Source organism: Somniosus microcephalus, chromosome 21 (genome assembly GCF_052327205.1).
Source record: "Somniosus microcephalus isolate GS21.2 chromosome 21, FLI_Smic_1.0, whole genome shotgun sequence".
In the NCBI taxonomy this organism is placed as follows: Eukaryota; Metazoa; Chordata; class Chondrichthyes; order Squaliformes; family Somniosidae; genus Somniosus; species Somniosus microcephalus.
Window position 1 is genome coordinate 17,263,380 of NC_141007.1, and position 144,179 is coordinate 17,407,558.

General features: G+C 47.9%; 1 protein-coding gene across 4 annotated transcripts; it reads right to left on the bottom strand.

Annotated features, from left to right (window-relative positions):
* Positions 1–907: 907 nt before the first annotated feature.
* On the bottom strand, positions 908–93,830 carry LOC147102621 (envoplakin-like). Of its 4 annotated transcripts, none has more exons than XM_085963280.1 (22): positions 93,485–93,830; positions 70,501–70,588; positions 68,735–68,889; positions 64,669–64,792; positions 59,005–59,136; positions 57,162–57,203; positions 55,972–56,133; positions 54,352–54,459; positions 50,643–50,738; positions 47,123–47,248; positions 45,998–46,144; positions 41,875–42,029; positions 33,253–33,377; positions 32,804–32,979; positions 31,327–31,505; positions 28,296–28,434; positions 25,094–25,287; positions 22,823–22,973; positions 18,886–18,969; positions 14,948–15,058; positions 12,983–13,075; positions 908–4,736 (listed from the first exon to the last, which is right to left on the bottom strand). In XM_085963280.1, exons 1-22 carry the CDS (start codon positions 93,535–93,537, stop codon positions 1,266–1,268), a joined length of 6,111 nt encoding a protein of 2,036 aa, XP_085819406.1. In that variant the 5' UTR covers positions 93,538–93,830; the 3' UTR covers positions 908–1,265. The 4 variants fall into 4 exon arrangements, with proteins under 4 accessions (XP_085819406.1, XP_085819405.1, XP_085819407.1 ...); XM_085963279.1 differs by having other exon boundaries at positions 41,875–42,032; XM_085963281.1 differs by lacking the exon at positions 93,485–93,830 and adding an exon at positions 93,037–93,136 and having other exon boundaries at positions 41,875–42,032.
* Positions 93,831–144,179: the final 50,349 nt, after the last annotated feature.

Genomic DNA, 144,179 nt, shown 5'->3' on the forward strand with positions numbered 1-144,179 from the left:
GCGGGGAGGTTCCGTTCTGCCACACTTGCGCTGGCATAGTGGGACCACCCCGCACCCCCACCACTCGGAATTTCAGGCCTGTTAGTTGGTCGTTCATCTCGTGAGTTTGCGAGCTCTTGCTTTGGGCTAGCTGGCTGCCATATTTGCCTACGCGTCTTTATTTCTTTCTTTCATTCAATGTCTTTATGAAAAATGTTTGTTGAACATTGTTTGCAAAGAAACACAACAGAATGGCCTCAATTACAACACACCATTGCGGCAAGGACGCAACTGCTGCCAACAAAATAAGGTTGTTGCGCACGCGCCATTTCGGTGGGTTTTTGGATGTTCTCGCCGGACTGCTCACAGGAGAAAGGAGGGGAGGGGAGGGGGGAAAAGAGATCAATGCTGCCAAACTGAGCCGAGAGAGAAAGTTAACAAAAGGAAATAAAAATTAAAAGTTGAATTATTGCTTCTATCGACTTATGAACGTTATGAAAGTCAACATTTATGTACAGAATGTTTCTGCGCAGCTTCCCGTTCGTTGGCAGCAGTCACTCTGTTCCGGGACAGTTGCCTGTGAATTCATGGGGACGTAATTGACCTTTGGCCCTTTGCCTGTGATATCATGAGGATGTAAATGACCTTTGGCCCTTTGCCTGTGATGTCATGAGGATGTAATTGACCTTTGGCCCTTTGCCTGTGGATTCATGAGGACATAAATGACCTTTGGCCCTTTGCCTGTGAATTCACGAGGACGTAAATGACCTTTGGCCCTTTGCCTGTGATGTCACGGGGACGTAAATGACCTTTGGCCCTTTGCCTGTGATGTCATGGGGACGTAAATGACTTTCGGCCCTTCTCCCTCCCCCCCAAATAAAAAATAATAATTCTCATTAAATTTATCAATGAATACAACAAGACTAAGTCTATCACATGCTTGTTTATTAAAGCAATTGTTTTATGTTAAAATGAACTCTTTTGGACATAGAGCAGATTAATGTTTCACATCCTGCACCTTACAGTTCTCCATGCACTTAGTAAAGACATTTATTGTAGCATACAGACAATGACATAGCATTAAAATCCCCTCTATAATCTATATATACCTTTTAAATATAAAAATAAACAAGACTTGAGTAGGACAGCCTTAACCCCGTGGGAAAAGAAACAAGCAGATCTGTAATATAACTTCAGTACGTTGGGCACCTGAAAAAGAGGAAGTTTGGCTTGGAAGTTGTTGCTGACACATATGCGTAACACTCAATGGCATCTATAGGCAGTGGTTAGTACATGCTAGAAAATGGTGAGTATTGAGATCTGGTGTTGAAATTGCTTGTTGGTTGATAGCCGGAAAAGTGACGAGGCTCCGAGTTGACCGGGAGGAGCAGGAGGCCAGAGAGCTCGTCATTCTGGCAGCGACTCATCAACTCTTTGTAATGGACTCGCTCCTTAGTGGCAGGGTCAGTGAGATCCTTTGCGTGGTTGGAGTCCTCCTGCAGGATCCTGGCAGTGTTGCCGTCGATCATCTTGGACTTCAGCGCCTCCGTGATGGACACACGGCCCGAGTGGTTGGGGTCCACCAGACCGCCGGTGAGGTACTGGGCTTCCAGGTATTGGTGAGCACTCTCAGTGGGCAGCCAGCCCTTCTGGACAGCCACCCCTACAGAGAGACGTTCTTTTGTGACGGGGTCTTCGAGCCCAGTGAAAGCTTTTTGCGCGTTGAGCAGCCTTCTCTCATGGATTTTGTCGATCAGGTTCCTCTCTACTGCCTTGTGGACCGAGTGCCTTTCCCTGGTCGTGACATCGATGATCCCACCTGTGGCTGCCTGTGCTTCCAGCAGCCTTTGAGCAGTGATGGGATCTAATAGTTTCTTGTTCATGGCATTTGTGATAGACAACCTTGAATTAGTGGTATGATCATAGACTCCAGCTATGGGTTGCTGATCCTTGTTACTGTGTGCTTTGTAGGTCATAAAGCTCGGGCTAGAGTAACTTGACGAATGATACGTTGGAGAAATTGGTGGCATGGAATTTATTGAGCCTATATGTAATGCTGTTGGCTTGGTTTCACCTGCTACTAGCAGTGCAAACTCAGATATTGGGAGCTTTCCTTCCCTATAAAGTTGCAGCTCTTCTTTCGTGATTCTTCTGTCCTTCAAAGCGGCCTCAATGGAATATTGTTTGCCACTTTTCTTGTCTCGAAGGACAGAGGTTTCTCCTGATGGACCATGGGTGGAAATCTCTTCCCAGTCACATTCCAGTTCCTGCAATTGGATGTATTGTTGCCTATCTATCAGGTTCTTTTTGTAAGCCTCATAGGGTGACAAGTCCTCCCCGGTAATTGGATCCACAATGGATATCTTAGTGGACATGTTGGTTTCTCTCATCTGCATGTCTCGATGACGAGCTTCTTCCCTGCTGATCTGCGACTCAAGATCTCTGACCGTGTACTCTTTCTCGTGGATTTTGTCTCTCTCCTTCATGATCTCTCTCTCTATCCACGTCAGTTTAGTATCCAGCTCCTGCTTCCTTTGCTTTTCTTTGTCGTGTATCTGACTCAGACGCTTGGATTCCTCTTTATGGACATGTGTCTTTTGATCTCTTTCACTCTCTAGATTTTTCAGTTCCTCCTCCAGAGATGCCTTCTCGCGGAGAGCAGCGTCCCTGTCCTGCTTCAGCTCAGATTCTACACAGGACCGCGATACCACTGAATCTTCTAATTTCTCGCCCCTATCTTTAATCCTTCTTAGCTCTTCCTCCACATCCAGCCTGGCGTTCTTCTCCTTGAGGAACAATTCTCGAGCACGGGCTCGCTCCTCCTCCAAGGCCTTATCTTTTTCTACCCGGATAACTTCTCTGCAGATCAGTTTTTCCTGAGATTTTTCTTTGTGCAAAATCTCCAAATGGAGTAGAATTTTTTTAATGTCAGTGTCCAAATTGATGGCTTTATTTCTCTCTTGGTCTAGTTGCTGACGAAGAGATCCAGCTACTTTTTCAAGTATTGGATCTTTTTCTACTTTGAGGACTTCTTCGGTGACGATCTTCTCTTCCACTGGAGGCGGAGCTGACTCCACCTCACGTATCCTGTATTTGATGTGTTTTATTTCATTCTCGACCTCTCGTCGAATACCCCTTTCTTCCTCAAGGTTTAGTTCGGCCTCTTTTTCCTGCACAAGAGCCTTTAGGTTCTGAACCTCTCTCTCCAGGGTACGTCTTTGTTTGCGTTCCTCATCCAAGGTTTTGCCCAGCTTGTCGTGCTCTATGGTGAGTTTAGGATCTTTTTCTAAACGAACCACTTCCTTAATAACAATCTTCTCTTCGGGTTTCTGTCTGTGCAGCAGGGAGAGCATGTTCTGCAAGTCAAATACCAGTGATTCAATATTCCTTCGTTTCTCCGCTCCTTCGCGAACTGTTTTCCGCAGGCGCACCACTTCTTTCTCCAGCATTGGATCGTCTTCATACTTAATGACATCCTTGGTCACCACTTTGGTCTCAATCTTAGACCGCTCTTTGCGCCATTCGTCTCTTTCGCTCTTCAACCTCTTAATCTTTACTTGCGAATCACTGTAGTCATCATCCATCTCAGGGAGCCGACGCTTGTGCTCATCAATCGCTTTGAGCATTTCTGGGCTCTTTTGAAGCTTCACAATCTCTTGTGTGATATCTTTGTACTGAATTTGAGGTTTCCTATCCTTGAGGACTTCCAGGTCTCCCTGTGCTATGGTGAATTCCATCTCCACGTCACCCCTTCTTTTTGCAGTTTCTCGTATTTCTTTTTTTAATTTTTTTATCTCTTTCTCAGTTTCTGGAAGGACACAGAAATTCTCACGAACAATTTCCTTAATTTCTATTTTTGGTTTCTGGTCGACAATAATTCTGTATTTCCTCTGCAACTCACTCAGTTCTTTGTCTAAGACACTATTTTTCTGGCTTTCGTCCTCGCAAAGGTTTCTGAGCCTGGCTAAGTCCTTTTCAAGTTGAGGGTCCTTTTCTACCTTCTTGATCTCCTTAATCATGACCTTTGGATCAGTCTTTCCTGATTGCTTCTCCAGGGTCTCAATTTGAGTTCTTATTAACCGTATCTTTTCAGTCAGTGATTGCCTCTTCTGACCCTCCTCGTCAATCTCGCTTTGAAGACTTCTAGAGGCCTTCAGCATAACCGGGTCCTTTTCCACCTTGACCCTTTCAATCATGACAACCTTTTCTTTGATGTTGACTGGTTTCTGCTCAAGAATGGTGACCTCTCTTGTTAGGCGGTCCCAATCGGTAATGGTTATTTGCTTCTCTCTTCTCAGAATGCTGATTTCACTGCGTAGATTTTCAGCTTCAACATCTAACGCAGGGCTCCTCTCAACCTGCTTCACTTCTTTGGTGAGCAGGCCAGGTTTGGTGTTCTTTTGCTCATCTTCTAGCAGAATGATTTTCTTATTAGTTGAATTTATGTCGTTCTGGATTCCCTGTCTTTGTTTCCTTACATCGTGGATTTTGTTACGCAAAACAGGGAGGTTGTTTTCGACCTTGGGGTCCCTGTAGTACTCCACCACCTCTTTTTCTTCTGTTTTATCCACAGGTCTTCGTGTCCTTAGAAGACTAAGTCTTTTGCTCTGCTCTTGTAGAGTTGCTTCAGCTAATTTGGTCTTTTTCTCTTCGTCTTTGAGCTGTTGTTGGAGATCAGTGCCTTTCCGAGCGAACTGCGCATTTTCTGACTGTACATTCTGTTGCATAACCACTTCACCCACTGGACTTTCTTGTTGCTTGAGAGAGAAAAGAATGAGAAGTTTCAGAACTTTGTTTCATAATTTACATAGAATTACACAGCATTTACAGCACAGAAGCAGGCCATTCGGCCCAACTGGTCCATGCCGGTGTTTATGCTCCACACGAGCCTCCTCCCACCCTACTTCATCTAACCTTATCAGCATATTCTTCGATTCCTTTCTCCCTCATGTGTTTATCTAGCTTCCCCTTAAATGTATCTATGATATTCGCCTCAACTACTCCCTGTGGTAGCGAGTTCCACATTCTCACCACTCTCTGGGTAAAAGAGTTTCTCCTGAATTCCTTAATGGATTTATTAGTGACCATCTTATATTTGTATAGTATTGGTGTTCGAAAGCAATTGAGGCTCATTCATCTGACCATCAGACCTAATAACAACGCTCAGTTTCCTAAGCAATGACACAATGGGTCAACCTTTGTGGCTAATTAGTGGCAATTGGGAACTTTCACAATATCCACTCGTACCCAGCCAGAACTGGATGAATTGATTTTTTTAAAAACTTTTAATAATACTAAGGGTAAAGTGCTTTGTCCTAATCATCGGGGTAGGATTTGAATCCAGTCTCTTAAGGAGAAGCCCAGCATTCCACCTAAATGTGAAGCCTATAATCATCTTCATTTAATTTGTTTTACTTTGGTGCTGCATTGTTAGACAGTGACACCATCAGGTACTTTCAGGTAAAGTACAGGATGGGATTGGATGTAATGTGTTGTCCACTGTATCTAAAAATGGTCTTTATACCATGAACCTTAAAACAAAGGATTGCCCCATGCTGACATGACCATTCGCCATAGGTCTGTCTAACTGATGTTATTAAGTTCTCCCTTTAAGCAGCTCGCTGAGGCAGGCTCTTGCATTAAAATGTGATGGAATACTCTCTACTTGCCTGGATGAGTGCAGCTCCAACAACACTCAAGAAGCTCGACACCATCCAGGACAAAGCAGCCCACTTGATTGGCATCCCATCCACCACCTCAAACATTCACTCCCTCCACCACCGGCGCACCGTGGCTGCAGTGTGTACCATCTACAAGGTGACTTCACCTGACAAAGGAGCAGCGCTCCGAAAGCTTGTGATTTCAAATAAAGCTGTTGGACTATAACCTGGTGTTGTGTGACTTCCCACATTTGTCCACCCCAGTTCAACACCGGCAGGTCCTCTAATAATGGCTTGGGACTTCACACGACTTGCATAAAATCTAATGCACTACAGAGAAAGTCTGGACTTGTCCAGTAAATCTGAGATTCATCTCAATGCAAATATATGACCCACATGCTCTCCCCTTCTCTTCTGAAGACACTGACCTGACTCATTCTGGACTATGAAGTGACTCCGGTACTTTTATGTATGATCCTAGGTCACAATTGTCAATATCCACATGAGGGCAAAGTCTCCAGCAGGGGTCGCTGGATGGCAATCAGGAGTAAGTACCCTGGCTGATTTTTATTTTGTCCCTCTCAAGTTCAGGGACACTGAGGCCAATTTTAGGGGTTTTCATTTAAACTGGCAGGAGCAGCTGATTGCTGTGTTGAGCCAGGCTTTCTCAGTGATCCTATTATGGTTGGTGCTGCTTCTAGGGAGTAGAGATGTCCCCTACAAGAGTCACTTAGACTAGTGTTCAGAGACCGATTTCATCTTTAGAAGTTGTGCCAAGGTATGAAAATTAAATACTTCAACCTAGAGTATGAAGGTCTGAGATGGCCTCTCAATGCCAAGCAGCCTGGGAAGCCACATCAGCCATGGCTCAGTGGGTTGCACTCTCTAGGTGGGAGGGGCTAGGAGTGAGCCAGGTGTGACTGGTTGCCTGATTGCAGCTGGGTGTTGGAGGAAGTTTTGTAAAAAGTTGGTGGTGGGTTTGGGGTTTTGTTTTCAGGTTTTAGGGCCTTTTTGGCCCACAAAAAACAGCCAGATGGCTGCTGAGGGGTCCGGAGTGCCGGGCCCCTCAGAGGACAATATTCCCAAGAGGAATTTAATTAGGGAAGAAACTGTGGTGGGAAGGGGGAAAAAAAGGCCCAAAGATTTGGGCCGGGACCTCAGGAGGTTTGGTAAAGAAAATACGGTGGTGGTGCAATGTGAAGATAAGAAGATTCGAGCCTGGGATATAATCCAGGCGGTTCATGAGGACTGTGGTGAGGGAAGCTGTTTTGCCTGTTGACCAAAACCAAATGTGGGATTTGAGGTGACGGTCAGTGGCCGTGAGGAGGTGGAAAAACTGCTGCTCAGTCTGAAAGTTGGTGAGAAATTCTTGGAGGTGACTCTGCTATATTCAGAGGAGGTGGTGGTTTCATTTTTGAACTTGCCTGTGTACATCGAGGACGAAGTGCTGAGCAAAAAGTTGGAGTCGTGGGATATTAAAATCTGTTCTGAAATAAAGAGGAGGTACTATCCGGGAACACGGGCAGCAGACAGAACCCGGTATGTAAAGGTGCGGTTCCCAGAGGGGGTGAGGTCTTTGCCTTACAGTATGAAGTTCGAGACACTGGAGGGAGTGCAGTACTTTCGTGTGCTGCACGATAACCAAGTAAAGGTGTGTTACTATTGTCTGGGACGTGACCATCTCGTGAGAAACTGTCCTGATTTGTATTGTTACAATTGTGGTGAGTCGGGACATATCGCTCGGAGCTGCAAGGCGGAGAGCTGTGGGGTGTGTCGTAAAGGCCCCACCCGCTGTGAGTGTGTGGCAGAAGGGAGCGAAATGAGTGATGAGATGGGAGAAGGAGCACGAGAGGAGTGTGGAACGGCCGGAGGTGCGGTGCAGTCGGAGGACACAGCCGGTAAAATGAAGGAAAAAGGAGCACAGGAAGAGGCAGAGGATGGTGGAGCGGAGATCGAGATGGAGATGGCGGAAAACACGGCGAGTGCTGTGGAGCGGAACAAAGACAGCAGCGGGCAGCGAGGGTCGAGTGCAGACTCGAGCCTTAGTGCAGTTCGGCTCCCCCTGGGGAGTCTGGTGTCTGCGGGGGGAGAGGAGGCAGGAGTGGGGTGTGTGGTGGATGTGAGTGCTCCGGGGAGAGGCGGGGAGTTGGATATTTTGGTGAGCGGGAGGGGGCAGGGCGGGGAGAGGGTGCAAGAGGCAGGAGCCTTAAAGGGATAGCAGGATGGGATCAGCGACATAGAGACGTCAGAAGGGAACAATTTAGGTGCGCCATTGTTCCATGCAGAGAGGGAACAGGGTGCAAGGGTCAGAGGTGGAGATGTGGTCGAAGGGAGCGGAACATCTGACGGGGAGCAGGATTATGTATCTGATGGGGAGCAGGCACAGGGGGTTGCAGAAGAGCTTGAGTGTGAGGAATTAGTGAGGAATTAGAGGGGGACAGAGACATGGAAGTCGGGGATGGGGTGGCATCATGTGGAAAGGGAAAGGTTAGTGAGGGGCAGAAGGAGGGAGAAAGGGCAGCTCCTGGGTTCAAACTTATTGCAAGGAAGAGGCTGAAACAGCAGGGAGGGGTCAAACAGGAGGTGAAAAAGAGCCAGAGGCTGCAGGAAAAAGCAACAGCTGCCCGAAAAGTTGAGAAGGCGCATGAGAGGAGGGAAGAGCCAGAGATCAAATGATGGGGAGTTTATCAGGCATACTTCCCTTCTTTGGAGCCATGATTACATTGGTCTCGATTAATGTGAACGGACTGAGGGGTGAGAAGAAATTGCAGCAGTTGTTGCAGGGTTTTAAAGGCACGGACTTGTTGTGTCTGCAAGAAACCTTTTGGGATGAGGATATTCTAGAAAGAGTTCAGAAGGTTTGGAAGGGAGAGGTGTTTGCAAGTTGTGCAAACAATAACCGTAGAGGGGTGGCTGTTTTGGTGAGTCCGTCCATAGAAGAGAACGTTGCCTTGGTGGACAAGGACACTGAGGGGAGATTTTTATGGCTAAGGGTAAAAATGGAGGGATTTAATTGTGATCTCTTTAATATCTATGCACCGAACGACCATTGCAAGCGTCGTGAGTTTTTTCGGGGGTTATTCACTGAAGTGGCAGAGGTGGAAAATCCTTGTATAGTGGGGGATTTTAATGTATTTTTATCTTGGATGGATATTTCAGCCCAGATGACCTTTAAAGATGATAACTCCAGAAGGATGATTGTAAAAATGATGGCAAATTTAAATTTGAGAGACTTATGGAGGGACCGGAACCCCATAAAAAGGGAGTTCTCCAGAGCAGGTTGGGTGGGCGATGTTTTAAAACAGAGCCGAATAGATTTTGTGTTAATGCGGGAAGGGTTAAGTTCGGAGGTGATGGAAATTTATTATAAAAAAGTATTTTTTAGTGATCACTTGGCTTTGGTTCTTAGAATTAGGAACAGCAGAGTTAAGATCGGTTCAGGGGTGTGGATTTTAAACAATCAATACCTGAAAGAAATTGCTTATAAAGAAGGGATTATAAATATAATAAAGAATGCTCGGAAGGAACTTTTGTTCTTGAAAGAAAGAAGAGTTTGGTGGGACAATTTCAAATATGAGGTAAAAGTTTTTTCGGTACGTTATGGGAAAAAGAGGGCAGCAGCTAACTGGCATCGAGAAGAGAATATAAACAAAAGGTTTACGGATGTCTGTAAAGCAGTTGACGGAGGGGATAAGGGAGCTGAGACTAAGTTCTGGGTGCTAAAGGAAGAGTGGGAATTATTGCAAGCTGAAAAATGCAAGGGGGCCATTCTCCGTGCAAAGGCTAGAGATGCATTGGAGGGCGAAAGATGCACTAGATATTTTCTAGAGCAAGAGAAGCTGCGACAGAGATTATCGTTAATTGAGGAGTTGAAGGTTGGGGATAAGATCATTCATGAAAGTGAGGAGATTTTAGAGGCGGCTAGCAGCTTTTATCAAGAGCTATATACAAAAGAAGACATTTCCAATTTGGCGATGGAGAAGGTTACTGCTTTTATTGAAGAGGGTTTAAAGGAGGATGAGAGAAGCATGTGTGATAAAGAAGTAGGATTAGCGGAAATAAAAGTAGCAATAAGTGGAATGAAGGGGGGGAAAAGCCCAGGGTCCGATGGACTAAGTGCAGAATTTTATAAGAAATTTTTCGAGATTTTAAGTCCATTGCTCTTAGAAGTTTTTAAGGAAATTAAAATTGAGGGAAGCCTGACCCCATCTATGAGGAGAGGTATAAGCTTAGCTTATAAAAATAAAGGGGATAGACGGGATCTGAAGAATTGGAGGCCCATCACACTATTAAATGTGGATTATAAAATCTTGGCGAGGGTTATGGCAAATCGTTTGAAGGAGGTGTTACCGGAGATAGTTTGGCCCTCTCGGTCCTATGGGGTCATAGGCCGGGACATTGCAGACTCTGTGGTCTCAATCCGAGATGCGATAGAGCTCATGGAAGAGAGTGGGAGGGAGGCTTATGTATAAAGATAGATCAAGAGAAAGCCTTTGATAGGGTCTCTCATGAGCTTTTATTGAAGGTTTTGGAAGCATTTGGTTTCAAGGAAAATTTCATTCAGTGGATAAGGATTTTTTATTCAAACATATTTAGCTGTGTTAAATGTAATGGTTTTTTATCCAAGTATTTTCCGATACAGAGATCAGTGAGACAGGGTTGTCCCCTGTCCCCATTGCTGTACACATTGGTAGCAGAACCATTAGGTTACATGATGCGAAAGAACCAAGGTGTAGTTGGTATTGTGGTTCCCAGTTCTGGGCTGGTGTCGGTGATACACCAATATGCAGATGACACAACCTTAACATTGAGAAATGGGGAGTCAGTGAGGAAAGCTATGGATGTAGTGGAGGAATATTGTAGAGCTTCAGGTGCCAGAGTGAATTATAGTAAGTCCCAATGCCTGGTTGCAGGGAGGGGTAGGGGGGAATGGTTGGGGGAATGTCCCTTTAAGGTGGTGGAGGTTTTGGAAGTTCTGGGGGTGCATATGGGGTGGAAGAAAGACAGGGAAGAAGTGGATCGATTAAATTGGGAACCGAAGGTTATGAAAATTAAAAAGATTTTGGGAAGATGGGAAAGAAGGTGGTTGAAAGTGCAAGGAAGAGCGACAGTGGTGTCTGCTCTCCTGCTATCTAAGCTATGGTACTTATTGACGGTGGAGGATATTCCTGAATGGGCGGAAAAGTCCATCCGAGAGGCTTGTGTGAGGTTTTTATGGGAAGGGAAACCAGCCTTGGTGGCTTACAATACCATCATTGGACGGAGAAATCAGGGAGGACTCAATTTCCCAGATATTGATTTGAAGAAAAATCCTTTAGAATCAAATGGGTGAAGAGATTTCTTCAGAAGTCAAATACAAATTTTTGGAAGAGTTCTTTTGAGCATTTTTTAAAACGAAGTGGGATAGGAGGGCAGGGGGTATTGTATATGGAATACAATAATATGTTTTTGAAATCGATTAAACTTCTCCCTAGGTTTTATAAGGGGGTTGTAGAGACTTGGGCTCAATTTTTAAAAAGTGTGCAGTTTATGCCCAAGGGGGCTGAGGAATTTTTAGAACAGCCCTTATTTTTGAATAGGTGGGTCAACATCGAAGGAGAGGTTTCATTTAATCAAGCTTTTATAAAAGCTGGGATTATATCTGTGAAAGATGTATTATACGAGGTGATTCCAGGTTGGTTGCCGGAAGCGATAGTGAGGGACATGGTGTGGGAGGAGCATCAGGAGGTAGAAGGAAAAGCAATATTCCTATTGTATGAGAAGATTGTGAGGGCAATGCCACAGGATTGGATGGAAGAAATAAATGCGGAAATCTCCAAAGGAAGTAAAATGCGTCCTGCTTTTCCAAGCTTTGTACTGGAGAAAGGGGGAGAGTTGGTCCAATTTGACAAAACTGTAATACTCGAGATTTCTATGAGGTATTCAGAGAATGGAGATTCAAGACACCTGCTGGTCAGGAGTTTTGGCAGAGTATATACCCACAGCTGGACTTCAACAGGATTTGGAAGGGAGTGTGGGCGAATTTTAAATGCCCAGAATGGATTGAACTGGATTTTAAATTGGCTCATAACCGGATTTTTACCATGACAGTCTTGTGCAAGATTGGACGAGTGGAGGCGGCAACTTGCCCAATGTGTGGGACACAGGATGAGACTCTGTCCCATTTACTGGTGTTATGTCCGCAGTTAAATGACTTTAAGTACTATGTTCGACAGTTGTGTGAAGCTTTTTTGCTGGGTGGGGACCGAAGAGCGAGAATGGGAATCCTGTGGGACTCAATTTTGAGATGGGGATTGCAGGAGAGTCTGCCAGAGTCTAGCGGAGCGGCAATTAATTTAATGTTCAGTTTGGCTAGATTTGTGATTGTGCAAAGAAGGAATGCTCTGTTTTTTAAGGGGAGGAGAATCAATCTAAAAGAGTATTTTGAATATAAGCTAAAAGATCATTATAAGGCTCTGTGGATGTTTTATTCAGAAAGGAATTTAAGGACAGTATTTTACAACCAATTTTTAAAGTACAATCGATTAATATATGTTACAGGTGACAAATTAAACTTCAGGTTTTGATGTTAAAATGTGGTGGCGGAATGGCTGTGCAGAGCAGTGGAATTGATTTGTATCATACAATATAATGATCACGATGTTGTAAATGTTCTTAATGTTCAATAAGGTATAATAAAATTTTAAAAAAGTGGGTAGCACACTCGCCTCTGAGTCAGAAGGTTGTGGGTTCAAGTCCCACTCCAGAGACTTGAGCCCATAAATCCAGGCTGACACTCCCAGTGCAACACTGAGGGAGTGCTGCACTGTCAGAGGTGCCGCCGTTCGGATGAGATGTTAAACCGAAGCCCCGTCTGCTCTCTCAGGTGGACGAAAAAGATCCCATGACACGCGAGCAGGGGAGTTCTCCCCGGTGTCCTGTCCAATATTTATCCCTCAACCAACATCAAGAAAACATGATCTGGTCACTATCTCATTGTTATTTGTGGGACTTCGTTAATTGGCTGCCGTGTTTCTGACGTTACAACAATGACTACACTTCAAAAGTACTTCATTGGTTGTAAAGCGCTTTGGGGCATCCTGAATGGCGTGATATAAAAGTAAGTCTTTCCTTACATAGATGGTATATCCTCAGGGAGTCATTGGCCTCCACATAGCCTACTACGGGATGACCATTCATCACCGGCCAGAAGGAAGGGTTGACCATGGGCTGCAGAGCACTATAGCCAGTGTGAGCGATCCCAGAACTGAGTGAGGTACCACATCCAATGACAGTGACGAGAGTACACGGAAATATCAACACTCGGGTGATAAAACCCTTCAATTGGTATCATCCACTATTACCTTCTGCTTAACCTTCGTCACATATTCCAGCTGGTTCAGGAGTTGGTCGTTTGATGAAGAGACTTCAGCAAAGCGTTTAACCGTGTCCTTCTCCTGCAAAAAAACAGGAAAAAAATGATTCCAGAGCTGTGAGAATTCACTGGAGTGTGCGCCTGGGAAGGGAGGAAGCATTATAATCATACAGCACAGAAGGAGGCCATTCGGCCCATTGTGCTTGTGTCGGCTCTCCCACTCCCCTTCTCTTTCCCCATATTTCAAGTATTTATCCAATCCCCTTTTGAAAGTTATTGTTGAATCTGCTTCCACCACCCTTTCAGGCAGCGCATTCCTGATCATAACAACTTGCTGCATTAAAAAAAAATTCTCCTCATCTCCCCTCTGGTTCTTTTGCTAATTATCTTAAATCTGTGTCCTCTGGTTATCAACCCTCCTGTCAGTGTAAACCCCTCATAATTTTAAACATCTCTATTAAATTTCCCCTTAACCTTCACTGCTGTAACGAGAACAACCCCAGCTTCTCCAGTCTCTCAGCATAGCTGAAGTCCCTCATCCCTGGTACCATTCTAGTAAATCTCCACTGCACTTTGAGGTCCACAGTCCATCACAGAGTGTATGCCAGTCCCCACATATCCACCAATATAGGATCTTGACGCAAAGATGACTGGTCTGGGCTAGGCCTATATTCCCTAAAATGAGGGGTGATCTCATTGAAACAGAAAATTCATACAGGGCTTGACAGGGTAGATGCTGGGAGGATGTTTCCCCTGGCTGGGGAGTCTAGAACTAGTGCTCACTGTCTCAGAATAAGGGGTCGGCCATTTAGGACTGAGATGAGGAGAAATTTCTTCACTCGGAGGGTGGTGAATCTTTGTAATTCTCTACCCCAGAGGGCTGCGGAGGCTCAGCCGTTGAGTATATTCAAGACAGAGATCCATAGATTTTTGGACTCTAGGGGAATCAAGGGATATGGGGATAGTGCAGGAAGGTGGAGTTGAGGTAGAAGATCAGCCATAATCTTACTGAATGGCGGAGCAGGCTCGAGGGGCCGAATGGCCTACTCCTGCTCCTATTTCTTATGTTCTTATGGTTTAAGTGCTGAGCACTGGATATTTGGCTTATAATGTGGCTGAGGGTCCTCCTGACGTCTCAGCGAGTTTATCCAGGGATTAGCTGATCTGTAATTGACCATGAAGCTCCCAGGAGTGATCCTTGGTCTGTGCTGGGCCAGCCGACCTCGGCAAGAGGCAGTGGCTGTCCTGCTTTAAGTAGTCCAAGAGCTTCCTAGCAACCCGTGCAGGAGAGTTGCACCAGTGTGGACATCGGGTGAGCACAGAATCAGGCTCTGCTGTCTTGTGTCCCAGGATCGAATATCCTCAATTTTCTGAATGGCGATCTTGTATCGCTGCCCTTAACCTGTTAGAAATGGACACTTGGCACTAAAACAACGACGAGCGGAAAAGATGGGCTTCACAAATGAACGGTGGTCATGGTTGGGGGGTCAATGGAACTGTACATAGGATTACGTAGAATTTTACAGCAGAGAAACAGGCCATTCGGCCCAACTAGTCCATGCCAGCGTTTATGCTCCACTCGAGCCTCCTCCCACCCTTCCTCATCTAATTCTATCAGCATAACTCTCTATTCCTTTCTCCCTCATGCATTTATCCCACTTTCCCTTGAATGCATCAATACTATTCGCCTCAACCACTCCCTGTGGTAGCGAGTTCCACATTCTCACCACTCTCTGGGTGAAGAAGTTTCTCCTGAATTCCCTGTTGGATTTATTAGTGACTATCTTATATTGGTGGACCCCTAGTTTTGGTCTCGCCCACAGGTGTACTCCAGCGAGGTCGCCACCTTCAGGAGAGGAGCAGAAAAAAAACTGGTGAGGAAGAAGAAAAGCACGGCAGCCAGCTGGCGACAGTCTCTAATACGAGCGATTCCGCACCATACTGTTGCCCTTACCTGATCATTAACGCTCTTTTGCAGGGTCTGAATCTTCAGTTTCTTCACGTTAGATGAGCCAGTGGTAGGGTCCAGAGATGCACGATATCTTTCGTTGTTAGTTTCATAATCCTTTAAAAAGAACGAGCAGAACATCACTCATTTCAGAAGTGCTGGCTTAGAGGGGGGGGGGCCTATTGTGTCCCGAACCCACACCCTTCCTCCAGTTCACCATCGGGGGCAGGGCCTTGGGCTGACTATGATCTTCATTATAAGGCCCAGGTGTGGGGCCGGGGGACCCCCGAAGCCAGGCGGCCAGTACGCCAAGTGAGTGGAGGCATACCAAAGTGTGGTCTCCTCTACATTGGGGAGACCAAACGCAGATTGGGCGACCGCTTTGCGGAACACCTCCGTTCAGTCCGTAAGGGTGACCCCACGCTTCCGGTCACCTGTCACTTTAATTCACCGCTCCATTCCCACTCAGACCTCACCGTCCTCGGCCTCTTGCATTGTTCCACGGAAACCCAGCGTAAGCTCGAGGAACAGAACCTCATCTTCCGATTAGGCACTTTACAGCCTTCCGGACTCAATATCGAGTTCAACAATTTCAGATCATAACCTCAGCCCCCATTACATTTTTATAGTCATAGAGTTATACAGCACAGAAAGAGGCCCATCGCGTCCGCGCCGGCCATCTAATGTCTAATCTAATCCCATTTTCCAGCATTTGGTCCGTAGCCTTGTATGCTATGGCATTTCAAGTGCTCATCCAAATGCTTCTTGAATGTTGTGAGGGTTCCTGCCTCTACCACCCTTTCAGGCAGTGAGTTCCAGATTCCAACCACCCTCTGGGTGAAAAGGTTTTTCCTCAAATCCCCTCTAAACCTCCTGCCCCTTACCTTGAAACTATGCCTCCTGGTTACTGACCCCTCTACTAAGGGGAAAAGTTCCTTTCTATCTACCCTATCTATGCCCCTCATAATTTTGTACACCTCAATCAGGTCCCCCCTCAGCCTTCTCTGCTCCAAGGAAAACAACTCCAGCCTGTCCAGTCTTTCTTCATAGCTGAAGCGCTCCAGCCCAGGTAACATCCTGGTGAATCTCCTCTGCACCCTCTCCAATGCAATCACATCCTTCCTATAGTGTGGCGACCAGAACTGCACACAGTATTCCAGCTGTGGCCTAACCAGCGTTTTGTACAGCTCCATCATAACTTCCCTGCTCTTATATTCTATGCCTCGGCTAATGAAGGCAAGTATTCCATATGCCTTTTTAACCACCTTACCTCCTATGGGTCATATGCCTGTTCAGGTGGGGCTTGACCTGCTGCCATTTCCCACCCAACGCCCTCACTACCCCCGTGTTCTTCCCGTGTGGCAGCACAAGCACAGCAGGAAATGGGGGGAGTGCCGCAGAGAGGAATGGGAGAGAGATGAAAACAGAGGAGTAAGAAAGAGGGAAGTAAAGGGAAGGTGAATAGATGTACAAGAGAGAAGAGAAGAGAAACAACCAACGCTAACATACAGGGGCTGAAAAGGTGGCGACAGGCACCCAAAATACGGGAATGATAGCATAGTGGTTACGTCACTGGTTCTGAAGTTCTGCTGCCTTCAGGGATCTATGTACATGCACACCAAGGTCCCTCTGATCCTCTGTCTTTCCTAGGGTCTTACCATTCATTGTGTATTCCCTTGCCTTGTTAGTCCCTCCAAAATGCATCACCTCACACTTTTCAGGGTTAAATTCCATTTGCCACTGTTCCACCCATCTGACCAACCCGTCTATATCGTCCTAGACTGAGGCTACCCTCCTCAGTATTTACCACCCCACCAATATTTCGTGTCATCTGCGAACTTACTATATATATTTTTTATCCACACCTTTGTTTTGGCCCTTCCCCCTTTTTTTCTCTCCCACATGGCAGCTGTCTCCCATTCTGCCAGCGCATTTCACACCTAATCTAGAGCCGTCTTTTGTCTCTCCACTAGTCCTTTCACCATCTCGTCTGGTTTTGAATACCTCTTAATGTCTCGTCACTTCTCTTTTGTTCTTTCATCCCCATTTCCCAGCCCCCAAACTGGCCTTTTAATGTTTCATTTCCTGTGTTTTTTCAGTCCTGACGAAGGGTTTCGACCTGAAACGTTGACTCTATTTCTCTCTCCACGGATGTTGCCTGGCCTGCTGAGTTTTTCCAGCATTTTCTGTTGTTATTTCGGATTTTCAGCATCCGCAGTATTTTGCTATCATACTAGGGTGTAGGTGGGCCCCACTGGCGGGGTACAGTCCAAACAAGGGGCTTGGACCCTCCGTCAAGAGTGCTGATCGGCCCACTTGCTGAGGGGCCAAGGGGAACATTGCCAGGATCAGAAGTCCTGGGCAACTTCCACCAACATAGGAACAGGCCATTCAACCCCTCGAGCCTGTTCAGCCATTCTATTAGTTCACGGCTGATCTGTACCTTAACCCATTTACCCGCCTTTGCTCCCTATCCCTGTCGATCACAGTCTTGAAAGCTCCAATTGACCCCCAGCATCCACAGCCTTTTGGGGGGGGGGGGGGGGCGGTGAGTGCCAGCTGACCACTACCCTGTGCGTGAACATGGGCCACACATGTGACCTCAGTGGTGCTTGCGTCCCCCTGCCCACCACCTCCAGTGGGGGGTCAGCGCTGGAGGGCACAATCCCAGTGTAACCAAATTTATTGTGACTCAAAAGGAATTTTGGGGGCTATATTTCTTTAAAAAGAATGAGTACAAAATGGAGTGAGGGTGGGGTGTGAACTGGGACACAGTTTCTCTCATTTAAAAGATTCTATAAAAGTGGCGTGCATCTCAGTCTGTGGTTAACCTCAGAAGTAGTGGGATCCTTTGCTATCTGGCTTTTTAAATGGCTGAGCACTTTCAATAAAGTAGAATTTCACACCAATGCAGTGAGATATCCACGTGTTATCACTCTGCAACTTCACTCTTTTAAAATTGAATTCTTTGTTTTTTTCACTGAGTCAGGTCTGATTTTAGTCATTTAATGTCAGCCATGGCTCAGTGGGTAGCACTCTCGCCTCGGAGTCAGAAGGTTGTGGGTTCACAGACCCACTCCAAATACAGGTCAACTATCCCTTATCCGCAATTCCGAAATTCGAAAAGCTCTGAAAACCGAAAGTTTTTTCGTGGAGCGTCTCTCGGTATTTCCAGTGTAAAAGCTTGAGCAGCTTGCACGGGAGTTTGCAGATTACTGCGTGGCCGTGTGCAACTTTGAGGAAACATTGCTGTTAACTATTTCTTTATAGTAATCTGGTTACCGAGCCAGGTTTGCATCCATCACTAGTGGTGTAGTTGTCGGGTAAACCCGACGGCTGCCTCTTGTCCATTTATAAGCATTAATATCCGTTCTGAAATCCAAAAAATTCCGAATTCCGAAACACATCTGGCCCCAAGGGTTTCGGATAAGGGATAGTGCACCTGTACTTGAGCACAAAAATCTAGGCTGACACTCCCAGAGCAGTACTGAGGGAGCGCTGCACTGTCGGAGGTGCTGTCTTTCGGATGAAACGTTAAACTGGACGTAAAGGATCACATGGCACTTTTCGAAGAAGAGCAGGGCAGTTATCCCCAGTGTCCTGGGCCAATATTTATCCCTCGATCACAGAAAACAGATGATCTGGTCATTACCACGTTGCTGTTTGTGGGATCTTGCTGTGCGCAAATTGGCTGCCGCGTTTCCTACATTACAACAGTGACTACACTTCAAAAGTACTTCATTGGCTGTAAAGCGCTTTGGGACATCCTGAGGTCGTGAAAGACGCTATAGAAATGCAAGTCTTTCTTTTTTAAATCTGTTATTGGCATGGCTTGTAATTTTATTTTTTGGGTTGGGTCCTTGTGTGAAAGGAACAGCTACAACTGGAACCATGAACAATCCTGTAATTAGAAACCAGGAGAAACCTTCCAAACCAACACGTACGTTCAGCGACGACTGCAGGTCGTGGGAGAGTTGGACGAGTTCATCCCTTTCCGGTTCCTTCTTCTTGATGTCGTTCACCACTCTCTGCAAGGAAAAAGATGAGGTCAGGTCAATGAGACCAGGCTTTTGGTTGGTTGGTTGACTCGGTGTCTGGCGTGTACATCATGTTTCCATTTGAGTGGCGTGGAGCGTCAACTTAAATCAATTCTGAAGCCTTAATGAGCCTTGCACTCATTTTGTGCCTAGGCTCGCAGTATGCTATCCTCTGGCTGGTCGCAGTGGGGTGTGCATTAGGTGTGGAGGCTTATGGCCTAGCACACTTTTATTTATTAATTCTCAGGACGTGGGCGTCGCTGGCAAGGCCAGCATTTATTGCCCATTCCTAATTGCCCTTGAGAAGGTGGTGGTGAGCTGCCTTATACAACTGAGTGGCTTGCTCGGCCATTTCAGAGGGCAGTTAAGAGTCAACCACATTGGTGTGGGACTACATAGAAACATAGAAGATAGGAGCAGGAGTAGGCCATTCGGCCTCTCGAGCCTGCTCCGCCATTCAATTCGATCATGGCTGATCATCCAAACTCAGTACCCTGTCCCTGCTTTCTCCCCATATCCCTTGATCCCTTTAGAAATATATCTAACTCCTTCTTGAATATATTTAATGAATTGGCCTCAACTGCCTTCTGTGGTAGAGAATTCCACAGGTTCACCACTCTCTGGGTGAAGAAATTCCTCCTCATCTCTGTCCTAAATGGCTTACCCCTTATCCTTAGACCGTGACCCCTGGTTCTGGACTCCCTCGCCATCGGGAACATCCTTCCTGCATCTAGTCTGTCTAGTCCTGTTAGAATTTTATAAGTTTCAATGAGATCCCCTCTCATTCTTCTAAACTCCAGCGAGTATAAGCCCAATCAACCCAATCTCTCCTCATACGTCATTCCTGCCATCCCAGGTATCAGTCTGGTGAGTCTTCGCTGCACTCCCTCCATGGCAAGAACATCCTTCCTCAGATAAGGTGACCAAAACTGCATACAATACTCAAGGTGTGGTCTCACCAAGGCCCTGTACAACTGCAGCAAGACATCCTTGTTCCTGTACTCAAACCCTCTCGCTACGAAGGCCAACATACCATTTGCCTTCTTAACCGCCTGCTGCACCAGCATGCTTATCTTCAGCGACTGGTGCACAAGGACACCCAGGTCTCGTTGCACTTCCCCTTCTCCCAATCTAGTGCCATTCAGATAATAATCTGCCTTCCTGTTTTTGCCACCAAAGTGGATAACCTCGCATTTATCCACATTATACTGCATCTGCCATACATCTGCCCAATCACCCAACCTGTCCAAATAGAGTCATAGAGTTTTACAGCGCAGAAAGAGGCCCTTCGGCCCATCGTGTCTGCGCCGTCCATCAATCCCTGTCCAGTCTAATCCCATTTTCCAGCATTTGGTCCATAGCCTTGTATGCAATGGCATTTCAAGTGCCCATCCAAATGCTTCTTGAATGTTGTGAGGGTTCCTGCCTCTACCACCCTTTCAGGCAGTGAGTTCCAGCTTCCAACCACCCTCTGGGAGAAAAAGTTCCTCCTCAAATCCCCTCTAAATCTCCTGCCCCTTACCCTGAATCTATGCCCCCTTGTTATTGACCCCCCTACTAAGGGGAAAAGTTCCTCTTTATCTACCCTATCTATGCCCCTCATCATTTTGTACACCTCAATCAGGTCCCCCCTCAGCCTCCTTTGCTCCAAGGAAAACAACCCCAGCCTGTTTAGTCTTTCTTCATAGCTGAGGCGCTCCATCCCAGGTAACATCCTGGTGAATCTTCTCTGCACCCTCTCCAAAGCAATCACATCCTTCCTATAGTGAGGCGACCAGAACTGCACACAGTACTCCAGCTGTGGCCTCACCAGCGTTTTGTACAGCTCCATCATAACCTCCCTGCTCTTATATTCTATGCCTCGGCTAATGAAGGCAAGTATCCCATATGCCTTTTTAACCACCTTATCTACCTGTTCCGCTGCCTTCAGGGATCTATGTACATGTACACCAAGGTCCCTCTGACCCTCTGTACTTCCTAGGGTCCTACCACTCATTGTGTATTCCGTTGCCTTATTTGTCCGTCCAAAATGCATCACCTCGCACTTTTCCGGGTTAAATTCCATTTACCACTTTTCCGCCCATCTGACCAACCCGTTAATATCGTCCTGTAGCCTGAGGCTTTCCTCCTCGCAATTTACCACCCCACCAATTTTCGTGTCATCCGCGAACTTACTGATCATACCCTTTACATTCTCATCCAAATCATTAATGTAGATCACAAACAGCAAGGGACCCAGCACCGATCCCTGAGGTACCCCACTGGACACAGGCTTCCAGTCACAAAAGCAACCTTCGACCATCACCCTCTGCCTCCTGCCACTCAGCCAGTTTAGGATCCAATGCGCCAAGGCCCCCTGGATCCACAAATCATACTGGAGTTTCTCGGCATCCTCCACACAGCACACACGCCCACCCAGCTTTGTGTCGTCTGCAAACTTGGAGATATTACATCTAGTTCCCTCGTCCAGATCATTAATATATATTGTGAATAGCTGGGGTCCTAGGACCGATCCGTGCGGTACCCCACGAGTCACTGTCTGCCACTTGGAAAAAGACCTGTTTATTCCAACTCTTTGCTTTCTGTCTGCCAACCAGTTCTCTATCCAAGTCAATACCTTGCCCCCAATCCCATGTGCTTTAACTTTACACGCTGATCTCTTATGCTGGACCTTATCGAAAGTCTTCTGAAAGTACAAATGCACCACATCCACTGATTCTCCCTTATCTAGTCTACCAGTTACATCCTCACAAAATTCCAGTAGATTAGTCAAGCACGATTTACCTTTTGTAAATCCATGTTGAATTTGTCCGATCCTGTCACTGTTTTCCAGGTGCTCTGCTATTACATCTTTTATAATGGACTCTAGCATTTTCCCCACTACCAATTTCAGGCTCACCGGTCTATAATTCCCCGCTTTCTCTCTACCACCTTTTTTGAACAGTGGGGTAACATTAGCTACCCTTCAATCCATGGGAACTGTTCCAAAGTCTATCGAATTTTGGAGTCTGGAGTCACATATAGGCCAGACCGGGTAAGGACGGCAGATTTCCTTCCCTGAAGGACATTAGTGAACCAGATGGGTTTTTACAACAATCCGGTAGTTTCATGGTCATCACTACTGATAGCAGCTTTTATTTCAGATTGATTTAATTAGTTTAATTTAAATTCCCCCAGTTGCCGTGGTGGGATTTGAACTCACGTCTCTGGATCATTAGACCAGGACTCTGGATTACTCGTCCAGTGACGTAACCACTATGCAATTGTTCCTGTATTTTGGGTGCCTGTCGCCACCTTTTCGGCCCCTGTATGTTAGCGTTGGTTGTTTCTCTTCTCTTCTCTCTTGTACATCTATTCACCTTCCCTTTACTTCCCTCTTTCTTACTCCTCTGTTTTCATCTCTCTCCCATTCCTCTCTGCGGCACTCCCCCCATTTCCTGCTGTGCTTGTGCTGCCACACGGGAAGAACACGGGGGTAGTGAGGGCGTTGGGTGGGAAATGGCAGCAGGTCAAGCCCCACCTGAACAGGCATATGACCCATAGGAGGTACAGCCCAATGTCTGAACCCCACTGACCTTGGTGAGGGCAGCTATTGTAAAAGCTGGACTGGATCCCTACAAAACATAGACTGGATTACCACAAAACATAGACTGGATTGCCACAAAATATAGACTGGATCACCACAAAACATAGACTGGCTTGCCACAAAACATGGACTGGATCCCCACAAAACATAGACTGGATTACCACAAAACATGGACTGGATCACCACAAACACAAGGACAGGAAATGCAGTGTGGCGCAGCCTTGAACTCCTGGACCCATGTGCTTAGAAAACACTTACCTTCTGAGCCTGGAGTTTGGCGTTGACTTCGTTTAGGCTGGCTGTGGGTTGCACTTGATTGTTAGGAAGATTGTTCATCCAGGTGTTGAGTCCCTGCTGGGATGTCTTGTAGCGCTGATGGGCTGTGTCGGCATTCTGAAGCATTTCCTCTCTGTGAAGCATCACAAAACACAGCGTGAAGTTTCTGCTGAGTGCAGTGTCTGACAGGGCACTTCACAATGGGTTACAGCAACAGAAGGAATAATGGCAATGAAGGAACACAGTGTTAGAAAATTAATCTGAGATTCCAATTTCTACGTGAACCCGATAGATATGGGATTTCAACAGCTCCAAGTGTTTGAGCCACCAACTGGTTCCTCACCAAATGGCAAGTCTTCATGTATAAGCCTATCTGATCAGCTGTGGCTCAGTGGTAGCACTCTTGTCTCTGAGTCAGAAGATTGTGAGTTTAGGGCCCATTCCAGAGACCTTAGCACAAAATCTAGGCTAACACTTCAGTGCAGTACTGAGGGAGTGCTGCACTGTCAGGGGTGCTGTGTTTCGGATGAGACATTAAACTGCCCTCTCAGGTGAATGTAAGAGATCTTATGGCCCTATTTCAAAGAAGAGCAGGGGAGTTCTCCCCGGTGTCCTGTCCAATATTTATCACTCAACCAACATCACCTAAACAAATTATCTGGTCATGATCTCATTGCTGATTTATGTTTGTGGGAGCTTGCTGTGCACAAATTGGCTGCTGCATTTCCTACATTACAACAGTGACTACACTTCAAAAGCACTTAATTTCACAGCACTTTGGGACATCCTGAGATTGTTTAAGGCGCGATATAAATGTAAGTCTTTCTTTCTTTAATGGCTATTCAGTCATGGGGAGATATCAGAGCCAAACTCAATTTCATCCTCTGAGGTTGCTGGGTAGCGGTCAGCACCATGTACTCCAGCTGACTTCTCCCAGCCTGGGGCACTGAGGCCAATTATGGCACCTTGGCTGACCTCAGATAAATCAGCACAGACTGGGGGGGATTGAAGCTTCCTGGTCAGTATGGCTCAGTTCTACACTGGGCCGAGTGTGTAATAACTTGCCTGGATGAGTGCAGCTCCAACAACACTCAAGACGTTCAACACCATCCAGGACAAAGCAGCCCGCTTGACCGGCACCCCATCCACCACCTTAAACATTCACTCCCTCCACCCCCGGCGCACCGTGGCTGCAGTGTGTACCATCTACAAGATGCACTGCAGCAACTCACCAAGGCTTCTTCGGCAGCACCTCCCAAACCCACGACCTCTTCCACCTAGAACAACAAGGGCAGCAGGAGCATGGGAACACCACCACCTCCAAGTTCCCCTCCAAGTCACACACCATCCTGACTTGGAAATATATCGCCGTTCCTTCATCGTTGCTGGATCAAAATCCTGGAACTCCCTCCCTAACAGCACTGTGGGAGTACCTTCACCACACGGACTGCAGCAGTTCAAGAAGGCGGCTCACCACCACCTTCTCAAGGGCAATTAGGGATGGGCAATAAATGCCGGCCTTGCCTTGCCATGAACGAATAAAAAAATAATTGACCCAAAGGAGTCTCGAGCAATCTTTAATGGCGAAGGTTTGCTTTGCCCTCAATACCAATCCTGAAAATCAGGTGTGTCTAGTAGAAAATGGGACACAGAAAGGTGGCTGGATACCAACCCCGCCTGTCCAAAACCCCCATTAACGAGGCAACAACACCCCTTTATCCCGCCCAGTGTCTCTGCTCCAGCAGCAAACGAGAGGCCACGATACCACACATGTGACAGCGGGAGAAGGCAACGAGAAAGCGAGAGGCAACAGGACGTTTATTTGGGATTTCACAGGGAATCAACTTGGATTTCAAAAGCCAATCAAACTGTCAGGACTGGCGGTCAGATGATAATGCACTGCAGCAACTCACCAAGCCTTCTTCAACAGAAGCAAACCCGCAACTTCCAACCCCTAGAAGGACAAGGGCAGCAGGCACATGGGAACACCACCACCTCCGACTTCCCCTCCCAGTCACACACCATCCCGACTTAGAAATACATCACCGTTCCTTTGTGGTCGCCGGGTCAAAATCCTGGAACTCCCTCCCTGACAGCACTGTGGGATTACCTTCACCACACGGACTACAGCGGTTCAAGAAGACGGCTCACCACCACCTTCTCAAGGACAATTAGGGATGGGCAATAAATGCTGGCCTTGCCAGCGACGAGCATATCCCATTAATGATTTTTTTTTAAAAGCGGAGTGCCCACCTCAAGTCCAGTTGATCGCTGGCGTTCTGATAGCGGTTGTTCAGCTTTTGGACCGTGGCCTTCTGTTTCTTGATGTCAGGGCAGTATTCCTGGAAGTCGAGCTCCAGGGGTGTGCAGCTGTCATCGGTCTTTTTCAGGTCCTGGTTCACCTTCTGCAGCTTGTCTTGCTCGTTGTTTAGTTCTCGTTTCAAACTCTGAAAGAAGAGCAAGAGATAATAATAGAGTTTATCAAGTGGAATGGTGCAGTTCCTGCTCACTGACATTTGCGGCAGTTCCTTCTATTCCATTTTATCTTTACTCTATCCTTTCTCTGCTAAAACATCTAGGTCCAAGGTCTCAGCTCTCCAAAAAAAAAGCTTTTCCATACTGGAGAAAGAAAGACTTGCATTTATATAGCGCCTTTCACGACCACCGGACATCTCAAAGCGCTTCACAGCCAATGAGGTACTTTTTGAAGTGAAGTCACTGTTGTAATGTGGGAAACGCAGCAGCCAATTTGCGCACAGCAAGCTCCCACAAACAGCAATGTGATAATGACCAGATAATCTGTTTTTGCTATGTTGGTTGAGGGATAAATATTGGCCCAGGACACTGGGGATAACTCCTCTGCTCTTCTTCGTAATAATGCCATGTGGATCTTTTACCTCCACCCGAGAGCGCAGACGGGGCCTCGGTTTAACGTCTCATCCGAAAAACGGCACCTCCGACGGTGCAGCGCTCCCTCAGCACTGCACTGGGAGTGTCAGCCTAGCTTTATGTGCTCAAGTCCCTGGAGTGGGACTCTGAACCCACGACCTTCTGACTCAGAGGCAAGTGTGCTAGCAGCTGAGCCACAGCTGACTTAGCACTGAAAGTTGGCATGGACTCCACTCTCGGTTGGTTCTCGTGCCTTGGTCTTCTTGCTGAAGGAAGTATTGCCCACCTCCAGCAGGAGAGAGGTGCGTGGAAGCAGGAGGACCAATTCGCCCACTCTTTATTAGCAGAAGGCTTTGTAGGGATAAGGGGATTGTGCGTCCCTTTCTCCCATCTGCTCTCTTAGGTGGGAGAAAGGGACCTTTTTAAAATTAGTTGAAATTACAATAAATTAAATATTTTAAACAAAAATTTAATTTTTTGAAAAAAATAATTAAAGTTCTTTACGGGGCTAAAAATAAACTTTTTAAAAAAAAGTATTTTCACCAGGCGTAAGATTTCTAAGGGTTTTCTGCAGGCGGAGGATCTCTCCCCCTGCAGAGGCCCTTCTCCCGGGCAGGCGTCCGATTTGTCAAGGGCATTCTTGACAGATCGGAAATGCCGGTTTTCAGCGCATGCACTTCGCACGCCTGAAACCGGCATTTCCGATGTCTCTATGGGTGTGTACACAGCGCGTACACACCCGTAGGGATCGGAATACACAGCCCTATGAAACAAGTGAATGTCATAGGAATAATTTTCTGTTTCTGATACCAGTGCAGAGCCTCATATACTGGGGGTGTATATTTTCGGGTTGCAGTCCTGATGAGTGCTCCCAGCGGGCGCGGCTCCGAGCCAGGCATGTAACCCCGTAAAATGGCCCCTCATTTCTCCGACTCATTCATCACCTCAAAGTTGTAAATTGTGCATCTCCAGAAATGTTCTTAGGAACAGCAAAAGGTCCAACAAGCCTTACTCATTTTCATAGATGAACCCCACCTATCCAACCACATTCCCCTGTGCAGGCCCACTCCTTGGCAGGGCCTTGTGCTGGGTTTGTAGGGCAGGGGAGGGGGGGAGAGAGAGCAAAAACTCACAGACCCAGATTTTCCGATCGCAGGCCTCCCGCGGGCGGAGGACTGCGATCTGGAAAAATCTGCGCCCTTACCTGAGGGCTCCCAGGAGGCGCAGAGTTCCATTGCTGGGACTCTCTAAACTGCGGGTGTGCAGGGCCCACGTATCCCAGGGGCGCAGGTAGTTTGCAGCGTCCCTGGGATCACGTGGGCCATGGGGACCCAATCAGAGAAGAGAATCTCCCTTCATACACTTGACAGGAAGACCTGTCAAATATATGAATGGAGATCACCCCAAAAACATAGTAAAACTTCAAATAAATGTTTTTTAAAAAATCACCTTTTTAAAATTAGTTGAAATTACAATAAATTTTAAACAAAAATTTAAATTTTTGAAAAAAATTATTAAAGTTTTTTACAGGGCTAAAAATAAACTTACCTATTTAAAAGTATTTTTAAATGATAAATCAGTGAAAAAAAATGTTTTAAACTTTTTTCAACTCTTATCCTGGTAAAAGCAGGCCTTATGACCGGCCTTACGCCTGCTTTTACCAGGCGCAAGAATTGTAAGGGTTTTCTGCGGGCGGAAGGTCTCCAAAAAGTGTAACTCTCCGCCCACAGAGACCCTTCTCCAGGGCAGCCGGAGGATCTGTCAAGAGCTTTTTTGACAGATCGGAAATGCCGGTTTCCAGCGCATGCACTGTGCATGCCTGAAACCGGCATTTCCGATGTCCCTACAGGTGGGTACACAATGCATACACACCCGTAGGGATCGGTATATCCAGCCCACAGGTAGTGAAGACCAAGTGTAGCCTTTGGGTGAAAGGGAGGGGACAGGGGGTAATTGGGCAATGGTGCACAGATGTAATTCAATCTCTATTTTAACGTTGAGCATTCTGTCATTATTTTTATATAATGCTTTGACAAAATGTATGGCAGTTTCAGGAAGCAGAGCTGCTTGGAGCATAGGAGTTTCTCTGCACTACAGGCTGAGCAGCTGGCACGACATTGCCACCAGTGGCGGGAGGGTGTAATTACAGTGTGACACGTTTACATAGGCAATTTCCATCATAAATGTTGACATAGGAAATTTTAATGGGAAAATTTGACACGGGAAGTGTGTGCAGACATAAGATTTTGCATATATTATATAGCTATCGCGATTAAGAGAGAACTAGAAGAAACTGCGAGACTCCACTCCTGGCACAGAGCCTCGCTCGAGTGGGTGCGGAGGTCAACACGCTCATTTGTGGTGCTCTGACTATCCAGCTGTTGGCATCAGGAGCAAATCAGGCACGCTGAGCTCTGCGTTTGATCCTCCGATCTGAGTGTGATATCTTGCAATTTTGGGGCTGATATATTTCCTGGGAAAGACTGGAGTGAGAGAGATGGTGAGAAGGTGGCGTTGAATAGTTTCTATGAAGTGCTAAGTTCCCCAGGCTCTCCGGGGTCATTACCTGTAGCTCAGTTTTCCTCTGCTGCATGGCATTCGGCGCAGCAGGAATCACCAATTCCTCCGCCAGATTGGATTCAATTTTCTTGAGGGCGTTATCTGCTTTCTGAATGCTGTTTTCCAAGTCCAGTTGATTCTTCGCTCTAGCCAAGAAAAAAGCAAACGGGTCACAGGTCTGTATCAGTCGCTGGCCATCGTTGCTGGGGTAAGAACATTACCCAATTGTGTGCAGTTTTGGTCGCCTTATCTGAGGAAGGATGTTCTTGCCATGGAGGGAGTGCAGCGAAGATTCACCAGGCTGATACCTGGGATGGCAGGAATGACGTATGAGGAGAGATTGGGTCGATTGGGCTTATACTCGCTGGAGTTTAGAAGAATGAGAGGGGATCTCGTTGAAACTTATAAAATTCTAACAGGACTAGACAGACTAGATGCAGGAAGGATGTTCCCGATGATGGGCGAGTCCAGAACCAGGGGTCACAGTCTAAGGATAAGGGGTAAGCCATTTAGGAAGAATTTCTTCACCCAGAGAGTGGTGAACATATAGAATTCTCTACCACAAAAGGCAGTTGAGGCCAATTCATTAAATATATTCAGGAAGGTGTTAAATATATTTCTTAAGGCTAAAGGGATATGGGGAGAAAGCAGGGACAGGGTACTGAATTTGGATGATCAGCCATGATCTCATTAAATGGCGGAGCAGGCTCGAGGGGCCGAATGGCCTACTCTTGCTCCTATCTTCTATGTTTCTATGACCCACAGGCACTCCACTGCAAGCGGTCAGGGTGTGACTTCAAACCAGCCCGACAGTCACTCCAGAGCTGCCCCTTGAGGGGAGCACAAAGTCGGGATGTCACCCCTATCAATCATCCCATTCAAGTTCTACTCCACGTTTCCATTACAGGTTGGTTTACACAATGTATTAATCTAAGGTAAGGATAATGGCCCAGAATTTGCTGTCAAAATAACAGTGAGGCTAATGGCGCTCGCCGTTATTTATGCGCAAATGGTACAACAATTTCAGGCGAGGGGCAGATGCAAGGTTAAACAGGAAATCCGAGTTGCGGGGCTCCGCCGTTAACTGTACGAAAGTGCCATCTTTTTGTCTGCCTCACCATTGACATGTGTTGAATGTCATGATGTTGCTGCATGTGTGCAGTAGATAAGATCTAAAACCTTTAGAAAGTTAAGTCTTATCATTACAAGCGTAAGTACCCTTTTAACGATGTGATAATTGTTAATTACTATCAGTCAACCTCTCTGGCACTGAAAATTAGCTTTTACAAGTGTGGAGTCTCATTTCTTCAGGTTGTGAATTGTTGTTGGAGATTTAAAAAAATTTTAATTTATAAATTAAAAGATTTTTTTACTTTTCCTTTCTGTCTCTTTTAAGCCAATCTTTCTTTCCCTTTCTTTACCTCTCTTTATGTACCTGATGTGACATTGAATTCACTCACTAATTTACACTTCCTTCTTAGTCCTTGCGCTTTTAATTTCACAATCCTTCAATCTGATTGGTTAAGGAGATACACAGTTGCTTGCCCTGTTCACTCAGGTCCCCGAGATGCCCGGTTTCCCTCGCTGTGACATTATCAGCTCACGCATTCAGCAACTTGCCAGAAAAAAATGTTACAAACCTAAATGGTGTTAGCTGTGGCTCAGTGGGTTGCACACTTGCCTCTCAACTCTAGAAGGTTGTGGATTCACAACCACTTGAGCACAAAAATCTATGCTGAGGGAGTGCTGCACTGTCAGAGGAGCCATATTTCAGATGAGACTTTAAACTGAGACCCTGTCTACCCTCTCAGGTGGACATAAAAGAGCTCATGACACTATTTTGAAGAAGAGCAGGGGAGCTATCCCTGGTGTCCTGGCCAATATTTATCCCGAGCAGATGCCGTTAGATTCATTCCTACAGCAAATTATGCCTTATATTTATGTAATTACACCATGACTCTCTCTTTTCGCCTGACTCTCTTCTTTCTCTGCTGTTTATGTTTCAGATGCTTCCTTACTCATGCTACCAATTTAGCTACCCATGCTTGGCTCCAATAACATTTTTTTCAGGAGATATTTATATGAATAAGTTGCCCCTCATCATACTTTGCAACTAAAATATCATCTTTCTTTGCCAATCAGAACTTGAAGGTCCCAGGTTCAGTCCTGGGTTATCATAGAATAATGCAGCACAGAAGAAGGTCATTCGGCCCATTGTGCCTGTGCCAGCCCTTTGAAAGAGCGATTCTGTTACTCCCCACTCAACCCGTTGTTTCCCCACATCCCTGCTAACTTTTCCTTTTCAAGTATATATCCGATTTCCTTTTGAAAGTTACTATTGAACCTGCTTCCACCGCCCTTTCAGGAAGCACATTCCAGATCATAACTCGCTGCATAAGAAAAATTCTCCTCATCAACCATTGGCTCTTATGCCAATTATCTTAAACCTGTATCCTCTGGTTACCAACCCTTCTGCCAGTGGAAACAGTATCTTCTTATTTATTCTATCAAAACCCTTCATGATTTTGAACACGTACAGGCCATTCATTATTTCCGATGGCCGTGGTGTCCAGAACCAGGGGTCATAGTCTAAGGATAAGGGGTAAGCCATTTAGGACTGAAATGAGGAGGAATTTCTTCACCCAGAGAGTGGTGAACCTGTGGAATTCTCTGCCACAGAGGGCGGTGGAGGCCAGTTCATTAAATATATTCAAGAAGGAGTTAGATATATTTCTTAAGGCTAAGGGGATCAAGGGATATGGGGAGAAGGCAGGGGCCGAATGGACTACTCCTGCTCCTATCTTCTATGTTTCTATGTAACACCTCTATTAAATCTCTCCTTAACCTGTAAGGAGAACAACCCCAGCTTCTCCAGGGTTCAAAAAGGCTGCCAGCACGCACTCTAGGTTTAGACATGAAGAACAGCCGTTGGTCCAAGAGGGCAGGCAGCACCTGTGCAATCACATCTACGGGAAAAGAGGGTCGGAAAACTGGTGGGAGGGAGGGAGAAACGACGGAGGCAGGCACTGTGTACTCACTTGTTCTGGTACTGGTTGGCCAGCAAGGTGACGGCTTTGTGTTTATTCTTCACATCGGTCAGTTTAGTTGGAAGCTGCGATGCAGAGGGGCCTGTGGGTTTCTTCAAAAGGTGTGATTCGCACTCTCGCTGTACGGCGTCCTTCTCTGTTCCAATCTTCTGCAAGCGCTTGTTTACACTCTGCGATTAGAGTCAGGGGGTGAGTTCACAGCGGGAAATGTTTCGATGCAAGTCCCTCATCATTACTGCAGACTGAACGAATCTTCACATGTAACCCGTAAAGGGAACTGATCTGACTGAAACAGATTGGCCCAGAAATTTGGGTCGGGGGCTTCCCGCGAGTGCAAGCCCCCGACCTGCACTTACCTAGCGTGCCGGCCGTTGAGCTGTGGGCCCCCGTGGTATTCCGATCCTGGGCCTGCTCCAACTGCCGGCGCGCAGTGCTTGCGTATCCCAGGGGCGCAGTTAGTTCGATGCGTCCCCTGGGATCACGTGGGCCATGGGGAGCCAATCGGAGCAGGGAATGCCCATTCATAAGTCTGACAGGAAGTGCTGTCAAAACTTATAAATACTACGGGCCCCAAAACATCACTAAATCTTCAAATAAATTTTGTTTTTTAAATCACATTTTTTAAATAAACTATAAATTACATGAAATAACTATTTTAAACAATAATTTAAATTTTTGAAAAAAATAATTTTATTTTCTAACGGGGCTAAAAATAAACTTACCTTGCTTTAAAGTATTTAAAAATAATAAACCTGTGGAAAAAATGTTTTAATTTTAATTAGTTCACCACTTACCTTGTAAAAAGCAGGCCTTACGATTGCTTTTTATATGTGTAACTTCTGGAGACTTACCCTCCCGGGAAAACCTGGGAAAAAAACCTAAGTTCGATGCGCACGTGCAGCCTCTCCTGCGCACGCGTTCGACCTCTTAACCCCTTCGTTCAGGGGAACGGAAGTGCCGGTTTCCCGTGCAGGCGCAGTGCATGCACGAAACCGACACTTCCATTGGGCCTACGGGTGAGTACCGCGTGCGTACTCACCCGTGGAGACCCGAATTTCTGGGCCATTATCTCACTCTCCATTCAATCCAAACATGGGTCCCCCACAGGATGGACACCATACCTCCAGAGTGCTTCTGTTGCTTTCTTGCCACACCATACCTAAGCAAGACCCAGACACTGCAGGAATATACATGCTACTCTAAACATAGTCCAATGTTGCACCCCTAAACTGAAACCCTAGATTAACCACACTGCCCTGCCCTGGAGCCAGTGCTGTACCCCTAAAATAAGACTGTTCTGCACGGGAGCCCAGTACTGTAGCCCTAGAATGACTGTCACTGAACCCTTTCCCTGCAATCACAAGAAGACTTTTTAACATTTTCGAACCATTTCCACCTTTCGGCCTTCTAGGGATGTATAATCCTTGCAGGAACATAATTTACATGAGCAGTGACGAGCCAGTCCTACCTCCTGCTCCTTGAGACGGTTGGCAATGTCCTGAGTGGGAGCACTTCGGTTGACTGGTGCATGCAGTTGGGTCATTATCTGCTTCTCGGACTCTCCCAGGTCGTTGTTGATCTTGTTGAGTTTAGACAGGAGGTCTTTGCTCTGGGGATCGTCCATTCCCGAGCCAAAGCTGGTAACTGCGAGGAGACAAGCGACAAGTCAGGCATTGCAGAAGGGAGGGTGGCTGGTAGCAAAATAGGTCAGCGGGATTGGATGGGGTCAGGTCAACTCTGGGGGTAAAGTAGACCCACAAGGGTTCACCTGTGTCTGATTTGCATCAGCACAAGGGCACTGATAACCACAACACTGGCCTGTAGATTGGTGGCCGGGTCTGTCACTTTAAAGACACTCTGTTGAATGGGTAATGGGTGCCGAAGAGGTTTAGTGCGCCATTGGTGCTTTTCCCTCACCTGGTGCTGCAGACTGGTTCAGCGGGCTGGCCTCTTTGGATTGCTTCAACGCGTTGTAACGGTTTTTCAGCTTGTTCTCTGTGTCTGATCGTTTCCTCTTCAAATCACCTAAATCATTCGCCAACCTAAAAACAAATATCACACGCTGACAGAACCATTGGCTGGAATGAAAAAACTCAGTTGGGAGCGGAGTGGATTCAGTGCGACACGTTCACTTCAGTGGGTGTTTGATGGGAGAGTGTAGAGGGAGCTTTACTCTGTATCTAACCCATGCTGCACCTGCCCTGGAAGTGTTTGATGGGAGAGTGTAGAGGGAGCTTTACTCTGTATCTAACCCGTGCTGTACCTGCCCTGGGAGTGTTTGATGGGACAGTGTAGAGGGAGCTTTACTCTGTATCTAACCAGTGCTTGTACCTGCCCTGGGAGTGTTTGATGGGACAGTGTAGAGGGAGCTTTACTCTGTATCTAACCCGTGCTGTACCTGCCCTGGGAGTGTTTGATGGGACAGTGTAGAGGGAGCTTTACTCTGTACCTAACCCATGCTGTACCTGCCCTGGGAGTGTTTGATGGGAGAGTGTAGAGGGAGCTATACTCTGTAACTAATCTATGCGGGACCTACCCTGGGGGTGTTTGATGGGGTCAGTGTAGAGAGAGCTTTATTCTGTATCTAACCCATGCTGTACCTGCCCTGGGAGTGTTTAATGGGGCAGTGTAGAGAGAGCTTTACTCTGTATCGAACCCGTGCTGTACCTGCCCTGGGAGTGTTTGATGGGACAGTGTAGAGGGAGCGTTACTCTGTATCTAACCCATGCTGTACCTGCGCTGGGAGTGTTTGACGGGACTGTGTAGAGGGAGCTTTACTCTGTATCTAACCCGTGCTGTAGTTGCCCTGGGAGATTTTAACGGGAATGTATAGAGTGAGCTTTACGCTGTATCTAACCCGTGCTGTACCTGCCCTGGGAGTGTTTGATGGGACAGTGTAGAGGGAGTTTTACTCTGTATCTAATCCGTGCTGTACCTGCCCTGGGAGTGTTTGATGGGACAGTGTAGAGGGAGCTTTACTCTGTATCTAACCCATGCTGTACCTGCTCTGGGAGCGTTTGATGGGACAGTGTAGAGGGAGCTTTACTCTGTATCTAACCCGTGCTGTACCTGCCCTGGGAGTGTTTGATGGGACAGTGTAGAAGGAGTTTTACTCTGTATCTAACCCGTGCTGTACCTGCCCTGGGGGTGTTTGATGGGAGAGTGTAGAGGGAGCTTTACTCTGCATCTAACCCATGCTGTACCTGCCCTGGGAGTGTTTAATGGGGCAGTGTAGAGAGAGATTTACTCTGTATCAAACCCGTGCTGTACCTGCCCTGGGAGTGTTTGATGGGACAGTGTAGAGGGAGCTTTAATCTGTATCTGACCCGTGCTGTACCTGCCCTGGGAGTGTTTGATGGGACAGTGTAGAGGGAGCTTTACTCTGTATCTAACCCATGCTGTACCTGCCCTGGGAGTGTTTGATGGGACATTGTAGAGGGAGCTTTACTCTGTACCTATCCTGTGCTGTACCTGCCCTGGGAGTGTTTGATGGGACAGTGTAGAGGGAGCTTTACTCTGTATCTAACCCGTGCTGTACCTGCCCTGGGAGTGTTTGATGGGACAGTGTAGAGGGAGCTTTACTCTGTATCTAACCCGTGCTGTACCTGCCCTGGGAGTGTTTAATGGGGCAGTGTAGAGAGAGATTTACTCTGTATCGAACCCGTGCTGTACCTGCCCTGGGAGTGTTTCATGGGACAGTGTAGAGGGAGCTTTAATCTGTATCTAACCCGTGCTGTACCTGCCCTGGGAGTGTTTGATGGGACAGTGTAGAGGGAGCTTTACTCTGTATCTAACCTGTGCTGTACCTGCCCTGGAAGTGTCTGATGGGACAGTGTAGAGGGTGCATTACTCTGTATCTAACCCATGCTGTACCTGCCCTGGGAGTTTTTGATGGGACAGTATAGAGGGAGCTTTACTCTGTATCTAACCCGCTCTGTACCTGCCCTGGGAGTGTTTGACGGGACTGTGTAGAGGGAGCTTTACTCTGTATCTAACCCGTGCTGTAGTTGCCCTGGGAGATTTTAACGGGAATGTGTAGAGTGAGCTTTACGCTGTATCTAACCCGTGCTGTACCTGCCCTGGGAGTGTTTAATGGGACAGTGTAGAGGGAACTTTACTCTGTATCTAACCTGTGCTGTACCTGCTCTGGGAGTGTTTGATGGGACAGTACAGAGGGAGCTTTACTCTGTATATAACCCGTGCTGTACCTGCTCTGGGAATGTTGGATGGGACAGTGTAGAGTGAGCTTTACTCTGTATCTAACCTGTGTTGTCCCTGCCCTGGGAGTGTTTGATGGGACAGTATAGAGGGTGCATTACTCTGTATCTAACCCGTGCTGTACCTGCCCTGGAAGTTTTTGATGGGACAGTGTAGAGGGAGCTTTACTCTGTATCTAACCCATGCTGTAACTGCCCTGGGAGTGTTTGATGGGAGAGTGTAGAGTGAGCTTTACTCCGTATCTAACCCGTGCTGTACCTGCCCTGGGAGTGTTTGATGGGACAGTGTAGAGGGAGTTTTACTCTGTATCTAATCCGTGCTGTACCTGCCCTGGGAGTGTTTGATGGGACAGTGTAGAGGGAGCTTTACTCTGTATCTAACCATGCTGTACCTGCTCTGGGAGAGTTTGATGGGACAGTGTAGAGGGAGCTTTACTCTGTATCTAACCCGTGCTGTACCTGCCCTGGGAGTGTTTGATGGGACAGTGTAGAAGGAGTTTTACTCTGTATCTAACCCGTGCTGTACCTGCCCTGGGAGTGTTTGATGGGACAGTGTAGAAGGAGTTTTACTCTGTATCTAACCCGTGCTGTACCTGCCCTGGGGGTGTTTGCTGGGGCAGTGTAGAGGGAACTTTACTCTGTATCTAACCCATGCTGTACCTGCCCTGGAAGTGTTTGATGGGAGAGTGTAGAGGGAGTTTTACTCTGCATCTAACCCATGCTGTACCTGCCCTGGGAGTGTTTAATGGGGCAGTGTAGAGAGAGCTTTACTCTGTATCGAACCCGTGCTGTACCTGCCCTGGGAGTCATAGAGTTTTACAGCACAGAAAGAGGCCCTTCGGCCCATCGTGTCTGCGCCGCCCATCCATCCCTGTCCAGTCTAATCCCATTTTCCAGCATTTGGTCCATAGCCTTGTATGCAATGGCATTTCAAGTGCTCATCCAAATGCTTCTTGAATGCTGTGAGGGTTTCTGCCTCTACCACCCTTTCAGGCAGTGAGTTCCAGATTCCAACCACCCTCTGGGTGAAAAAGTTCCTCCTCAAATCCCCTCTAAATCTCCTGCCCCTTACCCTGAATCTATGCCCCCTTGTTATTGACCCCCCTACGAAGGGGAAAAGTTCCTCTTTATCTACCCTATCTATGCCCCTCATCATTTTGTACACCTCAGTCAGGTCCCCCCTCAGCCTTCTTTGCTCCAAGGAAAACAACCCCAGCCTGTTTAGTCTTTCTTCATAGCTGAGGCGCTCCATCCCAGGTAACATCCTGGTGAATCTTCTCTGCACCCTCTCCAAAGCAATCACATCCTTCCTATAGTGAGGCGACCAGAACTGCACACAGTACTCCAGCTGTGGCCTCACCAGCGTTCTGTACAGCTCCATCATAACCTTCCTGCTCTTATATTCTATGCCTCTGCTAATGAAGGCAAGTATCCCATATGCCTTTTTAACCACCTTATCTACCTGTCCCGCTGCCTTCAGAGATCTATGCACATGTACACCAAGGTCCCTCTGACCCTCTGTACTTCCTAGGGTCCTACCACTCATTGTGTATTCCCTTGCCTTATTTGTCCGTCCAAAATGCATCACCTCGCACTTTTCAGGGTTAAATTCCATTTGCCACTTTTTCGCCCATCTGACCAACCCGTTTATATCGTCCTGTAGCCTGAGGCTTTCCTCCTCGCAATTTACCACCCCACCAATTTTCGTGTCATCTGCGAACTTACTGATCATACCTTTTACATTCTCATCCAAATCATTTATGTAGATCACAAACAACAAGGGACCCAGCACCGATCCCTGAGGTACCCCACTGGACACAGGCTTCCAGTCACAAAAGCATCCTTCGACCATCACCCTCTGCCTCCTGCCACTCAGCCAGTTTAGGATCCAACGCGCCAAGGCACCCTGGATCCCATGGGCTCTTACCTTCTTGACCAGTCTCCTATGCGGGACTTTGTCAAAAGCTTTACTGAAGTCCATGTAAACCACATCCACAGCATTTCCCTCATCCACCCCCCTAGTCACCCCCTCGAAAAATTCAATCAGATTTGTCAGACATGATTTACCCTTGACAAAGCCATACTGACTATCCCCGATTAATCCTTGCCTCTCCAAGTGGAGACTAATTTTGTCCCTCAGAATTTGTTCCAATAATTTCCCTACCACAGATGTTAGGCTCACTGGCCTGTAATTCCCTGGTTTATCCCTGCTACCCTTCTTGTATAATGGTACTACATTAGCTGTTCTCCAGTCCTCTGGTACATCCCCTGTGGCCAGAGAGGTTCTGAAAATTTGTGTCAGAGCCCCTGCAATCTCCTCCTTTGCCTCCCACAGCAGCCTGGGATACATCTCGTCCGGGCCTGGGGATTTATCCACTTTTTGGCCTGCTAAAACCGCTAGCACCTCCTCCCTCTTGATGCTAATATGTTCAAGTATGTCAAAGTCCCCTTGCCCGATTTCTATGTCTGCATCGTCTCTCTCCATAGTGAACACAGATGCAAAAAATTCATTTAAAACCCCGCCTACATCATCTGGCTCTACACACAGATTGCCACTTTGGTCCCTAATGGGCCCTACCCTTTCCCTGGTTATCCTCTTGCCCTTAATATACTTATAAAACATCTTAGGAGTGTTTGATGGATGAGTGTAGAAAGAGTTTTACTCTGTATCTAACCCGTGCTGTACCTGCGCTGGGAGTGTTTGATGGGAGAGTGTAGAGGGAGCTTTACTCTGTATCTAACCCATGCCTGTACCTGCCCTGGGTGGGTTTGATGGGGCAGTGTAGAGGGAGCTTTACTGTGTATCTAACCCGCTCTGTACCTGCCCTGGGAGTGTTTGACGGACTGTGTAGAGGGAGCTTTACTCTGTATCTAACCCATGCCTGTACCTGCCCTGGGAGTGTTTGATGGGAGAGTGTAGAGGGAGCTTTACTCTGTATCTAACCCATGCCTGTACCTGCCCTGGGTGGGTTTGATGGGGCAGTGTAGAGGGAGCTTTACTGTGTATCTAACCCGCTCTGTACCTGCCCTGGGAGTGTTTGACGGACTGTGTAGAGGGAGCTTTACTCTGTATCTAACCCATGCCTGTACCTGCCCTGGGAGTGTTTGATGGGAGAGTGTAGAGGGAGCATTACTCTGTGTCTTATCTATGCTGTACCTGCTGTGGGGGTGTTTGATGGGGCAGTGTAGAGGGAGCTTTACTCTGTATCTAACCCACGCTGTACCTGCCCTGGAATGTTTGACGGGACTGTGTAGAGGGAGCTTTACTCTGTATCTAACCCGTGCTGTACTTGCCCTGGGAGTGACTGATGGGACAGTGTAGAGGGAGCTTTACTCTGTATCTAACCCGTGCTGTAGTTGCCCTGGGAGTGTTTAACGGGACTGTGTAGAGTGAGCTTTACGCTGTATCTAACCCGTGCTGTGCCTGCCCTGGGAGTGTTTGATGTGACAGTGTAGAGGAAGCTTTACTCTGTATCTAACCCGTGCTGTACCTGCCCTGGGAGTGTTTGATGGGACAGTGTAGAGGGAGCTTTACTCTGTATCTAACCCGTGCTGTACCTGCCCTGGGAGTGTTTGATGGGACAGCGTAGAGGGAGCTTTATTCTGTATCTAACCCGTGCTGTACCTGCTCTGGGAGAGTTTGATGGGACAGTTTAGAGGGAGCTTTACCCTGTATCTAACCTATGCTGCACATGCCCTGGGAGAGTTTGATGGGACAGTGTAGAGGGAGCTTTAATCTGTATCTGACCCGTGCTGTACCTGCCCTGGGAGTGTTTGATGGGACAGTGTAGAGGGAGCTTTACTCTGTATCTAACCCATGCTGTACCTGCCCTGGGAGTGTTTGATGGGACATTGTAGAGGGAGCTTTACTCTGTACCTATCCTGTGCTGTACCTGCCCTGGGAGTGTTTGATGGGACAGTGTAGAGGGAGCTTTACTCTGTATCTAACCCATTCTGCACCTGCCCTGGGAGAGTTTGATGGGACAGTGTAGAGGGAGCTTTACTCTGTATCTAACCCTTGCTGTACCTGCCCTGGGAGTGTTTGATGGGACAGTGTAGAGGGAGCTTTACTCTGTATCTAGCCCGTGCTGTACCTGCCCTGGGAGTGTTTGATGGGTCAGTGTAGAGGGAGCTTTTCTCTGTATCTGAGGATTCCTCTCATTAGCCGCCGTAAGTTTGACAGAAAACCCGAAGGCGGCATGTAACGGGGATTTCGCTGGCCTTCCACCGATGGACAATCCACAGGGAAATTCCCGATGAATACCTGCCTGGAATCCGGGCTCAATTTGACACAACTTGGCAATCTCACTGAGTGAGGTCACGGAATGGCTGGGGTGCGAAGTGAAAGTGCCTGACCAGCACGGTTGGCGGAGGTTCTGTTGGATAACCTCGTTAACTGTTAGATGGCCTTCGAACGATTTAACTTTGTCAACTGTTAGCGACTTATCAATTGCATGCTTTGACAACTGGGTGGAGCCAATGAGTTTGGGCTGATAATATTCATGCACCACCGAGACATAAGGAAAGTGCAAGAGCACGAACAGAACAAAGCACAGCAGATTTTTGGGCAAGGCCTTCCACAAGGCACTGTTGTCCAGAAGCTCGGGTAATACCAATTGATGTAAAAAGACTACTGAGCACTTGGTTTGAGTATAAAACAAGGCTTTGATCAACTGTTTCACAACCATGAGATTCTAGTTACATCACTAGTTCCTGGTTCCAGAAACATCCTGAGCAAGCTTGGCCCACGCCCGAGTATTTATATTCCTTGGACAGTGCCACCAGCTGGCCGCCCAGTGTTTCATCATTCATGAAGAAATAACTCATGAAGTGATTCATGACACCCACCTTGAATATGTTAATTGTTGTTTGAACAAGGTGTATACGATTGATTCTGCTACGTGTTCTAATAAAGCCTTGTTATACCCAATTGGCATTGTTAAGCTGAATCATTGACAGAGTAACCTAGGGCCGTGTGTCCCTGACATAAGAGCATAAGAATTAGGAGCAGGCCCCTCGAGTCTGCTCCGCCATTCAATAAGATCATGGCTGATCTGCTACCTCATCTCTACTTTCCTGCGCTATCCCCATATCCCTTGATTCGCTTAATATTCAAAAATCTATTGATCTCTGTCTTGAATATATTAATCGACGGAGCCTCCACAGCCCTCTGGGGTAGAGAATTCCAAAGATTCACCACCCTCTGAGTGAAGAAATTTCCCCTCATCTCAGTCCTCAGTCCTAAATGGCCGACCCCTTATTCTGAGAGTATGACCCCTTGGTTCTAGACTCTCCAGCCAGGGGAAACATCCTCCCTGCATCTACCCTGTCGAGCCCTGTAAGACACGAGGGACCCCGACAACAGTTCGGAAGTGATGTTCAGGCGGCGGTGCAAAATCGATCCATTCGTACCATTCCATTCGAAGGTCCTGCGTTTCCACATCCAGGACGTGCTGAGTGAGTTGATCTCAGCCGGAGTGGCATTAGCAGGAAGGCAATTCGCTTCAGTGCCTTGGGATACTGTATCAAACACTAGTTAGGCCTCAGCTAGCGTACTGCGTGCAGTTCTGGTCACCACATTACAGGAAAGATGTGATTGCACTAGAGAGGGTACAGAGGAGATTTACAAGGATGTTGCCGGGAGTAGAGAATCTTAGCTCTGAGGAGAGACTGGATAGGCTGGGTCTGTTTTCCTTGGAACAGAGGAGGCTGAGGGGAGACCTTATTGAGGTGTATACAATTATGAGGGGTACAGATAAAGTGGATAGAAAGGACCTATTTCCCTTAGCAGAGGGGTCAAAAACCAGGGGGCACAGATTTGAAGTAATTGGGGGAAGGTTTAGAGGGGATTTGAGGGGAAATGTCTTCACCCAGAGGGTTGTGGGGTCTGGAACTCACTGCCTGAAAGGGTGGTAGAGGCAGGAACCCTAACCACATTTACAAAGTACTTGGATGTGCACTTGGGATGCTCTAACCTGCAGGGCTACGGACCAAGAGCTGGGAAGTGGGATTAGGCTGGATCGCTCTTTGTTGGCTGGCGCGGACACGATGGGCCGAAATGGCCTCCTTCCGTGCTGTAACTTTCTATGATTCTATGATGGGGAGGGGGGCGTCTAGCTACCCCACACCTGATCACTGCCCATTGCTGGAAAGCACGTGTGAGTGTGTGGACACTGGGAGCAGAATCAGGCGAGAACACGATTCCCCCCCCCCCAACCCCCGTCAAATAGCCTACAAACAATCACTGTTGAGGCTTGCACACGAAGGATGGCCACCGAGGCGAGGTACCGGAGAACAGTGGGGGAAATGAAAGTTGGCTGACCTGTTTGAGCGAGCGACGGCCTCTGGGTCAGTCGGAGGGATGTTGAAGCAAACCCCAGGGACCTGCTTGGTCTCTTTCGTGCTGTTCACCAGCACCCAGCCCTCAGGGTCAGCGTTGTTCTGGAGCATCAGCTTTTCGCCACGGCTTATTTCATTCTGCTAAGGACAAAGAAACATTCTCCTCAGGTCACTGTGAATAAATGCGAGGTTATCCACTTTGGTGGCAAAAACAGGAAGGCAGATTATTATCTGAATGGCAATAGATTGGGAGAAGGGGAAGTGCAACGAGACCTGGGTGTCCTTGTGCACCAGTCGCTGAAGGTAAGCATGCAGGTGCAGCAGGCGGTTAAGAAGGCAAATGGTATGTTGGCCTTCGTAGCAAGAGGGTTCGAGTACAGGAGCAAGGATGTCTTGCTGCAGTTGTACAGGGCCTTGGTGAGACCACACCTTGAGTATTGTGTGCAGTTTTGGTCGCCTTATCTGAGGAAGGATGTTCTTGCCATGGAGGGAGTGCAGCGAAGATTCACCAGACTGATACCTGGGATGGCAGGAATGACGTATGAGGAGAGATTGGGTCGATTGGGCTTGTACTCGCTGGAGTTTAGAAGAATGAGAGGGGATCTCATTGAAACTTATAAAATTCTAACAGGACTAGATGCAGGAAGAATGTTCCCGATGGCGGGGGAGTCCAGAACCAGGGGTCACAGTCTAAAGATAAGGAGTAAGCCATTTAGGACAGAAATTAGGAGGAATTTCTTCACCCAGAGAGTGGTGAACCTGTGGAATTCTCTACCACAGAAGGCAGTTGGGGCCAATTCATTAAATATATTCAAGAAGGAGTTAGATATATTTCTTAAGGTTGAAGGGATCAAGGGATATGGGGAGAAGGCAGGGACAGGGTACTGAATTTGGATGATCAGCCATGATTTCATTGAATGGCGGAGCAGGCTCGAGGGCCGAATGGCCTACTCCTGCTCCTATCTTCTATGTTTCTATGTCAGCTTTTGATATCGCAGGACAACTAGCCAGCCTGGTCTGCACTGTCTGCTTGGCAAGGTGCCTCGGGGTCCTCAGAGCGAGGTATGATTCTTTACCGTGAAGGTGATTAGATGAGCTGAGAGTTTCTAGCTGTATTTTGCCTACATTACAACAACTTTATAACTCCTTTAATGTAGCACAAGGTCCCAAGGTGCTTCACAGCAGTGTCATCAGACCAAAAGTGACAACGAGCCAAAGGAGGCGATATTAGGGCAGATGACCAAAAGATTGGCCAAAAGTGGTAGGTTTTAAGGAGGGTCTTAAAGGAGGAGAGAGAGGCGGAGAGGTTTAGGGAGGGAACTCCAGAGCTCCAATGGTGGGGTGAAGGAAATCTGGAATGCACAAGATGCCAGAATTGGAGGTGCACATAGTACTCGGAGGGTTGTAGGGCTGGAGGAGGTTACAGAGAAGGATGGGGTGGGAGTGGGGGTGGGGGTTGCGAGGCCATGGAGGGATTTGAACACAAGGACGAGAATTTTCAAATCGGGGTGTTGGTTGAACGGGACTTGGTGTGAGTTTGGATGAGTTAAGTTAATGGAGGGTGGAAGATAAGAGGCTAGCTAGGAGAGCATTGAAAGAGTTGAGTCTAGTGATAACAAAAGAATGGGTGAGGGTTTCAGCAGAAGATGGGCTGAGGCAGGGGCGGAGACGGGCGATGTTATGGTGGTGGAAGTAGACGGCCTTGGTGATGGAGAGGATATGGAGTCGGAAGCTCAGGGTCAAATAGGATGTCGAGGTTGTGAACAGTCTGGTTCAGCCTGAGACAATGGCCAGGGAGGGGGTTGGAATTAGTGGCTAGAGAATGGAGTTCATGGCAGGGGCATGTGATACATCGAGTGAGCCGAGATACAGTGAAGAGGGTTTTCTGTCCGATCCCTGGGTGTGCTACAAATTATCTAGATATTGGACAGGCAATGGCGCACTCCAGTTCATAGAGATTGAGGGACCGCTTACTGGAGTCGTCTAAAACCGAGCCCAAGAGAAATACCTGAAGTAAAAAAAAAGTAACAAATGCAAATATATTTAGCTTAAATCAATTGTTTACAGTGGTTGTTTGGTGAAGGTCGGATTTATAATCTGGTGTGTGTATTTAGAGTGTGGTTTAAATTCTATGGGGTTGAATTCCTGTAGGGGTTGTCCTGAGAAACCCGGGAGAAATGGCATAAATAGCTGCTTACACAGTTTTCCTGGGGTTTATGCCAATCCTCCGCCTAAGTTACGGTGGGAGATCGGGAGAACTCCTGCAGAATTCCCACCCCATCCATCGATGCCTGTATCTATATAAGTGAGAAGGTCATTGTCCACAGATCTTATTGTTCTATCTGAGGTCAGGTACAGGCACTGCAGGTAAAATAGTGTACTGGTTTTGTTACTGGATTAGTAATACAGAGAACATGAATTCTAAATCCCACCATAGCTGTTTGGGAATTTGAATTCAGTTAAAGAAAATCTGGAAAGTAAAAAAAAGTGTTCAGTAAAAGTGGTCATGAAGCGGTCGGTTTTACTGCAAAAAAAACCCTTAGGGAAGGAAGCCTGCCATCCTTACCCGGTCTGGCCTATATGTGACTCCAGTCCTACACCAGCGCAGTTGACTCTTAACTGCCCTCAAAAGTGGCCTCGCAAGCCACTCAGTCGTATCAGGAAGAAGGCCCACCACCACCTTCTCAGGGCAACTAGGGATGGGCAATAAATGCCGGCCTTGCCAGTGACGCCCACATCCCGAGAATGAATAAAAAATAAACAGGCGTCACCAGTAAGCAATCGAATCGAGCAGTGATTTTAATCCTGGATACTGAAAGTCTCAACCACCTTCTCAGTCACTACTTCCTGATTTACCTCATCCTCCACCCGACTCTTTTCTACCTTGTACCATGGGCCTTACACGTTCAACTTGATTTCTCAACACAGACGTGACAGTTCAGGAGCAGGTGATTACTGCTGGGCACTACTCTTCCCCCGTGCCAATCATGTGCGCACTGTGACCGTACAAGTGGAGCAATCGAAGTGGCATCAGATAGACCTGTGCCACCTACCAGAGTCTAAAAGGGTTAAATTATGAGGACCTCATCTTTCGATTAGGCACGTTACAGCCTTCTGGACTCAACATAGAGTTCAACAATTTCAGACCATAACCTCAGCCCCTATCACATATATATTTTTTATCCACACCTTTTGTTTGTGTCTTTTCTTCTCTCCCACATGGCAGCTGTCTTTCATTCTGCCAGCGCAATTCACACTTCATCTAGAGCCAATTTGTTTCTTAACCTGTCCCATTACCATCTCCTTTTGCCTTGAATATCTCTTAATGTCTCTTAACCTCTCCTGCCTTCTATCCTATCACAGGCCTTCCCTTTTGTTCTTTCATCCCCTCCCCCCTTTCCCAGCCCCTACACTTGCTTAAAAATCTGTTCCATTTCCTGCTTTTTTCCAGTTCTGACGAAAGGTCATCGACCGGAAACGTTGACTGTTTCTCTCTTCACAGATGCTGCCTGACCTGCTGAGTATCTCCAGCATTTTCTGTTTTTATTTTAAATTATGAGGACAGGTTGCATAGACTCGGCTTGTATTCCCTTGAGTATAAAAGACTAAGGGGTCATCTAATTGAGGTGGTTAAGATAATTAAAGGATTTGATCGGGTGGATAGAGAGAAACTATTTCCTCTGGTGGGGAGAGTCCAGAACAAGGGGGCATAACCTTAAAATTAGAGCCAGGCCGTTCAGGGGTGATGTCAGGAAGCAATTCTTCACACAAAGGGTGGTGGAAATCTGGAACTCTCTCCCCCAAAAAACTGTTGAGGCTGGGGGTCAATTGAAAATGTCAAAACTGAGATTGATCGATTTTTGTTTGACACGGGAATTAAGGGATATGGAATCAAGGCAGGTAAATGGAGTTAAGATACAGATTAGCCATAATCTAATTGAATGGCGGAACAGGCACGAGGGGCTGAATGGCCTCCTCCAGTTCCCATTCCCTACCCTAGGCTGGGATAGCTCTGAGGATATCTTTAACTGTTTCGATTTCAGATTTGGCAGATAATCAAATTTAAAGGAAATTCATTGCTAGTTTGTTGTCCTTCTCTTCCTCACCTGTCCATCGTCCCAGTCACACAGCGCATCCACTGGGATGGGTTTGGAGACGGGGGTACGCCTGGATTTCAGCTGGGCAATCTGATGGCTTCGCCTCTTCAAATCATTCATCTCTTTGTCCATTTGGATGATATTCTTTTCATCGTCCTGTGAGAGAGAAAAAAGTGGGAATAAGAGGCTCGAATCCAATAGTACAGTGGGACCTGGGAATCCAGTCAAACAGGACAGTGGGATCTGGGGATCCAGTCAAACAGGACAGTGGGATCTGGGGATCCAGTCAAACAGGACAGTGGGATCTGGGAATGCAGTCAAACCAGACAGTGGGATCTGGGGATCCGGTCAAACAGGAGAGTGGGATCTGGGAATCCAGTCAAACGGGTGTATAGGATCTGGGGATCTGGTCAAACATGAGAATGGGATCTGGGGAGCCCATCAAACAGGGGAGTGAGATCTGGGGATCCAGTCAAACAGGACAGTGGGATCTGAGAATCCAGTCAAACAGGACAGTGGGATCTGGGGATCCAGTCAAACAGGACAGTGGGATCTGGGGATCCAGTCAAACAGGACAGTTGGATCTGGGGATCCAGTCAAACAGGACAGTGGGATCTGGGGATCCTGTCAAACAGGACGGTGGGATCTGGGGATCCTGTCAAACAGGACAGTGGGATCTGGGGATCCAGTCAAACAGGACAGTGGGATCTGGGGATCCAGTCAAACAGGGCAGTGGGATCTGGGGATCCAATCAAACCTGGTTGGACGTATTACTGGCAGTTTCATCACAGGACCTCGCGTCTCCAACAGCCCTGCCTGGCCAAACAGCCTTATTTTCCACCTCCGATATTTTATAAGTAATACAAAAGAGTTTTCAAAGCAAATAAATAAAGCACACAATTTTGTTAATGCTGTGATATTTCTCCTGGATTGCTTGCAGCAGTGTCCAAGAGATAATCGTTAATCCCTGGAGACTGTGGGACAATCCTGGAGAGTTGGCAGCCCCTGTTGTTTATTCTTTATACGATTTGGTCCATCAGGGTATTATATGATAGTAAGTGATATTAATTCCAGTACAGTGGGATCGAATAGGAATTGGTTTGATCCATTGGAATTCCACATGGTAACACTCACCTCAAGCTGGTGAAGCAGATCAGACACGACCCGGGGGTTGTCCTTGTTGTACTTTGAGAACTTGTTGTCCAGCTCCACATTGTGCTTTTTGATGGACTGACCGAGGGTGTCTGCATCGTACTGGAACTGGGGAGGGAGAGAAAATAAAAACCAAGGGGGAGAGAGAGAGAGAGAGAGAGAGAAATAATTTCAGAGGTCAACAGGTTTATAAGAACATAAGAATTAGGAGCAGAAGTCGGCCACACGGCCCCTCGAGCCTGCTCCGCCATTCAATGAGATCATGGCTGATCATCCACCTCAACTCCACTTTCCTGCACTATCCCCATATCCCTTGATTCCCTTAATATCCAAAAATCTATCCATCTCAACAATAACAACAACAATTTGCATTTATATAGCGCCTTTAATGTAATAAAACGTCCCAAAGCGCTTCATGGGATCGATTATCAAACATAATATTACAACAAGCCACATGAGGAGATACTGGGGTTGATTTTAACCCTAAGTGAGTTTCAGGTAGGCAGGTGTCGGGGCGAGTACAAGATGTTTTTAACTGACCACCCGCCCGATTGTCTCCAGGGTTAAAACTGACTCCATTAGGACAGATGACCAAAAGCTTGGTCTAAGAGGTCGGTTTTAAGGAGCGTCTTAAAAGGAGGAGAGAGAGGTAGAGAGGTTTAGGCAGGGAATTCCAGAGCTTAGGACCTCGGCAGCTGAAGGCACGGCCGCCCATGGTGGAGCGATTAAAATCGGGAATGCACAAGAGGCCAGAATTGGGGGAGCGCAGAGATTGCAGAGGATTGTGGGGCTGGTGGAGGTTACAGAGATAGGGAGGCCATGGAGAGATTTGAACAAAGGACGAGAATGTTTAAATTGAGGCGTTGCTGGACCGGGAGCCAATGTAGGTCAGCGAGCACAGGGGAGATGGGTAATTAGAAAACAATAAGTAACCTAACATACACCTCGCCAAACCAGTGTGTCATGATACAATGAAACAGCACTTCCTTAAGAGGGAGTAACAGTAAAACTTTGTGTTTCCACCCACTCTTAAGGTAATTTAGATATTGGGTTACTCCCTGTTGTATAAGAGTCTTTGTGGTTGGGCATGGTGTGTCATCTTCAGCCAGCCAAGAGCCCTCATCTACAATTGTGTTTAGTAATTAATGAAATCATGGGTGCGCAATACCAGGGGAAGGGAGTAACGCGAGAGGGGGAGAGAAAAGGCAGCTCTTTGAAGCTAGTGACTCATGAGAGGACACAACACATCTGATCATCAGGGTGCACGAGCCTCCTTTCTGAATTCTTTCCCCTGGAAGGCTGAGTGCTTTCTCCCCACCTTGTTACAGGAAACTCTTGTTTAAACGGCACCTAAATATCCGGAATTCTCTGTTAACCGGCAAAATTCTCACTCCAAAAACAACACCTCAATAACCGGCAATGTTGCTGAGTCCGAGTCCGAGTCTCCTGTAGTTCTCCAAACTGCCACTACTCGGCTTCTTGGCGCTGTCGGAAGTTAGAACACCTCAATACCCCTGTAACAGGAGTCTGACTCTCCCGCGCTGCTGGTAGTCTCTTCTGATCCGCCATTTTACAGGGGTACTGTGTGTCTCCCACACTGCTGGTAGTCATTGCATTGCATTACCCTCAACTGGCAGTACTGTACTTAATCAAGCATCTTCCACCATCCATTTAACACAACATTCTGTAGGTGAGTACCCAATTACTGTATACTGCACATTTCTTGATTTTTTTAATTTTTCTTTGTTAAAAATAGCCTCGGTAGATAACCCTCTCCGTCATCAGAATTTTTGATCAACCGGCAACACGCCGGTCCCGGATACCAAAGAGTTTCCTGTAATAAGTGCTTGCCTGCCTGGATGCTCATACTGTAAGGGGTGTGTGTGTGTGATGGGGAGGAGGTGGGGGAGACAGTTGGTTCTCCTTTTTGGAGACTGCGGAAATGTGTTGGCACATCGAGCAGCTGAGCACCTGGAAATCTCCCCCCACCATGCACCTGGGAGGTTGCAGTACACTGAGCAAATCAATCAAAAACAGGTTACTGGAAGACTGCAGCGTCAGGTTAAGTAAGCAAGAGTGTGGTATAAAATAATAGTCACACGCCCACACTGTTGGAATGTGCTTTCCCCGATCCTGTTTGTGTCACTGGTGTTGGTGAGGCTCTTGGTTTTTCTGCCACTTTACATCCACAAGAATCCATTGAACGGACGGAAGTGTTTCTAAAAAGTGATCTTATATAATTTACACTATAAAAAGAACATCATTTCAGCGAGTCTCTTCTGCAGTCACCAATTATTCATCTCTTTTTAGTTAGGAGCATAGGAACAGGAGGAGGCCATTCAGCCCCTTGAGCCTTTTCCGCCAGTCAGTGAGCTCACGGCTGATCTGTTCCTCAACTCCATTTACCCGCCTTTGCTCCATCTCCCTCGATACCCTGACCCAACAAAAATCTATCGGCCTCAGTCTTGAAAGCTCCAATTGACCCCCAGCATTCACAGTCCTTTGGGGGGGAGAGTTCCAGATTTCCACCACCCTTTGTGCGATAAAGTGCTTCCTGATTTCAGCCCTGAATGGCCTGGCTCTAATTTTATGATTATGTTGCCTCGTTCTTGAGTCCCCTTTCTCTGTAACTACCCTATCGAATCCTTTTAACATTTGAAACACCTCGATCTAATCGCCCCTTAATCTTCTAAACTCAAGGGAATACAAGCCTAGTCTGTGCAACCTGTCATACTAATTTAACCCTTTTATCCCCGGTATCATTCTGGTGAATCTGCGCTGCTCCCCCTCCGAGGACAATCTACCCTTCCTGAGGTGCGGGGCCCAGAATGAACGCAGTGTCCCCTCTTTAAAATTGAGTTTCTTCTCTCTCTTTTTTTGCGTGCCTCATTCCACCCCAACATCCCCATTTCCCATAAGTTTCCTAGATTGTCTTATCGATGACACTTTTACAGCAACAGTGGTACCAGGATGGCTCCTTTAACTCTCCTTGTGGGAAGGCGTCTAGCTTCTGCCCAGAGTCCCTCCTTGGTTTCAAGCAGAGATTACTAAACTCATCACCTGGGAGTACCTGCGAGTTAGAATATTTGCTCTACCACTCAACGATGTACATTGGTTTATCAATGTGTCACCGCCTCACCTGCATAAAGCTAAAAAGGTTATTTTCTATTCACATGGTTCTACCCCATCGCCACCCCACAATGTTATGCCCCCTCCCCTGAAAGTACTGATTCTTGTTGCTGTATGGTCCCTCGGATACCAGGCACCCTCCGGTAATACATCCAAATAGCCAGTATAAGGTGCTGAGTTTAACCATGGGGAGCATCACAGCGAAGCTGGATCCTGTTCCCACTTCATGCCCACGAACGCACACTTTCCAACAGAGGCCGTTGATTTTTCTCCAATTGTAGCCCAGAACACACTGCTTGCTCCTTTATAAGATTAGTTCATTCAGCACAGGGCCAGGGGTTGAGCCTGGGACTTGCCTGGTGCCACCCATTACCTTTCTGTAAACCTCCACATTCTTCAGGTGTGCCTCCTGGCAGATGCAGAGATTCAGAAGCTGCTGCCATTCATTCTTCACCGCATCCTTGTGGGCCTGAAAGAGAGTTCCTGCACATGTTAAGATCTCCCTGCGATTGAATTGTGGGATAGGAGCTTAGGAGGCGAATGTAAGAAAAGGAGAAGGGTTCGGATCTGAAGATGCCATTGCTATAAATTCCAATCGTTACTTAAAAAAGCTCAAAATGTCATGTCTCTTCTTCTTCGGAGCATTTTGAACTTTGTCAGTAAAGAACAAGGCCAGACATGAACAGATGAAAAAGGACATGAAAAGACCAAGGCCGAGAAATTCAGTTGTTAGCGCCAGCCGCTAGCGCCTTAGGAGGAGGAGAAGTGGGGCGCTAAGCGGCTAGCGCTCGGGCGCGGCGCGATCTGCACCTCTCGCGAACTTCACTCAAGATTTAGCTGCGGCGCTAAACCGCAGCGCCCGCTCAGCTGCACGTGCAGATCATGACATCATTTCTTGGTGCAACGCCCTTGGTGCGCCCCGAACCGGAACTTCAGTGGCACCGCCCTTCTGTGCGCCTGGCGCCCCCAGCGACTGGTAGAGGGGAACGGTTCCCAGTCGCTGCGGGGCGCTATTTAAAGGGGACTCCTCTTGCATTATAAGTGGCAGCCATTTTGTGCCAATCCTTCTGTGTGAGAGATGGATATTTGGAGAGAGACAAAGGCAGAGAGCTTTCTGCTTTGACTCAGCGCTCGCACAGGTACTTCTGGCTTCAGGCCAGAGCTTTGCAGTTGGATTTAACTTTCAGTGCCATAGCCTTGAGTCACCACATATAATGGGGGCTGCGATGGGTGGAAACGTTGGCTTTCTGCATTGCATTCAAAGGGATCAGAGACACCGTGAGAGAGTGCCAGTCATGGCCAGATGGAGAAGGGCCAACAGGCGTCGGCACAGGAGGCCTTACCCACCCAGGGTATACCGCCAGCAGTTCTCATATCTGAACATGTCTGAGGAGCAGTGTGTTCAGAGACTGCGATTGAGAAGGGAGGTGGTCACTGAGATCTGCCACCTGCTTCGCAGAGATCTGCAGCCACAGCGGAGGAGCAGGACGTCTCTGTCGGTGGCAGTGAAGGTGACGGTGGCTCTCAACTTCTATGCCACCGGCTCCTTCCAATCCGCTACTGGGGACATTGCCAACATCTCCCAGTTCGCGGTACATTGCTGCATCCGCCAGGTGACCAATGCCCTTTTCAGAAGGAGACGTCAGTACATCTCCTTCCCCATGACCCTGGACAAGCAGCAAGAGCGTGCAATGGGATTTGGAAGAATAGCGGGCTTCACCATGGTCCAGGGTGTAGAACTGATGAACCAGCAATGGTCAGGCCTTGCTTCAGGGCTGCAGTGTGCAGGGCATGGCAGCCAAACAAGTCGACCCTCCCCCTTTAAGAGCTGACCGGCGCCAGCGTGTCTGCCTTCATTCAGAAACTCGCCGCACCTGCGCTGCGCCCGCCCTCGGTGTTAGCGCCTCGGCACGCCGGCTTAGCGCCTTATGATAGTCGTGCATCGCCTGCTGTAGTGCAGCAGCAACCTCTTGGGGCGATGCAACTGAATAACGGCGAAGGTGGCGCTAAGTTGCGCAGGGCGCTAAATTTAGCAAACGCCCGGCTGTAGCGCCCCAAACGTGGCTATACTGAATTTCTAGGCCCAAGTGTCCATCCAGCTTGTCCCAACCAGCCATGGGGCAACTTCATGCACAATCAACCCTCCCCTCCCCCTTCCCACAGTCATGCATTCCCTGGAAGGGGTAAAAACACCAGCCAAATTAAAGGGGGAAGAACTCTCTGGCAAAAATCTTACTGTAAAAACAAATCCAGAACTGGATGGTTCAATCAGGAAAAACAATCCTAAGACAGCGCACTGACTGACTACAACCAGCTCGCGGGTGAATGTTCAGAGTCTTCTTCATCGGCCCATAGCTGGTCTTGCTCTTTACTTTTAAACCTGGTGTTAGAAACTCCAGAATCACTTTGTCGCTACAGTCCTGTCATACATCAAGAGCTGGGAACTGGCTGATCTAGATTCTGAAAATTTTGGACCTCTTTAAGCTGAATAATGTCTGTCCCCCACAGCACCCATTATACAAACTGTACGGTACTTTCCATCAAACTGCTTGATTTGGGTTGTTTAGTTTTGGCTCAGTTGGTTCAACTTGACTGGTTTGATTTGTCTTTGGTCTGGTTGATTTGATGCAGTTCACTTTGGTTTGCTTTTGTTTTATTGGATATAGGGTCCACTTTAATTTTGGTTTGGTAACTTTCAGTTTGATTTGCTATAACTCAGTTTGGTTTGGAATGGTTCAGTATTGGTTTGGTATAGTTCAATTTGGAATGGGTCAGTTCGGTTTGGAATGGTTCAGTTCGGTTTGGTATGGGTTGGTTTGGTATGGTTCAGTTTGATTGGTTTGGTATGGTTCAGTTTGGTTTGGTATGGTTCAGTTTGATTGGTTTGGTATGATTCAGTTTGGTTTGGTATGGTTCAGTTTGGTTTGGTATGGTTCAGTTTGGTTGGTTTGGTATGGTTCAGTTTGATTGGTTTGGTATGGTTCAGTTTGGTATGGTTCAGTTTGGTTTGGTATGGTTCAGTTTGATTGGTTTGGTATGATTCAGTTTGGTTTGGTATGGTTCAGTTTGGTTGGTTTGGTATGGTTCAGTTTGGTTTGGTATGGTTCAGTTTGATTGGTTTGGTATGGTTCAGTTTGATTGGTTTGGTATGGTTCAGTTTGGTTTGGTATGGTTCAGTTTGATATGATTCAGTTTGGTTTGGTATGGTTCAGTTTGATTGGTTTGGTATGATTCAGTTTGGTTTGGTATGGTTCAGTTTGGTTGGTTTGGTATGGTTCAGTTTGATTGGTTTGGTATGGTTCAGTTTGGTTGGTTTGGTATGGTTCAGTTTGGTTTGGTATGGTTCAGTTTGATTGGTTTGGTATGGTTCAGTTTGGTATGGTTCAGTTTGATTTGTTTGGTATGGTTCAGTTTGGTTGGTTTGGTATGGTTCAGTTTGGTTTGGTATGGTTCAGTTTGGTTGGTTTGGTATGGTTCAGTTTGGTTTGGTATGGTTCAGTTTGATTGGTTTGGTATGGTTCAGTTTGGTTGGTTTGGTATGGTTCAGTTTGATTGGTTTGGTATGGTTCAGTTTGGTATGGTTCAGTTTGGTTGGTTTGGTATGATTCAGTTTGATTGGTTTGGTATGGTTCAGTTTGATTGGTTTGGTATGGTTCAGTTTGGTTGGTTTGGTATGGTTCAGTTTGATTGGTTTGGTATGGTTCAGTTTGGTATGGTTCAGTTTGGTTGGTTTGGTATGGTTCAGTTTGGTTGGTTTGGTATGGTTCAGTTTGATTGGTTTGGTATGGTTCAGTTTGGTATGGTTCAGTTTGGTTGGTTTGGTATGATTCAGTTTGATTGGTTTGGTATGGTTCAGTTTGATTGGTTTGGTATGGTTCAGTTTGGTATGGTTCAGTTTGGTTGGTTTGGTATGATTCAGTTTGATTGGTTTGGTATGGTTCAGTTTGATTTGGTTCAGTATGGTTGGTTCAATAATTATTCAGTTTGATTAGTTTGGTATGGTTCAACTTAGTTGATCTTGTTTGCCTTTAGTCTGATTTGATATGTTAATCCCTAGTATGTGATCAGTAACTGATCTGTACCTCAATCGCAGGACTGCCGGGGTGCTTCAGCTTTATCAGTCTCTCTCCATTGTCCTGAATTCTATTAACAGTTGTTTCCTCAGCCAGCAGCCCATTGTCTTTAAAACTCTGGAGAGAAAAGAAACAGAAGATGATGTTTTCCTTGTAAATCTTGTCCAACACATTGAGGAAATGGAGGGAATTAAGCCCCAGCAGAGATTTGGGCCTGTGTGTTCGACCCATTTCACTGTCCGAACAGGCATGATGTAGGAAATTACAAGATAGATTTGAACGAAGCAGATCCATTAGTCCATCTGATCTCATCCTTTCAGAATACAGTACCATCCCCACCTCCTCCCCATTACAGCATCCATTCTTAAACAGGTGAGCCTCGATTAGCCTTCCTGGCAATCTGTTGATCACCCTGATAATATGAATAATGACAACAACTTGCAATTATATAGCGCCTTTAAAATGTCCCAAGGCACTTCGCAGAATTGTCATCTGACAAATTTGACACCGAGCCAAAGAAGGAGATATTAGGCCGGGTGCTCAAAAGCTTGGTCAAAGAGGTAGGCTTTAAGGAGGGCAGCACGGTGGCATAGTGGTTAGCACTGTTGCCTCACAGCGCCAGGGACCCGGGATCGAATCCGGCCTCGGGTGACTGTCTGTGTGGAGTTTGCACATTCTCCCCGTGTTTGCGTGGGTTTCCTCCGGGTGCTCCGGTTTCCTCCCACAGTCCAAAGATGTGCGGGTTAGGTTGATTGGCTATGATAAAAATTGACCCTTAGTGTTAGGGGGATTAAATACGTGGGGTTACGGGGATCGGGTGGGATATGTGTCGGTGCAGGCTCGATGGGCCGAAATGGCCTCTATCTGCACTGTGGGGTTTCTGTGATTCTGTAAAGGAGGAGAGAGGGTTAGAGAGGCAGAGAGGTTTAGGGAGGGAATTCCAGAGCTCAGGGCCCAGGGAGCTGCAGGCACGGCCACCAATGGTGGGGCAAAGAAAATCGGGGATGCACAAGAGGCCAGAATTGGAGGACCGTAGATCTCTCAGGAGGCTTATATGGCTGCAGGAGCTTAGGGAGGGGCGAGTCCATGGAGGGACGTGAAAACAAGGATGAGAATTTTTTAATTGAGGCATTGCCTGACCGGGAGCCAATGTAGGTCAGCGAGTACGGGGTGATGGATGAACGGGATTTGGCGTGGGTTAGGACACGGGCAGCCGAGGTTTGGATGAGCTCAAGTTTACAGAGGGTGTGACATGAATCAGTCATTCATGAAAGAAAGACTTATGAAATAATACTGAGCGGCCTTCGGGGGGGGCGCTGTCCAGGGAGAGTATAAATACTCGGGCACGGGCCCAGCTTGCGCAGGACATTCTTAACGGGAACTAGTGAAGGACACAACTAGACCTCCATGTTGTAAAACAGTTGATTAAAGCCTTGCTTTATACTCAAACCAAGTGTGTAGTGAGTTTTATTATGTCAACGTTAATGTAACATTCCTATCTCCGCTATTTTATCAATAACATTCAGCTACTTAAAACCCTTAGCTGAAATAGGAGTGTCAACCAAACGCTTTCCGTTAATATGGTCAATGGTAATCTGTAGGGCTGAGCTTCCTCGAGCCCCCACGCACCTCGTACTGCTTGCGAGCTTCCTCTGGCTGCGTCATCCTGTCGCTCCAATCCTGCTTCAGGATCTTCTCCTGTTGGTCGTTCATGAACACCAGCTGTTTGGTGCTGCTCTGCAAGTACTCATAGAGACTGTCCAGCTGGTGGCCTCTCAGCTTGGAGGAATCCTGAGTAAAAACAAACGCAACTCTTTCTAGAAAGCGACAGGACGCAAAAGGAACAGAGAGGCCTCTGCATCACACTGGAATAGAGGACTGGCTGATCATGGCAGGAACAGGTTTTCAACACACAGACTTATAAATGTGTATGGGGGTGAAGGTCTTTCGGTTAGCAGGTGTGTTGAGAGGGACAAGGACAGAGCAGGGAGCAGACAAAACTGGATGGGGGGGACACAAGAGGGGACAGCCATGGGTGCAGGGAAGAGAGGGAGACAGAGGTACACGTGTGGCAAAGACCCTGAGTTCGCCGGTGGCACAGCGAAATCCACCGAGGAAAGTGCCTGCAGAAAGGCTGGCAGCAGAGACAAGCAGGCAAGCCCAGCAAGTCAGCTGAACTGTTCTTCAGCTCCACGAAAACTGCTAAAAGGAGAGAGGAGAAAAATGGAAAGCGAAAAGAGGAGACAGAGAAACTAAGGTTAGAGGAGAGATGAAGATGAGGGAGGAGAGAAACATAAACGGAAGAGGTAGAAACAATTTGAGGAGGAGAGAGATTGTTCAGTAGATTACCACTACCAGTGTCTGTAGCTAGAGGAGGGTGTGAGGTTGAGTGTTCTGCTGGGATCAGATAGATAAAGAACCACTGGATCAGACAACTTTGTGCAAATTTATTTTCAAGATTGACAACTGTGGCTGGGGCGTTTGTGTGCATAGGCCTCCAATATCCCCCTGTCATTTTTGAGGGTAATTGCGCCTATGGTTTTTAAACCCCAAATTACAATACAGCAGGAAGTTAGGCCAAAGAATGAGGACCTGTGAAACCCGAGAAACTGGGGTACTGCAACAAGGGCATCCTTCAGACTCATAAGTGCTCCTTCAACCAGGACATTGAATGGACTGGCACTGAATGGACTGGCACTGAATGGACTGGCACTGAATGGACTGGCACTGAATGGACTGGCACTGAATGGACTGACTTAATTCCACACGCTCACACGTGCCCTATGAAGATTACTTGCGTGCAAGCAATGGCGACTCACCGCCAGGTTTTTGTACTGCTTCTGGGCATTCTTGAGTTCCTCCTGTAAGACAAAGAAAAAAGATCAGCAATGGCCTCCTGCTGTTTTTACTCCCTTTTTTGTCTTTCAAGTCGCTTTTCACCACCTGGCTGAGGTGATGCTTGTAGCCTTTCGAAAAGCCTGTTGGCTATTGAAACCTGTTAACTGTCTCTCTGTGACAGAAGCCATCTTGCCCTTTACCCATTGTATTCCCCTCTCCTTGCTTTGGTTTGTTTAGTTCTATTAAGGGGCTTGCTTCATTTTTCAATTTGCAGAAGATCCAACAGCAGTAGCCTAGCGGTTGTCGTGCCACCGAGGTCGTGAGTTCAAATCCCACCCATGGCCAAGTAGTGAAATTGAATTCAACAGATCTTGTCATTTTGGGGCTAGCATCAGAAAAATGAACATGGAAGCTGCTAGATTGTTGTAAAAACCCAATTGGTTCACTAACGTCCATCAGGGAATGGAACTTGCCACATCGACCTGGTGTGGTTTTGCATGTGACTACAGGCCCACACTATGTGGTTGACTCTTAATGGCCCTCAGGGCAACTGGGGAATGGGCAATATACAGGAAACTTTGTGCTATCCGGCACCGACGGGACCGAGCTGTTGCCGTCCCATCAAAACTGCCGGACAAACCAGCGCTAATGTTGAAACATACGGAGATTTTGAGCTTAGCAACAGCTTCTAAACAGTCGGCCGTACCTTGCAAGCGTCTCTGTAGCTTAGCAACAGCTTCAGCGAGACCTTGCAGAGCCTGACTGGTGAAAAAAAAGCAACGAAAAGAAAAAAAACCTAACGAAACAGCTCCTGATTTTTGCCGGTGGCTCGAGCATTCCGGACAGTTAACCTCCAGATAAACCAAAGTTTCCTGTATGCTGCTTTGCTGGTGTCGCCCACATCCCAAGAAAACAAAAACAAAATATTACCCTACCTATTGTTTTTCAGGTCAGCGATGTGCATTTGCTACTTTACTGCTTTTAATCCAGAACACGGCCTTGGTGCAGGGCCTTTCTGCATTAGAGCTGGGGTTTGTTTGATCCCCTTCGGATTGGAGAACGTTCCCGGTGGGGTGGACCACGGAGAAGCTCCCCTTGACCCCGGCTGTGGGGTCATTAGTGGCCTACCCCCGAGATGGGGGTGGAGATGCGACCGGGCAGGCCTACCTCAGAATTGGGATTCTAGCAGCTTCCGAGCGGCTTGAGAGAAAAAAACGGCGAGACTTTTTTCTTTAACAAAAAAAAGAACAATGTTCCATTGTTGCTCCTGGGCCGGTGTGAGGGAGAGGTCTCCATGAGTGCCCGTCCGCACAGTCTCCGCCAGTGAGAAAAGCCGCTTTGTCCCTTCAGCCTAGATTATGTACTCGGGTCTCTGAGGTGAGACTTGAACCCACAACCTTCTGACTCAAAGGCAAGAGTGCTGCCCACTGAGCCATGGCTGACACCCGTGGGTAGGGAATTCTTCAAGCCATTACAGGGCAGCTGGCAAGCAGTGGGCGTTTACAGGGCAGCAGTGGTCCGGCCATCTGGAATCGAAGCACTCTCTCTCTCTCTCTCTCTCTCCTGTGGTGACTTGTTGGAACTGTGCACCCAATCATGAAGAGGGGGCCATTTCCCCAATGAGGGCACCTTGACTGCCTGTCAATATTAGAACACCAACTCACGAGCTTCTTTTCTTTGGGCTGTGAGACTCACAGAACATTTCTGAAATAGTGACAATCACAAAATCAAATGCATCACATTAAATATTGAGGTAGAAAAGTGGCTGTAGCCTCCATAGCTCACAAAGGCTGGGTGTCCCCCACATCACCCACTGTTCCTTACCGGGTCGGTGATGGACTGGCTGTTCATTTCGGGTCCATAGGCTTCGATTTGCTTACTCATTATGTGCTGCGCTGCAATCTGTCTTTCCAATTCTGGCAACTGTGGTCCATATCCACCATTATTGATCTCCCTCTGTGAACATAACAACTGAGGATGTTAAACCGACATAGAATGTGAGGTGGTGGAGACTGTATAACACTGAGATAGGGGGTCGGAGTCTGTCTAACACTGAGATAGGGGTCGGAGTCTGTCTATAACACTGAGATAGGGGTCGGAGTCTGTCTAACACTGAGATAGGGGTCGGAGTCTGTCTAATACTGAGATAGGGGTCGGAGTCTGTCTAACACTGAGATAGGGGGTCGGAGTCTGTCTAACACTGAGATAGGGGTCGGAGTCTGTCTAACACTGAGATAGGGGTCGGAGTCTGTCTAACACTGAGATAGGGGTCGGAGTCTGTCTAACACTGAGATAGGGGGTCGGAGTCTGTCTAACACTGAGATAGGGGTCGGAGTCTGTCTAACACTGAGATAGGGGTCGGAGTCTGTCTATAACATTGAGATAGGGGTCGGAGTCTGTCTAATACTGAGATAGGAGGTCGGAGTCTGTCTAACACTGAGATAGGGGGTCGGAGTCTGTCGATAACACTGAGATAGGGGGTCGGAGTCTGTCTAACACTGAGATAGGGGTCGGAGTCTGTCTAACACTGAGATAGGGGGTCGGAGTCTGTCTAACACTGAGATAGGGGGTCGGAGTCTGTCTAACACTGAGATAGGGGTCGGAGTCTGTCTAACACTGAGATAGGGGGTCGGAGTCTGTCTAACACTGAGATAGGGGTCGGAGTCTGTCTAACAGTGAGATAGGGGTCGGAGTCTGTCTAACACTGAGATAGGGGTCGGAGTCTGTCTAACACGGAGATAGGGGGTCGGAGTCTGTCTAACACTGAGATAGGGGTCGGAGTCTGTCTAACAGTGAGATAGGGGGTCGGAGTCTGTCTAACACTGAGATAGGGGGTCGGAGTCTGTCTAACACTGAGATAGGGGTCGGAGTCTGTCTAACAGTGAGATAGGGGTCGGAGTCTGTCTATAACACTGAGATAGGGGTCGGAGTCTGTCTAACACTGAGATAGGGGGTCGGAGTCTGTCTAACACTGAGATAGGGGGTCGGAGTCTGTCTAACACTGAGATAGGGGTCGGAGTCTGTCTAACACTGAGATAGGGGGTCGGAGTCTGTCTAACACGGAGATAGGGGGTCGGAGTCTGTCTAACACTGAGATAGGGGTCGGAGTCTGTCTAACACTGAGATAGGGGGTCGGAGTCTGTCTAACACTGAGATAGGGGGTCGGAGTCTGTCTAACACTGAGATAGGGGTCGGAGTCTGTCTAACACTGAGATAGGGGTCGGAGTCTGTCTAACACTGAGATAGGGGTCGGAGTCTGTCTAACACGGAGATAGGGGGTCGGAGTCTGTCTAACACTGAGATAGGGGGTCGGAGTCTGTCTAACACTGAGATAGGGGTCGGAGTCTGTCGATAACACTGAGATAGGGGTCGGAGTCTGTCTAACACTGAGATAGGGGGTCGCAGTCTGTCTAATACTGAGATAGGGGGTCGCAGTCTGTCTAGCACTGAGATAGGGGGTCGGAGTCTGTCTATAACACTGAGATAGGGGTCGGAGTCTGTCTAACACTGAGATAGGGGTCGGAGTCTGTCAATAACACTGAGATAGGGGGTCGGAGTCTGTCTAACACTGAGATAGGGGGTCGGAGTCTGTCTAACACTGAGATAGGGGGTCGGAGTCTGTCTAACACTGAGATAGGGGTCGGAGTCTGTCTAACACTGAGATAGGGGGTCGGAGTCTGTCTAACAGTGAGATAGGGGGTCGGAGTCTGTCTAACACTGAGATAGGGGTCGGAGTCTGTCTAACACTGAGATAGGGGTCGGAGTCTGTCTAACACTGAGATAGGGGTCGGAGTCTGTCTAACACTGAGATAGGGGGTCGGAGTCTGTCTAACACTGAGATAGGGGGTCGGAGTCTGTCTAACACTGAGATAGGGGTCGGAGTCTGTCTAACACTGAGATAGGGGGTCGGAGTCTGTCTAACACTGAGATAGGGGTCGGAGTCTGTCTAACACTGAGATAGGGGGTCGGAGTCTGTCTAACACTGAGATAGGGGTCGGAGTCTGTCTAACACTGAGATAGGGGTCGGAGTCTGTCTAACACGGAGATAGGGGGTCGGAGTCTGTCTAACACTGAGATAGGGGGTCGGAGTCTGTCTATAACACTGAGATAGGGGGTCGGAGTCTGTCTAACACTGAGATAGGGGGTCGGAGTCTGTCTATAACACTGAGATAGGGGGTCGGAGTCTGTCTAACACTGAGATAGGGGTCGGAGTCTGTCTAACACTGAGATAGGGGTCGGAGTCTGTCTATAACACTGAGATAGGGGGTCGGAGTCTGTCTAACACTGAGATAGGGGGTCGGAGTCTGTCTAACACTGAGATAGGGGTCGGAGTCTGTCTAACACTGAGATAGGGGTCGGAGTCTGTCTAACACTGAGATAGGGGTCGGAGTCTGTCTAACACTGAGATAGGGGTCGGAGTCTGTATAACACTGAGATAGGGGGTCGGAGTCTGTCTAACACTGAGATAGGGGTCGGAGTCTGTCTAACACTGAGATAGGGGTCGGAGTCTGTCTATAACATTGAGATAGGGGTCGGAGTCTGTCTAACACTGAGATAGGGGTCGGAGTCTGTCTAACACTGAGATAGGGGGTCGGAGTCTGTCTATAACATTGAGATAGGGGTCGGAGTCTGTCTATAACACTGAGATAGGGGGTCGGAGTCTGTCTAACACTGAGATAGGGGTCGGAGTCTGTCTAATACTGAGATAGGGGGTCGGAGTCTGTATAACACTGAGATAGGGGTCGGAGTCTGTCTAACACTGAGATAGGAAGTTGGAGTCTGTCTAACACTGAGATAGGGGGTCGGAGTCTGTCTAACACTGAGATAGGAGGTTGGAGTCTGTCTAACACTGAGATAGGGGGTCGGAGTCTGTATAACACTGAGATAGGGGTCGGAGTCTATCTAACACTGAGATAGGAGGTTGGAGTCTGTCTAATACTGAGATAGGGGTCGGAGTCTGTCTAACACTGAGATAGGGGGTCGGAGTCTGTATAACACTGAGATAGGGGGTCGGAGTCTGTCTAACACTGAGATAGGGGTCGGAGTCTGTCTAACACTGAGATAGGGGTCGGAGTCTGTCTAACACTGAGATAGGGGGTCGGAGTCTGTATAACACTGAGATAGGGGGTCGGAGTCTGTCTAATACTGAGATAGGGGGTCGGAGTCTGTATAACACTGAGATAGGGGGTCGGAGTCTGTATAACACTGAGATAGGGGTCGGAGTCTGTCTAACACTGAGATAGGGGGTCGGAGTCTGTCTAACACTGAGATAGGGGTCGGAGTCTGTCTAACACTGAGATAGGGGGTCGGAGTCTGTCTAATACTGAGATAGGGGGTCGGAGTCTGTCTAACACTGAGATAGGGGTCGGAGTCTGTCTAACACTGAGATAGGGGGTCGGAGTCTGTCTAACACTGAGATAGGGGTCGGAGTCTGTCTAACACTGAGATAGGGGGTCGGAGTCTGTCTAACACTGAGATAGGGGGTCGGAGTCTGTCTAATACTGAGATAGGGGGTCGGAGTCTGTATAACACTGAGATAGGGGGTCGGAGTCTGTATAACACTGAGATAGGGGGTCGGAGTCTGTCTAACACTGAGATAGGGGCTCGGAGTCTGTCTAACACTGAGATAGGGGTCGGAGTCTGTCTAACACTGAGATAGGGGTCGGAGTCTGTATAACACTGAGATAGGGGGTCGGAGTCTGTCTAACACTGAGATAGGAGGTTGGAGTCTGTCTAATACTGAGATAGGGGGTCGGAGTCTGTATAACACTGAGATAGGGGTCGGAGTCTGTCTAATACTGAGATAGGGGGTCGGAGTCTGTATAACACTGAGATAGGGGTCGGAGTCTGTATAACACTGAGATAGGGGGTCGGAGTCTGTCTATAACACTGAGATGAGGGTAGAGCGCACTAGGGTCAGTAAACTTGTGGGGGGGTGTAAGTGGGGGCGTGGAGCAGGGGAGGGCTAAAGAGGCAGGGTGGGAGGCCGGGGGAGGGGGCTTGGTAACCAGAAATCAGTGACTTTGGGGGATGGGGAGCCATGCACGCACAGTGCTCCACACGCTGATCCTCATTTCCCGGTGGAATCTTTAAGTTTAGAAGGATGGAAATGAGTCGTCCGGACAGTCAGGGTGTTTCCCTAACTTTATAGAATGATACAGCACAGGAGGAGGCCATTTGGCCCATCGTGCCTGTGCCGGCTCTTTGAAAGAGCTCTCCAATTAGTCCCACTCCCCCTGCCCTTTCCCCGTAGCCCTGTAAAATTTCCAGGTCAAATATTTATCCAATTCCCTTTGAAAGTTACTCTTGAATCTGCTTCCTCCATCCTTTCAGGCAGCGCGTTCCAGATCACAACAACTCGCTGAGTGAAGAACATTCTCCCCCTCTGCCCCCCTGGTTCTATTGCCAATTGCCTTAAATCTGTGTCCTCGAGCTACCAATCCACCCACCAGTGAAAATAATTTCACCCTGTCCACTTTATCAAAACCCTTCAACTTGAATCTAAAAGCTGCTCAGTCCAGTACCTCCCCCGGCTCCCCCTCAAATGTTTAATGTTTACAATCATTGTGAAACTCAAGGATGTGGACCGAAGGGCCTTCAAACAGGCTCACGCCGTCAGGGAAAGAATGAATCGTTGCAAGTTTGGAACCGTTATCCCGCTGATCTCGGGGGTCAGAGGTCGCCTGGTTGCTCTGCGTTGTTGCATATAGAAACACACGTTCCCCCGGCAACCAGAGCCATTCCTACCCTCGGGTCATCAGTGCAAAGCTAAAAGCAAAAACCTCTTTGCACAAATGCAAAGATAAACCGTGTATATAAAAAGTCCCGTAAAGCAGGGGCCCCGTGATCGACGCTGAACTTTGGCTTCTGTGCCAGGGCTGCTGATTGGTGGCTCAGCAACAACAACTTGTATTTGTATAGCGCCTTTAACGTAGTAAAGCATCTCAAGGCGCTTCACAGGAGCGTGATCAGACAAAATTTGACAGCGAGCCACATGAGGAGATATTAGGACAGGTGACCAAAAGCTTGGTCAAAGAAGTAGGTTTTAAGGAACGACTTAAAGGAGGAGAGAGAGAGGTAGAGAGGCGGAGAGGATTAGGGAGGGAATTCCAGAGCTTAGGGCCTGGGCAGCTAAAGCCAATGGTGGGGCGATGTAAATTGGGGATGCGCAAGATGCCAGAATTAGAGGCGCGCAGAGATCTCGGAGGGTTGTAGGGCTGGGGGAGGTTACAGAGATTGGGGAGGGGGGCGAGGCCATGGAGGGATTTGAACAAGCGGATGAGAATTTTTAATTTGAGGGGTTGGTGGACCGGGAGTCGATGTGGGTCAGCGAGCAGAAGGACGATGGAGGAACGGGACTTGCTGCGAGATGGACGGCAGCGTTTTGGATGAGCTCAAGTTTACGGGGATGGACTCGAGCTGTCTCCTGCAGTGCATCCGGGCACAGGGCCTCTCGGTCAGTGTGGTAACGAAGGGCGGGCACTGTACCTGCTTCTCTGCCAGGAACTCAGGCCAGTCCACGGAATTTTCAAACTTAGGGAGTCTGAAGGTCTCGTAGAGATCTCGATATGATGAGCACTGCTCTACCCAGCGCTCGTGCATTCTCTTGACGCTAAACGGAAACAGACATCAACCACGTGTTAAAAATAACGACTGCATTCTTGCTGGTTAACTTTGCAGTAATTCTACTGTGATTATTAACGCTTCACATGATGCCATCTTGACTTCAGCCTAAGGCCAGCTGTCGACTGTGGCTCACTGGTAGCACCCTCGCTGATGAGTCACGAGGTTCAAGTCCCAGTTCAGAGACTTGAGCACAAATATATATAAACCTATAAATAAACCCCTCGATTAGACTCCAGCCTGTAACTCACTCCCGGGTATCCATTATTATTCTATATATGAACCCCTCGATTAGACTCCAGCCTGTAACTCACTCCCGGGTATCTGTTATTCTATATATAAACCCCCCCGAACCCCTCGATTAGATTCCAGCCTGTAACTCACTCCCGGGTATCCGTTATTCTATATATAAACCCCCTGAACCCCTCGATTAGATTCCAGCCTGTAACTCACTCCCGGGTATCTGTTATTCTATATGTAAACCCCCGAACCCCTTGATTAGATTCCAGCCTGTAACTCACTCCCGGGTATCCGTTATTCTATATATAAACCACCCGAACCCCTCGATTAGATTCCAGCCTGTAACTCACTCCCGGGTATCCGTTATTCTATATAAAAAAACCCCGAACCCCTCGATTAGATTCCAGCCTGTAACTCACTCCCGGGTATCCGTTATTCCTTAGGGGTGACTTTCCAAGTCCCTGATGCCAGTTGGGAGCCTCACTCGCTAGCAGCACGTATCCTAAGTTTGGCTGCAACTGCCCATTATGTTTGGGAAACCCATGGGCAGCCTTCCCACGAACTGCTGATGTTTGGTGCCAGCGTGCATGGCTCCCCCGCCTGGAGCCCGAACTCAGAAAGTTGCCCCTGATATACCAACTGATTCCAGCCTGTAACACACATAGAATTATAGAATTTCACAGCTCAGGAGGCCAGTCAGCCTGTCGTGCCTATGCCAGCTCTTCGAATGATCTACCCCTTGGTCTCATTTCCCTGGCCTTTCCCCAGACCCTGTTTAAATTTTTCTTTTTCCAAATATTTATCTTCTTCCCTTTTAAAAGTGATTATGGATTGTGCATCCTCCACTGTTTCTAGTCGGGCAATTCTATGTCCTAAGGACCCTGTGTGTGTGTAGAAAAAGTTTCTCCTAACCTCGCCCTTCATTTTTTTGATGAAGGCATCCATAATTCTTTGGATAGAGATTCCAGCCCCCAAAAGTCACCTCATTACTAGAGGCATAGAGGGGGGACAGTGAAGATTCTCTCGAATGAGACCGGGAATAAGAAGTTATAGTTATGAAGAAAGGCTCAGAATTTGGGGTCTTTTTCACTGACTTTACTGGTTAAGAAGGTAAAGCGAGGGGTGCAGTGGAAGCTTTTATCAACACCAACACCCTAGCTGCCCGTGCTTGCAAAAATCGCACCACCACACCTACGCCACGAATATTCAGCCTCCAGGGAATACAACCGCTGCACTAGCCAAGACGTGCCGATCCGGGCCGACTTGAACAACCTACCACCAACCCGTCTCCAATCTAGACGGCCATTTTGGACCATCGCCGAAGCCCTTCAGCAAATGCTTGGAAGAGCTGCGACATACGGAATGGATTCCTTATAGAGGACCCCACAGTACAACCTGAAGGATCGAACCTTCCTCGCAAACAGTGGACAACCATCAACCACCTCAGAACCGGCCGTGGTAGATGCTGCCACCTTCTCCATAGATGGAGCATCCGCATCATGCGACTGTGGAGCTCCTAATCAGACCCTGGAGCACATCATTGAGCACTGCCCTCAGAGGAAATTCACAGGCAGCCTACAACGCTGTTACACCGGAAGCTTTGGCCTGGATATCTGACTTAGATATTGACATCTGATTTGTTTTTTGCTACTGCCAGATGAAAGAAGAAGTGGAAGCTTTCAAAATTATGAAATGTCATGATAAATAGTGAAAGATTGTTTGCACTGGTTGATGAATTGATAACAAGGAATGAGCATGGTCACCAGAGAGAAATGAAGAGGAAAGTTAGAAGAACTGATTTTCACACAGAGGGATATTAGAATGTGGAATGCGCTACCACAAGTGGTTATTGAGGTTGCGATTATAGCATCTCATTAGAAAGGGAATTGGACCAAGTATTTGAAAAGGAAGTATTTGAAAAGGAGGCGTATAATAGGATATGGAGAAAGTGAAGGGAAATGTGATTAGCTTAGATTCCGCCAAATGGCCTGCAGTGCTTTGATGTGTGTGATTCTATGATGCAAACCATCCAAGCTCCTCAATTCGATTGCAGCCAACAATAGATATATATATAGCACCTTTAACATCGTAAAACGCACTTCACAGGAGCTACATCAAACAAAATTTGACAACTATGACTCTATGACTCTATGGGCTGGATTTTCTCAACGGAAACGTGCTGGAGGCGGGACTGCTGCTTGCCAGGTCTCAGTCCCGCCTCCATTAGCCTCTGGCCAACCAGTGGGATTTTCCCCTGATTGACCTTGTTAAGCCCGTCCAGCAGGCCAATTAGGGGGAAGTCACTGACAGAGCACGTCAACGTCTGACGTACCATCTGTCAAGATTTCTTGAAAGAAGAAATGTCAGCGTTTGACAGCTCTGTGAAGCTGTCAAACGTTGACATTCTGTGTAGTTTGATGAGGCCTTGTGTTCAGGACTCATCAAACCTTTCAACTTTGTAGAAATCAGGTGACTGTTGGTTCGGAGGATCCAGTCTATGAAATCTACAATGAAGATGTCGGGACTCCGGATCCACCGCGGCTGAAGGCTGTAGGCAGAAACAAAGGTAAGTGAACCTTTTCTAACACTTAACACACACCTTAAATACTTACCATTCCACACTTGCACCCTTCACTCACCTCTACATCTCACTTTCAGACCCCGCAGACCTCCTACTCGGCTCCTCTACCCTGGCAGGGTTCTCCGAGGTCGGGACGCCTGCACTTGGAAAGGTAAAATGGGACTAACCCTTTAACGGGCAGCTAATAGGATTTAATCCCTTTCCCACCTCAAGGAGACTAGACCCGGGGCAGGACGGCTTCCCGCCTCCTGGCAAAAGGGCATGGAGGCGGGTTGGGGGCGGGTTTGCCAGTTGCCCCCACTTTCTGCAACTTTACCGGCAGTCCCGCCTCCATACCCGCCTCCTCGGGGCTGACAAAAGCCAGCCCTATGACTCAGTCCCACATGTCCATTATCCTGTCTGCCATCCATCTAAACTGCGAATTAGATTCCAGCCTGTCATCCACCTCCACATGCCCATGATTCTCCATATCTTTGAGATGGCCTGGGCTCTGAATCAAAACTACGTTGGCACAAAACCTGACGGGTTCAAGCCGTGCATTCACTTCCTCCCACATTCCCAGACCCTTCTCTCCTTCCAAACTGAGCTGGGACTGTTTGAAACTGACCCCATTTCATTATTGTTGTGTCTCTTCCCCTGTTTATATCCCCTCCACTGTTGGTGTGAGTAGGTTCTATGCAGATTGAGAGTTTGAGATAAAATATGAATGGAATAATATATTTTTCTATTCATTCTTGGGATGTGGGTGTCACTGGCAAGACCGCTTTTATTGCCCATCCCTAGTTGCCCTGTGACGGTGGTGGTGGGCCGCCTTCTTCTAGAGGCTTGACGGCCACTTCAGAGGGAAGTTAAGAGTCAACCATATGGGACTGGAGTCACATGTAGGCCAGACCAGGTAAGGACGGCGGGTTTCCTTCCCTAAAGGACATCGGTGAACCGGGTGGGTTTTCCCAACAATCTGACAGCTTCATGGCCACTTTTACTGATACCAGCATTTTATTTCCAGAGTTCAAATTCTCGAACTTTCCTGGTGGGATTTGAACTCGCGTTCCCTGGATTATTAGTCCAGGCCTACCGCTACACTACCGTACCCCTTATCTTTCAACTCACTCGGCTTCGATCTCGGGCGCCTGTGGGTGTCTCAGCTTCTTTGACTTGTCTACATCCAGGAAGAGGTCCTTAAGGAGTCCTTCTGAGCGGGCTAGAGTCTCATTGTTCGCAGTCTCGTATCGGAATGGACGTTTGTTCTGGTGGTTTACTCTATCCTGAAATAATCAATCAAGATAAAAAAAAAGTCAAATCTATCTATAATGTATTAAAAATGTCACATCTTTCTGTCTATTAAACTTTACTTTCTGTTGTCAAGTTTTTGTCGCATTTTGTGTCAACTTAACCCCATTATAAACTCCTGTCCACATTTGTAATGGAAGCTGCTGCCCTGCTGTAATTTAACCCTCCTGCCACTGGTGGTGCTGTGGTTGTGCGCCTCCCAAGCTCTTCCGCCTTGACAGCTTGAGTTGGATATAAATACTTTGCATCAGATGAGACCAGTGAAACGATTGGATTCTGACCCCGGTAAAGTGATGGGAGATGGGAGGGTTCATGGACGCACTGGGACTCACGGCCTGGGTTCCAGGGATGAGGGATTACAGTGACGTGGATAGACTGGAGAAGCTGGGGTTGTTCTCCTTCGAGCAGAGAAGGCTAAGAGGAGATTTGATAAAGGTGTTTAAAATCAGGAATGCCGTTTCCAATGGCTGAAGGGACGATAATCAAAGGGCACAGATTTAAGCTGGTTGGCAAAAGAACCAGAGGCGACATGAGGGAAAAAAAATTTGCGCAACGAGGGGTTAGGATTTGGAATGCGCTGCCTGATAGGGCGGTGGAAACAGATTCAATAGCAGCCTTCAAAAGGGAACTGGATAAATACTTGAAGGAGAAAAAATTTCAGGAATATGAGGAAAGAGCGGGGGAGTGGGACTAACTGATTGCCCTTTCAAAGAGCCGTCAAAGACTCGATGGGCCGAATGGCCTCCTTCTGTGCTGTACTATTCTATGATTCTATGATGTGAGGGATGTACACTCGAACAGTTAATTCTTCTCTTGTCGCTAGCAATCAATTTCTCTTCCCGTCTCCATCCCACTATGGTCAGTGCTCCCTGGAACTTTCCTCTCGTTTCTCAAGTTCCAAATGTGCCAGCCAACTCGCTCGCCCTCTTCCCTGAAACCTCAACATGTTGAAAACCGAAGTCACCGTACACAGCCTCCGACTCAAACTCCTTCTCCCACAGGACATCCACACTGTGATATTCCTTACCTCTGAATCCTCCCTGTGTGAGCTCTGGCTCATTGACTAGCATTCTTGTCCTCTCTGAGCCAGAAGGTTTGTGGGCTCTAAATCCCACAACACTTCTGAAACTTGAGCATGCAATCCAAGCTGACAATCCAAGTACCACACTGTCTTTCATGGTGAGATGTTAAACCACCATCTGCTCTCTCAGGTGGATGTAAAAAATTCCATGGCACTATTCAAGGAAGAGCTGGGGAGTTCTCCCTGGCCAATATTTTTCCCTCGCAGATGATCTGGTCATTTATCTCATTGCTGTTTGTGGGAGCTTGCTGTGCGCAAAATTGGCTGCCGCAGTTCCCTACATTACAACAGTGACTACACTCCAAAAGTACTTCATTGGCTGTAAAGCGCTTTGGGACGTCCTGAGGTCGTGAAAGGCGCTGTAGAAATGCAAGTGTTCTTTTTCTTTCATCTGACCATTCGTTCTTGATTAACCTCATGTTCGCACCTACTCTTTTCAACCTCGGTGGTGTCCTGCGCCACGAGCTCCTTGCCTGGGTTTCTCAACTGAAGAAATCATACTCACAGCTTGCAGTTTACCCTCGGTGTCTAGAATGTCCTTTTCCACCTGATCACCATTCCTCTGCATCCGAGAGATCAGCATAGGCAGCTCACTGAAACAAACAAGAGTCAGTCAAAAGGGGAACATGTGAAACTCAGTGCATCATAGAATCCCAGAATGATGTGGCACAGAAGGAGGCCGTTCGGCCCATCGTGCCTGTGCCGGCATTTTGAAAGAGCTCTCCAATTAGTCCCAGCTTTTCCCAACAGCCCTGTAAATTTTTCCCCTTCAAGTGTGACGTAAGAAAACTACTAGGCACTTGGTCTAAGCGTTAAACAAAGCTTTAATCAACTGTTTTACAACATGGAGGTCTAGTTGTGTCCTTCACTAGTTCCTGTTAAGAATGTCCTGTGCAAGCTGGGCCCGTGCCCGAGTATTTATACTCTCCCTGGACAGCGCCACCCGCAGGCCGCTCAGTATTATTTCATAAGTCTTTCTTTCATGAATGACCGATTCATGTCAAAGTGTTTATCCAATTCCCTTTTTGAAAGTTGTTATTGAATCTGCTCGCACCACCCGTTCAGGCAGCGCATTCCAGATCACAACAACTCGCTGCATTAAAAAAAAAATTCTCATCTCCCCTCCGTTTTTTTGCCAATTACCTTAAAATCTGTGTCCTCTGGTTACCAACCCCCCTGCCACTGGAAACAGTTTCTCCTGATTTACTCTAGCAAACCCCTTCATGATCTTAACACCTCTATTGAATTTCCCCTTAACCTGCTCTGCTCTAAGGAGAACAACGCCAGCTTCGCTAGTCTCTCCACATAACTTAATTGCTTAGGATTTTCAATGGACTTCAGTTCTGAGGAGAGGTTGGAAATGTTCGGACTGTTCTCCTTGGAACAGAGAAGGTTAAGCGGTGACCTAATCGAGGTTTTCAAGCTGATGAGAGGCAAATAGAGAAAAACGATTCCCTCTGGCGAGTGGGTCAATAACCAGAGATCATAGGTTTAAAATTGTTGGCAAAAGATCTAGAGGGGAGATGAGGAGAATTTTTTTTCACTCAGAGTTATTGGGATCTGGAACGTTCGACCTGAAAAGGTGGTGGAAGCTGATTCCATAAATAATTTTAAAAGGGAGTTGGACAGGTGCCCGAGGATGAGGAACTCACAGGGTCACGGACAAAAAACGGGGGGACCAGCACAGGCATGACGGGCCGAATGGCCTCCTGCTGTGCCATAAGTTTCTATGATTCTAACTGCATGCCAGCCTAGATAACTAGCACAGGCTAACGAGTGGCTTCATAAAGCCGACACGGTCCTCAAAAAATACCGACACCTCAAAAATGGCCCTGATTGTAAGTGAAAACAGGTAGTTACATTGTGTTTACCTACAGCATAATTTAAAAGCCAATGTTCCTTCACTTCTATTGGAAGAGAGAAAAAATACATGTGTACATGAGTACTTGTGGAGCAGTCCAAAACTAGGAGCCATCAATATAAGATAGTCACTAACAAATCCAATAAGTAATTCAAGAGAAACTTCTTTACTCAGAGAGTGGAATGTGCTACAATGAGGAGTAGTTGAGGCGAAGAGCGTAGGTGCATTTTAGGGGAAACTAGCGAAGCACGTGGGATGTTTTACTACGTTAAAGGTGCTATATAAATACAAGTTGTTGTTGTTGAGGGAGAAAGGAATCGAAGGATATGCTGATAGAGTTTGAGGAAGCAAGCTGGGAAGAGGCTCGTGTGGAGCATTAACCAGTTGGGCTGGATTGACAGTTTCTGTGCTGTAAATTCTCTGAAAGCCTAAGTGAGAACTCCAAACGTTGCAAGCACTAAATTAATGGAGCACTCTGTGGGGGGAGAGACATTGGGGGAGAAATTCGGTATCGCCCCGTTTGGGGCACAATTATCGGCCGGGCACAAAGTTTAGCGCCTGGCGCTAATTATCGCCTCCGACTGCAAACTTGGCTTCTATCGACCCTGGAGGTGATTGGAGCGCCAAATCAGGCGCTACACACCTCTCTAAAGGCGCTATGGCCGAGGAGCGAGGCGCTACCTCAGAGCACTGGCGAAGCTCATGTGATGTCAGTCAGCACTGGAACACAGGCACACTGGTGCCGGCCAGTTCTTAAAGGGAAGGGTCGATCTTGCTCTCCCCTGCTCATTGCAGCCTTGAATCTCGACCTGGAGAGACCTGTACATCAATTCTGCTAGAAAGAACAATGGAGAGGACCAAGGAAAGAGCTCAGAGTGCAGCCACCACAGTCTCTTCTAAATCGATACAAGGAAGGGCAAATCAAAATGAACCTGCAAAGTGCTGCTTGGTACCCAAAACTCCTTCACAGAGCGTTGAATCTCTCCAGAAGTCTCTCACTCTCTCAGAATGCGTGGTGCAAAAATGTCATCAAAAACAAAAGGAGGAAGCGGCCGCCTTTAAATAGCGCTCCCCCAGTCCCTTCCTGACTGCAAAACATTCCCCTCTACCTGTCGATGCTCGTGGCAGGTGGTAAGGCAGGGGGCGTGACTCAATATCCGGCCCGGGGCGCTACCGGGGCATTGCACGCTCGACCGACGTCACGATCTGCGGGCGCAGGAGATCATGGCGGTAGTGTCTGGTCAATTTCGCGAGCGGCACAAACATTGCCGCATCCAGGCGCTAGTTGCTTTGCGCCCCGTTAGCGCTCTAAGAGGGCGCTAATGGGAGGCGCTAATCAACCAATTTTTTCCCCCATTAAAAATAATGCACTCCGCTTCATTATAAGCACTTTTACATTTCACAATTTTTCATCTTAAAAAAGGAAAAACAGTGATATCTGGATGTTCAACAAATCAGCCAGATCACAATTCCCAGTGTGGGCCTCTTCCCCCTCCACATTTCATTTCCCCCATTTTTCTCCCCTTCATTACCATCCATTGCCCCTTCCCTTCTCCTCCAATTGCCATCCATTTCCCCCCTTCAGTGCCATCCATTGCCGCTGTATTACTGCCACTCCTTCACCCAACCCTGCATCCACTTGCTAAAGGCATCTCTCCTCCACATTGCTCCTACCATCAATGGTGGTCGTTTCAGCCGTTGTATATGGTAAGCGGCAACTCCAGTTTGCACAAGAACTCCCACCAACAGCATACAACAGCTGCGATCACTACCGTTAGTAGAATTGAGGAGAGACTTCAGCACACAAATCTAGGCTGACACTCACAGTGCAGTGCTGAGGGAGTGTTGCACTGTTGGAGGTGCCGTCTTTCGGATGAGACGTTAAACCGAGGCCCCGTCTGCTCTCTCAGGTGGACGTAAATGATCCCATGGCACTATTTCGAAGAAGAGCAGGAGAGTTATCCCCGGTGTCCTGGGCCAATATTTATCCCTCAACCAACATCACTAAAACAGACTAACTGGTCATTATCACATTGCTGTTTGTGGGAGCTTGCTATGCGCAAATTGGCTGCCACGTTTCCTACATTACAACAGTGACTACGCTCCAAAAAGTACTTCATTGGCTGTAAAGCACTTTGGGCCATTCTGAGATCACGAATGGCGCTATATAAATACAAGTTCTTTCTTTTTTGTAGAGGGGTACCAGTCCAGCCAGGTACGGGTGCGGGAGTGAGAAAGAGAGGTGAGAGAGTCCAGTGTGCTGATTTTAGTCAGCAAACTGACCGGGCCTCAACCTCTAACACACTGACCAGTCCCTCAAACTCTAACACACTGACCGAGCCTCAAACTCTAACACACTGACCGAGGCTCAAACTCTAACACACTGACCAGTCCCTCAAACTCTAACACACTGACCGAGGCTCAAACTCGAACACACTGACCAGTCCCTCAAACTCTAACACACTGACCGAGCCTCAAACTCTAACACACTGACCGAGCCTCAAACTCTAACACACTGACCGAGCCACAAACTCTAACACACTGACCAGTCCCTCAAACTCTAACACACTGACCAGTCCCTCAAACTCTAACACACTGACCGAGCCTCAAACTCTAACACACTGACCGAGCCACAAACTCTAACACACTGACCGAGCCACAAACTCTAACACACTGACCGAGCCTCAACAAATCACTACTTCTTGACTTTCCTCACCTTTCCTCCTATTACTTGGCCCTTTACCCAGGATTCGAAAGTATTTTTGATATTTCTCCCACTTTGCTCGGTGGAAAGCGTCTCCCTGATTAGTGTAAAATAATGGCAAACAGATCGTCCATTAACTTGGTGTTAAATTGGATAACTCGCTTAGAGTGGAATGAGGAAATGATATCAGGGTCATAAGTCTACAAGGAACTCTGCAACTGTGCTCAACCTGATCTGACAGGGGTTGACATTGAATTCCTGGTATTGTTCTCATTGGAACTGGTAGCAAAATCTACTGAGGCTGCTACTGCATTGTTTGGGCCTGTACCGGGGCTGGCAGTGCATTGAAAGGCCTGTACTGATATTGTACAGACGAGGGATTGCTACCTGCACAATTCCGGTGTGTTTCTCCTCTGTAACTTGAGATTGCTTTCAACAACAACAACTTATATTTATACAGTGCCTTTAACCTAGTAAAACGTCCCAAGGCGCCTCACAGGAGTGCTATTAAACGACATTTGACAATCATTTCTTCAGTCATTGATTCTGTTGGAATGCTAATCTCGAGCTGCTAACGATGTCACTGCTTCAGAAAGGTCGTTACAGCCTGTGGACACTTTTGGAGACAGGCTCTGACCAATGGGGCCTTTGGCCAATCACAAAATTAAAGTCCATTGTGAGGTGGTTCTGCGTTCCCTTCTTGAGGTGTCAGCCTCGGTTCAGTGGGCAGCACTCTCACCTCGGAGTCAGAACGTTGTGGTCCAAGCCCCAAAATCTAGGTTGTCACTCCCAGTGCAGTGCTGAGGGAGTGCTGCACTGCCGGAGGTGCCGTCTTTCGGATGAGACATTAACCCGAGGACCCGTCTGCTCTCTCAGGTGGATGTAAAAGATCCCATGGCACTATTTCGAAGAAGAGCAGGGGAGTTATCCCCGGTATCCCGTCCAATATTTATCCCTCAACGAACATCACGAAAACAGATTGTCTGGTAATTATCTCATTGCGGGATCTTGCTGTGCGCAAATTGGCTGCTGCGTTTCCTACATTACAACAGTGACTACACTTCAAAAGTACTTCATTGGGTGGAAAGCGCTTTGGGGACTCTTGAGGTCATGAAAGGCGCTATAGAAATGCAAGTCTTTCTTGGGGCAGCACGGTGGCATAGTGGTTAGCACTGTTGCCTCACAGCGCCAGAGACCTGGGTTCGAATCCGGCCTCGGGTGACTGTCTGTGTGGAGTTTGCACATTCTCCCCATGTTTGCGTGGGTTTTCTCCGGGTGCTCCGGTTTCCTCCCACAGTCCAAAGATGTGCGGGTTAGGTTGATTGGCTATGATAAATATTGACCCTTAGTGTTAGGGGGATTAAATACGTGGGGTTATTGGGATAGGGTGGGATATGTGTTGGTGCAGGGGTTACGGGGATCGGGTGGGATATGTGTCGGTGCAGGCTCGATGGGCCGAAATGGCCTCTATCTGCACTGTGAGGTTTCTGTGATTCTGTGATTCTGCTAACCATGCAAAACCTGGACTACTTTATGGCGCCATATTAAAGAGACAGAGAAGTTCCATGTGCACAAGCCGTGACCTACCATGAACATCAGATGGTAAGATCAAGGTACTCAAGTATGGAGGGCTCACCACAATTGAGGCCTCAATGACTGAGGATCGCCTCTGATGGATGGGACATGTTGCACAAACAAGCAATCAGCACTCACCAAATAAGATACCGGAAGTCTCTCTTAACCGGCAAAATTCAGGAGTAGGTTCAGGTAAGTTTTACTGTATATTAGTGGCCGTGTAACCGGGGTTCCTGCACCTGTGGCCGTGCAACAAGGACTCCTGGATCTGTGGCCGTGTAACCGGGACTCCTGCACAAGTGCCGTGTAACCAGGGCTCCTGCACTTGTGGCCGTGTATGGGCTCTCGTACCTTGGTAAGTATACCTCTCTGTAATCCGGACTTTTTGATCAACTGGCACCACGCCGGTCCCATCGGTGTCGGATAAAAAAGAGTTTCCTGTACTCTATCCTCAGTTGAGGGGAGGAAGTGATCTCCTGGTGAACAATACAAGCATTTCAAGGGCAGCTTACAGCAGAACCTCAAGGAGCCGTAACACTGGAAGTGATGAGTGGGAAGATTTACCACAATAAAAAGAGGTGCGTTGCACTTCTTCAAGGATCACGATGATTTGAGGAATATGAGGGGAAACATGGCACCCGAGGGGAAGATTTCCTCTGCAGTTTCTACAGCATCAACTGTGGCTCAGTGGGCAGCACACTCGCCTCTGAGACAGAAGGTTGTGGGTTCAGAGTCCCCACTCCAGAGACTTGAGCGCAAAATCTAGGCTGACACTCCCAGTGCAGTGCTGAGGGAGTGCTGCACTGTCGGGGGTGCCGTCTTTCTGATGAGACATTAAACCGAGGCCTCGTCTGCTCTCTCAGGTGGATGTAAAAGATCCCATGGCATTCTTTCGAAGAAGAGCAGGGGAATTATCCCCGGTGTCCTGGGGCCAATATTTATCCCTCAACCAACGTAACCATCATGAATCTTATCATTCATGAAGAAATGACTCATGAAATAACACTGGGCGGCCAGCTGGTGGCGCCGTCCAAGGAGTATAAATACTCGGGCATGGGCCCAGCTTGCTCAGGATGTTTCTGTAACCAGGAACTAGTGATGTAACTAGAATCTCATGGTTGTGAAACAGTTGATTAAAGCCTTGTTTTAGACTCAAACCAAGTGCTCAGTAGTTATTTTACATCAGTAACAAAAACAGATTATCTGGTCATTATCACATTGCTGTTTGTGGGAGCTTGCTGTGCACAAATTGGCTGCCGTGTTTCCTACATTACAACATAGACTACACTTCAAAAGTACTTCATTGGCTGTAAAGCGCTTTGGGATGTCCGGTGGTCGTGAAAGGCGCTACAGAAATGCAAGTCTTTCTTTTCTTCATTCCACTACACCGAGTCTGTTTTGTGTTGTGAAGTCTGTGGGTGGATCTGGCAGTCATCAGCATAACCCCAGGAATTAGAAACAGAATCAATCAAATTGACATCGCTACTTGGCAGTCATCGTCAGACACAACAGACCATCACCAGCCTGTGTGAGCAGATCAGAGGCAGGATCTCTGCACCCACTTACTGTTCATCTAAATCACTAAAAAACAGCGGGCAGGTACAAACAATTATTTAAAAGGCAAATGGAATGTTGGCCTTTATCTCAGAAGGCTGGAACACAAAGGGGTGAAAGTTATGTTACAGCTGTACAGAGCTCTGGTCAGACCCCATCTGGACACTGTGTTCAGTTCTGGGCCCCGCCCCTCAGGAAGGGTAGATTGTCCTCGGGGGGGGGAGCAGCACAGATTCACCAGAATGAAACCGGGCCTAAAAGGGTTAAATTATGAGGGCAGGTTGCATAGACTAGGCTTGTATTCCCTCGAGTATAGAAGATTAAGGGCTGATCTAATTGAGGTGTTTAATATGATTAAGGGATTTGATAGCGTAGATAGAGAGAAACTATTTCCTCTGGTGGAGGAGTCCAGAACAAGGGGGCATAACCTTAAAATTATAGCTAGGCCATTCAGGGGTGATGTCAGGAAGCACTTCTTCACACAAAGGGTGGTGGGAATTTGGAACTCTCTCCCCAAAAAAAGCTGTTGAGGTTGGGTGTCAATTGAAAATTCAGAACTGAGATTGATAGATTTTTGTAATGCAGGGGTATTAAGGGCTATGGGACCAAGCGGGCAGATGGAGTTAAGAAACAGGTCAGCCACGATCTAATTGCATGGTGGAACAGGCTCGAGGGGCTGAATGGCCTCCTCCTGTTCCTGCATGACAGGCCCAATGGTTTTGCACATGACCTTCCACCCACACCATCTCACACTCACCGACCGGCACGAGTACTTAATAAAACACCACAGGCCCGAGCTGCTCAGTCCTGTCACTGTCAGTGCCCACTCAGTATTACTGAAGATAATAAGATCCCAGCAGGAAAATAGCAGCACCGATAATCTCACCATCATCAATCCCACAACACCGCCCTTTGGAACTCAAACAGCGAACTGAGGACATTTAGAATATTTCATTTGCAAGCTAGAAGTTGCTGGAGATAGACAGCCAGCCTCTACTTTTGGAAGCTCCACTACAATGGGAGGACTATAAGTGTTGTGTATGTACCTTTAAGAGAATAACTGGTCTCAGACTGCAGTACCGGCAGTGACCACCCCTGTATAAAAGGCGCTAGAGAGCCTCTGTTGTTTAGATTCGTTATGGACTTCCACCAGTAAACATCTGTTTTTTTTCACTCCTGCTAGTCCGTGTCTAAATCATTCACGGACCTAACACTGGTGACGAGTAAAGAAATGAACTTACCTGCAACTCAGCAGCAGCTCCGACGACGTTGTTGAAGGTCGGAGCCAGAAAAAAAAAGAGGCCATTGAAACTCGAGAAACGGACGTCGACTGTCAATCATCGGGTTCAAGGCTTTGCAGGAGCGACTTTCCAGAGCCAGGCTGGGTTCCTCGGTCCGTGGTTTCCCAGCTAATCGGGCTGGTGGCAGGTCGTGCTCTGATCCTTCCTGGGCTGCGGCAGGCTGAAGCTCGATCGGGTGGCCTTTCAACGGGGCCGGGCAGCGAGTCGGGAAGCAAGGAGAGAGAGAGAGGGTGGAGCACACAGGGCGCGGCCGGTGTTTCGAAGCTGGGCAGCGTTCGGACCTCAGAAGAGGGAGGGAAGTGTCCCACAGGGTCCGCTCCACGACGGGAAGATAATAAAAGAAAACGAATTAATATTTAACGCGCAGGAAACCGTGGAAAGCAGCGCTAACAACAGCGGGGAAGAAGACAAAGCACGGGAGATGCCATTTTAGATTTGCAAGATGCCGAAGACTGGCTGTATCACTGCTTTTGATAATACATTAGAGGACTGGACCACGTATGTGGAAAGAGTCGAGGTATATTTCGAGGCAAATGAAATAGCGGAGGGGAAAAAGGCATCAATATTGCTAAACGTAATGGGCGCTAGAACGTACGGCCTATTGCGGGATCTGATTACTCCAGCCAAACCGAAGGCGAAGAGTTTTAATGAAATTGTTGCTGTTCTACAGGAGCACTTAAACCCTGCACCGCTGTTGATAGCAGAAAGATTTAAATTCCACAGGAGAACTCAGCACAAAGATGAGAGCAATGCTGAGTATCTTACGGAACTATGCAAGCTATCAAAGCACTGCCAGTTCGGAACAGGACTAGCAGATACCCTACGGGACAAATTTGTCTGTGGACTCCTGAGTGAAGGAACACAGAAGAAGTTACTCACAGAAAAAGAGCTGACACTAGATAAGGCTTTCAGCGTGGCAGTATCGTATGAAGCAGCAGCCAGGGGAGCTGCAGAAATTCAACAAAAACCACAGGAATACGGCACCCACGAAATGACACGGGGATTTGCAAAATGTTATCGCTGCGGCAGAACTAACCATGACCAGAAGGACTGCTGGTCCAAAGACAAAATATGCAGACAATGCGGGAAGATTGGACACATTGCACGAGTTTGTAGGTCTGGGAAGAAGACCAGCGACAACAAAAAGGCTACTAAGGAACCGTACAAGAAAGTACAAAAGATGACGGACAGTAGTTCCGAAGACCAGATGAGCGATAGTGAATCCGAGAACAGGAGATTAAGCTGTCTCAAACTTCACAATGTAATCGCAAAAGAGGATCACCGAACCATTTGGGTCACCCTCACGATAGCAGGGTCCCAAGTTAAAATGGAATTGGATACAAGATCAGCGCTAACCGTCATGAATCGACGAGACTATGAGCGGCTATTTTCATACATACCCTTGAGAGAGACATCCATCGTCTTGACGAAGTATACGGGGCAAAAAGTATACCCCAGAGGAAAAATAAGGGTGCCTGTCGAATACAATGGCAAGACAATATGGAAATTGTATCTCTACATACTGCCAAATGGTGGACCACCGTTATTGGGACGGGAATGGATCAGGAAGATAAACTTAGATTGGCATTCCATTCATGCAATGACGGTGGATGGTAAAAAAGATGAAGACGTCACTCCTGGACGATTGTCAACAATCTTAGCTAACGCCAAAGAGGTATTTCAACAAGAACTGGGCACGCTGAAAGGCGTAACCGCCTCGTTAAAAATAGAAGAGAATGCAGTTCCCAAGTTTTTCAAAGCGAGACCGGTACCATATGCAATTCGCCCAGCCGTCGAGGCAGAGCTGGAGAATCTGGAGAAGGCGGGCGTGTTGTCTAAGGTCGACTGGAGCGAGTGGGCGACACCCATCGTTCCTGTCATAAAGAAAACATTAAGCAATAAGTCCGGAGAGCCAAGGAAGATTCACATCTGTGGGGATTTCAAGGTGACGGTGAACCCTGTCCTTCACACAGTACAATATCCTCTTCCAAGGATAGAAGACATCTTCGCCTCACTGTCTGGAGGGAAGCGTTTTACAAAAATTGACCTAGCACAGATGGAGGTTGAAGAGTCCTCTAGGAAGTATCTCACGATAAACACTCACAAAGGTCTTTACCAATATCATCGATTGGTATTCGGAGTAGCATCGGCTCCGGCGATATGGCAAAGAGCGATGGAACAAGTCCTGCAAGGGATTCCGGGGACTCAGTGTTACTTGGACGACATCCTTGTAACAGGTGAAGATGACAGTGAACACCTTAACAACCTAGAACAGGTGCTCACTAGACTACGGGAACATGGGCTGCGAGCCAACCGCCCCAAGTGCGAATTTTTTAAGAAACAGATATCGTATTGTGGCCACGTGATTGATGAAGAGGGGTTACATAAGTCCCCTGACAAAATTGAAGCGGTTGTTAAGGCCCCAGCGCCTGAAAATGTGTTGCAACTGAGGTCATTCCTCGGGTTGGTGAATTACTACCATAAGTTTTTGCCGAATTTGTCGACAATTCTGCATCCACTGAACGCCCTGCTACGAACGGGGGTAGCATGGAAATGGAGCGATGATTGTAAACGTGCTTTTCAGAAGAGTAAGGACTTAATCACTTCAAAGGAAGTATTGGCTCACTACAACCCAGCACTGCCAATCAGGCTGGCGTGTGATGCGTCTCCCTACGGCATTGGGGCGGTACTGTCACATAAATTCCTTGATGGTTTGGAGAGGCCGATAGCTTTTGCGTCACGCTCGTTAACTTCTGTCGAGCGTAACTACGCCCAGATTGACAGAGAGGCCCTCAGCCTAGTGTGGGGGGTGAAGAAGTTCAATCACTATCTGCACGGTCAAAAATTTACTCTACTAACCGATCATCAACCTCTTGTCTCCATTTTCAACCCTCAGAAGGGCGTACCGATAATGACAGCACAACGGCTGCAGAGATGGTCCCTTTTCCTAGGGGCACACCAATGTGACATCAAGTACAGGGGAACTAAACAGCATGGAAATGCTGATGGATTGTCACGTCTACCGTTGCCGACGGTGGAAGAAGACGACCTTGCAGTGGATCCAATGGAGTTATTCCACTCGACCATAGTTGAATGTCTCCCTGTGATGAATGCAAACATAGAAAAGGAAACACGGAATGACCCGACACTATCACGGGTCTATGATTTAACGGTGAAGGGATGGCCAGCACATGGCGAACCACTGCTGCCAGCATTTTCGTCAAGAGGAGAACAGCTGTCAGTGTGCAGAGGAACCTTGATGTGTGGATCCAGAGTAGTAATTCCACCTAAGTTGACGGATAGAGTGCTCAATGAGCTTCATGAGGGTCATCTGGGTGGGGTAAAAATGAAGAGCTTAGCCAGAGCGTTTGTGTGGTGGCCGGGAATCGATAGAGAAATCGAAGAGATGACCAAGAGCTGTGCAGGATGCCAGAAGGTCCAAAACGCCCCACCACAAGCTCCTCTGCATCCATGGGAGTGGCCCTCATCCCCATGGCAAAGGGTGCACATTGATTTTGCTGGTCCCTTCATGGACTCGATGTTTTTAATTGCGGTGGATGCACATTCAAAGTGGCCAGAGGTAATAAAAATGTCCTCAACCACCACGGAAAAAACTATCGCAGTTTTACGAACCATATTCACCAGGAATGGGCTGCCTGAACAGATTTGCTCTGACGATGGACCACAGTTTGTGTCTGAAGAGTTCCGGAGGTTCTTAAAGAACAATGGTGTTAAGCATTACACATCTGCCCCATATCATCCAGCCACTAATGGATTGGCCGAGAGGTTTGTCCAAACATTCAAGAAGGCTATCAAGGCAATGTGTAATGAAGATATACCCCTACAACACAAGGTGGACAACTTCTTGTTTGCCTACCGGAATGCGACACATGCGGTTACCAACCAAACTCCAGCCATGATGTTCTTCAATCGAAGACTACGATGCCGCTTGGATTTGGTTAAGCCAAACGTCCGAAGAGATGTGGAGAACAGGCAGTTTCAGAATATGAATGAAAGGCCGACCAGGAGTTTTAAGATAGGTCAACCAGTTCTGGCCCGGGACTACCGCACTGAGAAATGGCAGCCAGGAACGATTTGTACACGACAAGGACCTCTCATGTATACCGTGGACGTTGGGGAGAGCATTGTAAGACGCCATGCTGACCAGATTCTAGAGTCACTGGAAAACGTCAACTCCATACCACGATCCGATACGCCTGGTAATGAAATCGACGTTCCAATTGCAGCTACCGCAGAACCGGTAATATTGGAAGCAGATGAACCAAACAACGACATTGATTCTGACTCAACATTGCCAGAAGAACCTGATACTCCAAAGAGGCGTTATCCAGACAGAATTAGGAAGCCTCCTCAAAGACTGAACTTATAATTGTTTAAACTTAACCAATGCATCTAGCAACAGTAATTGTGATTGTAATTCATTATCATTAGTTGTTAACTGAATGTTATGTACTGTTTATCTAAAAGGGGAGGAATTGTTGTGTATGTACCTTTAAGAGAATAACTGGTCTCAGACTGCAGTACCGGCAGTGACCACCCCTGTATAAAAGGCGCTAGAGAGCCTCTGTTGTTTAGATTCGTTATGGACTTCCACCAGTAAACATCTGTTTGTTTTCACTCCTGCTAGTCCGTGTCTAAATCATTCACGGACTTAACAATAAGGACAGACCCTAATGTGTTTGACAGTTTCTTTCCCCCACCCCCGACTATTTGCTTCCTCCGTTCCTCAAGGCACTGCCCCTTGTTGGGATACGGTTGCACAGGGGCTGCCAGCCCTTTGCTGTCTCAGTGGAGCAGCCATTTTTCATGTGTGAGCTCAGGCCTATTCGACCACAGAGAGAGTCACAACTGTGCCTCACCCAATGTCTACATGCTGCACGTTCCAGCGGTAGTCCCTCGGGATCAGGAACCCATGCTGATTAATTTCCACCCCTAGCCCAGGGGCACTGAGGGTAACTAGTGCCCCACATGTTCAACTAATACAGAACAAATTGGGGTTACATCCAATTCTGGCCTCTTGTCCATCCTTGACTTTCTTCGCCCACCATTGGTGACCATGCCTTCAAGTCATCTAGGTCCTAAGCACTGGAATCCCCACCCCAAACCTCTCTCTCTCGCCTCCTTCAAGACGCTCTTTAAAATCCATGATTTTGACCAAGCTTTTGGTCACCTGTTCTCATATCTCTCTCCTTCTTTGCCCATTCTTGTCTGATAACGCTCTTGTGAAGCACATTGGAGTGTTTCACTAAATTAAAGGCGCTACATAAATGCAATATTAGAAAAAGGATATAGAGGCACTGGGGAAGGTGCAAAAAAGATTTATTAGGATGATACCAGAAATAGATAGACGTCTTTATGATTATGATAGGGTAGACGTAGTGAAGATGTTTCCACTTGTGGGGGAGACCTGAACTAGGGGCCATCAATAAGATAGTCACTAATAAATCCAATCGTGAATTCAGGAGAAACTTCTTTACTCAGAGAGTGGTGAGAATGTGGAACTCGCTACCACAGGGAGTAGTTGAGGCGAATAGTATAGATACATTTAAGGGGAAGCTAGATGAACACATGAGAGAAAGGAATAGAAGGATATGCTGATGGGGTTAGATGAAGTAGGGTGGGAGGAGGCTCGTGTGGAACATAAACACCGGCATAGGTCAGATATTGTGCCTGCTTCTGTGCTGTAAACACTATGGAAGGTGCTGCTGTTGGATCTGGAGCCTTGCGATCTGCCTTGGCCGTGCTTTTACCCACCAGGCCACTGGGGGGGGGGGGGGGGCGCATTACTTGACAGTTTCGCCGTTGCAGATCCTGGTAGAGGCAGCAGCTGATGATGTGGGCCTTCAGTTGGGCTGCTTTGTGCAGTAGTTATTCGGAGGGTGTTCGCTGTGCTCAGGCACTGCCCCGGTAACAGCTGCTTCTGACTGGTCCGACCAGACTGATGGGAGATATTCGGAATGTGCCAGTAGCAGGCCGGGCCCACGGGATGTACAAATGCAGACAAACTGCATCAGGCTGAACTGTGGTCAGGCCGCCCACTCGGGCTCTCTCAGTGACGCCCGGGAGCATGTGGTTGCGAAAGAGAATTCCTGCTCTCTTGGTATCTAGGTGTGTTGCAGAATGTTTATTGGGGGTGGTGCAGAATGTTTATTGGGGCTGGTGCAGAATGTTTATTGGGGCTAGTGCTTTGTAAATGCAAGGGCAGGTACTGTGAGAAAGACAAACTTGCATTTTTAGAGCGCCTTTCACAACCTCAGGACATTCCAAAGTGCTTTACCGACAATGAAGTATTTCTGAGGTGCAGTCACTTTTGTAATGTAGGGAAATGCAGCAGCCAATTTGCACACAGCAAGCTCCCACAAACAGCACTGTGATAATGACCAGATAATCTGTTTATTTTAGTGGTGTTGGTTGAGGGATAAATATTAGCAGGACATTGGGACGAGTCTTCCTGCTCTTAGTGCCGTGGGATCTTCTACATCCACCCGAGAGGCAGACGGCGCCTCGGTTTAACGTCTCATCTGAAAGACGGCGCTAGAGGAAATAGTTTCCCTCTATCTAGCCTATCAAATCCCTTTATCATTAAGCATCTCGATCAGATCCCACCTCAACCTTCAAAACTCAAGGGAATACAAACTGCCCTCACAATTTAACCCTTTGAGCCCTGGTTTCATTCTCATTGCTTGTGTTTGACTTCAAATCCCTTTCATTGCAGGTTCTGTGCACTTAACGCCTGCATTTGTTCAATGTAACCTCAGGAAATCTTCTTTCACAAAATACGACAGCAGACCTGGATCTAAGCCCCAGACAGACGCTTCTACATTGCTCTAGTGCTGTGCTAATGCAGCCGACAACTGCACCAAGGTAAATTTGCCTCATTCACTGACGTCGGCTGACCCGGTTTCTTTATACTAAGTGGTCTTATGGTGTGGCTGTTTTCATTTGGACTGTGGGAGACCAGCTTTCAGGAAGAAACAAAGAAAGACTTGCACAGCAAGCTCCCACAAACAGCAATGTGATAATGACCAGATAATTTGGGGTTTTTTTTAGGTGTTGGCCGGGGCCTGGGTTTAACGTCTGATCCGAAAGATGACACCTCTGACAGAGCGGCACTCCCTCAGTACTGCACTGGGAGTGTCAGCCTGGATTTTGTGCTCAAGTCTCTGGAGTGGGACTTGAACCCACAACCTTCTGACTCAGAGATGAAACCCTGGCACTTACACTACTAACATCGGACTCCCTTATTCCAGTAAGAGACTCAGACACCTGCGAAGAGTTGGTATTGGTCTCCCAGAATCCAAAATTAAAACAGCCTCTTCCCAGCCGTTCTCTGTAGCAAGTCTACTTTGGCACTGACAGCAAGACACCAGACCTGTCTGTGAGCTGGTATCAGAGCAGTAAAGAGTGGCCAGACAGCTGGAGCCAGGGACAGAAGGAGGGGTACTGGATGCAGGATTGTCAGCTCTTGGGCTGTCGGCCGTGGCTCAGTGGGCAGCATATAGGTTGTTAAACTGATGCCTTACCTGCCCTCTCAGCTGGATGTAAAAGACCCCATGGCACTATTCGAAGAAGAGCAGGGGAGTTCACCCCGGTGTCCTGGCCGATATTTATCCCTCAGCCGACATCACTAAAACAAATTGGCTGGCCCGTTTCCTACATTACAACAGTGACTACACTTCAAAAGTACTTCATTGACTGCAAAGTGCTTTGGGACGTCCTGAGGTCGTGAAAGGCGCTATATAAATGTAAGTTCTTGTGAGCTGAGATAATAGCAGGCACCGACCCAGTCCCCCAAACTGAAATCGCACAATAAAGACCTGTTTTCAGACTCCTGTTACAGAGCTACATGATCACAGCTTGCTCATCCTGCCAAACAACTATGGTGAGCCTTTCATGTCAGCACTAGAAGCATCGCAGTGACTGGGTCCTAGTGCCCTGGGCACTGTGCCGTACAATTTCCTTAATGTTAGATCGCGTCCGGTTATTGTGTGCTCGTGACATCACAAACATCAATGATACATGTCGCAAATCATAAACATGATCTTTCCGAAAAGTGAAGATCAGAGGGATTCTTCCCACGATGCTATCCTATGAGGCAAGCGTTCTCCTGTGCTTATCTGAGGGAATAACTACAGGGAGTTCTGAATGGACCACTGCAGCCTCCATCGGGTCGCAAAGACTAGGCTTGTATTCCACTGAGTATAGAAGATTAAGGGGTGACCTAACTGAGGCGTTTAAGATGATTAAAGGAGTTGATAGGTTAGATAGAGACAAACTATTTCCTCTGGTGGGGGGAGTCCAGAACAAAGGGGCAGAACCTTAAAATTAGAGCCAGGCCATTCAGGGGGTGATGTCAGGAAGCACTTCTTCACACTCAGGGTAGTGGAAATCTGGAACTCTCTCCCCAAAAAAGCTGTTGAGGTCGGGGCTCAATAGAAAATTAAAAAACTGAGATTGATAGACTTTTGTTGGACAAGGGAATTAAGGAATACGGAACCACGGCGGGTAAATGGAGTTGAGATACAGTTCAGCCATGATCTAACTGAATGGCAGAACAGGCTCAAGGAGCTGAATAGCATTCTCTTGTTCCTATGTTCAGTCATATTGCCCACTAGGTCTCAGAATATTACAGTTTGAAATCTAACAGGAGGCCCAATATAAAGCTCTGGGCAATGTTTCAGGAGAATAGTGCCAGAGTTTGCCTATTTTTACTCCATGGTCACCCAGGCTGGATCAGCATTGATAACAATAGAGCCTCCTATAGCCAGAAGTATAGGGATGATTGGACCACGGGGCCCTCAATGTTCACCCTCCTTTGGCTGGAGGGGCAGGGCCATCTGGGCCGTTGGCTTCTCTTACGGTCGAAGCTGATATAGTTTAGTTAGTGTGCAGTGCACCACAGACTAGTGGGTAAAGGCATTGCCAGTGTGGTACGAAACAACACAGACCAGGTGATTCAATTCCTGGTTAGTTCTGAATTAGCCAATCCCAGTGGGTAGCACTCTCGCCTCTGATTCAGAATGTCGTGGGTTCAAGCCCCACTCCGGGCACTTGAACACAAAATCTAGGCTGACACTACAGTGCAGTGCTGAGGGAAGTGCTGCACTGTCGGAGGTGCCGTCTTTCAGATGAGACGTTAAACCGAGGCCCCGTCTGCTCTCTCAGGTGGACGTATAAGATCCCAGGGCACTATTTTGAAGAAGAGCAGGGGAGTTCTCCCCGGTGTCCTGGCCAATATTTATCTCTCAACAAACATCACTGAAATAGATTATCTGGTCATAATTTCATTGCTGTTTGTGGGGGTTTGCTGTGCACAAATTGGCTACCGCTTTTCCTACATTACAACAGCGACTATACTTCAAAAGTATTTAATTGGCTGTAAAGCACTTTGAGACGCTCTGAGGTTGAAAAAGGTGCTGTATAAATGCAAGGCTTTCTTCTTTCTTTCGCTAATCTCAGTTGGGGAAGCAATTCGAGTGTGATGATTGGTCTCATTGCCCCAAGCTAGGGTGAGGAATAAAGAAAATGAGCCTGGGTTCCTACTCCTGATCGGTATCTAGTGTGTGTGTGTATCTCTGTGTGTGGGAAACAGGATTGGGCCCAGGTGTGTCAACAAAACAGGCCAAGTGGCACGCAGCTCTGAAGAATAGCCACTGGGATGAGGTACCCAGAGAACTGCTGGTGTCCGCGGAACTGTCCCCCAGCTTGAGACAGTACTTTCAGGAAAAGAAACTATAAAGAGGGTGAATTTCCTTTGGGGAAGGAACGTACAGAAGCGGAAAAGGCCATTGCAGCTCCTGTGACTGGTATCAGCTCCTCCTCCGCTCCTTGTGGGTAAGCACGCAACTACCACAGGTATTCCAACTATTCATGATTCAGAGAGCTGATAAAGTTCCACCGGTCAGGGGTTTAAATTAAATGACACGCACGAGGGAGCCAAGCTCAAGTCCAGGGTCCATTGCTGTGCTGTTGGACCCAATGGGACAGTTTTATGGTTTTATTTCATTCATTGAGCAGAATGGTGGATTTCCACAGAAGAGAATGTTTAATAAGGTCACTGGTTGATCGGTGGGCAACTGCACCACGTGAAGGAAGGTTCAAGGTTCAATCCCTGGCCTGTGATGAGGTAAGGGTGGAGGAGGTGTCACGATTGGCCCTGGTAAGCGGTTAAGGTTCCCTTCCCACTTGCTATCAGTGGGTGTTTATGGATGTCCTGTGAACACAGGATTGAGCTTGGCTGTGATACACACTACAGCCTACCAACCGAGTAGTCATTTTGTGTAGACTAAAATGAAAAGGACTGAGCTACAGTAGGCTGCCATCGCCTGTACCCCAGCGTGGTCTTCCTGAAAGGATGGGGAGGAGGAGGGGGGGGGTGAAGTGTTTAATACAAATTTAGTTTTATTTTCCTCTGTTTAGGTCTGAGGTGCCCCAATATAAAGACACCCTCCCTAAGGGTTTCTATTCCCTCCCTGAGAACAAGGTCCTGGTCTCCATTCAGCCTTTCCTACAGATGCCATGACTCAGTTCAGGAATGTACTGTGGTGAGATTGGAGGCATAAACTCACGGGCCATGCCATAGTTTGTGGTGTCACAGCCATTGCCTAACCACAAGAGGCCTCCCCCACCCCACTTTCCTAGCTAGCCTTAACTTCCCACCCTGCCCCAACCACCTTATTTACACTGTTAGATAGGCCTTCTCAGTGGTAGCCCTCTAGCCTCTGAGTCAGAAGGTTGTGAGTTCAAGCTCCACTCTAGAGACTTGGGCACAAAAAGCTAGGCTGACACTCCAGTGCAGGGCTGAGGGAGTGCTGCACTGCTGGAGGTGCCTTCTTTCGGATGAGATGTTAAACCGAGGCCCCATCTGTCCTCTCAGTTGAATGTAAAAGATCCCATGGCACTACTCAAAAGAGCTGGAGAGTTCTTCCTGGTGTCCTGGCCTATATTTATTCCTCAACCGACACCTAAAACAGATTATCTGGTCATTATCACATTGCTGTTTGTGGGATCTTGCTGTGCACACATTGGTGGTCGCGTTTCCTACATTACAACAGTGACTCCACTTCAAAAGCTCTTCATTGGCTGTGAAGCACTTTTGGACATTGTGACAATGCAAATTCTTTCTTTTCCTTCAAATACCTAGAAAGCTATGGTGTGGAACTGGCCCATCTGGACCAGGAAGATCCTGGGCTCAAATTGCAGTCTGTGCTGAGTTCGGTGAGCTCAGCTGGGATGGCGGTAGGGTTGCTTTAATTGGCCTCAGTGCCCCTTGGCTCATGGGAGGGGGGGGGAAATGAAGACTCCTATTCCCAACCGTTATCCAATACTGGAAAGGGCACGTTTGTGGACATCAGCCAACCACAGACTCGGGCTCGGCTGTGATGCCTACCTATGGTTGAATAGCCGGCCAACACTCACTCTCCGGGCTCACATGTGAATAATGGCGATTTAGGCAAGGGACTAAAGGGCGATTTAGGCCCGTGGAACTGTACCCAAGAAAATATCGCCGCCTTCAGTGGAGGGGAGGAAACACAAGTTGGGTGGGGTTGGTTGCGGGGGAGGGGAGAATTCACAATAGAAAAACAAATACTTTGGACCCTCGATGTTGGGTTTGTGCAGCCGTAGGCTGTTGACACAGAGAAGGAGTGGCACAGGGCGGTGATTAAACACCATTTATTGCTGTTTATTTGTGAAGCCTTTATTGTGTTTGCTTTTTGGCAGTGATTAGCACCTTCAGGGTGAAGAGATTGATATTCCTCTCACCTCTCTTTCAAAGGTGGCATTTACTATGGGTCGGTTGTGTCTACCAAACCCTCGATATAGCCCCTCCAGCAGCAAACACAAACCCTGAACTGACTTCAGTATGGGTCACAGGCTAGGAATGGGTGGGACCCGCGACCACAGCTCACTGGAACACTGTTCCCCAGATTGGGGCCAATCACAGTCACCCATTGAATTATCAGTTAACAGCTCTGATAATTCTATTGCATCTGAAGAATGGGGTGTAGTCCTTTCATTGCATACTTTCTCCCCACCCTGAATTCCTGGCATTCTTGAATGCACTTTCAAAGTTAGACCACCTCAATCACAAAGGAAAAGTATTAACTAAACAAAAATTGTGATAACACTAGAACTTTGGAATAAAATTTGCTGGAGATACACAGCAAATCTGTCGGCATCTGAAAAGAGACAGGTTCATATTTCGGGAGTAAACCCATCGACCAGGTCTGCCCCTAGAACATGTCTGAACTTTTCAGGTTTCACCTGTAAGTATTCACTTGTATATAGCATTCATTGCCCAGTCCTTCCCCTCGCACTCAGCACTAATCAAGCTGTGAAGTGCCCAAGCTATAAAGGAAAGAGTTAGAAGATCACAATTTATTAACCTCCTCTCCCAGTCCAGGTAATCATTGATGGGACTTTGATGGGGGATTCGATGTACTGCAGGGTTAGATTGAGCTTACATTTATGTAGCGCCTTTCACATCCTCCGGACGTTCCAAAGCATTTCAGAGCCAGTGAAGTACTTTTTTGAAGTGTAGTTGCCGTTGTAATGCGGCAGTTAGTTTAAGCACAGCAAGATCCCACAAACAGCAAATGAGATGAAAGACCACTTCAGTGGCTGCAGTTGAGGGATGAATGTTGACCAGGAGAACTCCCCTGTTTTTCTTCAAGTAGTGCCACCGGACCTTTTACACCCACCTGATCATGCAGATAGAAAGGGGGGGGGGGCCTCGATTTAACATCTCATCCAAAAGGAAGCAGCCCCTTATTACTGCAGTGGAGTGTCAGCCATAGATCATGTGCTGCAAATCATGCAGTGGAGCTTGAACCCACAACTGTCTGACATGAGAGTACTACCAACTGAGCCTAGTGTATATAAGAAAGAAATATTTCGCATTTATATAGCGCCTTTCACAACCTCAGGACGTCCCAAAGCGTTTCACAGCCAATGAAGTACTTTTGAAGTGTGGTCACTGCTGTAATGTGGAAAATGTGGCAGCCAATTTGCGCACAGCAAGCTCTCACAAACAGCAATGAGAAAATATTGGCCAGGCTATGAGGAGGAACTCCCCTGCTCTGCTTCAAATAGTACCATGGGATCAATGTTCCCTTTAAGCTGCGTGGCCGCACAGCGCTCCAGGGAATCCGCACAGCCGGTCTACCAATGTAAAAAAACCCACATTAAAAAAATTACAGGGAACATTGCATGGGATCCTTAACATCCACCTGAGAGGGCAGGCGGGGCCTCGCTTTAACACCTTATACGAAAGACAGCACCTCCTAGCCTAGAATTGTGCGCTCAAATCTCTGGAGTGGGAGTTTGAACCCACAACCTTCTGACTCAGAGGCGAGGGTGCTGCCCACTGAGCCAAGGCTGACATTTATATGTGAAAAGCCAAATAATCCTTTGCTCAGATACCAATCATAATTGAGCAATATCCTTGGTTTCTATAAATTGTCTCCTTTTTTGAATTTACTACTCACTCTTAGAAGTATGTAGAATATCCAGGCGTGTACAACAGAAATGAGTTTAATCAATCCAATTCATTCAAAGAGAAGGCACTGTGACTGACAACTGTATCTCAGATTTACTGAAGTAGGACAATCTCTTTATACCTCTGCTTTGCCTCTCCTAGATCCACCTTAATATCGCGAACAAAGAGCCAGCATTGTCCTCATTCGAGTATTTATTCAGAGTCTGTGGTAACCCTGTGGCTTCCAGTGTGAATTCACAGGCATCAGGGACCTTGATTTGAATTTATGGAAATGACATAGATAGGCAACAACGCCTCCCAAATCCACAGCTCGCAAACAGCACGGCCCTCTATTATAGACAATACTTCTCAAGCAAGTGGCTCCTAAAAGCACAAGTCTCCAAAATCACAGCTCGCAGACAAAGCTCTCCAATGCAAAACTCACAAATGCACAGCCCACAAATGAACAGCTGTCAAATGCAGAACATCCCAAAAACACAGCTTGCCAAACACATCTCGGAAAACACACAACTCCCAAATTAACTCACCGTACAAACCCTCAAGTCCCAGATACACTTCATGTCCTGAAGTAACTCCCAAATTTGCGCAGTTCTCAAACCTTGCATCCTCAAACTGATTCAGCTGCTAAAACCAGCAAGCCCAAATTTATTCACCGAAACTGCCTGCTCCCAAATTTATTCAGCTGGCACGCTGGCCGGATCCTGAATTTATTCGCGTACTGAACCTACAACCCCGAACTCGTTCAGCTTTTGAAATCTGTAATACCCAACTGACCTCGCAATCAGGCACTCCTTTGCCTCCTCTCCTTTAAGTGGAGAGACTCACACCCAGCTGGTTTACCCCATTTTAAAATAAAGCACAGCATTGAATCCAGTCGATGCAATTCACCCAAATCAATCCAGTTCAGAGCCCAGGTCTAGACATTGTCAGCACTAAATTCAACCAGGTTCGTGACGTGATAAGATTGCTACTCACTTGGAAGTCTTGCTGCTAGGGGAGATCTTAAGTGTGGACTTTTTTGAGAACATGTTGCCAGTGTGTTGACCCTGATCTCCAGTGAATCTCTATTAGTTTCTCTCCGGCTTTCTTGGTAGCTCTTCCTTTGCCAATGTGGGGATCTGTCCCTTCTATACACACACGCAGATGCACATACACTGTGCCAAGTGTGTGCACTGCAAGCTCCGACTCTCAATTAAAGCTTAGTTTTGAGGGAGGCTCCTTTTAAATGACAGGTGATCCAAAGAAGACCAGGCACAAGTTTCAGGTTAATGTAAAACTCGCAGAACTGGTTCTGAAGGGAACGTAACTGCGAGAAGCAGAAGTCAGTTACTCCACCCATCCCAGCCCAATGAGTCACAGTCAAAGGTATACAAAGTCCAATTCTCAGTGAACAGAGCTTGGGGCAGTCACTCAGCCTTTAATAATTTAAAGGGACTAGGATAGCATTGATAAATTGCGCTTTATCCATTTATCTTTACAGATGGAGGGGTTCAACACTGAGTGGGACGTGAAGGAGTTTTGTGGGGGTGGGAGGTGGAGGATTAAAGGAATAAAGAAAGAAAGAGTTTTAGTGAGGGATAAATACAGGCCAGGACACCAGGGAGAACTGCCCTACTATTCTTCGAAATAGTGCCGTGGGATCTTTTACATCCACCTGAGAGAGCAGACAGTTTAATATCGCATCCGAAAGACGGCACCTCCGACAGTGTGGTCGTACAGAGTTGTCATAAAGAGAGTGAGTGCACTGTAAACAGAGTGTAAAGTTGGGAATAACAACAGAAAATGCTGGAAAAACTCAGCAGGCCAGGAAACATCCGTGGAGAGAGAAATAGAGTCAACGTTTCAGGTCGAAACCCTTCGTCAGGACTGAAAAAACAGGAAATGAAACAGATTAAAAGGCCAGTTTGGGGGCTGGGAAATGGGGATGAAAGAACAAGAGAGAAGTGAAGAGACATTAAGAGGTATTCAAAACCAGACGAGATGGTGATCGGACTAGTGGAGACAAAAGACGGCTCTAGATTAGGTGTGAAATGCGCTGGCAGAATGGGAGACAGCTGCCATGTGGGAGAGAAAAAAAGGGGGAAGGGCACAAAACAAAGGTGTGGATAAAAAATATAAGTAAAAATGTAATAGGGGCCGAGGTTATGATCTGAAATTGTTGAACTCGATATTGAGTCCGGAAGGCTGTAAAGTGCCTGATCGGAAGATGAGGTGCTGTTCCTCGAGCTTACGCTGGGTTTCCGTGGAACAATGCAAGAGTCCGAGTACGGTGAGGTCTGAGTGGGAATGGGGTGGAGAATTAAAATGACAGGTGACCGGAAGCTCGGGGTCACCCTTACGGACTCCCACACGGCAGCTGTCTCTCATTCTGCCAGCGCATTTCACACCTAATCTAGAGACGTCTTTTGTCTCTTTACTAGTCCTATCACCATCTCGTCTGGTTTTGAATACCTCTTAATGTCTCTTCACTTCTCTTTTGTTTTCATCCCCATTTCCCAGCCCCCAAACTGGCCTTTTAATCTGTTTCATTTCCTGTGTTTTTTCAGTCCTGACGAAGGGTTTCGACCTGAAACGTTGACTCTATTTCTCTCTCCACGGATGTTGCCTGGCCTGCTGAGTTTTTCCAGCATTTTCTGTTGTTATTTCGGATTTCCAGCATCCGCAGTATTTTGCTATCGTGTAAAGTTGGGAATTTGGTGAGAGTGGGAATTCGGTGCAGAGGGGGAAGGATGTGTTGCTTTTTGCCTCCAATACTTGTTTTCAATGCTTAGTGCAAGTTAGTGTGTAACAGAAAATTACAACAGACTAAAATGTAGATATAAATAATCTAGGCTAAGATATAGCAGGGCAGGTTGTGTGTCTGGACTGCAGTATGCGGGAGCTTGTGGACAGCGAGACTGTCCCGAGCGAACAAGTCTGCAGGAGATGTCTCCATCTCGAATCTCGCTGGCTCAGTCGTTGAGCTGGCGTGTGAGTTGGAGACACGCTGACACATAAGGAGGGGGAGGGGTATCTGGGCAGTTTGCTCCAGACCTCGGTCACAACTAATAGAGAGGTGCAGGATCAGAATGGTGTGACCGATAGTGTGCAGAGTAAGGGGAACCCAGGTGAGATAGAGAACGAGAATCCACAGAAACTGATCCTATCCAACAGGTACAATGTACTTGCTACCTGCGAGAATAAGGATAAAGACTGTTGGAAGGACAGCCAGAATGCTGACCATGGTGCCTTGCAGCAGGAGGTTGTCCTAAGTGGGGAGGAGGAGGAGGAGGAGAGGAAGCATAATATGGTAGTTGTAGGAGATTCTATAATTAGGGGGACAGGCAGCATCCTTTGTAAGCAGGATCGAGAGTCCCACATGGTATGTTGCCTACCTGGTGCCAGGGTGCCAGGGTGAGGGACATCTCTAACCGGCTTGAAAGCTAGGGCCTCAACTATTTACAATCTACATTAATGACTTGGATGAAGGGACCGAGTGTAATGTAGCCAAGTTTGCGGATGATACAAAGATGGGTGGGAAAGCAAGTTGTGCAGAGGACTCAAGAATCTGTAAAGGGATATAGACAGGCTAAGTGAGTGGGCAAACATTTGGAGTATAATGTGGGAAAGTGCGAGGTGATACACTTTGGCAGTGTTGTGGAGTATTTTAAACCATCACTCGACACAAGGTTTTAGATCGATAGTCAAGTTGTCTTTATTGCACCGGTGGGGAAACAGTCTGCTCTGTCTTAGCCAGACCTTTCCAAATTGGTACAGCAAACACTACGGCCTAGAAATTCGGTATGGCCCCGCCAGGTCTTTTGCGCCCGAAATTTTGCGCCCGCCAGGATTCCCATAGCGCCCGCCTAAAATTCAGTTGCGACGGGCCAAGACGGCTGCGGGCGCTATTGCAGGGTTTGGCCGCCTCGCTAGGGGCGATGAATGTCACTTTCAGGCGTCCAGCTCCCGCTGCGGCACCCGATGCGGTGCGGCAGGCTGGGGTACTGCAGGCCTCCTCCTTCTCTTAAGGAGGAGCTGCCTGCAGCCGTCAGATCACCGGTGGATTCCCCCGGCAAATGAGCCCGGCACCACAGAGAAGTGCCGGGCTCGCGGGACTCAGACATCAATGCCGCAGGGGGGTGGTGCAGGAGTCCGGGGAGGGAGGTGCGGGCAGGCGGCCACCGGGAAAGCGGCCGGCCGCCGCTCCACCTTTATGCGCCGGCCTTTCGGAGCTGCAAGACCCCGTTTCACAAACGCTGTTTGTGGCTGCCACGGGCGAGGCGGCCGCAACTGAATTTGGCCATCGGGCCGGAATAGCATTGCAACCGGGGCGCTGCGCACACCGATGACATCATCGGTGCCGGCGCGGCGCTACCGGCTAACGCCGATGTTAGGGTCCATCTGAATTTCGGGCGATAAAAAACTTCAGGCGCAAACCACTTTATAGCCAATAAGTGGGCGCAAACGCGATTGAATTTCTAGGCCTACATTTTTATACATTGGTCACCTCATGTTAAATTCATTCCTGTCACCTGATTGGATCTTGGCCTGCATGCATCTTCATGGATTGATTACGAATCTTAATATAAACATGTATAAGCTGCCTCCTCAATCAATCACTCAAACTGCTGAATGCTAATTAAAAGATACCTTGGAATGTAACCTAGGTAATAAGGTTCTTACGGGCAGTTGAAATGCTGGGCATCCAGTCTCTATTTAATTGTTTTATATCTCTCCAAAGGTCAGCTATCTTTGACCGCATCTTTATGGATGTGGTCTTTCATGTTAGTCCCTGTCCTTACACTATTCAGTGAAACTGCCAGCGATGTCAGTTTAACTCTTTCCCCACTGCAGGCAGGAAAAATAAAAAAGCAAACTATTATTTAAATGGAGAGAGATTACAAAATGCTACAGTTCAGAGGGACCTGGGGGTCCTTGTGCATGAAACACAAAAAGTTAGCATGCAGGTACAGCAAGTAATCAAAAAGACAAATTGAATGTTGGCCTTTATTTCAAGGGGGTTGGAATATAAAAGCAGGGAAGTCCTGCTACAACTGTACAGGGTATTGGTGAGACCACACCTTGAGTACTGCGTACAGTTTTGGTCTCCTTATTTAAGGAAGGATATACTTGAATTGGAGGCAGTTCAGAGACGATTCACTAGGTTAATTCCAGAGATGAGGGGGTTGACTTATGAGGAAAGGTTGAGCAGGCTGGGCCTATACTCATTGGAATTTAGAAGAATGAGAGATGATCTTATTGAAACATATAAGATACTGAAGGGGCTCGACAAGGTAGATGCAGAGAGGATGTTTCCCCTCGTGGGGAAATCTAAAACTCGGGGGCACAGTTTTAGAATAAAGGGTCACACACAGAAATCACACAGAAACCCCACAGTGCAGATAGAGGCCATTTCGGCCCATCGAGCCTGCACCAACACATATCCCACCCGATCCTCGTAACCCCTACACCAACACATATCCCACCCTATCCCTGTAACCCCACGTATTTAATCCCCCTAACACTAAGGGTCAATTTATCATAGCCAATCAACCTAACCCGCACATCTTTGGACTGTGGGAGGAAACCGGAGCACCCGGAGAAAACCCACGCAAACACGGGGAGACTGTACAAACTCCACACAGACAGTCGCCCGAGGCCGGATTCGAACCCGGGTCTCTGGCGCTGTGAGGCAACAGTGCTAACCACTATGCCACCGTGCTGCCCTTTTAGATCTGAGATCACCTTTTAGGTCACCCTTTTAGAACTGAGATGAGGAGGAACTACTTCTCTCAGAGGGTCGTAAATCTGTGGAATTCTCTGCCTCAGAGAGCTGTGGAGGCTGGGTCATTAAATACATTTAATGTGGAGATAGACAAATTTTTGCAAGATAAGGGAGTCAAGGGTTATGGGGAGCCAGTGGGGAAGTGGCTTTGAGCCCAAGATCAGCCATGATCTTATTGAATGGCGGAGCAGGCTCGAGGGGCCAAGTGGCCTATTCCTGCTCCTATTTCTTATGTTTTTATGTTCTTATGAAAGGGTATTGGAGAGTGAGGGGAGGATCCAGTCGTTGTGGTCCATGTTGGGACCAACAACATAGGAGAGAGTAGGCAAGAGGTCCTGTTTTGAGAGTACCAGGAGCTAGGAGCTAAATTAAAGAACAGCACCTCAAGGGTTATAATCTCTGGATTATTACCCAAGTCAACTGCAAACTGGCGTAGGGAAAAGCAGATTAGGGAGGTGAACACGCATCTGAAGGTGTGGTGTGTGAAAGAAGGGTTCCATTTCATGGGGCACTGGCACCAGTACTGGGAAAGGAAGGAGCTTTACTGTTGGGATGGGCTCCACCTGAACCGGCTGGGACCAGGGTCCGAGCGAAAAGGGTAAATAGGGCGGTCACAAGAACTTTAAACTAGTAAATGGTGGGGGAGGGCTCAGGTGGAAAAGGTAGTGTAAATAATAGTTCTAAAACAAACAAAAGGGAAGAGAGTATAGTCAGAAATTGTGTTTTAGGCACTACAGGTAAAGGGAAAAAGCAAAAGATGTAAATTAATTAAATCAGGAAAGAGACATCAGAAATGTGTGAGTGACACATTAGAACAGGACAGGTTAGGGTGTGTGGCCCAAATAAGCGTTCTTTATACAAACGCACGGAGTATAAGGAATAAATTGAATGAATTGGAGGCGCAAATTGAACTTGGAGGGTATGACATGGCAGCCATTACTGAGACACGGCTGCAAGATGGTCAGGGCTGGGAACTAAATATGCCAGGTTATAAGGTCTACAGGAAAGATTGGGGAAATGGTAGAAGGGAGGAGTAGCCTCAGTGATTAAAGATGAAATCACTTCAATGATAAGAGTGGATATAATGAGAGGCAAGCAGGCAGTGGAGACGTTATGGGTAGAATTAAGAAATAGAAAAGGATTTAAGACTGTAGTGGGAGTTGTATATAGGCCTCCTGGTAGCAGCTGTGAAGTGGTAGAATGTATAAATGCAGAGATTAGACAAGCATGTAGTAAAGGCAGAGTGGTTTTAATGGGGGATTTTAACTTTCATATAGATTGGGATAACCTGTCTGAAAGGTAATGAATTTTGTGAGTGTGTTCAGGATAGTTTTCTGCAACAATATGTCCTAGAACCAACAAGGGGGCATGGCATATTAAATTTAGTAATGAGTAATGAGCCAGATTTAGTTAACAGCCTAACTGTGCATGAGCATTTATCCAATAGTGATCATAACACGATCGAGTTCAACGTAACGTTTGAAAGGGCGAAACGCGAAACAGCTAATAAGATTCTAGATTTAGGTAAGGCTGAATTCAATGCGATGAGACAGAGACTGACCACAGTAAACTGGGTGAATCTGTTAATGAGTAAAATGACAAGACAGGTGTTCAAAAAAGAATTTAATGTGATACAGAGCCAGTTTATACCCCTAAGGAGCAAGAGCTCTAGTTGCCCAAAAAAAAACAGCCATGGACGACTAAAGAGGTAAAGGACAGCATAAAACTAAAAGAAAAAGCAAGACAAAAATGCAAAAAATAGCACAGATCCTGGCAAATGGGAAAGATACAAAGAACAGCAAAAGGTGACAAAACAGATAGTAAGAGCTACAAAAAGGGAGCATAAAAAGATATTTGCAAGGGATATCAAAATCAACACAAAGAATTTTTACAATTATATTAGGAAAAAGAGGGTGGCCAGGAGCAATGTTGGCCCCTTGAAAACGGTGCTATTGTAAATGAATATAAGCAAAAGGCAGACACGTTGAATAATTACTTTGTGTCAGTATTTACAGTAGAGGAAGAGGATAGCATTCCGGAAATCCCAAGGAAACTAATATTGAATCAGGGACTGGGACTCACCAAAATTAACATAAGCAAAATAACAGTAATGAAGGAAATACTGGCACATCCCCAGGACTAGATGGTTTCCATCCCAAGGTTTCAAAGAAAGTAGGTGAGAATATTGCAGATCCCCTAACTATAATCTTCTAAAGTTCTCTCGATTCGGGAACCATTCCTTTAGATTGGAAAACTACGTATGTCACTCCGCTATTTAAGAAAGGTGAGAGAGGGAAACCAGGGTATTATAGACCGGTTTGCCTAACATCTGTTGTCGGGAAATTACTAGAGTCCCTAATTAAGGATAGAGTGACTATTTTCAGCTGATGAAGTCCCTCATAAGAGATTGTTGGCTAAAGCTGAAGCTCATGGAATTGAAGGCAAATTATTGACCTGGTTAGGAAATTGGCTGCGCGGCAGGAGACTGGCAGTAGGGATAATGGGTAGGCACTCTAATTGGCAGGATGTGACTAGTGGTGTCCCGCAGGGATCTGTGTTGGGGCCTCAACTATTCACTGTATTATTAACGACTTAGATGATGGGATAGAAAGGCACATATCCAAGTTTGCTGATGACACAAAGATAGATGGCATTGTAATGACCAGTTCGGGGGAGAGCAGCAGCGGAGGAGGAGCCCGGCTTGAAAACCGGCGGCAGCTACAAGGCCCGACCAGTTCGGGGGAGAGCAGCAGCGGAGGAGGAGCCCGGCTTGAAAACCGGCGGCAGCTACAAGGCCCGACCAGTTCGGGGGAGAGCAGCAGCGGAGGAGGAGCCCGGCTTGAAAACCGGCGGCAGCTACAAGGCCCGACCAGTTCGGGGGAGAGCAGCAGCGGAAGAGGAGCCCGGCTTGAAAACCGGCGGCAGCTACAAGGCCCGACCAGTTCGGGGGAGAGCAGCAGCGGAGGAGGAGCCCGGCTTGAAAACCGGCGGCAGCTACAAGGCCCGACCAGTTCGGGGGAGAGCAGCAGCGGAGGAGGAGCCCGGCTTGAAAACCGGCGGCAGCTACAAGGCCCGACCAGTTCGGGGGCGGCAGCAGCGGAGGAGGAGCCCGGCTTGAAAACCGGCGGCAGCTACAAGGCCCGACCAACTCAGCAGCGGGGAGAGAGGTAAAAAGTAATCAGTTTGTGACGTCACCAGGGAGCAGGTAAGTGATTGGTTGGTGAGTATTTCTCTTTTTTAAACTTAAACTCTGTAGTTTATAGTTACTAGGGTCTTTTCTGGTGTAGCAGGGACTGTGGTAGACTATACAAGCGCCTTAGAGATATCTTAAATTGGTGATAGTAAATTAATTTAAATTAATTAAAGGGTAAGTCATGCCAGGAGAGCCCAGCCCCGTGATGTGCTCCTCTTGCTCCATGTGGGAATTCAGGGGCACTGCCCCTGATGACCACGTGTGCAGGAAATGCATCCATCTGCAGCTACTAGCAGACTGCATTGAGGCGCTGGAGATGCGGGTGGATGGGTTGTGGAGCATTCACGATGCTGAGAAGTTCGTGGATAGCACATTTAGTGAGTTGGTCACACTGCAGGGAAGGTTTGCACAGGAAGAAAGGAAAGGGGTGACCATTGTAAAGTCTGTGGGTTGTGCAGTTAATAAATACACAGACTTCAGAAGTAACAAACAAACAGGTCTTTACTATTCGAAGGTCCGGGCGAATCTGCCCCAGCAATCCTGCCACAACACTTATATACTGGTGTGGTCACTATCGGTATTACAGTATACAGAAGCCAAACAAATAGTGCCACACCTAAAGTAGTTCCCTTAAAGGTGAACGGTTACATTCAATAGTTCCCTTAAAGATAGACGGGTACATACACTACAATCCTCCCTTTTTAGCTTATTACTTACAGAGTCCCCGTTAAACATACATATCTTCAACTTCCTATAAAACAAATTACAGATATAATCTCGGTGGAGTCAATGTCATATAAAACAATTTACAGATATAATCTCGGTGGAAACAGTTCACAGGTTCAGTCTCTGTGGAAACAGCTCATAGATTCAGTCTCTGATCTTGACTCGTTCCGAACAACATTTCTTTGGTGTAGCCGGTTCACCTGGCTAGCGTGACTCCTCCATAGCCTTTTTCTTGACGTAACAGCTTGAACTTTCGTCCTGTTGAACCAGCAGTGCGGACTTTTACAACCAACTGGCTGTCTTGACATTTTCCAGTTTTTCAACTAATTTAGCTCCTTTCGTAATGTCCCGCCTGGGATGGTAGAAGTGCTAATATTTTAGACAGTTATTATCTTCTGCTTCTTCTTTTTCTTTTCTGCCTTTTTGAAACTCTCGGAGCTCCTTTCTCGGCTGCCAGCTGTAGCGCCACCAACTCTCTATGTTCCTTAGACCTTAAGTGCTTCATCCGGATTTCAGCACTTTGGGAGTTTTCATCACAAGCTGGGCAGATCACATCCTCGTAATATTCAGTGTCACTCAACAGGTCATGGTAATATTCGGGTTCGTCCTGAGTTAGGCCAGCGAGAGAGCCTTCTTCTTCCTCCCCACCCGTCTGGACGTTAGCTGACGGTGGTTCCTTCCCTAGACATCTTTCTTGAAAAGACTTCTTCATGCATTCATATTCATCCCTCTCTTCCTGGGTTATCTGCCATTCCTTCACGACGGACCTCATTTGTGAGTTCAATACATTCCCTTCCATCGGGAATTGTGTTATCAGGCTATTTAAACCTTCTACTGAAGTAACGGTTTCCACATTCTTCTGTTCACCTTGACGTGATTCAACGTACTTTTGGCATCCTTGTAAAATTTGTGTTGCCACCTCAGCTATCTCCGTGACTTTTGAGAGCTCCGAACTCGTTCCCCTTGAAGATTGAAGCTCGTGTTCAGATTGTTCCCCTTGCAGAGTCTTGTCCTTCAGCATATGAAGGAGTTGGCTGACCGTTAACTCTTCCCTGGGAACACGGTGGATCAGAGTCTTCTCCATTTCATCCACCTCTTTCTCCAATACTTCCACCTTACGTTCCTCTTGAACTTTGGCTTTCAGCGCTCGGAAAAGTTGCGCCCTGATGCTCTCTAGTTCATGTTCAGGGACCATTCTTACAGTCTCTGAGTTTCTTACAGTTTCCTTTTCTTCCACTGAAAGGATTCCCAGTTGAATCTGTTCTTCAAGTTGTTGAACCTCGGTCATTGCCGCCTCATATTTGTCTTGGGTGTCCTTCAATGTTTTTATGAGTTCTTGGACATCCTGTCTTTCATGCTCTGCCATGTTTTTCACCTCTAATTTCTCATCTATGGATGGAACTTCTACCGATGAGTATTTCTTGGCCTTGAGCTCATCAAGAATTTCCTGCAGCCTTTGGACTTCTTGCTCATGTTCAACCTTTAGTTGTTCATATGCTTCTACTGAAACTAGCTTTTCGGAGGCTGCCGAGTTAACCCCCTCCAGAATTGTAGCCTGGGCCTGTTCATACTGTTCTTTCAACTTCTCACACTCTGCTTGTAAGGAGTCGTAGAGAAGAACTGGAATAAAATCCTGGCTTCCTGAAGATTCCTCTTCCTTTGGTTCGTTCTGTAAATATTCTAGTTCCTGAACAGCATCAGGGGAATGTGATTGGTATTTGGCCACGATGGCTCTATGGTCGCTCTCTGCTTGAGCTAGCTGTCTCTGTTGTCTTTCCAGGTTCTCCCATTCGGTGTCCCAGAACTTTTCCATATTTTTCATCTCTTGTACGAGACGGTCACTCAACTGTTCTAATTGTTGTCGTACTTTGACATAAGTTTGCGTCCGAGCTCGGTGTTCTTCCGTCGTGGATGAATCCTTTGCTTGAACAGGCTCAGAATTCTCTGTCAACCTGGAGTTCTGCTCTGCAGCTTTATTCTTCTTGGTACCATAAGTCCTTCTGCATGTCTTCATTTTCTTCCCCATCATCGGCAAGTCCCTTTTAGCCTTGTCTTCCATATTCGACTTGGTCTTATCATCATCCATTTCAGAATCTGAGCTAATAGCTTGCACCGAGTCCTCCCTCATTATGGCTTTTAGGTAATGCCATTCCATGTCTATTTTCTTAATCCACTCCCGTCCTAGAAGTGGCGGTCCTCCCTCAGGTAATACGTACAAGTTCATTCTTGGGTGTTCTTTACCCCTATCTCTCACCTTGACTCTTATTTTCCCCACGGGGTATACGTTATGCCCCGTGTATGTCTGTAATACGAACTTGGTATTTCTTAAAGGTATGTGAGAGAATTGCCGGTGGTAGTCCCTTCGGTTGATGACTGATCCAGTGTCCAGCTCCATTCTTACTTGGACTCCAGCTATTTTTAGTATGACCCAGATGGTCTGTAGATCCGTTTCTTTACCCACATTGTGGATTCTCAGACTACCCAGCTCCTGGTTGTTTGGGTCTGAGTCTGAATTCTGTTCGTCTGAACTCTTCTCAGCCACCTTGTGTACCTTGTTGTACTTTTCTTGTGGTGGCTTCCTTTGATTGTTGGTCTTTTTCCCGGACCGGCATACCTTCGCGATGTGACCCAGTTTGCCACATTTCCTACACTCTTGGTTCTTAAACCAGCATTGATTCTGGTCATGCGTTGTCTTCCCACAACGGTAGCATTTTGTTGTGCTTGAAGTAATTTGGTCCACCCCGAGTGCCGCCGCCTTTAGTTGCATTTCCGCCGTTCCTTTCGCTGCGGCTTCGTGCGATGCAGCTATAAGGACAGCCCTGTCCAGTGTGAGGTCGTTCTCTTCCAGTAGTCGCTTCTGCGTCCCTTCTTTGGACAATCCACATACGAACTTGTTCCGCAGCGCTTCTGTCAGATTCCCTCTGAACTGGCAGTATTTCGCTAGCCTACGCAGTTCGACCAAGTATTCCGCATTGCTTTCGTCTTTCCTCTGCGTTCTTGCGTAGAATTTGAATCGTTCAGCCAGCATCAACGGTGTGGGGTTCAAGTGGTCCTTCAGCACAGCCACAATCTCTTCGAAGGTCTGATCCGCTGGTTTATTTGGTGCTATTAGATGCTTCAAGAGCCCGTATGTTTTTGCCCCCATCGAGTTTAGCAATGTTATCGCCTTGTCGTCTTCCTCTATTTTGTTGGCTTCGCAATAGATCTCTATGCGTTCTACGTACGTGGCCCAGTCTTCTATTTCAGAATTAAAGTCGTTAATATTCCCTCGCTTAGGCATCTTTCTTCCCTTGGGAGCAGCACCAGTATTTCTTTAAGTATTCTTATTTATTTGTTTGTTTCTAAGATGGCGGTTTTCCCGCGAAATCGGCGGTTTCCCGCTCTTTCCTTCTCTCCCCGCCCACTTCAATGGCGGTATGTCAGTTAAGATGGCGGTTTTCCCGCGAAAATGGCGGTTTCCCGCTCTTCCTTTCTCGCCCCGCCCACTTCAATGGCGGTTTCCCGCTTCTGGCGTCTTCTCCGCCTAATGGCGGCTTCCCGCGTTTCTTCCCGGTGGAAGGGGTACGCTTCCCCCACAGCGGACAGGTTCAGCCGCTGGCTGGCTTCCGCACAGCTCCCTTTACTCGGCTCTGTCTTTTCCTCCCGCCCGCACGGCTCTACCGGCGCTGGGTACACCCCGTTAACGGAGGACAGTTCAGCCGCTGGACTGGCTCTCGCGCAGTCTCTCTCTCCGTAACCGGCTCTGTCGCTCTCTCTCCCGCACGTTCGGTGCTACCGGCCCTGGGTACCCCGTTGGTGGAGAACAGTTCAGCCGCTGGACTGGCTCTCGCACAGTCTCTCTCCCCTTGCTCGGCTCTGTCTCTCCCTCTCCCGCACGTTCGGTTCTACCGGCTCTGGGTACCCCGTTGGTGGAGGACAGCTCAGCCGCTGGACTGGCTCTCACGCAGTCTCTCTCCCCTTGCTCGGCTCTGTCTCTCTCTCCCACCCGCACGGTTCCTGTTCGCCTCCCAGCCCTCTCGCAGACCGGTGTTTCCCTCCCCGGCTGCGGCTGGGTTTCTCTTCCCGCGCCTACTCACAGTCTCAGCGCTTCGTGGCTGCGGTCGCTGCCCGGTTTTCCCGCCGATCGAGGTCCGACTGTCTCACGACGCCGTTGGACCCGACTTTCTGACCGGCTCCGTTCCCCCCTCGACCGTGGTTGAGTGCACAGCCCTTATCCTCTGGATATTCTCTACACCTTCCCCTACTCACAGTCTCCGCGGCCGCCTTGTTTCCAGCTGATCGGCTCACTCCGCACCGTGGTAGAAGGGTAGTCAGTGCCTGCTGCTAATGGAAGCTTTTGTTGCTAAAGTCTTCCTCCTTCCTCCTGCTGCAGCCTCGTGTTTTCTTTCAGCAGCACGCCGAGGGCGGTTGCCTCTCTTCGACGCTCTTCGTTGCTTTGGTAGTCTTGCCGTAGGGTACGATCGGACTCGTCGCCACTGTAAAGTCTGTGGGTTGTGCAGTTAATAAATACACAGACTTCAGAAGTAACAGACAAACAGGTCTTTACTATTCGAAGGTCCGGGCGAATCTGCCCCAGCAATCCTGCCACAACACTTATATACTGGTGTGGTCACTATCGGTATTACAGTATACAGAAGCCAAACAAATAGTGCCACACCTAAAGTAGTTCTCTTAAAGGTGAACGGTTACATTCAATAGTTCCCTTAAAGGTAGACGAGTACATACACTACAACCATCAGGCGGAGCAATAGAAGTAGGCAGGTAGTGCAGAAAACCCCTGTGACCATTCCCCTCCCAAACAAGTATACCGCTTTGGATACTGTTGAGGGGGATGACTCACCAGGGGAAGGCAGCAGCAGCCAACTTCCTGGCACTGGGGGTGCTCCTGCTGCCCAGGAAGGGGGGAAAAAGAGTGGGAGAGCAATAGTGGTAGGGGATTCTATAGTAAGGGGAACAGATAGGCGTTTCTGTGGCCGTAGACGTGAATCCAGGATGGTTTGTTGCCTCCCTGGTGCCAGGGTCAAGGATATCACTGAGCGGCTGCAGGGCATTCTGGAGGGGGAGGGTGAACAGCCAGAGGTCGTGGTCCACATTGGTACCAACGACATAGGTAAAAAGAGGGATGAGGTCCTGCAGCAAGAATTTAGGGAGCTAGGTGAAGGATTAAAGAGCAGGACCTCAAAGGTTGTAATCTCTGGATTACTCCCGGTGCCACGTGCTAGTGGGTATAGGAATAGGAAGATAGAACAGATGAATGCGTGGCTAAAGGGATGGTGCAGGGAGGAGGGCTTTAGTTTCCTGGATCACTGGGTCTGCTTCTGGGAAAGGTGGGACTTGTACAAGTCGGACGGTTTACACCTGAACCAGAGGGGAACCAATATCCTTGCGGGGAGGTTTGCTAGCACTGCTGGGGGGGGTTTAAGCTAACTTGGCAGGGGGATGGGGTACAGAGTGGAGCTATAGTAGGGGGTGATTTACAGCCAAATACAGAGGAAAAAACAAGTCAGCTGGGAAGGCAGAGCAAATATGTGAAGGCAAAAGGGAATATGGCAGGGCTGGAAGGCATATATTTTAATGCAAGGAGTCTTACAAATAAGGTGGATGAACTGAAGTTGTTGTTGAACACATGGGAGTACGATATTGTTGCTATCACGGAGACATGGTTGAGGGAGGGTCAGGACTGGCAGCTCAATATTCCGGGGTATAGAATCTTCAGGCGAGACAGAGTGGGGTGTAAAAGGGGAGGGGGTGTTGCAATATTAATTAAGGAGTCAATTACTGCTGTAAGGAGGGACGATATATTAGCGGGTTCCTCTAATGAGGCCATATGGGTAGAACTTAAAAACAAAAAGTGGGCAAGCACTTTGCTGGGAGTGTACTATAGGCCCCCAAACAGTCAGGGGGAGATAGAAGAACAGATATGTAGGCAAATCTCAGAGAAGTGCGAAAATAATAGGGTAATAATAGTGGGGGATTTCAACTTCCCCAATATAAATTGGGATAGTCAGAGTGTGAAAGGCTTAGAGGGTGCAAAATTCTTAAAGTGCATCCAGGAGAGCTTTTTGAGCCAACATGTAGAAAGTCCTACAAGAGAGGGGGCGGTACTGGACCTAATTCTGGGGAATGTAGCTGGGCAAGTGGTGGAAGTATCAGTAGGAGAGCATTTTGGCGACAGTGACCATAATTCGGTGAGATTTAAGGTGGTCATGGAAAAAGACAAAGACGGCCCGGAAATAAGGGTTCTAAATTGGGGGAAGGCCGATTTTAATATGATAAGGCAGGATCTGGCCAAAGTGGACTGGGAGCAGCTACTTATAGGAAAATCCACATCAAAACAGTGGGAGACTTTCAGAAGGGAAATAGAGAGAGTACAACGCCAACATGTTCCTGTAAAGGTTAAGGGTGGGACCAACAAGCAAAGGGAACCTTGGATGACAAGGGATATACAAAAATGCATTAGAAATAAAAGGGGGGCTTTTGGCAGTTACAAAAGACTAAAGACGGAAGAAGCCCTAGAGGAGTATAAAAAGTGCAGGGGCATACTTAAAAAAGAAATTAGGAGGGCGAGGAGGGGCCATGAAATAACACTGGCGAGCAAAATAAAGGAAAATCCTAAGATGTTTTATAAGTATATTAAGGGCAAGAGGATAACCAGGGAAAGGGTAGGGCCCATTAGGGACCAAAGTGGCAATCTGTGTGTAGAGCCAGATGATGTAGGCGGGGTTTTAAATGAATTTTTTGCATCTGTGTTCACTATGGAGAAAGACGATGCAGACATAGAAATCGGGCAAGGGGACTGTGACATACTTGAACATATTAGCATCGAGAGGGAGGAGGTGCTAGCGGTTTTAGCAGGCCAAAAAGTGGATAAATCCCCAGGCCCGGACGAGATGTATCCCAGGCTGCTGTGGGAGGCAAAGGAGGAGATTGCAGGGGCTCTGACACAAATTTTCAGAACCTCTCTGGCCACAGGGGATGTACCAGAGGACTGGAGAACAGCTAATGTAGTACCATTATACAAGAAGGGTAGCAGGGATAAACCAGGGAATTACAGGCCAGTGAGCATAACATCTGTGGTAGGGAAATTATTGGAAAAAATTCTGAGGGACAAAATTAGTCTACACTTGGAGAGGCAAGGATTAATCGGGGATAGTCAGCATGGCTTTGTCAAGGGTAAATCATGTCTGACAAATCTGATTGAATTTTTCGAGGGGGTGACTAGGGGTGTGGATGAGGGAAATGCTGTGGATGTGGTTTACATGGACTTCAGTAAAGCTTTTGACAAAGTCCCGCATAGGAGACTGGTCAAGAAGGTAAGAGCCCATGGGATCCAGGGTGCCTTGGCGCGTTGGATCCTAAACTGGCTGAGTGGCAGGAGGCAGAGGGTGATGGTCGAAGGTTGCTTTTGTGACTGGAAGCCTGTGTCCAGTGGGGTACCTCAGGGATCGGTGCTGGGTCCCTTGTTGTTTGTGATCTACATAAATGATTTGGATGAGAATGTGAAAGGTATGATCAGTAAGTTCGCAGATGACACGAAAATTGGTGGGGTGGTAAATTGCGAGGAGGAAAGCCTCAGGCTACAGGACGATATAAACGGGTTGGTCAGATGGGCGGAAAAGTGGCAAATGGAATTTAACCCTGAAAAGTGTGAGGTGATGCATTTTGGACGGACAAATAAGGCAACGGAATACACAATGAGTGGTAGGACCCTGGGAAGTACAGAGGGTCAGAGGGACCTTGGTGTACATGTACATAGATCCCTGAAGGCAGCGGATCAGGTAGATAAGGTGGTTAAAAAGGCATATGGGATACTTGCCTTCATTAGCCGAGGCATAGAATATAAGAGCAGGGAGGTTATGATGGAGCTGTACAAAACGCTGGTGAGGCCACAGCTGGAGTACTGTGTGCAGTTCTGGTCGCCTCACTATAGGAAGGATGTGATTGCCTTGGAGAGGGTGCAGAGAAGATTCACCAGGATGTTACCTGGGATGGAGCGCCTCAGCTATGAAGAAAGACTAAACAGGCTGGGGTTGTTTTCCTTGGAGCAAAGAAGGCTGAGGGGGGACCTGATTGAGTTGTACAAAATGATGAGGGGCATAGATAGGGTAGACAAAGAGGAACTTTTCCCCTTAGTAGGGGGGTCAATAACAAGGGGGCATAGATTCAGGGTAAGGGGCAGGAGATTTAGAGGGGATTTGAGGAGGAACTTTTTCACCCAGAGGGTGGTTGGAATGTGGAACTCAATGCCTGAAAGGGTGGTAGAGGCAGGAACCCTCACAACATTCAAGAAGCATTTGGATGAGCACTTGAAATGCCATTGCATACAAGGCTATGGACCAAATGCTGGAAAATGGGATTAGACTGGACAGGGATGGATGGGCGGCGCAGACACGATGGGCCGAAGGGCCTCTTTCTGTGCTGTAAAACTCTATGACTCTATGACTCTATGTAAGCAATGTAGATGGAAGCATAAAATTACAAAGAGATATTAATAGATTAAGCGAATGTGCAAAACTGTGGCACATGGATTTCAGTGTAGGAAGTGTGAGGTCATCCACTTTGGACCTAAAAAGGATAGAACAGGGTACTTTCTAAATGGTGAAAAGCTAAAAACAGTGGAGGTCCAAAGAGACTTGGGGGTCCAGGTACATAGATCATTAAAATGTCAAGAACATGTTCAGAAAATAATCAAAAAGGCTAATGGAATGCTGGTCTTTATATCTAGAGGACTAGAATACAAGGGGGTAAAAGTTATGCTGCAACTGTACAAAACCCTGGTTGGACCACACCTGGAGCACTGTGAGCAGTTCTGGACTCCACACCTTAGGCAAGATAGATTGGTCTTGGAGGGAGTGCAGCGTAGGTTTACCAGAATGATACCCAGACTCCAAGGGTTAAATTACGAGGAGAGATTACACAAATTAGGGTTGTATTCCCTGGAATTTAGAAGGTTAAGGGGTGATTTGATCGAAGTTTTCAAGATATTAAGGGGAACTGATAGGGTAGACAGAGAGAAACTATTTCCGCAGGTTGGGGAGTCTAAGACTAGGGGCCATAGTCTAAAAATTAGAGCCAGGCCTTTCAGGAGTGAAGTTCCGAAACACTTCTACGCACAAAGGTTGGTAGAGGTTGGGAACTCCTCCGCAAACGGCAGTTGATGCTAGAGCAGTTGTTAATTTTAAATCTGAGATTGATAGATTTTTGTTAACCAACAGTATTAAGGGATATGAGGCAAAGGTGGGTATATGGAGTTAGGTCACAGATCAGTCATGATCACATTAATGGCGGAACAGTCCCGAGGGGCTAAATGGCCTACTCCTGTTCCTATGTTCCTACGACAGTGCAGCACTCCCTCAGTACTGCACTGGGAATGTCAGCCTAGATTATATGCTCAAGTCTTTGGAGTGGGGCTTGAGTCCAGAACCTTGCTAGATGCTGAGAAGCTGTTTCCCTTGGCTGGAGAGTCTAGAACGAGGGGATATAGCCTCAGGATAAGGGGGTCAACCATATAGGACTGAGATGAGGAGAATGTTCTTCACTCAGAAGGTGGTGAGTCTTTGGAATTCTCTACCCCAGAGGGCTGTGGAAGCTCAGTCATTGAGTATATTCAAGACAGATCGATAGATTTTTGAACGCTAAGGGAATCAAGGGATATGGGGATAGTGCGGGAAAATGCAGTTGAGTTGTAAGATCAGCCATGATCTTATTGAATGATGGAGCAGGCTCGAGGGGCCGTATGGCCGACTCCTGTTCCTATTTCTTATCTTCTTATGTTCTTCTGACTCAGAGGCGAGAGTGCTACCAGTAGATTTTTACGAACTAATGCAGAGTTTCATACGGCAGGGCCACGTAAGGGGATTTGGGTTGTGGATGTGAGTGGGTGCCGCAAAGCTGACTCTGTGCATTAATTTGTGAAACATACCTGAGTATTTCCTCCATAGTTAAATTACTGTTGGTGCAGGTTCTGGGATTAGTGCCCTGAAGAGCAATATTTTTTTCTCCCAGGTGTTAATGGTAACATGGATACACAAAATGTGATTTTAGCTCTCACACATTCCTCACATACTTCCCGTCAGCACCCACTGCTCCTTCCAGATTTTCTGGTCCTACAATCTTGTCCAATTCTATCTCCTTGAAGCAAAGACCAGTATCGTTTTCGTTAGTCTCTCCGTTTTAGAAAAAGTGGGGCACGAGGCAATCAAATTCAGAAGCAGACAGAAAGCAAGGTGCCAGCTTCAGCTCAAACTACAGCTGTTCAATTCAGACAAGAGTTTGCATAAAAGGCAAAACAAAACTGGATGCCTATAAAACTGGGGTATGTGCGACTGGAGCTGTTGAACACCACTTGGAGGAAGCACTGAGGGAAGCAAGGGCACAGAATGTACTCTGGGTGGGGGAATTCAATGTCCATCACCAGGAGTGGCTCGGTAGCACCATTACTGACCGAGCTGGCCGAGTCCTGAAGGACATAACTGCCAGTCTGGGCTTGCGACAGGTGGTGAAAGAACCAACACGAGGGAAAAACCTACTTGACCTCATCCTCACCAATCTACCTATCACAAATGCATCTATCTATGACAGTATTGGTAGCAGTGACCGCCGCACAGTCATTGTGGAGACAAAGTCCCATCTTCACACTGAGGACACCCTCCATCGTGTTGAGTGGCACTACCACCGTGCTAAATGCGATAGATTCAGAACAGATCTAGCAGCTCAAAATTGGTCAACCACAAGGCGCTGTGGGCCATCAACAGCAGCAGAGTTGTATTCCACCACAATCTGTAACCTCATGGCCCAGCATATCCCTCACTCTACCATTACCATCAAGCCAGGGGACCAACTCTGGTTCAATGAGGCGTGTAGAAGAACATGCAAGGAACAGCACCAGGCATACCTAAAAATGAGGTGCCAACCTGGGGAAGCTGCAACACAGGACTACATAGAATCATAGCATGGTTACAGCACAGAAGGAGGTAATTTGGCCTGTCGAAGCAGGAGAGCGGCAGCACAATGAGTATTTAAACTCACTTTTGCGGGCTTTTTTCCTCAGAACTTACCAATCTCGCAGACCAGTGGCGTCATTCCAGAGCCACGTCACGATTCAAAAAGTGACGCAGGTAAGAGGAAGCAGCTGATGGGGTGAGTACTTATACTACTCTATAGTTTGAAAGTTAAGGTTAATAGTTTATAAAGTTTAGAAGGTCTTAATTTTTGTGGTTTATAGTTTCTAAGGTCTCTGCTGTATAGCGGGGAGTGCTAGTAAACAAGGGCCCTTGAGTATATCATTTAATTGTAGTGTAATTAGTGGTATTGATTTGATTTAATTTAATTTAAGTTAATTAAAGGGTAAGTCATGGCAGCACAGCTCGGCCCCGTGGCATGCTCCTCCTGCGCTATGTGGGAAATCAGGGACACTTCCTGTGTCCCTGACGATCATGTGTGCGGGAAGTGTATCCAGCTGCAGCTACTGAGAAACCGCATTGAGGCGCTGGAGCTGTGAATGGATACATACTGGAGCATTCGTGATGCTGAGGATGTCGTGGATAGCATGTTTAGTGAGTTGGTCACGCCGCAGATAAAGGCTGCACAGGAAGGAAGGGAATGGGTGACCGCCAGGCAGTGTAGTAGGTACAGGCAGGTAGTGCAGGGGTCCCCTGTGGCCATCCCCCTCTCAAACAGATATACCGCTTTGGATATTGTTGGGGGAGATGGCTTATTGGGGGAAGGCAGCAGCAGCCAACTTCCTGGCACCATGGGTGGTTCTGCTGCACAGGACAGGAGGAAAAAGAGCTGGAGAGCTATAATGATAGGGGATTCTATTGTAAGGGGAATAGAGAGGTGTTTCTGCGGCCACAAACGAGACTCCAGGATGGTATGTTGCCTCCCTGGTGCAAGGGTCAAGGATGTCTCAGTGACGCTGCAGGGCATTCTGGAAGGGGAGGGTGAACAACCAGTTGTCGTGGTGCATATCGGTACCAACGATATAGGTAAAAAACGGGATGAGGTCCTAAAAGCTGAATATAGGGCATTAGGAGGTAAATTAAAAAACAGGACCTCAAAGGTAGTAATCTCAGGATTGCTACCAGTACCACGTGCTAATCAGAGTAGAAATAGAAAGATATTTCAGATGAATACGTGGCTAGAGGAATGGTGCAAGGGGGAGGGATTCAAATTCCTGGGACATTGGAACCAGTTCTGAGGGAGGTGGGACCAGTACAAACTGGACGGTTTGCACCTGGGCAGGACCAGGAATGATGTCCTATGGGGAGTGTTTGCTAGTGCTGTTGGGGAGGGTTTAAAGTAAAATGGCAGGGGGTTGGGAACCTGTGCAGGGAGACAGAGGAAAGGGAAGCAAGGAAAAAGCAAAAGACAGGAAGGAGAAAAGCAAAAGTGGAAGGCAGAGAAATCAAAGGTGTAAATCAAACAGGGCCACAGTAAATAATAATTCTAAAAGGACTAAGAGTGTTAACAAAACAAGCCTGAAGGCTTTGTGTCTTAATGCGAGGAACATTCATAATAAGGTGGATGAATTAGCTGCGCAAATAGATGTAAACGGATATGATATAATTGGGATTATGGAGACATGGCTCCAAGGTGACCAAGGCTGGGAATTCAACATCCAGGGGTATTCAATATTCAGGAAGGACAGGCAAAAAGGAAAAGGAGGTGGGGTAGCATTGCTGGTTGAAGAGGAGATTAACACCTGACTGCAAGGGACCTATGCTTGACTTCACCAGTCTTTTTCTCTTCACATATCTACAGAAGCTTTTACAGTCAGTTTTTGTGTTCCCTGAAAGCTTACTCTCATACTCTATTTTCCCCTCTTAATTAATCCCTTTGTCCTCCTTTGCTGAATCCTAAACTGCTCCCAATCCCAAGGATATTAGCTCTGATGATGTAGAATCTGTATGGATAGAGCTGAGAAATACCAAGGGGCAGAAAATGTTAGTGGGAGTTGTATACAGACCCCCAAACAGTAATGCTGAGGATGGGGATGGCATTAAATGGGAAATTAGAGATGCATGCAATAAGGGCACAGCAGTTAACATGAGTGACTTTAATCTACATATAGATTGGGCTAACCAAATTAGTAACAATACTGTGGAGGAGGAATTCCTAGAGTGTACACGGAATGGTTTCCTGAACCAATATGTCGAGGAACCAACTAGAGATCAGGCCATCTTAGACTGGGTATTATGTAATGAGGAAGGATTAATGAGCAAACTTGTTGTGCGAGGCCCCTTGGGGAGGAGTGATCATAATATGATAGAATTCTTCATTAGGATGGAGAGTGAAGTAGTTGACTTGGAGACTAGGGTCCTGAATTTAAATAAAGGAAACTATGATGGTATGAGGCGCAAGTCGGCTAGGATGGATTGGGGAATGTTACTTAAAAGGGTGACAATGGATAGGCAATGGCAAACATTTAAAGATCGCATGGATGAACTATAGAATTTGTTCATCCCTGTCTGGCATAAAAATAAAACAAAAAAGGTGGCTCAACCGTGGCTAACAAGGGAAATTAGGGATAGCATAAGATCCAAGGAGAGGACATATAAATTGGCCAGAAAAAGCAGCAAACCTGATGATTGGGAGCAGTTTAGGATTCAGCAAAGGAGGACAAAGGGATTAATTAAGAGGCGGAAAACATAGTATGAGAGTAAGCTTGCAGGAAACATAAAAACTGACTGTAAAAGGTTCTATACATATGTGAAGAGAAAAAACTTGGTGAAGTCAAGTGTAGGTTGGGGAACAAAGAAATGGCTGACCAATTAAATACATACTTTGGTTCTGTCTTCACAAAGGAGGACACAAATAACCTCCCAGAGATGTCGGGGTACATAGGGTCTAATGAGAGGGAGGAACTGAATGAAATCAGTATTTGTAGGGAAATAGTGTTAGGGAAATTGATGGGATTGAAGGCTGATAAAGCTCCAGGGCCTGATAATCTACATCCTAGGATACTTAAGGAAGTGGCCCTAGAAATAGTAGATACATTGCTGGTCATCTTCCAAAACTCTATAGACTCTGGAACAGTTCCCATGGATTGGAGGGTAGTTAATGTAACCCCACTATTTAAAAAAGGTGGTAGAGAAAAAATGGGGAATTATAGATCGGTAAGCCTGACATCGGTAGTGGGGAAAATGCTAGAGTCCATTATAAAAGATGTAATAGCAGAGCACTTGGAAAACAGTGACAGGATCGGACAAAGTCAACATGGATTTACAAGAGGTAAATCATGCTTGACTAATCTACTGGAATTTTTTGAGGATGTAACTGATAGAATAGATAAGGGAGAACCAGTGGATGTGGGGTATTTGGTTTTCAGAAGGCTTTCGATAAGGTCCCGCATAAGAGATTAGCATGCAAAGTTAAAGCACATGGGATTGGGGGTAAGATACTGACTTGGATAGAGAACTAGTTGGCAGGCAGGAAGCAAAGAGTTGGAATAAACGGGTCTTTTTCCGAGTGGCAGGCAGTGACTAGTGGGGTACCGCAGGGATCAGTGCTAGGATCCCAGCTATTCACAATATATATTAATGATCTAAACGAGGGAACTAGATGTAATATCTCCAAGTTTGCAGACGACACAAAGCTGGGTGCGCGTGTGTGCTGTGAGGAGGATGCAGAGAAACTCCAGTATGATTTGGACAGGTTGGGTGTTTGGGCAGATGCATGGCAGATGCACTATAATGTGGATAAATGTGAGGTTACAGGAACAGGAAGGCAGGTTATTATCTGAACGGCAATAGATTGGGAGAAGGGGAAGTGCAACGAGACCTGGGTGCCCTTTTGCACCAGTCGCTGAAGGTAAGCATGCAGGTGCAGCAGGCGGTTAAGAAGGCCTTCATAGCGACTGTATTTGAGTACAGGAGCAAAGATGTCTTGCTGCAGTTGTACAGGGTGTTGCTGAGACCACACCTTAAGTATTGTGTGCAGTTTTGGTCGCCTTATCTGAGGAAGAATGTTCTTGCCATGAAGGGAGTGCAGCGAAGATTCACTAGACTGATACCTGGGATGGCAGGAATGACGTATGAAGAGAGATTGGGTCGATTAGGCTTATATTCGCTAGAGTTTAGAAGAATGAGAGGGGATCTCATTGAAACTTATAAAATTCTAACAGGACTAGACAGACTAGATGCAGGAAGGATGTTCCCGATGGCGGGGGAGTCCAGAACCAGGGGTCACATTCTAAGGATAAGGGGTAAGCCATTTAGGACAGAGATGAGGAGGAATTTCTTCACCCAGAGAGTGGTGAACCTGTGGAATTCTCTACCACAGAAGGCAGTTGAGGCCAGTTCATTAAATATATTCAAGAAGGAGTTAGATATATATCTTAAGGCTAAAGGGATCAAGGGATACGGGGAGAAAGCAGGAACAGGGTACTGAATTTGGATGATCAGCCATGATCTCACTGAATGGCGGAGCAGGCTCGAGGGGCCGAATGGCCTGCTCCTGCTCCTATCTTCTATGTTACTATGTTGAGCCCATGCCAGCTCTCTGCAAAAGCATTTCAGCCAGTCCCACTCCCCGCCCTTTCCCCGTAGCCCTGCAAATTTTTTCTTCAGGTACTTATCCAATTCCCTTTTGAAAGCCACAATTGAGTCTGCCTCCGCCAACCTCTCAGACAGTGCATTCCAGATCCTAACCACTCGCTGTGGTTCTTTTGCCAATCACCTTAAATCTGTGTCCTCTGGTTCTCGACCCCTCTGCCAATGGGAACAGTTTCTCTCTATTTACTCTCTCCAGACCTCTCATGGTTTTGAACACCTCTATCAAATCTCTCAATCTTCTCTGCTCTAAGGAGAACAACCCCAGCTTCTCTAGTCTATTCACGTAACTGAAGTCCCTCATCCCTGGAATCATTCTTGTAAATCTTTTCTGCACCCTCTCTAAGGCCTTCACATCCTTCCTAAAGTGTGGTGCCCAGAATTGGACACAATGGGCAGGATTTTCATTGGGCCATGGAGGCGGGATTGGAGGAGTGTGGGGGGTTAAAATCTCGAAATCGGGGGGCACAAACCCATCCCGCCCCCAACCCGCCTCCATGCCAGTTTCAAAGGAGGCGGATACCCAGCCTGTGCTGGGACCCGCCTCCCCAAGGCGGGAAGAGGATTAGTGCCAATTAACTGCCTGTTAACAGGTAGTTAACAGGCCGTTTTTAGCCTAATCCCTATTTTTATTGCAGAAGTGTGGGATTCCCGACAGCTCCAAACCACGCCAAGTTAGCGAGGCAGACCGTCGGGCTGAAGGGTTTGGAGGGTTCGAAATGTCCGGTGTTCAGGTGAATGATGGGTGCATGAGTGCAGAGGTAAGTGTGTTTGGTGTGTGTAAAGTGTTTAAAGAAGTTTTACTTACCTTTACGTACCTTTACAGCCTTCCTTCCTTCAGGTCTCGGGAGTCCCTCATCTCACCGGCGCAGAAAGCAGAATGGCCGCGAGCTGTCAAAAGTTGCAGCATTCAGCTTTCTGTTCTGGAGAGATCTCTTAATCAGCCTGAGAGGAAGGAATTAACTTGGAGTACAGATTGTCAGTGTTTGACAGCTTCAAACAGCTGTCAAACGCTGATATTTCATCTGTCAAAAGCTCTTGACAGATGAAATGTCAATCTGTGACATCACCTGTTGCCGGGTGGCCCTTAATTGGCCTGCTGAGCCCCCTGGGCGGGCTCAACAAGGTCAATCAAGTGAAATTCGCATAGGTTGGCTAGAACTCGATGGAGGCGGGACTACAACCCTGAAAGTTGTAGTCCCGCCTCCTACACGCCTCCTCAATCAAAATCCAGCCCAATACTTCAGTTGAGGCCGAACCAGTGTTTTATAAAGGTTCATCACAACTTCCTTGCTTTTGTACTCTATGGGGGGGAAATCGGGTATCGCACATTTTAGGGTGCTAATATCGGCCGGGCGCTGTCAAAAAAAAATCCCACCCGAGCCACCACTGAATGCGCCCGCTGACCCCCTGAAAAATGTTCCACTTTGTGTCTGTTTTCACCGAAGAAGACACAAAAAACCTCTCGGAAATAGTCGTGAGCCAAGGGTCTCGCGAGAACGAGGAACTAAAAGAAATTAGTCTTCGTAAAAAAATAGTACTGGAGAAATTAATGGGACTGAAAGCCAATAAATCCCCTGGACCTGATGGCCTACATCCGAGGGTTTTAATAGAGGCGGCTATAGAGGTAGTGGATGCATTGGTTGTCATTTTCCAAAATTCCATAGATTCTAGAACGGTTCCCACGGATTGGAAGGTAGTAAATGTAACCCCACTATTTAAGAAAGGGGGGAGAGAGAAAACGGGGAACTACAGACCAGTCAGCCTGACATCAGTAGTAGGGAAAATGCTACACATCAGTAGTAGGGAAAATGCTAGAATTTATTATTAAGGACGTGGTAACAGTGCACTTAGAAAATAATAATAGGATTGGGCAGAGTCAACACGGATTTATGAAAGGGAAATCGTGTTTGACAAATCTGTTAGAGTTTTTTGAGGTTGTAACTAGCAGAATAGATAAGAGGGAACCAGTGGATGTGGTGTATTTGGATTTTCAGAAGGCATTCGATAAGGTGCCACACAAGAAGTTATTAAACAAAATTAGGGCTCATGGGATTGGGGGTAATATACTTGCATGGATTGAGGATTGGTTAACAGACAGAAAACAGAGAGTAGGAATAAACGGGTCATTTTTGGGTTGGCAGGCTGTAACTAGTGACGTACCGCAAGGATCAGTGCTTGGGCCTCAGCTATTCACAATCCACATCAATGATTTGGAGGAGGGGACCAAATGTAATATATCCAAGTTTGCTGATGATTCAAAGCTGGGTGGGAATGTAAGTTGTGAGGAGGATGCAAAGAGGCTTCAAGGGGATATAGACAGGCTAAGTGAGTGGGTAAGAACATGACAGATGGATTATAATGAGAAGAAATGTGGTTATCCACTTTGGTAGGAAAAATAGAAAAGCAGAGTGTAGGAGTCTACGTACTCCTAGCAAAAAATACTGAACTCGGAGAGGTTCAACAGAGAAGGTTTAATTGTTGAGGCTGCATGCTGAACACAAAATGGAGTCAGAGACTACACAAAGTACAACTCTCTTTCATCAGTGCACAGCTTAGACTGCTCCTCCCCCGCTCTGGGCTTAACTATGTTGCAGATCGGGTTTCTTAAAGGTGTGATCCTTCTTAAAGGCATGACGCCTGATTTATAGTCTATGGACTGGAAAGCGGATTGTGTCCGTTCTGTGATCGGTACGCCACACAGCTCCCCCCAGAATCCGCTAGTAGGGAGTGTACGAACCGGCGTGGCGGCTTGATGGCACGGCCGGAACGGCTCTTGGCGGTTGGTGTCGGGAGCGGGGCGGTCGGACGCATCGGGCTCTTAGGCGGTCTGCCCCATGGTGGGGGTTGGCCCACTTGAACGGGTTCATCGGGCTCTAGGTGCGCCAGCTTGAGCCGGTTGACTGACACCTTGTCAGTTCTGCCGCCCACTTCGAGGAGGAAGAACTTGTTCCCTGTCTGGAGTACCTTGTAGGGTCCATCATATGGGGGCCGTAGAGGTCCTCGGTGGGCGTCATGGCGCACGAAAACAAATTTGGCCATGTGCAGGCTAGGTGGTACACGGGTTGCTGGTTCGCCGTGCTGGCTGGTGGGTACCGGAGCGAACTGTTGTGCTCGGTTGGCGAAAGCGCGACGTTGCTGGTCAGCCGACCAGGGGGTCGTGGCGGTGGGCAGGAACTCTCCGGGTACGCGGAGCGGCTGGCTGTACATGAGTTCCACCGCCGAGGCGCGCAGGTCTTCCTTGACTGCGGAGCGTAGGCCGAGTAGCACCCACGGGAGGCGGTCGATCCAAGCCTTGTCCTCGAGACTGGCGCGGAGGGACGCCTTCATGGACCTGTGGAATCGCTCGCACAGTCCGTTGGCTTGGGGGTGGTAAGCCGTGGTGCGGTGAAAGGCCACCCCGAGGTTTCGGGCGATGGCGGCCCACAGATCAGAGGTGAACAGCGGGCCTCTATCCGACGTCATGTCGGAGGGGACGCCGAACCGAACGACCCAGGTACCGATGAACGCCCTCGCGATGTCGGCAGTGGTGGTGGACGTCAGTGGAATGGCCTCGGGCCAGCGGGTGGTACGGTCCACGATTGTCAGCAGGTGCGTGTGACCTTGTGATGGCGGCAGGGGGCCGATGAGGTCGATGTGGACGTGGTCGAACCTTCTTTCTGGCACGGTGAACTCCTCGAGTGGGGCTTTGACGTGTTGGTGGATTTTGTCATGCTGGCAAGCTATGCAGGATCTGGCCCAGACGCGCACATCTTTGCGCAGGCCGCGCCAGGCAAATCGGTTGGCCACCAGTCTAATGGACGCGCGGGTGCCGGGGTGTGAGAGGCCGTGGACGATGTCGAACACCCGTTTTCGCCAGGACGCCGGGACTACGGGGCGGGGTTGTGCCAAGGAGGTGTCACATTTGACTGTGACGGCGGACGGGCCGCAGGCGATGTCGGTCAGTCGCAGCCCTGGGAGGGTTGTGGGCGCGGAGAGCAGATCGGGGTCGGTGCGTTGCTCCGCTGCCAGTTGAGCATAGTCCACTGCCAGGTGGACGGCGCGGCGGGATAGGCAGTCGGCCACCACGTTGTCTCGACCGGAGACGTGCCGGATGTCCGTGGTGAATTCGGACACCGCGGCGAGCTGGCGTTGTTGCCTGGCTGACCACGGGTCCGCAGATTTCGCCATCGCGAATGTCAGGGGTTTGTGGTCGACAAACGCGGTGAAGGGGCGGTCCTCCAGAAGAAATCTAAAATGGCGGACTGCCAGGTACAGTGCGAGGAGCTCGCGGTCAAAGGCGCTGTATTTGGCCTCCGGGGGGGCGCAGTTGGCGGCTGAAAAAGGCCAGCGGTTACCAGGCCCCGTCGACCCACTGTTCGTACACGGCGCCGACCGCGTTGTTGGTGGCGTCCATGGTGAGGGCCACCCTGGCATTGGGCTGTGGGTGAGCGAGCATGGTGGCATCGGCGAGCGCCTTTTTGGTCGAGTCGAAAGCGGTCAACATGTCCGCCGACCACTCGATCGCCATTCTGTCTTTCTTACCCCGGAGGGCTTCGTATAGGGGCCGCATGAGGGAGGCCGCTCCGGGAATGAAGCGGTTGTAAAAGTTGATCATCCCCAAGAACTCCTGGAGGCCTTTGATGGTGGTAGGCCGGGGAAACTGCTGGACGGCTTGCACCTTGGCGGGCAGGGGAATGGCTCCGTCCTGCGTGATGTGGTGGCCGAGGAATTCGATCCTGCTGAGGCCAAATTGGCACTTGGCTGGGCTGATGATGAGCCCGTGCTCACTGAGCCGCTGGAACAGGGTGCGGAGGTGCTCGATGTGTTCCTGCTTGGAGGAACTAGCTACCAGGGTGTCATCCAGGTGGACAAAGAGGAACTTCAGGTCCCGGAGGACCGAGTCCATGAGCCGCTGGAAGGCCTGGGCCGCATTTTTGAGGCCAAAGGGCATTCGGAGGAACTCGAATAGCCCAAAAGAGGTGATTATGGCCGTCTTGGGAACGTCCGTGGGGTGGACTGGCACCTGATGGTAACCGCGCACCAGGTCGACTTTGGAGAAGACTGAGCGGCCGGCCAGTCTAGCCGAGAAGTCTTGAATGTGCGGTATGGGGTACCGATCTGGCGTGGTGGCGTTGTTTAGACGCCGATAGTCCCCGCAGGGGCGCCATCCCCCGTCGGGTTTGGTGACGATGTGGAGTGGGGAGGCCCAGGGGCTGTTGGAGCGGCGGATGATGCCGAGCTGTTCCATTGTGGTGAACTTGGCCCGCGCGATCTCCAGCTTGGCCGGGTCCAGCCTGCGGGCGTGGGCATACACCGGTGGGCCTGTGGTGGGGATGAAGTGTTCTACCCCGTGCTTAGCAACCTTCGCGGAAAAGGTCGGGTTGGCGAGGGCTGGGAACTCAGCCAGGAGTGCTGAGTAGTCGTCCGTTGAGCGGGCGCGGCACTGCCACGCCATTTCGGCGGGTTGGGGGGAGGCCATGGCGCCCAGGATAGGTGACATCGTGTTCATGTCCACGAGGTGGCGCCGAGGCATGTCGACCAACAGGCCGTGGGTGCACAGGAAATCCGCACCGAGGAACGGGGAGAGCACCTTGGCGGTGATAAACTCCCAGTGGTAGCGGCGGCCTGCGAGGTCGATGGTGACGGTGCGGGTGCCGTACGTCCGGATGTTGGTGCCGTTGGCGGCAGCCAGCGCAGGGCCGCGGCCGCCTCGCTGGATCGCGAGGGCGGACACGGGGATGATGCTGCGCTGCGCGCCCGTGTCGCATAGGAAATGGCGTCCGGAGGCGCTGTCCGTAACGTACAGCAGCGCGCCTGCTTGCCCCATGGCCATCGTGTAGGCCGGTGTGGGGGCGGTTGGAAACGTGCAGGGATGGCTGCAGTGGCGTGCCCGTGTGCCGAACTGGGTATGGAAGTAGCAGTAGCCCTGGGTCGGAGGGCTTGGGGGACGTGGGGGCCTGGGGGGCCTCGTGGCTGAGCTGTGTGGCTGCGCGATAGAGGGTGGAGCGCGCGCCGATGCTGCGGAGGCCAGGTCGGGGGTGACGGCGTGGTTGGAGCTGGCGGATAGGAGCTTATCGGCTTCGTCGGCCAGGGCATCGAGGTCCGTGAGGCTGGACGCCACGATTGCCGGGCAGATGCTGGGAGGTAGTTGGCAGATAAAGAGCGTGCGGAAGAGGGAGCCGGGCGGTTTCTCGTCAGTCAGAGCAAGCATGTGTGAGAGCAAGTCTGACGGCGTGGAGTCACCGTGGCCCGGGAGGTCAAGGAGGTGGCAGTTGCGCACGAATTGGGAGGCTGTGAATTTTTTAATGAGCACGGCCTTGAGTTGTGCGTACTTGCCTTCCTCCGGAGGGTTTTGTAGTGTTGTCCAGACTTTCGTGATTGTGGAGCTGCCCAGGGAGGGGAGGAGGTAGTCGTACATCGTTGCGTCGGTGGTGATGCCGCGGAGTCGGAATTGCGATTCGGCTTGAAGGAACCAGGCGGTGGCCAGGTTCTCCCAGAAATCCGGCAGCTTCACAGAAACTGTGTTTGTGTCAGCCATGGTTACGCTTAGGAGTCGTCCTGAGCGTCGGGGTCACCAGTGTAGGAGTCTACGTACTCCTAGCAAAAAATACTGAACTCGGAGAGGTTCAACAGAAAAGGTTTAATTGTTGAGGCTGCATGCTGAACACAAAATGGAGTCAGAGACTACACAAAGTACAACTCTCTTTCATCAGTGCACAGCTTAGACTGCTCCTCCCCCGCTCTGGGCTTAACGATGTTGCAGATCGAGTTTCTTAAAGGTGTGATCCTTCTTAAAGGCATGACGCCTGATTTATAGTCTACGGACCGGAAAGCGGATTGTGTCCGTTCTGTGATCGGTACGCCACAAGAGTATTTTTTAAATGGTGAGAGATTGGGAAATGTTGGTGTTCAGAGGGACCAGGGTGTCCTTGTACACAAATCAATGACAGTTAACATACAGGTACAGCAAGCAATTAGGAAAGCAAATGGTATGTTGGCCTTTATTACAAGAGGATTTGAGTATAAGAATAAAGATGTCTTACTGCAATTATATAGGGCCCTGGTGAGACCACACCTGGAGTATTGTGTACAGTTTTGGTCTCCTTACCTAAGGAAGGATATACTGTACTTGCCTTAGAGGGAAAGAAATAAGAAAGAAAGACTTACATTTATATAGTGCCTTTCACGACCACCGGACATCTCAAAGCGCTTTGCAGCCAATAAAATACAGTCACTGTTGTAATGTGGGAAACGCGGCAGCCAATTTGCACACAGCAAGCTCCCACAAACAGCAACGTTATGATGACCAGATGATCTGTTTTTGTTATGTTGGTTGAGGGATAAATTTTGGCCAGGACACCGGGGATAATTCCCCTGCTCTTCTTTGAAATAGTGCCGTAGGATCTTTTACGTCCACCTGATAGAGCAGACGGGGCCTCGGTTTAACGACTCATCTGAAAGACAGTGCAGCGCTCCCTCAGCACTGCACTGGAGTGTTAGCCTAGCTTTATGTGCTCAAGTCCCTGGAGTGGGACTTGAACCCACAACCTTCTGACTCAGAGTGCAACGAATGTTCACCAGGCTGATTCCTGGGATGGGGGGATTGTCCTATGAGGACAGATTGAGTAGACTAGGCCTATATTCTCTAGAGTTTAGAAGAATGAGAGGTGATCTCATTGAAACATACAAAAATCTTACAGGGCTTGACAGGGTAGATGCAGGGAGGATGTTTCCCCTGGCTAGGGAGTCTAGAACCAGGGGTCACAGTCTCAGAATAAGGGGTCGGCCATTTAGGACTGAGATGAGGAGAAATTTCTTCATTCAGAGGGTTGTGAATCTTTGGAATTCTCTACCCCAGAGGGCTGTGGAGGCTCAGTCATTGAGTATATTCAAATGTAAAAAGTCAAACACCAGGTTATAGTCCAACAGCTTTCCAGCAGGAGCGGGGATACTGACTGATTTCCCCCTCTTCATAGCTCAACAGTAATCAGGCTAGCTGGAGCACCCCTAGGGCTGTCCTAGCCAAGTTGAGTCAACTAGCAGAGACTGGGGGGCCAAACCTCGTTTCCTGCTGGTCAGTATGGCTTAATTCCAGTGGACAGTATAATTACAAACTGAGCCACAGGATGTGCGCCGTGCTCCAAACTTCAGCAGAGTGCAGTGCAACAAGCACAGCGGGGCGAAAAGGGTTAAATTATGAGGACGGGTTGTGCAGACTAGGCTCGCCTTCCCTTGAAAATAGAGGATTGAGGGGTGATGTAACTGAGGTGTTTAAGATGATTACATAGAAACATAGAAGATAGGAGCAGGAGTAGGCCATTCAGCCTCTCGCGCCTGCTCCGCCATTCAATGCGATCATGGCTGATCATCCAAATTCAGTACCCTGTCCCTGCTTTCTCCCCATACCCCTTGATCCCTTTAGCCTTAAGAAATATATCCAACTCCTTCTTGAATATATTTAATGAATTGGCCTCTACTGCCTTCTGTGGTAGAGAATTCCACAGGTTCACCACTCTCTGGGTGAAGAAATTCCTCCTCATTTCTGTCCTAAATGGCCTACCCCTTATCCTTAGACTGTGACCCCTGGTTCTGGACTCCCCGACCATCGGGAACATCCTTCCTGCATCTAGTCTGTCCAGTCCTGTTAGAATTTTATAAGTTTCAATGAGATCCCCTCTCATTCTTCTAAACTCCAGCGAGTACAAGCCCAATCGACCCAATCTCTCCTCATACGTCATTCCTGCCATCCCAGGTATCAGCCTGGTGAATCTTCGCTGAACTCCTTCCATGGCAAGAACATCCTTCCTCAGATAAAGCGACCAAAACTACACACAATACTCAAGGTGTGGTCTCACCAAGGCCCTGTACAACTGCAGCAAGACATCCTTGTTCCTGTACTCAAACCCTCTCGCTACGAAGGCCAACATATCATTTGCCTTCTTAACCGCCTGCTGCACCTGCATGCTTACCTTCAGCGACTGGTGCACACCCAGGTCTCGTTGCACTTCCCCTTCTCCCAATCTATTGCCGTTCAGATAATAATCTGCCTTCCTGTTTTTGTCACATTTATCCACGTTATATTGCATCTGCTATGCTTTTGCCCAATCACCCAACCTGTCCAAATCATCCTGGAGTTTCTCGGCATCCTCCTCACAGCACGCACGCCTACCCAGCTTTGTGTCGTCTGCAAATTTGGAGATATTACATCTAGTTCCCTTGTCTAGATCATTAATAGATTTGATAGAGTAGAGAGAGATAAACTATTTCCTCTGGTGGGGGGGGGGGGAGTCCGGAACAAGGGGGAATAACCTTAAAATTAGAGCCAGGCCGTTCAGGGGTGATGTCAGGAATAACTTCTTTACACAAAGGGTGGTGGAAATCTGAAACTCTCTCCCCCAGAAAGCTGTTGAGGCTGGGGGTCAATTGAAAATTTCAAAACTGAGATTGATAGATTTTTGTTGGGTAAGGGTTTCCATGGCGGGTAAATGGAATTGATGCAGGTCATCCACGATCCAATGGAACGGCGGAACAGGCTCACGGGGGTGAATGGCCGACTCCTGTTCCTATGTTCCTCGGGGCCAGCACTCGGCAGACAACTTGACAGCGTGAGATTAATCAGCAATATTTACCCTCCCATTAAAGAATGCAAAAATAAACAATGCTGCGGCACGCCCTGAAATCAAACAGCTCATTGCAATGTCACAAGTAACGATGGTTCTGGTCCTTAATTGTGTCACACTAAATCCACCTCGGTTACAGTGCGGGGCTGTTATCAGCCTGTACATTGTCCATTGCGACCGACACACCCAGCTCTGCTGTGCTCTTGTTGTGGGTTTGCTGGGTGCTCTGAACCTTGCTTTACAGTTGATTTTTGTGGGAATGGCAGGGGAGAAACAAAGCGACTTGAATCTTCCCTCCTCTCTTCTCCCCTCGAGCTTTCCGCCCCTCCTCTCCTCAAGGCACGTATTCCCGCTGGGGTCCAGGGAACCAACAGCACTCTGGCACCTCACCCAAGGAGCACATCCTTCAATGTGTGAGCCTTTGCAGTGAAGCTATCCGACCGCTGGGGGCACCACAACGACGGTCGAGGCAGAAACTATGTCAACATTCAAGATTAGATTGGAGAGGTAGATGATGGAAAAGTGGTTGAAGGGCTGGGTAAATGTGATTAGAAGTATGTTTTCATGTGGCGGATAAACACCAACTGGTTGGGCCAAATGGCCTGCTTCTGTCATTACTTGATATCCACGTACACAGGAGCACTTTGTAGGAAGGGTCACTGGAAGCTGATCAGAACTGCAAACTGTAGATGAATTGTTCTTCATGGAGAGCAGCCACGATCGCTGCCCACGTTCAGAGCCGCTCACCTAGCACAGGGTTCCCGGTCTGTGTCTCACTGAGTGTATTAGGCTGGTATTAGGTATTAGTATAGTCAACTGAAGAGGGTTGGGTGAGGCGTGTTCTGTGCCGTCGCCACATGGGATAGCCCATTGAAAGCTGAACAAAAAATAAAACAATGAGCGCTGTGTCAGATAGAACCATCGTAGGAATGTTAAAAACTCAAGAGATTGCCCTACCAAGGGTTTGTAAAGGGCGGGTCACATCTCAACCGTGTGTGCCTTTAATTATCTTCAAACATTTAGAAAATATCAATAGCCAGAAGTGTGCAGCAGATATTTCTGAAGTGGCAATTTAAAGTCATTAGTTTTGCTGGCATAATCCGTGTGCCTTTCTCAACAGGATCTTCTCCCCCTTCTTCTTAGGCAGTCCCTCAGAACCGAGGATGACTTGCTTCCACATTAAAAATGAGTTCGCAGGTGACTGATGAGTCCAATGCGGGACCTACAGTCTCTGTCACAGGTGGGGCAGACGGTGGTTGAAGGGGCGGGTGGGTGGGGTGCTTGGGTTGACGTGCGCTCCTTGCGCTGTTTGCGCTTGGCTTCCGCTTGCTGCCGGCGAAGAGACTCGGATAGCTGATGGATAACAGGGAAACACACTGACATTTCTCACACTGTATCAACAGGATAACGAATGGGTAACACAACACACTGACATTTCTCACAGGATAGCTGATACAATAGTGCACGTTCAAATCTGATGTATTTCCCTATTGTGACTGCCTACGTGAGCATTGCAGTCTTTGCGCCTCAGAGGACACAAGGGCAATGTCAGTTCTGCTCAGTGGTTGCATTTCCCTGCGGAGTCAGATTGTCGTGGGTTCCAGCACTGCTACGGACTTGAGCCCATAATCCAGACTGACTTATTTCATTTAGTCCAGTTAGTTAGTAGGGAGACTCAGAAATGAAGATTTCTCCCTTTCTTACAGTAGTTCTCCCGGTGCCCTGGCCAATATTTATTCCTTAGCCAAAGGATGCGGGAAGGTGTTGTTCTTCTTGAGTGTGAGTTGCAAAGAGTAACACTAGCTGTACCACAGAACTATCTGTCCTCCCAGCTCACACAAGGTGCCTTTGGTAACACTGGACAGTTGAGATTGACTGGCCAGAAATCTCAAATCTATATTTAAACAGGCACCATTACAGCAGCACGCCCCAAAATCAGGCACGTTACTTAAAACTAAAATTCTTTTCGACACCTTGACAAAGACAACACGTGGCAGGGGCGGGGACACTATGGTGCCAGAGGTTGGGTGCCAGGCATCATCGGAGCAGGAGGAGGCCATTCAGCCCCTCGAGCCTGTTCCGCCATTCAGTTAGATCGTGGCTGATCTGTATCTTAATTCCTTTTAGCTGCCTTGGCTCCATATCCCTTGACACCAACATTCCCTGTACTCCAGGGGTCCCGAGCAGCCGGCTAGCCCGCTCTTCAATAGAAAAAGCACGCATGTGTGATACTTTGAATGGGCCGGTGCCCCGAAAAAAGATTACAGGGAACATTGCTTGATACCCTTACCTAACAAAAATCTATTGATCTCAGTCTTGAAAATTTTCAATTGACCCCCAGCATCCACAGCCTTTTGGGGGAGAGAGTTCCAGATTTCCACCACCCTTTGTGTGAAGAAGTGCTTCCTGACATCACCCCTGAACGGCCTGGCTCTAATTTTAAGGTTATATCCCCGTGTTCTGGACTCTCCCACCCAGAGGAAATAGTTTCTCTTTATCGACCCTATCAAATCCTTTAATCATCTTTAACACCTCAGTTAGATCACCTCTCAATCTTCTAAACTCAAGGGAATACAAGCCTAGTCTGTGCAACCTGCCCTCATAATTTAACCCTTTTGGCCCCGGTATCATTCTGGTGAATCTGCGCTGCACCCCCTCCAAGGACAATCTATCCTTCCTGAGGTGCGGGGCCCAGAATGAACGCAGTGTCCAGATGGAGTCTAAGCAGAGCTTTATATAACTGTACCATAACTTCCACCCCTTTGTATTCCAACCCCGAGAGATAAAGGCCAACATTCCATTAGCTGTTTAAATTATTTTTTGTACCTGATTGTGCTTTTAGTGATTTCTATACTTTAACCCCTGAATCTCTCTACTCTTCCACAGTTCCCAGCTTTTCACCATTTAGAAAATACTTTGATCTATCGTTCTTAGGTCCAAAGTGGATGACCTCACATTTCCCTGACATTGAACTCCATCCGCCACAGTTTTGCCCACTCAGTTAATCTATCAAAGCCCCTTTGCAACTTTCTGCTCCCCTCTGCACTATTTACTGTACCACCTAACTTAGTGTCGGCAGCAAACTTTACAGCTCTCTATGCCTTCATCCAAGTCATTTATAACTGTAGTGAAAATCTGCAGCCCCAGTGCAGATCCCCGGGGGACACCACTAGTCACATCCTGACAATTTGAGTACTTACCCATTATCCCTACTCTCTGTCTCCTACCTTCTAACCAATGTTCCCTTTATTTTTTTGGGGGTGAGGAAATTGTAGACGTGTTAGCCATGAATTTCCAAAACTCACGCACAATCATTTTTTCCCATTTAAAAGCCGGTGAGCCGGCTGCGCGAGAACTCCGTGGCTGGGCAACTGAAAGGGAACATTGCTTCTAACCAATTCCCTACCCACATCCATTAATTGTTTCCAATTCCGTGCTAACAGGTTAAACCCTTTACAAGTCCAGGCTGACTCTCTCTGATCAGCTCATACTTGTCCAAGTGCTCAGTCACTCTGTCCCTAATGACAGTTTCTAGTAATTTCTAGTTTCTCTCTCCCACCCTTCTTAAAAAAACATTGGCAATTTTCCAATCCAAGGGTTCAATTCCTGAATCAAGAGGGTTTTGGAAATTCATGGCTAACACACCTACAATTTCCTGGGTTGGAAACCATCAGGTCCTGAATATTTGTCAATCTTCAGTCTCATTATTTTTCTGATTACCTTTTTTTTTACTTATATTGAATCTAGTTAATTCCTCCCCTTGATTTATTTTTAGTTTTCCTTGTATCTCTGGTACTTTACCCTCTTCCTCTACTGTGAAGACAGATACAAAGTAAATATTTAGTAAGTCTGCCATTTCCTGATTTCCAATTACAATATCACCTGTGTCTGTCATTAAGGGATCTTAGCCACCCTCTATCTCTTAATGGCCCAGTAATTCGGGTCCCAACGCGTGAGTAAGCACCGTGTACTCACGCGTGGGCCCGATGGAAGTACCGGTTTTCAGCATGCACAGCGCATGCGCGGAAAACCGGCATTTCCTTTCCTCTGAACCAAGGGGTTCAGAGGTGGAACGCATGCGTGCAGGAGTCTGCGCGTGCGCGCTGAAATTCCTTTTTTTTTTACAGGGTTGCCCGTGCGATAAGGCCTCCAGTTTTTACGTGAGAAAAAAGCAGACGTAAGTACTTAGTTTTAAAAGGTAAGTGGTCTATTAATTAGTTAGAATTTTTTTCCACAGGTTTATTATTTTTAAAGACTTTACAGTAAGGTAAGTGTATTTTTAGATCCGATTTAAAAAAAAATTATTTTTTCAAAAATTTGAATAATTGTTTAAATTAGTTTTTTACAGTTATTAATAGTTCATTGAATTAGTGGGATTTTTAAAAACTTTTATTTGAAGTTTAAGTAGTGTTTTGGGCGCCCGGAGTTTTCATGAGTTTGACAGTTCTTACTATCAAACTCATGAATGAACTTTTGCAACCTCCAATTGGTTGCCCAGTGCTCACGTGATCCCAGCCGGCTCATCGAACTAACTACGCCGCTGGATCACGCAAGCACAGCGCGCCGGGAGCTGAACCGGGCCACAGACAGGAAATCCACGCAGGGCCAGGCTTCAACTGTCGGTGCGCTATGCAAGTGTAGGTCGGGGGCTTGCACCCGCGGGAAGCCCCGACACCAATTTCTGGGCCAATATAATCATAAAACGCTTTACTGCTGCCCTTGATATCTCACAAGCTTTTTCTTGTATTCCCTTTTTGCGGTTGTTACCACCACCTTTGTATCCCGTTGCTGTTCTTTATATCTCTCCCAGTCCGCGGGATCTCTACAGTTCTTCGCCTTCTTATAAGCCCTTTCTTTTGGTGTTATACTATCTCTCACTTCCCTTGTTGACCAAAGTTGTTTAATGATACACACAGAGCTCTTGCCCTTTAGGGGTATGTGCAGTTCATGTATTCCACCCAATACATCTTCCACTGTTCACCCGTAGTTTTATCCGTTAATAGTTCTGCCCGGACTATTGTGGTCAGTTCCTACCTCATCCCTCCAAAGTGAGCCTTACCTAGATTTCAAACCTTGGTTCGTGACTCACCTTTCTCCACCTCAAAACCTGATATCGAATTCTATCATGTTATAGTCACTGTTATCTAGGTGTTCCCTTAGCGTTAGATTGCTGACTAATTCGGGCTCATTACTCATCACTAAATTTAGTATGGCTTGGTTCCGCCCTATTTGACCTGCCCCTTTAATATCCAGTGGGGTGGGCAGCAATGTTCCATCTAAGCTGCGTGGCAGCACGGCCCGCAGCCCTCTGAAGCTCCCGCGCGCCCGTCTCCAGCTTTTAAATGCAAAAACTGCACGTGCGCAATTTCCCCTCCCCCCACAAAATTTTTTTAGAGGGAACGTTGGTGGGCAGATCGTCCATCAAATGTGCTACCCTGGGAATTCCCCCCCCCTTTACGCTCTCTGTAGGCCCCAGGGAGACTCACGCCAGCTCTTGGTTGACATGAGTCTCACCGAGGGCCTGAAGAGAATCCATACACTTACTAGGGAAAGTTAATGGATTACAGAGGACATTCCACCGGCGGTTTGGGGCGGGTGCCACTGATGCACCTCTGAGGGTGCGATGTGCCCACACTGGCCGAGCCAACGACTCTCTCCACCCCCCCGGTTTGGGAATGGGGTCTCCATCCTAGCTAGGAAGTAGGGCAGGCAGGGGGTTGTGCTCTGCCACACTTGAGCCGGCGGAAGGGGACCCCCCAGGAATTTCTGGGGCCTCCGTTCCTGAGCTATACAGCCCTGTGCATCTTGTAGATGGTACACACTGCAGCCACAGTACGCCGGTGGTGGAGAGAGTGAGTGTTTGCCAGAGATTCAAAGGTTAAAGGCAATAAACTATCAGGAACACCTCATTCACACAGTAATAAAATGTTAATTGGAATGATTAAATCCTCATTTTACTGCAGCAACACTCAATGTAAACTGCATATCTCACTTCCTGCCCCATCTTAGCTGATATTATTAACGGTTCTCTCTCCTCAGGTACTGACCTCCTCCCCTTCAAATATGCTGTCATAACCTCCCATCTCAAAAAAAAAACCACCCTTGACCCCACTATCCTTGATCTCCTTCCTATTTCTCATCTACATGCTGCCCCTCGGCAACATCATCCGAAAACACGTCAGGTTCCACATGTACGTTGACGACACCCAGCTCCACCTCACCACCACCTCTCTCGACCCCTCCACTGTCTCTGATTTGTCACGTTGCTTGTCTGACACCCAGTATTGGATGACCAGACATTTCCTCCGATTAAATATTGGGAAATCTGAAGCCATTATCATCAGTCCCTGCCAAACACTCCACTGCTTCGCCACTGACTCCATCCCTCTCCCTGGCCACTGTCTGAGGCTGAACCAGACAGTTTGCAACCTTGGCGTTCTACTTGAACTTTATCCAATGCATCGAATTCCAAATCCCAGCCCTTGTTTACAAATCCTCCAAGGGGCAAATTCAACCGTATTTCCTATTCCACTGAGTCCTTTCTTACAACCTCAAGTCCAACTACACCACGATCGTTAAACCCAAGTATGTTGTCGCTACAGGTTATGAATCATTTCTGTTGGATTGTAAAGTGCAACTCTTTTGATTAGATTACAGCCTTTTGTTCAATCCCATTTGCTACGTGACTATTGAGAGCAGGTGTAGCCGATTGCAGCAAGAGTGGCTGGGCCCAACATTACTGGGCGTTCACTGCAGCAACTCGTAACAACAACAACAACAACATGCATTTATATAGCGCCTTTAACGTAGTAAAACGTCCCAAGGTGCTTCACTGGAACAATTATCAAACAAAATTTGACACCGAGCCACACGAGATATTAGGACAGGTGACCAAAAGCTTGGTCAAAGTGGTAGGTTTTAAGGAACGCCTTAAAGGAGGAGAGAGAGGCAGAGAGGTTTAGGGAGGAATTTCTGAGCTTAGGGCCTCGGCAGCTGAAGGCACAGCTGCCAACGGTGGAGCGAAGAAAATCGGGGATACGCAAGAGGCCAGAATTGGAGGAGCGCAGAGATCTAAGAGGGTTGTAGGAGGTTACAGTGATAGGGAGGGGCGAGGCCATGGAGAGTTTTGAAAACAAGGATGAGAATTTTTAAATTGAGGCATTTCCGGACTGGGAGCCAATATGGGTCAACGAGCACAGGGGAGCTGGATCAACGGGATTTGGTACGAGTTAGGTTACGGGCAGCAGAGCTTTGGATGAGCTCAAGTTTACGGAGAGTGCAAGGTAGGAGGGCGGCCAGGAGAGCATTGGAATAAAGAATCTAAGATAATCTAGAGCAACAAAAGGCTATTCAGCCCATCAAGTCCACTCCATCCAAACTCCAGGTGATTATTCTATCACGGATATCCCCATCCCAAAGCACCTGTTGATCTCCTACTTTAGAGACATTAATTTCCTTCCCTGACCTTCCTTGAAAAATATCAAGCAATGTTGTTGTTGTTGCGTTTCAGGACTTTTGACTATTTGGCCTGGAAGAGATTTTTGGTTTAAGCTATAATATGTTTTTGATAGGAAATCTGATTCAGGATTCTCAGAGTTAATTCCCAAAGGTCCAGCACCCTTCCCTGACAGAGACGAAGGCTGGAGCCAGTTGGATATGGAAGTCTAGGTATGTTAATGAGATCTCGCAAAAGGAGATGGGTCAGCCATTGAACCTGGGATCCATATCAGTTTGAGACAATGAAGAGGTTGTTGACACGTTCCAACAAACATTCTCACATAGTAGGTTGTAATGGCTGCATTCATGCAAAATCAACTGGGGTTGGCTGGCAGGGACCAACTCCGAGAAGAGTGGTAGCCAGTTGAATCAGCAGCTCAACCGGCCAATCCCCAGACACGGAGAGCTGGGGGGAAAGGTCAGAAGTCAAGCATTTTCCTTCCAGTCCGGCTAAGAAAGAAACGCATGGTCCGCAGAGATAGTCTTACGAGAGTTGGTAAGGAAGTCAGCCCTAAGGAGAGAAAGCTCTCCTTCAGCATAATGCTGACTAGTTTCAAGGAACCTTTCTCGAGTTAGCATAAATACCGGCATGGACTGGTTGGGCCGACTGGCCTGTTTCTGTCCTGTATATCTTATGTAATCCTATGTAAACCTAGCTGGCTAATAGGGGTAGTGTGACATGCTTTTTTTTATGTTACGAGTCTTCTTCTTAGGCAGTCCCTCGGAACCGAGGATGACTTGTTTCCACACTAATAATGAGTTCTCAGGTGACTGATGAGTCCAATGCGGCACCTACAGTCTCTGTCATAGGTGGGGCAGACGGTGGTTGAAGGGGCGGGTGGGTGGGGTGCTTGGGTTGACGTGCGCTCCTTCCGCTGTTTGCAGTTGGCTTCCGCTTGCTCCCGGCGAAGAGACACGAGGTCTTCGGCGCCTTCCCGGATGCTTCTCCTCCACTTTGTGCAGTCTTGGGCCAGGGATTCCCAGGTGTCGGTGGGGGTGTCACACTTTTTCAAGGAGGCTTTGAGGGTGTCCTAGAAGCGTTTCCTCTGCCCACCTGGGGCTCTCTTGCTGTGTTGGAGCTCCGAGTAGAGCGTTTGTTTTGGGAGTCTCGTATCGGGCATGCAGACGATGTAACCCGTCCATCTGAGTTGATCGAGCGTGGTCAAAGCTTCGGTGCTGGGCATGTTGGCCTGGGTGAGAACACTGACATTGGTGCGCCTATCATGCCAATGGATTTGCAGGATCTTGCGGAGGCAGCGTTGGTGGTACCTCTCCGGTGCTTTGAGGTGCCTGCTGTACAGACCCAATTCACGTATGGACCGGGGTCAAGCAAGGCTGTGTCATCGCACCAACGCTCTTCTCGATCTTCCTGGCTGCAATGCTCCATCTCACCCTCAGTAAGCTCCCCCGCTGGAGTGGAGCTAATGTACAGAACAAACGGGAAACTGGTCTACCTCCGTTGCCTCCAGTCCAGATCCAAGGTTGTCCCATCCTCTGTCATCGAATTACAGTGTGCAGACGACGCTTGCGTCTGCGCACACTCTGAGGCCAAACTCCAAACCCTCGTCAACACCTTCACCGACATGTACGAGGGCATGGGCCTTACACTATGTTACGAGTAATGATACAAAGTCAGTTAAAATTAGCTGTAATTGTCACTCTGTTGCTTCACATATTATTGGACAAATAAATTCGTTTGATGATTTCTACTTGGCCTTGTCTCACCTGAGTGCTCGTCAGTCCACCTTTCAGAATCTAGAAGTGTACAGGTGAGGCGACAGTAACCAGTTCATAAAACAATGCCATTTCATTGTTACGACTTCCCTCCCTTGCTCACACTAGACATTAAAAAGTAAGAGTAAATTCCTGATCGTAAGGGACGCAGATTCTGCATACTGGAATGTTGAAAATCAGACAGGTTCTTGAATGGGTGGCAGAAGTTTGGAACTCTCTTCCACAAACGGCAGTTGATAAGAGGTCAATTGCTAACTTTAAATCTGAGATTGATAGATTTCTGTTGGCCAAAGATATTAAGGGATACGGGTCAAAGGCGGGTATATGGAGATAGGTCGCAGATCAGCCATGATCTCATTGAATGGCAGAACAGGCTCGAGGGGCTGAATGGCCTCCTCATGTTCCTATGTCCCTAATAGTTAAATTGGGTAGAATTATTTTGAGGATTATGAATTGGTGCATCAGGCGCTATTGGATATTTGTGCTCACAGGTTAAACACAACACGCTCCTGGCGTTGGGGAGTTCCAAACCATTTATTCCACACAAAAGAGTGCCAGATCGCAATGAGCCTTTATGTTCTGAGCTCAAGCCGGTTTTAAGACACATTCCACCAACTAGTTTTGAAATGCAGGCTTACCATCAGCATCAGTGAGAACCCAGCTCCAGCTATAGCTTTTGACAGTCATCCCCAGGATTCTTTGATATACAATGATGGGCGCAACACTTGCTGAGTGAGCTGCCTGTCGCACATCATTGCTAGCAATGAGACAGCCTCTACTTACAACACAGGCATATTTGATAACTCTTTATGGGTACAAGTCCCCGGTCACAGACTGTAACATTAAAAAAAGTGACAGCCACAGTGTATGATAGGTAATGAAAGAAAGTGACATTTCTGATGGCTACATTAGTCATGCATCATGTAAAGATTTTATCGTGAATTTTTAGGGTGCATTTTGCTTTTGAAAGGGGAATTACGACCAGGGAAAGATAGACTTTCTTACTTTGGCTGCCAAATTAGTCAGTTATACTAGCGAGTTTAGCTCTCTCTGTAATGTCAGCTGTGGCTCAGTTGGTAGCACACCTCTGAGTCAGAAGGTTGTGGGTTCAAGTCCCACTCCAGGGACTTGAGCACATACATCTAGGCTGACACTCCCAATACAGTGCTGAGGGAGTGCTGCGCTATCAGAGTGTGCCGTCTCTTTGGGATGGGGCGTTAAACTGAGGCCCCTGTCTGCTCTCTCAGGTGGATGTAAAAGATCCCATGGCACTATTTTGAAGAAGAGCAGGGGGAGTTATCCCCGGTGTCCTGGCCAATATTTATCCCTCAACAAAAAAACAGATTATCTGGTCATTATCACATTGCTGTTTGTGGGATTTTGCTGTGTGCAAATTGGCTGCTGTGTTTCCCACATTTCAACAGTGACTACACTTCAAAAAGTACTTCATTGGCTGTAATGTGCTTTGAGACGTCTGGTGGTGGTGAAAGGCGCTATATAAATGCAAGTCTTTCTTTCTAGCATGCCCTACGTGCAGGAGTGACATTTTCATTTCCCACACGAGACTTTCTTACGGTCTCTAGTGAGAATCCCCATTAAGTGTCAATTCATGTTCGATGATGCACGGTTTTGTGCTGTGGATTAACAAGAAAAGGTTAAATAATGAGGACAGGTTGCATAAACTTGGTTTGTATTCCCTTTAGTTTAGAAGATTGAGGGGTGATCTGACTGAGGTGTTTAAAATGATAAAGGGATTCGATGGGGTAGATACGGAGAAACTATTTCCTCTGGTGCGGGAATGGGGCATAACCTTAAAATTAGAGCTGGGTTATTCAGGGGGTGAAGTCAGGAAGCACTTCTTCACATAAAAGGTAGTGGAAATCTGGGACTCTCTCCTCCAACGTGCAGGATTGGCACCATTCTTGTTCTCTTCTTAGGCAGTCCCTCGGAACCGAGGATGACTTGCTTCCACGTTAAAAATGAGTTCTCAGGTGACTGAGGAGTCCAATGCGGGACCTACAGTCTCCGTCACAGGTGGGGCAGACGGTGGTTGAAGGGGTGGGTGGGGTGCTTGGGTTGACGTGCGCTCCTTGCGCTGCCTGCGCTTGGCTTCCACTTGCTCTGGCGAAGAGACTCAAGGTGCTCGGCGCATTCCCGGATGCTTCTCCTCCACTTCGTACATTCTTGGGCCAGGGATTCCCAGGTGTCGGTGGGGATGTTGCACTTTTTCAAGGAGGCTTTGAGGGTGTCCTTGAAGTGTTTCCTCTGCCCACTGGGGCTCTCTTGCCATGCCGGAGCTCTGAGTAGAGCACTTGTTTTGGGAGTCTTCTATCGGGCATGCGAACAATGTGACCCGTCCATCGGAGCTGATCGAACGTGGTCAAAGCTTCGATGCTGGGGATGTTGGCCTGAGCAAGAACACTGACGTTGGTGCGCCTATCCTGCCAATGGATTTGCAGGATCTTGCGGAGGCAGCGTTGGTGGTATCTCTCCAGTGCTTTGAGGTGCCTGCTGTACATGGTCCATGTCTCTGAGGCATACAGCAGGGCGGGTATCACTGCTGCTCTGTAGACCGTGAGCTTGGTGCCGGGTTTGAGGTCCTGGTCTTCAAACACTTTCTTCCTCAGGTGACCGAAGGCTGCACTGGCACACTGAAGGCAGTGTTGGACATTAGGCTCCCGAGGTATGGAAAGTGGTCCACGTTGTCCAAGGCCTTGTCATGGATTTTGATAATCGGGGGGCAGTACTGTGTGGTGGGGGCAGGTTGGTAGAGGACCTTTGTCTTACGAATGTTTAGTGTAAGGCCTATGCTCTCGTATGCTTCGGTGAAGGTGTTAACGATGGTTTGGAGTTCGACCTCCGAGTGTGCGCAGACACAAGCGTCGTCTGCATACTATAATTCGATGACAAAGGAAGGAATGACCCTGGATCTGGACTGGAGGCGACGGAGGTTGAACGGTTTCCCGTTTATTCTGTAAATTAGCTCCACTCCAGTGCGGAGCTTACTGAGGGTGAGATAGCAGGCCACTGACTGGACTTCCACAGGTGTTGGGCACCGCAACATATTGCTCATCTCATCAAGTGAAAATTAAATTACAACTTGTATTTATATAGCGTCTTTAACACAGGAAAATGTCCCAAGGCGCTTCCCAGGAGCGTAATCGTTGAAAATTGACACCGAACCAAAGAAGGAGACATTAGGAGGGGTGACTAAAAGCTTAGACAAAGAAGTAGGTTTTCAGGAGGATCTTAAAGGAGGACAGATAGATAGAGAGCTGGAGTGGTTTAGGGAGGGAATTCCAGAGCTTAGGGCCTAGACAGCTAAAGGCATGGCCACCAATGGTGGAGCAAAGGGAGTGGGGGATGCACAAGAGGCCAGATTTGGAGGAATGCAGAGTTACATATATAGTATACATACAATATTGCATAATATCTCCAGCACAGAAACAGGCCATTCGGCCTAACTGGTCCATGCTGGTGTTTATGCTCCACACGAGCTTCCTCATACCTTATTTTATCTAACTCTATCATCATATCCTTCTATTCCTTTCTCCCTCATGTACTTATCTAGCTTCTCCTTAAAAGCATCTATGCTATTTGCCTTGTGGTAGCAAGCTCCACATTCTAGGTTACGGAAATAGGGAGGGGCCATGGAGAGATTTGAATGACTGTATAATACACATAATTATTAGTTGATTGGGCCACTTGTTTTATTTTAGTGATGCCCTTCTCTCTTGGGGAGGGGTTCGCTTGTAGGGATATTTGCCCCCCTGGCTTTGGGGTAGCCCCATGCATTCCCTTGGCCCAAACAAAATAAAGCTACTGACTGGGCACTGGATTCAGGGAGCAACATTACAAATCTACGGAAAGTATTTCTTAACGAAATCATGGACTCTATAAAGATGGTTTTTAGATTAAAAAGAAAAACTTCAAATTTTAGAAATCGGAAATTAAAACAGAAAGTTAAAGTGTCAGCCGCGGCTCAGTGGGCAGCACTCTCACCTCTGAGTCAGAAGGTTGTGGGTTCCAGTCCCACTCCAGAGACTCGAGCACAAAATCCAGGCCGACGCTCCCAGTGCAGTGCTGAGGGGGTGCTGCACTGTCGGAGGTGCCGCCTTTTGTTAAACCGAGGCCCTGTCTGCCCTCTCAGGTGGACGTTAAAGATCCCACAGCCTCTATTTTGAAGGAGAGTTCTCCCCGGTGACCTGGCCAATATTTATCCTTCAACCAACACCTAAAAACAGATTGGGGGTGAAATTGGATTGGGCCCGAGAATGGGCGCGGTGATCGCGCAGAATTCGTGCTGCCTGCTCATTATAATGATTGGAGCGCTGAGCTCAGAGCTAAACACGCTGCTGGTTGGCTCAGTGCTCAAGAGGGGGGGCAGTCTACTGGCCAATAAAATCTTGCCTCGGCTCTCTGCACTTCTTAAAGGGGAAGTGCTTTGTTGCAGAAGCAGCTCATTGTCAGTCTGGATGCAGCCATGTCTCAGCAGGGAAGAGAAAGAGCAAGGCGCTTCTCAGATGCAGCATTGGAGGCCTTGGTCATGGGGGTACACAGAAGACAGGTCCTCTACCCGCAGGGGGGCAGACAGAATGCCAGACAGAACACCAGGAGGCAGTGGGAGGAGATCACTCAAGCCGTCAGTGCCACGAGTGTTGCCCTCAGGACCTGGATCCAATGCCGCAAGAAGTTTAATGACCTCACACGAGTGGTCAAGGTGAGTGAATGAATCTTCAAATGCCATATCCCCCCAACTGCACTACTAGCCTCACACACTGCTCAATGCACCACACCCCCATCACTCACCTACCAACAATCTCTAGCAATCACCACTCATACCTCACAATCATAGCTTCACCTCATCCTCACACACTTACCACTGCTGCAAGCCTCACACCCACATCTCACACCTTGCACACAATCTCAACTATTCAACTGTGACAGGCACATCACCCACACACATTGCCCCACACTCACTGACACACTTTCCTTTCTCTTGCAGGTCAAGGTGGCTCACAACTGCCGTGAGCAGCAGCAGAGAGGCGGGGGTGAAGCACGTCTGCAGGACCTTACTGCGCTGGAGGAGACGGTGCTGGAAATAAATGGAGGGGCCGTCACTGAGGCCATGGTGAGAGGCGAGGCTGAAAGCATTGATGCTGACGGTACGCTCATACCTACTCCCATTACAACAGTGACTCCACTTCAAAAGTACTTCATTGGCTGTAAAGCGCTTTGAGACGTCCAGTGGTTGTGAAAGGCGCTATAGAAATGCAAGTCTTTCTTCTCACATCCCACTTCCCCCTCATCTCACAATCTCTTCTCACTTGCGAGCTGCTGATGGTGTAACCTGCACATCTTGCTTTCCCCCCGCCCCCACCACAACCCAACCCTTGTGCCTTTCTCTTCTCAGATACCCAAGAACTGCTAGTAGCCCAGCCTGTGAAAGTAGAACTAGAGGAGGAGACTGAAGGAGAAGAAGAGGCACCGTCACTCGATCTGACACTCGCAGGCACCAGCTCAGAAAATGGCACTGCGCAAATGTTAGAGGGTAGTATAGAGGCAGGACCTGCACATGGTAAGTCACCGGACATGAGTGGGCTGCAGCCAGACCAGGGGGAAAGGGTAACTCGGGTGCCAGCTCCCCGGAGGGCAAGTTCGCACACGAGTTCTGCTGCACTGGACTCAGATGAGGAGTTCGATGGGGACTTCGATGGGGCGGCCTTCAGAAGAAGGGTGATAGGCATCCACACAGAAATGCTTGGTACAATGGCAGGCCTGCCAGAGAGCCTCTTGTCATTGTCAAGGAGCATGGAGGAGTCCAGCTCCAACATTGCACGGGGCTTTGCACAGAGCTTGGAGCCCATGATTTGCAGGATGGAAGTGATGGGCAACTTCATTCGAGCACTTGTGGACCCAACCATGATGCTGGGTGTGATGGGCGATGTCGCAGCTTCCAGTGCAGCACAAGCGGAAGTGATCCAATGTCTCAGTGCTGCAGTGGAAGCTCAGACTGCTCTCCTGCAGGCTCAGCTTGCTGCCACGCAAGCTCGTGGCTGGGTTTACGAGTGTGGAAAGGGGCTTGCAGGTTCTCACAGCAGTCCAGCAATCTGTGCTCCGACAGATGGCTAGGAATGCGGTGCCCCGGGGGAGTGGCAGTGGCTCTGTGGAGCAAGAACCTGCTGTCCTCTCTCAGGATGACAGCATTCGTACTCCAACCCCTGCCACTCTGTCAGTGCCCCTGCTGCTGCCGGTCAGCCAGCCAGCTGAGACTGCTGCCGTTCATGCCGAGGTGGTGCAGTCCACAGCCGGGCCTTCTAGGCCCAGAGCTGCTCGAGGTCGTCCTGCAAGGCTATCTGCAGTCTCCCCCATGGAAAGTCAGCAGCCTTCCACCAGCCATGCTGCAGCCATTGGGGTAGCACTGCGTAGGAGCACTAGAATAGGCAAAGGAGCACGAAAGACTAAGGGAATACACAGGGGTGATTAGTTGACTTTGTTATGTGGTATTGCACTGATTCATTTATAAATTACGTTTGGAATGTTTGTTTTGTGGAGGTTCTCATTTCAGCTTTGTGCCCAAGAGGACGCAGTGATGTTCCGTGTCAGAGGGATGGTAAGGTGGGGAAGTGGTGAGCAATGGGGATCTGGGGTTTCTGATGAGGTGCCCACAGACAGACCGTCCGGAATGGGGATCTGCTGCCTGCCTCCTCCCTTCCTGCTCCTCCTCCACCTTCACCTCCTGAGGTGGTCGCGGAACCCGTGGGGGCGAGGGGGGGCACCCTCGTGATGGCCAAGTTGTGGAGGATTCAGCAGACCACCACGAAATGGGCCACCCGCTCCAGCGTGTACTGGAGGGCTCCCCCTGAGCGGTCAAGGCAGCAGAACCGTTGCTTTAGCACCCTGATGGTCTTCGTGATGAGGTTCCTCATGGCAGCATGGCTGTCATTATATGACTGCTGGCCACGAGTGGTGGGGCTGCGGAGGGGAGTCGTCAGCCAGGTGTAGAGCAGATAGCCCTCGTCTCTGAGCAGGTTCGACATGGTGGCTGGAAGAGTGCTGGCATAGCGGACTGGCGCAGGATGAAGGCATCATGGGGCAATGTTCCCTCTGATTTTTTTTGGGTCGCGTGGCCCCTTTAACGGGCTGCGGCACGAGCCGGATGTGGGCGGAAGCGAGGTGGCCGCCATTTTTTTCTGCCAAAACCAGTGTTACGGCGCCGAATTTTGCGGCCAATATCTGGTCATTTATTTGATTGCTGTTTGTGGGATCTCGCTGTGTGTAAATTGGCTGCCAGGTTTCCGACACTGCAACAGCGACTACACTCCAAAATGTACTAAGGAAACTCTCTTTTAACCGGCACCTAAATATCCGGAAATCTCTCTTAACCGGCAAAATTCAGGAGTAGGTTCAGGTAAGTTTTACTATATATTAGTGGCCGTGTAACCAGGGTTCCTGGATCTGTGGCCGTGTAACCGGGGTTCCTGCACCTGTGGCCGTGTAACAGGGACTCCTGGATCTGTGGCCGTGTAACCGGGACTCCTGCATAAGTGCCGTGTAACTGGGGCTCCTGCACCTGTGGCCGTGTACGGGACTCTCATAACTT

Coding starts and splice junctions, on each gene's coding strand:
- LOC147102621 (XM_085963279.1), bottom strand. CDS start 93,537: ATGTTCTCAAAAAAGTCCACACTTAAGATCTCCCCTAGCAGCAAGACT. Junction 57,204..59,004: donor GCCAGTCCATCACCGACCCG/GTAAGGAACAGT, acceptor TTTGTCTTACAG/GAGGAACTCAAGAATGCCCA. Junction 54,460..55,971: donor AAGCTCGCAAGCAGTACGAG/GTGCGTGGGGGC, acceptor TTTTCTCTCCAG/AGTTTTAAAGACAATGGGCT.